Below are 144,179 nucleotides of genomic sequence, written 5' to 3'. Positions count from 1 at the left end.
ATCAATGCACAAACTGGACTGGTTAAACAAGACCATCTGACAGAGATTGATCAGAAGTCACAAGTGTGCGACCCTGAACCATTGGAATCCATTTTCAATGAATTGGACCCCTTACCTGAAGTCAAGAAGGGAGGGTTTAGCCCTAACAGGGGAATGAATGGGCTTTTGAATTATGTGAAAATAGTCCGATCATATTCTCTGATAAAGATCTACCAACTGGAGGTGCATCGCACAATGACGCCTTGCACATAGTGATAGAGACAAGGGCACCAGAGTCTCCCACGTTTTAATTGATGGTGGAGCAAGCCTGAACATCTGTCCACAACAAACAGCTCGTGAGTTGGGTATAAGACAGGCTGACTATACTCCATCCAAAATTTTCATCCATGGATATGACGGGACAGGACAACCATGCCTAGGATGCATATGTCTGGATTTGAATATTTCTGAGACGTATCATCGGGTTTTATTTCATGTGGTGGATATAGAACCCCTCCTTCAACTTGTTGCTTGGCAGGCCATGGATCCATGCTACCAATGCAGTTCCCTCCACTCTACATCAGTGTGTCAAATGGACTTACAACGGGAATTCTATAACCATCTATGCAGAGGATAGGGAAAGTCGGCTTGTACACCCAATGATTCCGGTACCAACATATACAATTGAGGTACCCAGTATTCGAGTCTGCAAAGAAGAAGAAATATCTCAAAGTCTTAGCAGGTTGGTCATTCAGAAACCAAAGAAACAGGTATGGGTGAAAAGGGGTACCAAACTTGAAACAAGTTACAAAAGTCATCCGTTGTTCAAGAAATTCTGCCAGAATGAGAAAAGATTGGATTTACTCATACGCCATGGCTACCAGCCATTTACTGGCCTTGGCAAACATGAAAATAGAATCTTGGAACCAGTTACCTTGACAGGACAACGAGGCACTCAAGCCTTGGGGTGCCAAAGCTATGAAAAGTGGATGTTGAGGAAGAATTCAAGCCAGTACCTTTCGTCAAGAGCAATACCATAGGCGGATGTTCACCATCAATTTGAATCAACAAATCCGCCATCATTTTGTCATTTTGTCGTCATTGTACTCAAATAGACCAAGTGTCTTCATTTTGTAATACCTTCAAAAATACAATGACAAATGCAAATTACTTCCATATACAATGTCTCAAATTTCATCTAACTTCTTTACAATCTTTAGGATGGCATTTGAGGATCAACATCAAAAGCTTTTAAGGAGATAAATCCAGAACTCACAGAGGCCGAATGTCCAGAGTTCATCCAAATGAGAAAGCAAGATCAACCGTCACCTCTGATTAATGATCCGATTGAGGAAATTAACATTGGCACGGAAGAGAGTCCAAAGATTTTGCAAATTGGAACAAGTCTCTCAGCAGAAGAAAGAAAAGAGTTGATAGATTTCCTCAAAAAGCATCAAGAAGCCTTTGCGTGGACTTATGAGGACATGCCAGGACTTGATACAAAATTAGTCGAGCATCGACTACCATTGAAATCAGAATGCAAGCCAATCAAACAAAAGTTGAGGAAACTAGACCCTCGTCTTGAGGGGCAAGTTAAGGAAGGCCTGGAAGACCTACTAAAGGCAGGGTTCATCCGAACAATCGACTATCCTGAATGGTTAGCAAACATTGTGGTAGTCCAAAGAAAAATGGCAAAATTCGGCTCTGCATCGATTTCAGAGATTTGAATAAGGCTACACCAAAGGATGACTACCCACTTCCAAACATTGACTTGTTGGTAGACAGTACCGCAGGTCACGCTATGTTCTCCTTTATGGATGGATATTCTGGTTATAACCAAATTAAGTTGGCAGCTCAAGATCAAGCCAAACATCATTTACAACCCCATGGGTACCTTCTGCTATACAGTAATGCCATTTGGTTTGAAGAACGCTGGGGCAACATATCAAAGGGCTATGGCAGCTATTTTTCATGACCAAATGCATCAAATCATGGATGCATATGTAGATGATCTACTAATTAAGTCAAAACAAGGGAGAATCACATCAACATTCTCTCTCAAGTTTTTGATAGACTCTTACAATACAAACTTAGATTGAATCCACAAAAATGTGTATTTGGTGTGGAATCCGGTAAGCTTTTGGGATTTATGGTCAGCCAAAAGGGAATCGAGATGGATCCTTCCAAAGCAAAGGCGATCATCGAAATGTCACCCCCAACAAATCTTAAGGAGCTACGCAGCTTGCAAGGCAGAATTCAATCAATCAGAAGGTTTATATCTAATCTCGCCATGAGATGCGAACCCTTCAACCATTTACTGCGGAAAGGAGTCAAATTTGAATGGGGGCATGAATGTCAAGCCTCATTCGAAAAGATCAAGAAGTATCTTCTTTGCCCACCAATTTTAAAACCTCCAATTTTAGGGGAACCTCTACTCCTTTACATCACAGTTAACGATTCAGCCTGTGGTGGATTTCTGGCTCAATATGAAGAAGGATGCCGAATAGAACATGCCATTTATTACATCAGTAAGACATTTGTGCAGTATGAAAGAACTACTCGCACATGGAAAAAACTTGCTTAGCCTTGGTGTGGATGTGTCAAAATTAAGGCATTATCTATTGGCTTGTGAAGTTAAAATTTTATCCAAACTTAATCCACTCAAATATATCCTCGAACAGCCATTTCTGAATGGAAGGATAGCAAAGTGGCAGGTTTTGCTGATGCAATATGATTTGGAATATGTGTCACAAAAATCAATCAAGGGGCAAGCCATTGCAGACCAATTGGCAGATTTTCCTCTATATGAAGAAATTAGAACAAATGATGATTTTCCAGATGAGCAAATCCTGACAACTGAACCAGAGCCGATTTGGGAGATGTACTTTGATGGATCTAAGAGCACAACTTGGGCAGGCATTGGGATACTTTTCATTACACCAGAAAGGGAAATGATTCCTTACTCTCTCAAATTGAATTTTTCCTGCACGCATAATATGGCAGAGTACGAGGCCCTAATCCAAGGACTCAAAATGTTGCTCAAATTTAAAGTGCAGAGAGTTCGCATTTTTGGAGATTCTCTCTTGGCTGTCAGTCAGGTCAATGGAGATTGGCAAGTCAAAGATCAAAATTGATCCCATATCAAGAGTTAGCAGCTTCCCTCTTAAGACAGTTCGAGGAATGTCAACTCTTACATGTCAAAAGAGAATTTAACCCAATAGCAGACGGTTTAGCCAGTTTAGGCTCTACCATTGCCTTCAAACCTGGAGAATCTATCAGATCTTTTGAAGTTGGAAGACTCGAACAACCATCTTTTGTCATACCAGAACAGGTGTTGCAAGCAGAAAGTAGAGAAACACCATGGTATCAGAACATCAAGGATTTTCTCCAAACTGGAACACTTCCACCAGAAATGTCTCGAAAAGAGCAAAGAGTTTGAGACACATGTCTTCAAGATATTTCATTCTAGCCGACATCCTATACAGAAGAGGATTCAACACAGAATATGCTAGATGTCTCGATGCAAATGAGGCACTAGAAGTCATTCAAGAAGCCCATGAAGGAATTTGTGGGGACATGTAGGGTATCAGACCCTCGTCAAGCAGATAGTCAGAGCAGGGTACTATTGGCCACAATGCAAAGAGACTGTCACCAATTTGTCAAGAAATGCATCAAATGTTAGTTGCATGCACCATCAATTCATGCTCCAGCAGCGTACCTTCATTCGGTCAGCTCACCATGGCCATTCTCCATGTGGGCCTTCGACGTAGTCGGTCCAATCAATCCACCTGCCTCAAATGGACACAGGTATTTTCTTGCAGCTACAGATTACTTCACCAAATGGGTGGAAGCGATCACTTTAAAAACAGTCGAAGGACAACACGTAGTGTCCTTCATTCATAAAAATCTTTTGTGTAGATTTGGCATCCCGCATGATATCGTTTCTGATAACGGTACTCATTTCAAAATGAGAAAATGCGCAATCTTTGTCATAAACACAAAATACAACATCACTTTTCTGCCCCATATTACCCTCAAGGTAATGGTCAGGCAGAAGCAACCAACAAGATTTTGATTCGTGTCTTAGAAAGGACAGTTGAAACAGGCCGAGATTGGCACGAGAAAATGCACAATGCACTTTGGGCGTATCGAACCACAATTCGGACACCCACCAATGCTACACCAGCAGAATTAATATATGGAACGGAAATTGTCCTTCCATTACATGTCCAAAAACCAGCAATGAAATTTGCTGCTCTCATTGAACTCCCAATTAACAAATACCAAAAAAAGAGACTTACTCAATTAGACCTCTTAGACGAGAAAAGACTACAAGCGGCAGAGCATGCCGAAGTCTATCGTAAGAGAGTCGCCCGACATTATGCCAAATCAGTCATTGAAAGAAAATTTCAGGTAAATGATCTTGTTTTAAGATCCATAGTTCCACTCAGGAGTAGACCCAAAGGAAAATGGGCGCCGAACTGGGAAGGACCATATGTTGTCAAAGAGGTTCTACCTCACAATTCTTATCGACTGATTGATGCCGATGGGGTTGAAATCCCCGATCCAATTAATGCTTTGCATCTCAAAAAATTCTATACTTGAATTTGCAATTCAAAAAAAAAAAAATTCAAAATAGTTATGCTTTGATAAGCACGTTTGTAACAATTTTCAAACCAACTAAGGGGCATGGTATCCCTTAGGGAAAAGTTTCAAAAATGCATCAAAATTTTCAAACTCAACCCATGTCTTGAAGACAATTGCAAGGGCATCGTCTTGAAATAGGCAAGAAATTTCACAGACATTGAGGGACTTATGTATAGTAATTAATGTTGGTCCCGACAATCGGCATTTGTAAAGGTCTAGCATGAGATGCCATAAGAAAAAGTCTTGTCACCTAAAAGACCTTGGCAAGATGCTAGAAAAAGCTATCAAGCGAAATGAGTTGAGCAATGAGCTCGGGGTGAGTGTAGTTGTTCCTCTGGTTCAAAGCTCAGCAGGCGCGGGTGGGCATATGACCTATGCTTACGCCGTGAAGCTAAAAAGCAATCCATGAACATTTTGCTTATATTAAGTCTCCTAAAGCCTTCTGAATTCGAGCAAGTAAGCCCGGGGAGTGTTTTACATTTGGTACCCTGAGGCCAACTGGTCTAGGAGTTACCGGCCCAAAGCTTGTTACAAGGGTTCAGAAGAAAGCCCGATAGACTTGATATTACACAAAGCAAACTACACAAAACCGCCAAAGCGGTGGAACTCCGTAGTAGCTTTTGGGGTGGTGAGGAATTTCTCCCAAGAGTGAAGGGTGGCTCAAAAAGAAAATCAAAATTCAAAAGCAAAAGAGAGTATGTGAAAAATTAAGTAAAAGAAGAGAAAAGCACTTGCCAATGGTTTAGAAGGCATCGAAGGCAAATTTCTCAAAGCATCAAATGCAAAAACTTTCACAATTACAAAATTTTTCAACCAACATTAATTCCTCTACAAAGTCTCCAATGAGATGGAGAAAGATCTTCTTATTTCAGGTCTATGCTTAGCATTTCCCCTCGAGCGAGGATGGTTCAACATCATTTGAAAAATGGATTTTCCAAACGATTTGCAAAAATTTGGTGCGTGAATCTTTGCTATTAAGCAAATTATTCAATTTGCTTAACAACAAAGAGGGGCATCTGTTAACACCCCAAATTTTTCCACATCAAACTTGAAGCAATGTGAAAATTTCACAAAAGAATTGTGAAAATTTGCAATTTCAAAGCCAATTTCGAATCTAAAGAACAATTAGATTCAAATCGTGAATTTAACCCGATACACGAATCCCAATGCAGGATTACGAGTCCAAATTCAATTGCAAATGTCATTTGAAATCCAAATCCAATTACAAAATGCAAATTTTGACTTAGATCCAAGAATTGGATCTAATTCAGTCTAAAATGCTACGTGGGACCCACGTGTGGGCCCCACCTAGCCCGTGTGGTCAAGAGCCCTCCCCAGGGGCCATGCCCCCTCCATGTCAAAAAAAAATAATAAATAAATATTTTCTCTCAAATTAATTGAAGAAAAGTCATTTTCAAGAAGAAATAAAGGAGAAACCTAGGAAAAGAGAGACATTTATGTCTCTCTCTCTTCTTTAACCAGATCCTCCTTAAAGAAAAAAATCATTTCCAAGGAAGCAATTACTAGACTGGTCAAACTCACCTAACCTACTTAATCCAAGTAGGTTTGACCCGGGTGCACTCAAATGTGGTGCCAATTCCAGCTAGGTTCGGTCACAATGGGCTCAACATAGTCAAAACGTAAGTCTGTCTCATGATCCAATTAATGGACGAAAATAGACTTTGACCGAACCAAACCCACTTTGACTAAACTCAGTCAAAGTACAATTTAGCTCAATTAAGAGCTTTCTTGACCCAAATTTATCAAATTACCTCAAATAAAGTCAAACTACTTGCAAATGAGCTTTGACTTTGGTCAATTGGTAGAAATTGATCAATTTGGACAATTTTGCCCTTCTGCGGTCAACTTAAGATTAAAAAGCCTAAAATGGTTTATGAAAGGCAAATAAACATTTGAATTTGTCAAATGCTTGAATCAAATACCAAATTTAAATTGAATTTCTCAAGTGAAAGTTTGATTCAGTTGAAATCCATTTTCAATCAAGTTTTGGACGAAAATACCCTTTTCGAACCAAATTTGATAAAATTTTTAAATTTATTAAAATTTAAATTTAATTATCATAATTCAATGGCATTTGGAGCTTAGTAACTAGGTTTTAACCTTATAAGCTCGATTTCAAACAAAAAAAAAATAAATAGTATAAAATAAGGGCAAAACCCTGTGTAAGGGCATTTTCGTCCAAAAGTTTGGTCAAAATGGTCACCTAGGTCTGAACCCAAGTTGACCAAACCTAGCCCAGCCCACCTAGCTCGTGGAAATGGGCTGAGAAATGGTCAATTAGAGCCTTTAAAGTCTATTTAACTCATTTTACAAGTCCCCAAGGTCTTAAGTAAGTTCCCAAGGTGAGTTAAGAAGGTGGTTGAACCCACCTCCTCCTCTATATAAACCTCCCCTTGGCCACTAAGGGGGAGGACGAAATTTTGGAGCATTCTATCAAATTGCTGCAGCCAAGGAGCTAGGAGGGAGAAGCCAAGGAAGAGAGAAGAGGTTCGTCCAAGCCCCCTTCCCCTTTTTCTCCCATTCTCTTCTTCACTTTCTTCTATTCTCCCCATTGATTTTGCTAAGTTAGGGTGCTTAAGTGAACCCTTACTTAGGATTTTCGTGGTGAGAAGCCCTCTTTACCACTCCAAATTCCAGCAAGCAAGCTATTTCTTATTCTAGCTTTGCTAAGCTTGAATCCACGGTTGGATTCTTGCTTAGGATTGCTTGGGTTAGAAAACAAGTGAAGACGAAAGACAAACATCAAGACCGACCGCAAGGTAGGTGATCTTAACTCACTTCTCTTCTACTTTAGCTTATTGTTGATTTATTTTAATTCCAACAATTCGTGGGAGGGTTTATTTTCATTTGCTTACGGCTGGGAATGATGTCCAGCTAAGGGAAACCTACGCTTCAATGTACATGTTAATGCATAATGCATGCATATGTCGGTTTTTCTTAAATATGAACCCAAGTATCAAATTTCGAAATGGGCCCCAAGGCCACGTCCCTTTCAAAGGAACCAACTTAATACCATTTTGAACTCCCTACCATGAGAGAATCCCACGGTGAGAAAGTGATTTTGCTACATCACGTATGATGAAAATGCCTATAAGGGATGGATACGTTTTTTATGAATGTGATCCACCCTTGCGTGGCGAAATGATGGACGAATAAGCTTGAGTATTGTTTTATTTTCTTTCTTATTCACAGTCATTTTGATTCATGTCTTTCAATTTAATTAATCAAGGGTAGTAGGGAAGATTTGAAACAAGTTCTCAATCTTCCTACATAAAAGAACCCAGCCATGAATCATCATGATTCATGAGTCATGCGGTCCCTTGATAAAATTTCATTTTGAAAAGTAAGGTACGTATATGTATACATTGTTATATATGTACATATATATATGCATCTGATTTCTTGTCAAAAATTACATTCCTCCCTTAAAATCAGGTTGGAACATGTTTCCAAACCGGTCTTTAAGGAAATTGGCCATTTTTATTGATTTTTCTAGTGCAAGATTATAAATTACTTTCATTTCATTTTTACTTAATTTCAGCAAACCCATACGTAAGATGTATGTATGTTGTTGAAATCAGACCATGTTTTATAGGAATTGGTTTAAGAATATCAAAATTTACGTATTTGAAATACCAACCATCCTAGAATCATCCAAAGGAGTTGATGATTTCATTACTACGAAATCTGGAATTTGAATAGATTTGAAAAACTCATTGTTTCTATCTAAGAAACAAGTCCTTATTGGAATCAATGTCCACAATTTTCAGCTATTTAAATCAACACAAGGTCTGATTTTTAGCTATTTTGAGACAAAAGTGGACGTCATCCATGTCTCCCATCCGTTTCAAAGATTGAACTTGACATCATTTATATATTTTCATCATTTTGATAATTTTATGTCAAGCCTCAAGCTTATGGACTACATCTCTAATTCATGTGCTTAATCATATAATGAGCACATATAGAGAAAGTCCTACATTTTAATCAATCTTCATGTATAGATTGTATGACGTGCAATACGGACTTTGAGAGATTATGAGGGAGTGAAGAATGTATGTTTCATATGAATGAATCTTGATGGATTATGAGAGAGAGAAGAATGAATGTTCCATATAGTTTCCATTCTCGTTTCATGCATTCACTTTCACTCAAAATCAATGGCACCACATGCACATTCTCAAGAAATTAAGTGATTCAAATTTAAGTTGCAAAAAGTGACCAAGTCATATTGCAATGAGAATTTGTAAACTTCACTTAACTTCAAAAGAAAACACAAGCAATGCATTCATAATCTTTTGGCCAAAGTGCATTTGAAAAACAACATGTTTTCTAACAATTTGGAACCTATGTTCTTTCAAAAGAATGAATTCTACAAATCACATGATTTGACAAAAGAAGAGTTCAAAATCAATTTTTATCATAAGATGATCATCATCATCTAGAGTTCACAACAAAGAACTCAATTCCAAATCTTCAAAAATCCTCAAGAATTATGTGTTTCAAATAACACCAAAACAAAGGATTTTAAACCAACTTGAAAACCCCCAATATTCAAATTCATTTATTCAAAAAAATGAATTTCGGTTCTTGAATCCAAAACCTCAATGCATAAGCATATAGGACTTACATCAATAACTCGTATATGATCCAAATGATCTTTAGTCCTTGGTCTAATTACCCCTGTTAAAGGCGGCAGGAACGGTTGGACCTCGTACCGACGAGCGGATCCCTTTCTCTTGAAAATTTTCTCAAAACCCCAATTTTAAAAGAATTTTGCTGACTCGCATTTCGACCTTCTTGAAAAGGGAGTGGGGTGCGAACAGTCAGTCTGCCAGAAAAGAAAAAAAAAATAGCGGTAGGTTCTTCGGCTGCAGCAGAAGAGGAAGACGGCGAACGTTTCTCGTGCTGCACATGCAGCAGCAGACCCTGAAGTCTGCGCTTTCGCGCGTGTGCCGGAACAAGAGCATCAGAGGCTCTTCGACAGCAGTCAAACTACAGGGGTATTAACCTTTCTCTCAGATATATTGAGCTTGTGCGCTCTTTGGTCAGATCCTTGATGAGGGTTTACGTCGTCTTTATTTTCTTTTAGGAATCTTCTTCCAAAAAACTTAACATTTGTGCATGCTTAGGTCAGAGTTCGACTCTGTCCTCTGTCTCCTTGCGTCTCCTTGGGGCGGCTCAGGGGTACAAAGATTCAACCATAGAACTAAGTGGAACCTAAAAAAAAATTTGGAACTAGCATGCTTCATGCATTAGATTGCTAGAGTCTAGCATGCTTTCACATCAAGAGTTACAATCTAAAATAGCATGTTAACATAACTGTGTGGGTAGACAGTGTAGGCATCACAGACATTACAGGGAAAGATTTCACTTACTCGAATTCGACAAACAAAGCTCGATACCAATGGTGGAATTGAAGCAAGGGACGGCGTCTAAGATCGGCTCTAAGTCTGCGTCTGAGTCTGCGCAGCACGTCCGCGAGCGACTCCAACGTGCAGCAGCAACACGAACTGTAACAGATGGAGAAGAAGAGAAGAAGAAAACCAGAAGCAAAGGTGTTATCGTTCCGTTGGAGGCGCCGACTTGGAAGTAAAACAACCATTTCAATGAGCCAATGGTCACTTGCTTGGAAGATAACTACTGATAAGTGATAACTAACTGATAAAGCATTAGAACCGAAAGGTCTATTTATTAAATAATGAAATATTAGTATTAGTTTTGTGTAGGGGCGGAGACAGATTTTACAAAATTTTAATAAGGGTTGAAATAGGAATTTTAAAATTTTTTATATACATTAAACTAAAATTTTGTATATTTATATATAAATTTACAAAGATTTTAAATTTTAAGGGGCCTCAAAGAATCAAAGCCCCCTCCACCCCTGATTCTAAGCCATCTCCTCCCCTTTAACTCATCTCTGGCACAATCATCAATACTGATATTATCACGATCGTCAATATCAAGGGACCTCCCATAAATCAAACATAGAGAAAAATAAATCTCCAGTAAATCAAACATAAAGAAAAATCAATATCGATATTATCACGATCATCAATATTAACGGCCTCCCATAAATCAAACATAGAGAAAGATAAACCTCCCGTAAATCAAATATAAAGAAAAATAAAGTGTCTAGAGACTATTCTTGAAGTAGAGTGGAAACAGCAGGGTTATATTTTATGAGAACATTATTTTTCATCTTTTGAGAGAACAGCTTAGTGGCGGATTCGAGACTACCTCGTTTCAGCTTTTAAATGTTTAATAATTTTGCATAGTTTTCATTTTTCTTGCATTTGTATTCAGTATATTAGAAACGGGCGGGGTCGGGCCCATGCAATATCGGGCCTCGGGCATAAATCAAAGCCCGAGGCCCAGCCCAGCCCAGCCCGGCCCGATTATTAACGGGCCGGGTAGGTTGGACCGGGCTTTTGGGCGGGTTGGGCCGAGCTTTCATTTTCTTCATTTTTTTCCTCTTTTTAAGTTTCTGAAAACCCTAACCCTTCTCAACCCTAACCCCAATATCGAAAAGAGTCAATATGAAACTGGGCAATGGAAGCCAGCCGCCGTCATCCACTTCCCACCACCAACCTCTGCCGGCTACAACGGACTTTCCATGGCCTTCTTTCTCTGTCGCCTTTGCCCAACACTTCCTCCTCCGCCTTCGCCCCATGTCTGCTCCTCCTCCGCCTTCGCCTAACGCCTCCTCCTCCAGCAAGCCCCTTCCTCGCTGCCGCTCTTCGCCCGCCCTCCTTGAGTCTATGAAAGTTTGTAACCTCAAACACCTATTTTGGTCCTCATCAAAACAAAGAAAAGAAGAGGAAGAAAACCATAACCCCCTAACTCCATTTATTTTTGAAAAAAATAAATAAATTTGTTGTCGGGCCCCCGATAATCACAGTCGAAGGCCCGAGCCCGACCCGTTAATTACCGGGCCGGGCTGGGCCCGAAAAAAAAAGCCCGAAACTCAAAATTTCAAGGCCCAGGCCCGAGCCCAAGTCGGGCCGGGTACCCGGTGGTGGCCCGGCCCGGTGCCCAGGCTTAATCCTGACCATCGCTTTCAATGAATGACTTAGCATTGGTGAGGAGTTTATCCCAATATTGTATTGGAATTAGTGCTGAGCCCATGTTTGTAGAGGTGGAAATTTTTTTTAAAAAAAATTGAACATGTAAATTTAAAAAAAATATTCATCTTATATAAAAAATTAATTTTCAGTCTTACCAATTAATTACCTACTAGATGGTCTTCATAGGAAAACTCTTTGGCATTGTTTAATTTTCTTTTCTCTTTTCGTTTGATAGATGTCTGAAAATATGCCACTATTTGGAAGAGCCATCTTGTAGGGCTCATAAGAAACTGAATAATAATATAAATTATAGGGCTCCTTTTCTTTAATATAAGATAAATAGTTTTTAGTACCAAATTGAATTGGACTTAGTTTTGATGGCCAGATGGTCTTCATAGACCAACTCTTTGGCATTGTTTCTTTTTGTGAAAAGTTCATAATATTTGTTTGGCCTTAGCCCATGTGGCACATAAATAAATAAATATAGAGAATCATATGCCGGACAATATATATATATATATATATATCTATATATATATATAGCATGCTTCATGTTGTGATAAAAATATTATAAATTATTAATTTTTTTAATAATTCAACAGCATGTGGCATCCAGCATTATATCCACGTGTTGTTGGATGACTATGAAATTAATAATATGCCACTAAAATACAGCAATAATTTATATTATTTCTAGCACATGACCGGCATATGATTCTTTATATTTATTTATTTATTGTGCCACATGTTGTTGGATGGGTACAAAGTTAATCATATGTCAATAAAATACAAAAATACTTTGTAGTAATAATTTTTAGCACAAACGTGACATCATATGCTTCTCCACATTTATATAATACCAACGGGCGAAAACTAGTAGGATGATAATACATTGCTTACCTTGGGCACTGGACAAAGACTCCGTGAAAATGAGGGACAATCCAATGGCGTAGCCACACACTGATTGGTCCACGCCAGTTTGTTAAAAGTTTTTTATTTTTAAATGTAAATATTAAATATTTATCCTCTACCATATTTAAGTATTTTGAAACAAGTGCCCTTCTAGCCAATTTTTTTTGCACCCCGTTGATCTAACCCCCGCCCTCCTTTTTTTTTTCTCCTCATCCCTCTATGGTGTAGGGACGCTTTGGGGTCTAGAGGAAGCGACCCACAGTGCTTATCCATTTGCAGTACAAATAGGGATGTCAACGGATCAGATATATTTTTAATTATATCAGCTTTTTTGGATAATCACGTATTCGGATTCGAATTCGGACTCAAATAAGGAAAAGTCATATCCAAATCCAAATCCAAAATCCACTTTTATAATCCAAATCTGATTTTTAAATTTATATTTGAATCCGAATCTGAATTTTGAACCAGATTTTGCCAATTTTCAAAATTTAATAGCATTAGATACGTGACATTTGTTTAAAATTAAATCCGATCCGAATACGTATCTGAATCCGATCGGATATTTATGTATATTTGAATCTGAATCCAATCGAATGTCATTTATTAAATCTGAATCCGATCCGATCTCATAATCAGATATTAATTTTTTTTTCATATCCAATTTTTTCAGATTGGTTCGATCTAATGTCTGATTCAGAGCGGATATATTAACATTTCTAAGTACAAAAGTTTGATGTCAGGAGAGATGGAAACGAAAACTGACCATCAAGGAGGCCCCACCTTAACCGTCATATACTAAGCAGCCTCTAGTCTCCCTGCTGGTTTATTATAAGGCCTGCTACCTCCATCTTTCTCCCTTTTTTCCATGAAATAATATAAGGTAATCTCTAGGCTCCAGGAACCTGTCTTCCCACATAATGTTCTTGTAATAAAATACTCGTTTCTCTCACACATTGTAGGCAGCATTCAGGTCGAAGTCGAACCACTACAACATACTTTTCATTAATCTGGTCGTGTTTGCGGGCAGGCCCATTAAATCGCTTTCTTCTGGAACGGTTCTAAAAATGATAAGGAAAAACTGCACAAGTTCTTATTATCGAGGACAAGATTAAGGCTATTTTTTGTTAAATATATACCAGTGGACAAGTGGAAGAAAACACGACCAAACTCCTGTCCACAAAAATCTTAATATATATATATATATATATATATATATATATATATATATATATATATTATTTATATGTCGATTGGCTGATGGTTATATTTTTATTTTGTGTTATTAAAGACTGTAAAAACAATATATTTCGTCACTTAAAACTGTGACCAAGCAATTAACTGTTGTAAATACATATTTTACACCTGTTTTTAGCGATACAAAATAAAAACATACCTATCCAACCACAGAAGCAGCCAGCTCATATATATATATATATATATATATATATATATATATATATATATAAAAAGTCACCATAAATACTAAGTTGCATGTAACAAAAAAATAATAAGAAGCGTCAGATCCAGAACCAGAGCCTAGTTCCTGCTCTTTACAGTTTTGGATCCAGATTCGAATTATAAAGTCTGATCCGGTCCACAGTTCGAGGAGGTAACAACTTTGTGGGCCAGGGCTCAGGTAGCCGCCTGCCGGCGTCTTCACGCGCTCACTTGTCTTGTTTTTGTTGTTTTGGCGGCATCTCTTACTCTTCCATGAGCGGGACCGATTTTGACATCTTTTACATGTACGACCTTAGATTACCATGTATGTATTTTATTATAAATAGCTCTGGCTTCTGAGGTTCTCCACCAATTTCACAACCACCACCACCATCAACATCATCATCATCTTCTTCTTCTTCTTCTTCTTCTTCTTCTATAGTCTGAGTACCTATTAGGAATCAGCTATGGAGCACGTCCTGGGGCTGATGAAGGTTCATGTTATCAGAGGCACCAACCTCGCGGTTAGGGACACCAGGAGCAGCGACCCTTACGTTGTTGTCAAGATGGGCGATCAGGTTCTTCTTCCTTCTGCAACTTCTCCTCTCTGTTGTCCCTTATTGCTACGTTCCGCATATTCGGATGATATGGGGTTAGTCTGTACCTTGGATAACATCGTAACTTGTCCTGCTTATACCGGGGATAAGTTGGTGTCATCTTTTCGTCATTCCTTTGCCTTGCTGCTGTCAGGTATCCATGTTCAGTGGCTGATTTAGACACGTCTGCCTGTATTTTTTTATTTCCCCTTTTGTTAACTGTCTCTTGCTGAAATCTTACATGTTCTGTTCACAAACTCGCAGTCTTTTAAATTTCTTTTTTTCATTTTTCGTTTTTGAAATTTAAATGTTTGGGCGTGTTCTGCAAGCTTGATGAACTTGTTTCTTCAGTTATTCAGTTTTGAGAGAATTGGTTTTGGAACGTCCAGTTCTAAGACGTGCAATAGATTTTGTAGAAGATTCGATCCTGTTGGTGCAAAGTTTATATACTTAAGCGTCAAATGGTTAATCATCTTTATATTGAAAAACCAAAATCCAAGTGCAGTTTTCTTCTACACTAAACAGACCATGCTGAACACGGTTGTAGGATATTCTTCTTATTTGTACGTAAGATTTTGAACAACAGAACCTCAAATGTGTAGATAGAATCTTGTCCTACATATTAGTATGGAAGATGTGATGTCTCAACACTTTTGTCTGAGAGAAGGTTTTTTGATGTTAGCATAGTTAACGAATTGTTCTTCTGCAAAAACATGGAAAAAACATACTTCCCTCTGTTCATTTGAAGAAATTGAGTTATTCTTAGCTATTGTGCCTTGTAAGTCCCGAAGTACAGTCGTGAAAGTTTGAATATAGTTTGGTGTTGAAAATTCTCTGTTTTGACAGAGCATTTATGTTCCTTTCCCGGATGAGGCTCTTGGTCGTGTATGATCCTTCACTTAACATTTTGCTGGAACAGATTTATTTTCCCATAATAGTGTTAGAAGTAAGAACTGATGGCTACTCAAATTGCATGTAGAGATTTTCTGCCTTTCCTTGTTCCTTGCTATGCGTGTGCATTAGTATGGTCAGAGTTTTTGTAAAAGGTTGTCGAATTTGGCTTGCCTTATGGTCTCCTCTTTCATAATTTTCCCCAATCTATCTTTCTCTTATCCATGTTACTGTATTTTTCATCCAGAGGTTGAAGACTCATGTGAAGCAGAACGATCTCAATCCTGAATGGGATGAAAAATTGACCCTTTCTGTTTCAGAACCCATTCTGCCAGTTATCATTGTGAGTTGCTTTTTCTCCAGCAGTTGCTCCAAGATATTTTACATGTTTTCTCCTCATGAGTTGGTTAGTATGATTAACGTATTTTCATGTTATAGTCTTGTTCTCTGCAAGCCAGTTCAGTAGGTGATTTTTCTTTGGCCAGATAAACATCGAAGAAGGATGGTACATGGTATTTGCTCATATGTGCTATTTCATAAAACCTGGTTTCATGGTTTACTTTTCTGGATGGGAATGAAACTTGTCCAGTAATTGATTGTGCTGTTTAGTTAACAAAAGAGTCACCTGCGTTAAGTGAAACTTGGCCAGTAATTGATTGTGCAGTTCAGTCAATAAAAGAGGTAAATACGTTGTTTCTACTGTCTTAATTTCTGCCATCTTTATGTTTTTTATTTTGGTTGTCACTACAAGATGCTACTGTCAATGATGCCTTTTATGAATGTTGACAACCTCAGTAGTTGAGAACCCATTGAATTATAAAAACATCTAAAGCAAATTACGAGATATGCTTTTCTTTGATGTTTGTGAATCACTTTTGGCATCAAAGATTTGTATAGTGCAATTTTCTAGTCTGCCATGGCCACGTTTAGATATATTTTATCCAATCTCAAGTTGGAATGACTGAGACCTGGTTGGCTTGCTGGGAATTCAAACAGTTTTGAGTTTCACTTGCTAATGGAAAAGTTTTTAGATGTGTTTGATTTCATGTTTGTGTTTGATACTCTGATATCACCATCTCTCTTCCTCATTGTCAGTGTTTCGATATTTCAATCTCAATGGCAGGAAGTTTTTGACAAGGACACATTTACCAAAGATGACAAAATGGGTGATGCCGAAGTTGATCTTAGCCCCTTCATGGAGGCTGTTGAAATGCATACCAGTGGCACCTTAGATGATACTGTATACAAGTTTGTCCTGCCAACTCCAGAGAACTGCTTGGCCAAAGAAAGCTGCATTAAATGTGTGCAGGGGAAGGTTGTACAGTACTTGATTCTCAGGCTAAGAAATGTTGAATGCGGCGAAATAGAGATGCAATTGTCATGGGTTCCTCTCGGTTGCTCAAAGTAATGTTTCAACTACCTGTTATTTCCGAACAAGCATTGGAGGCATTGTTGGAGAACTGGTGCTTAATCATTCTCGGAGATGTAGGTGTAATATACCACCTTTGTGTATGTTACCCTCTTTGTGATATTCCCATTTACGAGTACCGAATGGACTACAGTTAGGTTTCAAATGAAAGTGTGACTTGGTTTATGCTTATATATATGAACAAAGTCGCTAAAAATGCTTAAGTAGAGGTCACTTTTATTTGTTGTTACGATTAAAGCTTTTTAAGCAGCAAACAAGAAACAAAGATCGTCACGTGAACTCTTGTAATCAAAATCTTTTCAACTACGAAGTTATGGACTTAGTTTCTCAGTTAAGCAAGTCATATGCAATTGAGAGATTTTCTGGTGAATCTTTCCTCTCAATAACAAAAACCAACCAAGGCCCCAACCTTTTGTTCTCTCGATGAGGCAGAAGCCATCAGAATCAATCTTTAGTTGCTTTTTTACGATTATGTGAAAACCATCAGGATGAAGATGTATTACCCTTAATGTTGCTTTATAGCTGTCTAAAGTTTGACACCAACTGTATCAGACTTGAAACGTCGAGTATTATGGATATTTCAGCCCCCTGTTTTTTATTGATTTCGCCTGTTTCATATATCTGTGCCCTTTGGACTAGAGGATTACTTTCCCGTGAACTGCACAGCTATGCAGTTATTTTCAGCATTGTCAAATCAATGACTGCTAAACTTTTCATGGTCCAATCCTTAAAAGCCTGCCTTCCTTTCCTAAAATTCAATTTCCAAGTTCTCAGTCTTGCTTTCTGAACATTCATTGCCCAAGTTAAGTTAATATTCTTCACAATTGCTTCTCTACTTCTGCAACCATGTTGCTCCCTGTACTCTTTTCATTTGTTGGTAGGTTTGAATGTATCCATGTGTTAAGGTCCTTTACATGTCTGTACCCAGAATGCACAAAAGTGACGTTGGATTCTAAATTATGGTTCGGATGAGCAAGGTTTTCCACTGCCCAGTAGAAGGGTAAAGCCATTATGATTCGGATGAGCAAGGTTTTCCACTGTAGAAGGCTAAAGCCACCACCCAACTCATCATCCGCTTAGGATACAGTGTCTCTTCTTGATGCCTCAAGGTGAATTTTAAATTATGATTAAAAGGCCGACATTTAAATGAGAGTTTTCTTTTTAAATTATGATTAAAAGGCCGACATTTAAATAAGAGTTTTCTTTTTTTTTTTAGTACAAGGAGAACTCCATATCATCAACTACTCTCCAACAATAACCAATAACAGTAGAGTAATGTGCAAGTAGGTCCCATCGAGCCAACCTCTGGTTACAACTCAATGGGTTGCTTTCACTGTGGCTTTCATCCCTTTGTCATCTTCCACAAAGATTCTCCCAGTGTTTTCGAAGTATTAATTTCTTTTATTTTACCACATTTTTTTGAATGGAGTGCGAGGAAAACATGTGAAAATGATTATATTAATGATCATAAAGTGACATTTGTGGAGAAAGATCTATTTTGAAATTTCTCTTGTTGTGACAAGACAATTTTGATGGAGATTTTTCATGTAAGGAAAGCAGTAAGCGATAGGTACTGGGAACTTTGATTCCGTAGGGCTTCTAAGGGAAGATTGCTTTTGTTAATAAGATATGGGAGAAACCTGTTTCCAGATTTGTTTGAATCTCCATTGCCTCAAAAATTAAAGTTGATAATCACTTTCATAGTCGACTCTCTCAAGTTTCCTAAACGTATTTTGTGTTTTCTAAAAGAATATATATGATATTGTATTATTATAAGCATGCACTTAATTATTCATTGGCCGCTGCTTTACTTTTTATTAATTTTCGGGGTTTTTTATGGATTTAAAATTTTGTGGCATTATATTCGATTGTATATTTTTACAAACATATTTACTCCCTACTTCCTAATAACGTTTAGGCACACTGAGTAACATCCAGCAAATCTAATCACATAAGACTTATAAAGTGGGGTTAGAACTGTTAAAGAGACAGGTTGAGATCCATGAACCAACCAAAAACCTGAATTTAATGTCACACCCAAGCCCTGATGATAAGGAGAGGAAGAGATAGAAAATTGGAAATAAATTAACAAAAAGATGATGACTAGTTTTTGGGGGAGAGAGATCTAGAAGGCCGCGTTTAAGATCTGCAAATAAATTTCGGGATCCAAAGCAACAAGCAATTCGCGTTTAAGAGTCAATAAAAAAAGGTTTGGGGTTGAAGAACAGCAAGCAAGTTGAGGGAAAATGGGACTTATGGGGCCTACTGGTTGAGAAAAAGGAAGCCTAATCGGAGACCGGACAATAATCCGGCCGAGTTGAGGAAAAATGGGACTTATGGGGCCTACCGTTTGAGAAAAAGGAAGCCTAATCGGAGACCTGACAATAATCCGGCCGAGTTAGTGCGCGTAGCTTGGACTTTCGTACCTGTCAGATCCCATTTTGGTTTAAAAAATTGACAAGTTTGTGTTAGTCCTTTAGGGGAATTTCGTGGGAAATCAAGACGACAACCTGTCCCTAAGAAGTCTCGGTCTGACTGATGAGGCTCAATGGCGGTTTCGGTTGAACTGTGAGCAAGACGCGAAGTATCTGCTATGCAGCGCCCATCCTGGCCGCTCATCCCAGCGAACTATGAGATGGGAGGCCAGGAAGGGCGTTGTCTATGCGGCGCCGAATGAGATACGTTGAGATGGTCTCTTCGGAGACATCCGATAAAATTGGAACGATCGAGATGAAAAATGGTCAACTATGAGCCTTCAAATAAGATTGCTCCTTCCCCGCATCTTCTCGGTGTTTCTTCGGTGGGGTCATCTTTCCCGCGGGCTGGTGTCGACCATTTGATTTATTTTGATTGTGTTGCTCATATGGCCATCAATTGGTGCAAGCTTGAGATCTTCTTCGCCATCCGTCACCACCATCGTCTACCATGGACGACATTTTGGGGTTTCTTAGGGTCCATGTGATCCGAGGGGTCAACTTGGCGGTCAGGGACATCAGAACCAGCGATCCGTATGTTGTTGTCAGGATGGGTGACCAGGTTTTTCTTCTGCACTTTGCTTATGCTGTAATTTTTGTGTGCCAACTTTATTTTTTCAGATAATATGGGATAATCCTGGATGCCGTCCTTTAATGTTACGTCGATGGGAGGATCCCTACTTCTCGACTTATTCACAGGGCAAATTGATGAATCTTCCTTCCCCACGCTTCTTTGGATTTTTCCTTTTTGTTTCCTTTAGGATCTGAGATTTAATATATTGAGGATTCCTGCTGCTGTTTCTCTTAGCGATTCTCCCCTGTATGCTTGATTTTTGAGGTGATATTGGTCCATAAAAGAACAATTGATGGGGGTTACATCATTTATCCTGTAAAATTTGTTCAACTCTTGTCATCTAATCTAGTTCTTTGTGTTCTTCACATTTTGCTTCAAGAGCGCGTCTCCTTCCTTTGGTTGTTGTTGTTCTTATTGTTTCACGTTGACATTCTGTCATGGCGTGGTTGCACCATTCTTCGCGGACAAGTTAAATAAGTTGAAAACATTTTGTTGGTCTTCAGTTAAAAATTTGCATGTTGACCCAATTTTATCGATAAAGTGGGCGGTCGGTTTTCCGTCAAGTGTTCTCTTCTTACCTTTGATTACCCCTGTTTTGAACTTTTAAATTCTACCTCTTGACAAAAACTTCTCATTTCTTTCATCTTGGTTTTCACTCTTTTCAATTAAAGCCTGTTAATCTCTAGCTGATAGTTCATCGAGTTTCAAGCTTCAAATAGATTTCCCTTTTTGTGTTTCTTGTTATACCTGAATGCGCATTCTGCTGCTAAAAAAACTATTTCTTACTTGATAACCTGTGTCCTCAATCTGAACGTTTAAGATGTTCGTGAAGCAAAAACATTATTTTTGAAGTTCCAAGTTCAATTTCTAGGCTTGGTAGATGCCTGAAACCGATACCTGTCCGGTGCGTAATGAGCAGAATCGTGATCCGAAAGCCAATTTAGAGCACAGTCCAATCATTGTGCGTCCTGGACAGAGAACGCAATACAATATTAAAGTAAAGATGCAATACAAACTGATGATTGATGAACAATGTTTTGTAACTTTCTTTGAGACTTTCTTGCTTATGTCTTAGCAGTTATCACTTTTGAGATTGGTGATGAACAATGTTTTGTTTGAGACTTTCTTTATTATCATTTTTAATTTTTTTGAATATAATATTCGCCGTATCCGCGTATCCTAAAATTTTGAAAATGCCGTGTCCCCGTACCCGTACCCGTATCCGTGTGACATAGAATACAATCAAACCTGGATGTTTGGATACTACAAACGAAAAGGTATTATAGACATGCTTGACATAACTGTTAACATGTTTAACTAACAACAAATAATTTGAAGTAGAAATCTTTCAGTTAACAACTTTTTACCTATGTCACATGAGTGCAGGGTGCGGGTGCCGGTGCGACGTATCCCAAAAAATTTGGGTGCAAGGGTGCGGGTGCCGGTGCGACGTATCCCAAAAAATTTGGGTGCAAGGGTGCGGCGTATATATATAATATATTTATTATATACATATAAATGTATGTATTCATAATATATATAATTTTAGCTTGTTTCTTATCTTAATCTGTCCTTTCTTTTTACTTTTAGTACTATACATAAAGAAAGAAAGGGACAGGGAGAAGAAAAAAAATAGAAAATACTTTTAACTTGCATAAGAAAGGACGTGGTTCGGGTGCGTGTTGGAGCAGCACCAGCACTAGCACCAGCGTCGTATCGACATGGGTGCGGCCTCATTTTGAAGAGTCCGTGTGACATAGCTTTTTACTTAGCAATGTCATCAAGCAAGAAGATTTGCAGATTAATTTCTTTTCTCCATTCTGGTTCCCATGTCAAGCCAACCGGATGCTCATTTATTGGTTTTAGGGTTGCAGGTTAGGGTGCAGATATTATTGAATGACGTCCTAAAATAAGAGGTAACTGACAAGTTTGAAAAAGAAGGAACCTCAGCATCCTAACAACACATTTGTGCAGTTTCCAGATTAGAGAACCTGAAAAGCTTGGTCTAAGTGGTCGGCATTGACACATGATAGGTGATCTGTCATGTACTCTCTGAGAGAGTTAATCTCCAAGATTATGGTTTGGGCTTATGTGCCACAGAGAATCTGATACTTCGGCAAGAAACTTGAGGGAGATCAGAAACTTGTGTCCCGAAATACCAGTTAACAATGATTAATGATTGCTAGCCTGGTGAAAATTGTCAAGATCAAGGTCATGTACATGCGGGTTAATATGAGATGGAACTTAGATGACTTTTTATTTCATTGATGGTGTTCTGACCAACATCTTGATGATAGTGTATTTATTCTAAGTAGACCGTTCAGGTCGTTAGTTCTCATAGAATGTTGCAGGACAGATAAGGAACCCATACGTTGGGCATCAGAAGATATGATAGTTTGTGGTGGTCAAAAGTTTTCTTGTTTCCTTTGTGGTCAAACTGTATTGCATGCACTAATTGAAGTTTGTCCTATGTATTTGTTGGAACATGTAGCATTTCTATGATAAAATTGCTTGCACAGAAGGTTGCTATTTTGAAGTTTAGCATTGTAAAGAGTTCGTTCTTCTGCAGAACATGGATCAAGTGGATATATGTGCGCTGTATGTTTGCTGTGATCTATTTTTCCTCTCGAATGACATACCTCAAGTCTTAAATTACAGTAGAAAGTCCTAGGGTTCCTTCTTCAGGGCTCTTCTGTTTTGCAAGAGGCTTCATGCCATCTGGAGATGGCACAGTATGATGTATCTTCAAACAAGCATGTGGGCTATCTGTCAGTATCCTTAGATGCTTTCTCGTACCTTGTTGATCTGTTCCAAACCAGTACAGATATTCCTTTTTCTCTGTTCTATGCTTTGTAGTTGTTTTCACTTTTTCAGCAAATTATATGCTTGGTTGGGTTTCACTTTGTGCATGTAAGCAATTTTATGCTTTAGAATTTGGGCAGCTTTTTTTTCTCCCAATTTCAAAGATGGTTCTTTAATTAAACTTGCACTTTGTCTTGTTTCAGAAATTGAAGACAAAAGTGATGAAGAAAAATGTCAATCCTGAATGGAACGAAAAATTGACCCTTACCATTTCAGAATCCATCAGGCCAATTAGAATTGTAAGTTTCGTTCATTTTCTAATGCCTACTTCTGGATACATTGTAATTTATTTCTTCTCCAGTGTCTATTGTACTTTCTAAAAATTATATGAATTCACTCTGTTTGCCAGGGTCGATATTCAATAGATGAACTCTTTTGCCTTTGATACTTCAACTGGAACATTGGGAACTGATTCTGTACCCTCTAGTATAACACATATTTCACTTTCTTAAGGGTTGTTTGATGCCTGCAGAAGTTGGCCAAGATATCTCTTACGCTTGGCAACTTTATGCTGACTCAATTTTCTTCAGACCGAACAGGAATCATGGATAAATTATCACCTGTTTTTTATTGTATGATGTATGTTGTGGACATTCTTCTCCAAAATTGAAGAATGTTCGCTTATCAAATGCATCCTAGGCGTGTCATGGATGTTACCTTCAACATTGAACCCTTGAGTATTAACTCAAGGATCATTTCTTCTCAATGATGGATCTAACTTACATGCAGAAAAAGCTAGAGTACGGGTCCTCGAAAAAAAAAGATTAGTACATAGAGACACCACCAAATTTATGAAATGTTCTCATTTGTCTACGAACTACATTAGTTGTCTGCTTCAGAAGGTCAAAACGAGCCTCACGTGTCAAACCCCACAAACTTTTCAAAAAAGCTATGTCGCTGCAAGGGGTTACCTGCTCGTTTCATGTGAGGCAATTGATGTGATTCCTCCCTTGTAATAGAGTTTCAGTCACTGACGAGCAGCAGTAACTGATGCAGCTACACATAAATACATTCATATTCAAGTGCACGATTATTAAAGCTCCAGTGGCTACTTTATTGGCTCCAAGTTGAAAAAGAGTTCTTCTGTACTTTGCAAATTTCAGCTATAGTAATGTCCGACCTGAAACTGAAATTTTGAAAGGCTTGGATAGTTTTCTGGAAGCCTGGAATTCAACTCGCCATCTTTTGGCCTTCTTTACTGTCACCATTTTCACGTTTAACATGCTCATCATTCTTGATGGCAGGAAGTTTATGACAAAGATAGGTTCAGCCACGATGATGGAATGGGTGATGCTGAAATTGATATAAACCCTTTCATGGAAGCGGTGAAAATGCGTATAGCTGGTTCTGAAGATAATGTCGTATACAGGACAATTCTGCCAGCTCCAAATAACTGCTTGGCTACTGAAAGCTGCATCAGGTGTGTCGATGGGAAGATTGTGCAGGACATCATTCTCAGGCTAAGAAATGTCGAGTGCGGCGAACTGGAATTGCAATTGGTTTGGCAACCTCTACAGCGGGCAAGGCGGCGGTAGGTTATTGACACCATCTGAACAATCACCTACAAAAAGTTTCAGTCAGGCATCTGAATTCATGTTTAGTCAACTGTAAAAGATACAATGTTGTATCCAACACCAGGAAATATCAGTCTTAGCGCACCAGTCACCTTAGCGTCTCGAGAAATACATGAGAAAGGAAAAGCAAAGTGCCTTTTCATGGCCTCGTTCTTAAAATGCTCAACAAATCTCGTGCACCAGAGGGTTAGGAAGATGGCGCATGACTTCACTCTTGCTACCACAATCTATGCATTATTTTCTTGTCACCAATACCTGTGAGGTTTCTGACGATGGCTGACATTCTATTTTGATATTCTCAAATGCCAATTTAAAACGGAAAGGAAAAATGAATATTTTCAAAATATACCTACCTCAAAATCTTCTGTTATATCATTGCTTCAGTGTCATAAAACAATATCTTTGGCCTACTCTCTCTTATTTACTTTTTGGTATGTTTTTTTATATATTGAGGTTTTAGTATATCTTCCCTCGAACAATTAAAGATTCCGAAGTCTCACAGACGTTTACTTTCCCTGATTTTTCCTTGAATATTTTCTGTTTTGTTGTTGATCCAGTTTTCACCTTTGCAAAGGATCTTCTCCTTGATGGATGATCTGATAGGTGTCTTGTAATCGCTACTAATCCAACCATCGAACTGGTATAAGAGAATAGATTGCAAAATAGCGGAGTTAAGATCCATTAAATACAAAGAGGCTTGGGTCCAAGGTAAATCTTAACTGCCAAACAAGGCAAATTGATTTCCCATACTGGAATGGATCCTTTACCAGCTCCTGCTAGAGATAGAAAAGGAACTTCCTTCCGTGACTGCAGAATCGGCTGCGTAAAGGGTCTGCAGATGCCGCCATTATGGATTTCAACAGGGATGATCTTAGATCTTCCGTTTGAAAGATGCATGGTTACAACAGGAATCTGTAATCAATGAATCTTTACTCCATAGATATGAAATCAAACCATTCCCATCACAGCCAAAGATGCGTGGATGATAAACAGGAGGGATCTTAATTCCACAGTTCCAAAACTTTCATGTTGATAAATAAGAGCCGCAGTTTTGTGGTAATCAAATGCTCCGTAAGGCCTGCTTGAGTGCCTGATATAGGGTGTCAGGAGACACCCTATCTCAGACATGTAGTCTGAGATGGGGTGCCATGACACACCCTCCTCTCGCACCTTCTTGGTTGCAGGAAATTGTAGTTCGTCTTTGGGAGAATGAGATTGATTGTCTCAAGAAGCTCAGTTTCCTGTTTGAAACATTCCTTGCAGCTTTTGAGACACTCTCTACTTCTTAGAAATATCTGTCTATATGCATGTGATCTACGATAACAAAAACCTACGGGAGTGTGGGCGCTCACTTCCCAATCAATCAATGGAATTAGCTTCTTGCTCACCTGAAAAATGAAAACTATTAGATAGTAACAATTGGGTTCAAAAGTTTAAGCTATAGTTTTGAAATTTTTTTCAGTTGTTGATTTCCTTTCTGCAAGTCTGGACAAGTCTGGACAGGAAAGTATACAACAAATTCGCTGAAGGCAGCAAAATTATTACAGATGATAAAATATAAAAACAAGCTATAGGTTTCGGATTGGAAAATTTTTCAAACTAAAATTAGTGGTTCTTCTCACCTTATCACAAACTTGGTCGCAATCATCATATCTTCTTGGCCTCTTCATTCACACTGCTGTGATCATTTATCTTCTCGATCTCTCTCATCTTCTTCTTATTCATGATCTTCTTCTTCTTCTCCATACAGTATTTCCTCTCATGCACGTCAGGATAATCCAAATTTTGATTGGTTCAAATTCGTCCTCTATGTCTGCTTTCCTCCCGTTACTTTCATCGCCTCTTCCCTCAACCCAAAGAAATACATAATCTTAACTGGCATGTGGAAACCAGAAAGCTTCAATTTCTCAAGGAACTTGTGGAAATTTTGCTTATTTTTTGTCAATGTAAGTGTCGGCCACAGGAAAGGTTTCTCGATGAGAAAACATAATATTTCTTTTTCAGCTCCTGCAAGCTAACACCTCATAATCCAGAGCATGTTCTCATACTCTGGTTTTTGGGTTGTCACATAATTGGATTCTCCACGCCATTCACCTGGCAACTGCAATTTTCTTCTTTTCTAATGTTGATGAGAAAATTTTTGATGTTTTTCAATTGTAAAAACTCGGGCTTTCGGCAATACCAGCAGCATTCTTGCACTACACAAGAACACTAAAACAGTATTCCATTAATCCATCCCAAAGATTGGGATAGACTAATATTCTAAATTTTCGAACAAATTCATAAAATAACCTGGTGTTTTAAACCTTCTGTTATCAAATGTGGATCAGTTACTCTGCATTCCAGTGTTTCTTCATCTCTCACGATGGAATGCATGGAACAGAAGAATGAAAAAAAAAAACGCTTCCTTCTTTAAACAGGGACACAGGTCCCAAGAAACTGCTTATTTATCAATCACATGCAAACTGAAGCACCGTGGAGGCACAATCTAAACAAGAAAGCAGGCTTTATACTTTAAGTAGATAAGAAATTGAGTGAAAGCTTCGGCCTTCTGCCAGGCTGCGGAAGCTCCACACGTTCGAACCTCTTGACAGGGTCAATAATAATAATAATAATAATAATAATAATAATAATAATAAAAGCAAGAACAAAAGGCTGCAAGTTGCAGCTCTTATGTAGAGCTACAGCTGGGTGCAACGACCAATTCCACCAGAATCAATTGAAAAGCTAGGCGGAGGAAGACCATTTATTTCTGAATAATTTTTTTGAGGCCTACACTAAAGACTGATCAAATTTATTGTTAAATTGCCAAAAGTATTGACAGTTAGAAAAAGTTAAGCATTTATCAGGTTCCAAATACAAATCCCCATTTGTTGACTTGGCCAAAACTCCTGGCGCTAGTCAGAATCAGGCCTTATGCCTTTCACCTTGAAGGTCTTCCTGTTTATGAAAACTATTTGTCTGTGTATCTTTATTAGTTTCATTGATGACTCTGACAAAGAAGATGAGTGGTCCATGTTATTAAAGACTCCAAGAAAATGCAGGAAAACTAGGTCGTAGGAAACAATGACACAAAGATTTACGTGATTCAAACAGACAAAGTCAGGTCGTAGGAGACAATAATACAAACATTTACTTGGTTTGGACGGACAAAGCCAGGTCGTACGAGACAATAATACAAGCATTTACTACTTGGTTCGGACAATTGTTATATATATATATATATATGAGAGAGAGAGCCGATAAAATAAAAATGTATATCAAAATTAAAGAGAGAGAGAGAGCCGATAAAATAAGGATGTATACCAAAATTAAAGAAAGAGAAAAAGAAGACAAAGCTGGATTTTCTGGGCAGATTTAAGCAAAGGAACCCTCCATTTCTTGGAGCACAAGTCCCAATACATTAATAGGACACACATGTGATTAAAGGCTGCCCAATGAAATGCATCAGGCTGCCTTCATAAAAAGGGAACAAAGAAAAAAATGTGATTAGGTATTGTTATCATCTAGTATTAGTTCATCACATTTTTTTTCTCTTTATTTTCTCTAAAAAAGATCAAAGGCAGATATTGTTCCATATTCATATAACATTTAAGTATATATATATATATATATATATATAAGTTTCTGAATAATGAGAAGTTAGGATCCAATTGGATTCTTGGACTACCATAATTTTTTTTAAACAGACGCAAATTAAGTCAAAGAACAACATAAAGTGATGCAGTGATAGTTAGGCAGATTCATGGTCTTCCACCAATCAAGCCTTGCATTACCTGCCTGACCTCCCCTGGTCAATTCAACATATTAGAAGAAAAAATGCCGAATATCCCCAAATTCGCTGCCAACCCAAAGTCAGATCTGATTCATCAGATTTAATAAGTGAACGGAATTACATTGCATATTGAATCTGAAATTCGATCTAAAAGTGACACTACAAGCTACTTCAGGTTCGGGCCACACATGTTCTTGGTCGGCTGGTCGGCCCAATTTTATGGAGTCCTCTTCGAGCCAAGACTGAGTCTAAACCCGATCAAATTTAGCTTGAAAAACCCTAGATTTGAACCGAGTATGACCCCTTTTTGGGTCAACAAAGGGAAAAAGGATTGTTGGTAAGGCAACACGTGTTCTTGGCCGGTTGGTCGGACCAATTTTAATGAGTCCTTTTCCGTCAACGTCCTGATCGGTCTAAGTCTGGTTCAGCTTACTGGGCTCGACTGGTCCATCGTAAACCTAGCTGAGAAAAATTTTATTTAAAAGAAAATTCTAGCTTCACCCTTGGGTAAGTTGGATTGTGGCATTTCGGGGCCAAGTGTAAGAGGCAGTAGCTGGGGCAGAACTGGAATTTGATCTTCAAGGAGGCTCAATTCTACAATTTTAACTATCAAACACAACATTTTCAATTCGAAAATCAAAATTTTAAACTATCAAATACAAATGAAAACCGGAAATCGAATTTCCATCTCAATTTTAATTGGAGGTGAAATTTTGTTTCCAATATTTTAATTCTAAAATCAAAATTCATGGCCACCAAACGTTGAAAAAACTCCGGAATAGAAGCTAGAAATGAAATTTCCATTTCAATTTAAATTTGAGGTGGAATTTTCTTTCCATTTTTTTTTAAATTCTGATATCAAAATTCAAAAAAAAAAAAAAACTCTGGACATGTAAACAGTAAAAAGTAATTGCTCTCGTTGGTAGACCATAGGTCAAGTCACGCCGTCTCCCACGGCACAACTGGGCTGACCCATTGCAGACGACGAGTCCTTTCAAAGTCAACTCCGGCAGCCCAGCCACACCTCCACTGCCCGTGCCTTCCCAGTATATCAACAAAACTATCACCATCAGCTGTAACTTTATTACTAGCGGCCAAGCTAGAAATTTTTTAACCAAAGCCAAAATCTTGGTCCATTTGGATATATAAAAATAGTTAAAGAGTACCAATGTGTAAATTATTAAATAATTGATGTGCATTCATATGTAAATAAGCAAACTTTTAGGTTTTATGTGGACGTTCCGATAGGCTTTAGGAAGTGCCAATGGCCCGTGAAGTATGGGCGGAACGCCAATCAGATTCGAACTGGTGATGAGGCTCTCACCTTCCTACCTAACCAGCTATGATATGCCACTTGAGGCTGGCATTGTAGAAAGCAAGGGACTCAAATTCAGCCATAGGCGAGATGAATGGCATCAATGGGTGTAATTGGACAGGTTGAAGCAGAGTACTTGCGGTAGCATATGAACTTAAACGACTCGACTCACTTCTACATCAGGCTCAAGCCCTTGGTTCAACAGATCCCAACCCACCTCCTAGCAGTTTCGGTTCTATTCTTTGAAAATCTCTTACAATCTTCAATATTACACCAAACTTTTCAAAATGGGTTGTTACGTTACAAAACTGAAAAGGATGACTTGTATATTTTGTAGGCAAATTAAGTCAGCAAAAAAATAATTACCCATCAAAACGCTTTATCACGTATTAGTTTCATGGCTCTATTTGTTTATTTACATATTGGTGCCCCTTCAGCAATTGACTGCCATATTATATGCTAATAAATTCCTAATTGTACATCATTATAAGTTCAGGCTAATTAAGATTAAATGTTATATGAGATTGAACAAGTAGTTGCATACATGTCAAGAACATGCGGGTCCCCAACCTGCATCAGCTAATTCGTTTACAAGTTGGACCGGGTCCACAATTCTGATGTTCTTATCTGAATTCTGAGACATGGTTTTCAAGAATCCAATGACCTAGATTATGGATACATACCCAAAAGAAATGATTATACACAAAATGAGTTGCATAAAGAGTAAAGACTATACATTCATTGGATAAGAGCTGAGTTAGAAAATTTTGGTTTAGAAGCACTAGTTATATAATTTTAAATTTTTAATAGTTCATACTCAACTTGTAACAAGATCTATGCCGGTTTCTCTCTTTCTATCTCTACCAAGTAATGAATAGAGAGCATGGTGGTCTGTGTTAACTTTTCTTGGTTTGAACTTTGAATTACAGTCACAAATAACGTCTCAAACTTTTAAACAGTGAGGTTTTTCTCAAGTATAATACGGAGGACTTGAAAAACAAGAGAAAAATGAAAAAAAAACAGTTTTTTTAATTAAAAAACTAAAAATGAAGAAAAAATAGAATAAGTGAAAAAATAATAATACAAACATACAAATAAGAAACGAAAAACGAATAAAAAACTGCTTGGCATTAAAAAAATGAAAAAACACGTTAAAAATTGTGTTTTGTTCGTTTTTAATGTTTTTTTCAAAAAGACACGTTTTTTTTAAGTTTTAAACGGCATTTCATTTTCTCACGTTTTTTCATGTTTAAAATGAAAAGGATTCTTTATCAAAACAGAAAAACATGCACTCTTTTCAAGAAATATTGACAAAAAACTGGGTTATTAATGAAATTTGAGAAAAATAATCACATAAATCTGCTCCTTCTGTGAATTGTCCCATTAAATTTCGTCAACTAAATTCCATAGAAAATGGAAGCATTGGTCCCCGGAAGTCAAATATATAAAGGAAAAAGATAAGAAAGACAAAGCAAGTGGCTTCTACTTTTTTTTTTAATCACATGGGAACCGATATGCCCACAAACTAGCTTACATGGTCCCAGGTCCAATTAGGTGGCTCGGATAGTCATTGATCCAGATTTGAATCCAAATTTACTAGATCCACTAAGACTTTTTTTTTTTGGTACCAAATGACGGGGCATGCTCCTTGGACAAGGCTCTGTTTCCACTCAGACCACTGACTTTTTGTCCCTCAAACACGCCTGGATAAAAAAGATCAAGACTTAAATCCATGGGGCCCAACACTTTGGGTCTGTTTGTTTGCCTTGGATTTTAAAATCGGTGTATTGTGAGTAGGGGTAAACCCTAGCCGAGTCAAGCCTGAGTTCAGTCAGCTCGAGCTCGGCTCGATTATTGAAACATCGAGCTCGACTCGATTAATTAAACCTCGAGCTCGACTTGGTTTGAGCTCGACTTGGTTTGAGCTCGAGAATAGCTCGACGGAAGCAGCTCGAGCTCGCCTCGATTAAGGCTCAATAAACTTGTTTGAATATAATTGATATTTATCGTTACTTGTTGAGCTCGAACTCAACTCGATTATTGGAACGAGTTGACTCATGAATTTGAGCTTGACTCCTTAAGCAAACGACTCTGCTCAAACTTGTTCACGAGTTGAGCTTTAATGAGTCGAGTTCGAGTAGCTTGAGTTGTTGTTGACACCTAATTGTTAGAACTATTATTTAGCTAACCCTAACATTGGGTAGAAAAAAAAAAAAGAACCCTTCTTTTACTCTCTCTCTCTTTTTTTTTTTAAGATCCAGGAGTCCTTCGGCACAAAAAAAGAAAAAAAAGAAAGTTACAGTGGGTAGAAAAAAAAATCCCTTGATTTCTAATCCATCTCAAGTCACCCGAAGGAAGGCGGTAGAATAAACCACTCAGAAAAAAATAATAACCTTTAAAAATTAATTTATTTATTTCTAAATATTTATATAAAAAGAGCCAATTTTGAAGATTTCCCTCGAGGGTAAAACTGGGACTTAAAAAAAATATCCTACAAAATTACGAAAATATCTCATGTGGCTACACCTGCAGGTCATCCCATATTGATGGCACAACATGGAAGTCGCTTTCCACTGAATTAGCCACTTCAAACAAAAAAATAAATAAAATAATTATTTTTTTATTCCGGAACTTTCACCGGGGAACCTCCTTTTTTTGGACAATATTCAATATGCACTTTATACTTTTGATTTTTTCCTACACACGTTACTTTTTTGCTAACTGTAAAATAATGACCCCATGATTTATCTCTCAGCTCCGGCTAAAATATTAGTGAAGTAAAAGAAAGCAACAATTGCACCTTTTTTTAGACAAAGTAAAGAAATAGACATAAAAACAGTTTGCAACTTAAAAGAGCAACCATGGATTTTTAACATTTTTCATAGAGCATGATTTAAACCAAAGTCTAAGTAGTCGTTTAAAACTTAAAAAAAAAAATGTGTTTTTTTGAAAAAAAACGTTTCACATTTTTAAGGCATTTTTTTCAGTTTTTTCATTTTTTTAGCTTTTTAATGTCAAACAGTTTTTTTTATTTGTTACAAATCTACATATCTTTTAATGTTTGTGTTATTAGTTTTTCACTTATTTTACTTTTTTTTATTTTTTTAAAATTTTTAAAAATTTACCATATTTTTTTTTTTGTTTTGGTTTTTTAAAACACTCTGTATTACATCCAAGAAAAACTTAACCGTTAAAAATTTCAAAATGCTATTTATAACTATGATTTAAACTAAGTATCTTACTTTTTAGTAGTTACAAGGACCATAATTGTCCAAAAAAAAGAATCATAAATTTCTTAATAAAATTTGTATTTTTTGGCAAAATTTACCAATGAAGAACTTAAAGTGAAATTTTACTAATATGAAAAATTAAAAATGTTAGCTGATTTTCTTTTCAACATTATCCTTCTACGGCGAAATTACATTCTATTCATTTTTAGTTAGTAAAAGTTTATTTCAAGCCCTTGGTTAATAATTTTTATAAAAAAATAAAATCTTTGTTAATAAAAAAAAGGTAGCTTCTTTTAGAAATTATAATCAAATGATAAGACCAAAAGAAAAAGCAATTTTTCAAAAATTATAGCTTATTAACAAGAAAAAAAACTCTAAAAACTTCCTTTGGAAACCCACAAAAAACTTCATCGTGTCTTAATTTTCACCTCCAAGGCGGGTCCGGACAAGATGGATCGGATATGAGAATCTTTTTGACCGGGTAATGGAGTTCGGATCCTATGGAGCGAGGTGAATGGTTTCACCGCGGGAAGCGGGGACCGAGCTCCCTCTTCCTACAGCTGACCGTTTAATTTTCTTCGTCCTCTTCCAGAAGAAGGGAAGTCGTGGGGGGAGAGAGAAGGAGAAGCAGAAGAGAGATAAACTGTAAAAGGGACGACGAGGAGGAGGAAGAAAAGGACTGCTAGGTGAATTGTGATTGGTACAGGTACGTGCGGTGCATGTACGTGAATATATATAAAGGAGGAGGCGACCATGGATTCAGCGTCTTCGTCATTGTCACCACCATCCTCGCCACATTCAAAGAAACAGATGGATCACGTTCACGGTCTGCTCAGGATCAGGGTGATCAGAGGCGTGGATTTGGCCGTCAGGGACGTCAAATCTAGTGATCCTTATGTTGTTGTCCGGATGGGCAAGCAGGTTTCCTCCCCCTCCTCCTCCTTCTTCTTTGTCTTGGTGATGGAGGTGTTCACTGGTTTTATTTGAGTCTGAATTTTTTTGGTTTTGTGATTCTTGTTGTGTTTCCTGGAGGTTGTCGTTTGGTTTGTGTGAATGTGATCCGCTTTTTCGGTTGTTGGTTTTTTGAACTTTTTTTATGAGGAATGCAGCTTTTCTTGTATGTTAGTGGCTCGCGTTTTTTTTTCCTCGGCGTTTTCAGCCTCTCTCTCTCTCTCTCTCTCTCTCTCTGATGGTGCTTTGCTTCCTATTTGGCTTCGTTTTGGTTCTTTTGGATTTCAATAGTTACAGATGATCCGCCTCTCTCTCTCTCTCTCTGTGTGTGTGTGTGTGTGTGTGTGCGCGTCTGTGATGGTGGTTTGTTTCTTGTTTGGCCTCGTTTTGTTTCTTTTGGATTTCAATTATTGCATATGATCCGCCACTCTCTCTCTCTCTCTCATACACACCCACTCTCTCTCTCCCCTCTCAAGTACCCTGAACAGATATGCTCTAACAATACGAGGGCGTAATTGATGTTCATAATTGGTCACGGCTAATGTTGATCCTCTAGATAATTGACAATAAATTTGACTTCTTGCTCAGGGGTTTCTCTCTTGCTCAATCTGCTCTCTTTTTAATTTTCTTTGTCTAAAACAGAAAATATGTTGCCAATATGTTTGCTCTTCTGAAAGCTGAACAGATTTTCTCATAAAAAAACTGAAGGCGCAACTGTTGTTCATAATTGAAAATGGGTAACCTTCATCCCCAAGATAATGGCCAGTAAATTTGTCTGTTTCTTTCTATGAGCACATGCTCAGGGCTTCTCCCTCGCTCAGCCTTCTCTGTTTTTCAGTTTGTTTGTCTAAAATAGGAAATAGACGAAAGGTTTTCCCTGCCGAGAGGAATTTGCAACAGATTCACCGTGGCCTCTGCAAATTGTGCGCAGCAGGGTATATCATGGAGAGAACTGTTTCCAGCAGTAGAACAAATAGATGAGTACACGGAAAACGGTGGATGGTAGCTATATTATCTTGACGAGATAACTGCTATGGGATTATCTTTTAAAAACCAGAAACGCACCATACTTCTCTGGAAAAGGGTGAACCTGTGTTCTGCTTTTGGTAGACTTCTGCAACCTGTTTATATAGGATGCTTTGGTAACCTTGTATCAAGTTGAACTGCATAAATAAAGCATCCAAAAGCTACTGCAATTTAAAATGTTGGAGTTATCGGATGTTCATGTGAATGGAGATTTGCACGTATGAAATTGTTTATGTCGTTTCGTTGCATACGAACTTAGCTTACTATTGTTAATTGTGACCTTTGTGCATAGCATGAAATTACATTTTTCAATTCCTACAATCCTCCTTTATACTAATTTGAATATTTGTTATGCAGAAACTGAAGACTCGTGTCATAAAGCAGAATGTCAATCCAGAATGGAATGAAAATTTGACGCTTTCAATTTCTGATCCCATTTTGCCGGTCAAGATTGTATGCTCTCTTCTTTCCCAGCTACTTATTTCTTGTCTTGCACGGAAATATGCTCGTTAATTGCCTGATAATTTTTCATCCGTAGATGTCTCGCATTAGTCACAACATGTCGCAGATAGGATATTTAACTGAACATTGAACAGGTAGGATATTTGACTGAACTTAAGTACAGAAGCCAAACTTCCAACTCCAGCAGATAGATTATGGCCTACATTTTCTCTAAGTGGAGTTAAAGGGGCGACCTGTATGTTGAAAAATTGTTGTACTTTAATCTTGTCATGTCTTTTCCTTTTTCTTTTCTTCTGAAGCACCACAAAATAATTGGATATATGACCAAATCTAGAGGATGTTACTATGAAATTACAAGTATGGGCATCCACTTACCGGTACAAGATCTATCTCTCCATTCTTGTAACTTTGTTAGGTATGCAGTTATCAGTTCATACTGATACATTTCAAACTGCAATTTTACTTATATCAGTATCTGCAGTGGTGAGTGCATTTGTTGTAAGAAGCAGGATTCCTTGGTTTGGAAATTATATATTTTCTAGTGGCTGAAACTTGTGGGTTCATGATGCCTTCTGGTACAGCAATTTGCTTCCTCTAACTGCATGGTGGGTAATATATTTGTGACTTCTTCACTATACTGCCAAGCTTTTCAAGTTACAACTATTTAGAAATCTGAGATTTCTGTGAAGTGTATAAACGACAGTTCTAGATGCTCTCCTTGCACCTGTAACCATCTATATTGAAAATTATCTTTTGTCATAGACGATGCTCTAAGAATTTCTTTTATATTCTGTTAAACCGTTATTGTATTTGGGGAGAGTTTGTTCCTCTCCCTCATGATATTTGCATCCCCATCTCATAGATTGTCTAGTCTTTTGAACCAGGCCATAGGGTTCATCAAATATCTGAGGGATTACGAACTAAAGTGTAACTACCTTTTTTCATCTATCATGACATAGTTTTAACAGTTTCTGACCTTTCTTATCAAGTCACAATTTACATTTAAAGTGATGCAGTTGGTCCATCATAAAACTTAAGCTGCAGAAGTTGTTTATGACATTCTGATAAAGTGATACTAGCTGTTTGGCTGTGATACAATTCTTTTACATGTACTCTTGTGCTCATGTTTCTTCTAGCCATGGTTCACAGGCTTCTGTTTTTCTTAAGATCTATTAATTTTAGTTGGGATAATCTGTGTTTCCTTTTTCATGTAAATGTTGGAATCAACGTCCAGATTCTCTCTTACACCACCCTATAAACAGCAATGCTTGCTATTAGAACTTCCCCAGTATTATATTCCATGAATTTAAATATCAAATATTTTATTAACTTGGTCCTATCCCTTTTTTTTGTGGTGCTCTGTGTATCACTATTAAAATATATTGCATGGTTTTACTACACTGAAGGCACAGATCAAATTGACAGAAAGTATCACGCTCAATTTCGCTTGAGTGCAAACTAGATATTGTAGTTTGTCAACTGTCAGTTTGGTATTATGTATGTGCTTCACGATCTGCTTTCTGTGAATTCTGAAGAAAGTTCGACAGTTTCATAAAGTGTTAAATGCCACCCATATTTTTATCTCCACCTATCAGGAATGTTTGCCCTAAGGAACTTTTGGTAGAAAAGCTGTTGTGCAGCTGGTAGGCCTATTAGAAACATGTTATGGAGTTTCTGCTTCCTAAAAGTCATTCAATTTTACATCAGCAAATTTCTGCAGAGATATGTGACAGTCTTGAAATTGCAATTGTTGTATGGTCCTTATTGCCAGGTCTATTGACTGCATGCATGAAATTGCTGGTGTGCGCACTTGTATGCACATGCACATACACATACACATGTGGAAGTTGTTCTACATGAAAAAGTGAACGCACTCAAAGAAATGCAGTCATTTATTTTTAAGTTGATGGAAAGCTTGCCACTCTATATAGGGGCAGCTTATCTGTTTCCCAACAACTCATAATTATGCATTCTTTTATTTTCCTGTAAGTCCATTTTTCCTTTTGTATCAACAGTTGTTCCACTGTTTCTAGTACCATAATCATGACATTTTGTTGCAGGAAGTATTTGACAAGGATACATTCACTCCAGACGATTCTATGGGATTTGCTGAATTTGACATCCACCCTTTTATGGACGCAGTAAAAATGCATGACAATGGTGTTCCAAGCAAACAAATCTATAATATAGTGACACCAAATAGGCAAAATTCATTGGCTGAGGAAAGCTGCATAAAATGTGTAGAAGGGAAGATTGTCCAAGATCTGTGCCTCAGGCTGAAAAATGTCGAGTGCGGAGAAGTTGAGTTGCAATTAGAGTGGATCCCAATCAAGAAGTCCAAGCAATAAGAGATGCTATTGTGTTGTTACTAGATGTTTTTGATTCCTGAGCATAAACTTTCATCATATGAAAGGAACTGCTTGTGAACCTGTTATGCCCCAAATACTCCACATGTTTTTGGAGACTATGATTGTAAATTGATGCAACATCTGCTTAGAGTTATAGAATACTTATAACTGTTGTATGGAATAAAGGAATGTGTTTATGCCAACAGGAGCTCTGTCCACCTGAATAGGACAGCTCAAAACTTCAAGTTGAAGGAAAACCAACAATGTGCTAAGAAACTCCACGTCTTCATGGCTTTCTAACACTGCCACATTATGGAATCTTTCTCCCCAAAAACGTTTGCTGTAAAGTTAATGGCTTTCCATTCAAAAGTTGTCTTTTGCTGTCAACTTATAGTTGCTGTCAACTTATAGAGTTAGTTCCCGGTATGTGTATCTTTTGCTGTAAAAAATGGAGTTTACTCTTGATTTTGTACCACCGGCTGCATGTACCGTATAATTTAATTTGGAAAAACTGAAAGGCTTACTTGTCCTACTGAAAATTTTTCTTCCAGCCATTATCCGAAACTATTTTGTGTCGAATACACTGTTCATTTTGCTGTTTGGTTGTGCACAAGACGTCTAAGGAAACAAGTTTGAATCGAGAAGCTTATTGTTCCCACCGTGTTTCTCTGTTTAGCTTTCAAAACGAAAAAGGCAGACAAAAAATTAAGAATATGCTGTACCAAGTATTGCAATCATGAGGGTGTTTGATCTGAGCTGATGTATCACTTTATCAGAATATGTTGTATAATCTGCCATGGGCATCTGCAGGGATATATGTTTGCAAATCAAGATTGAGCACGGGCGTGATAGCGATTGAGAAGCATTGTTCTGAATCATGGCTGCATACTGTAACCATTATCAGGTAAGGGTTTTCTATGGTTAGCTTTCAAAACTGAAAAGGGAGATAAAAATGAAGAGCATGCTGTATCAACTATTGCAAACATGAGGGTATCTGATTTGAGCTGATGTATCAGTTATCAAATATGCTGTATAATCTGCGATGGGCATCCACATGGATGTATGTTTCCATTTTCACTTGCAAATCAAGACTGAGCATAAGAGTGACAGTGACTGAGAATCATTTGTTCTGAAACATGGCAGTATATTGAGCTCAGTATCAGGTAGCAGTTTTTCTGCTACTTTGTACCCCTTGGTTAAGAGAGTCACGCTCCGGCTATGTCAATTAGCACGTAATTCTTTCAGTCTTCTTGCATTTGTCCAATCACTTTTTAACCAATATCGAGCTGCTCTCTTCGTTTATATAGGCTGTTAACATGGCTGAATCAGATTTAATCATTCTACGAAGGTGGTCAACAATCAAGATCCTTTTCAGATATGCTACTTCATAAACAAGCCCTAAAAAATATTAGATATATTCCAAAATGCAATAGGGAAGTATGTGCATATTTTCCTACAGAACATATGAAGCATAAAAAAAAAAATCCCTCGCTGCTGCAGATATCACAAATTTGATATCAAATTTCAATTTCCAAAAGTTACACATGCAGAGTTTATACAATCATTTGATATATTCACCTTAGAAATTTGTGACCACCTGTACAGATGAGACTTGCCTATGCTCGTCATGTCATCATAAATGATCAAGCTGGCTCAGACTTACGCATTACGGAAGCAAATTTAATTTAATTGGCCCCCAAAAGTAACTTATAGCAGCAAGTTTGACATAATCAATTGCTATTCAGATACATAATAGAACAGAACTCTATCCAGGCTAGAGAGCTTATCAAAAGTGCTGACCAGAGTCAACAAGCCGACTGAATAGTCAAATCAGCCAGTCAAAGGACCAGAGTGTGCTGACGTTCAAACCCCCGACTCAGGCTTCAACCAGAAAGGCCAGAAACTGACTACAAGCTGCCATGCTTTGAAAGCCAAAAGCATGGAACTAGCCTGGCCAGACGGAACCAGCTGCAAAGTTGATTGCACAACCAACGAGCCATAGGCTCATCCTCTGGCTGAGACTTGAAATCATAGTCTAAGCTTGAAATAGCAGGCCGAGGTTCATTGGCATAGGAGGAGATCTGGACAATACCATGGGCATCAATGCCAACGCATAAGCCAACCTGAGCCTTGCCCTCGCTCAAAAAGGCCAATCCAAATATATGCACAAACATAGTAGGTCTCCAAGTAATTAGGCCGAATCTAAACTAGGAAAATAATCTTTGTCAAACTTGGTTTTGAACCTACCTGATAAAATCAATTCATGCTCATCTAAACTACAGATCAGATTGACACCAACTGCTATAAACAAAATTTCTATTTTACCAAGGACATAGCTTGAGTTTCAATAGGTTTATCTTGAAGAATGATGACTGGCATAGGAAAGCTTCACAAACAGTTCAGGTCAAGAAACATGGTAATATGGGCACCTGACCACAGAGGGTAGGTAAACTATGCAAATTCCATTAGAATGACCATTTAATCACAGATATATACAAACACACACATAAGAATCAGGAATTCCTAATACAAATAAGATCTTTTTGGTATTGGTTAAGGATTAGGTTGAAATTTATGAGCAGGCGCCTAACAGAAGTGAACTTTCATTCAGTTCAGGAGCAGGTCCCAGAAAGCCCTCCCTAATACTTTCATCTTAAGTAGTTTGAGCTCACAAGTTTGCCCTGCAGAACTGGTTTTTCCCTTGAGATTATGGTGAACACCATCATAATAACACAAGAAGCAAATGACCCATCTAGGTCAGGGACATTCACTGATAAACTATGGCACATGGCCCTAAAAAAACACTGCCTTTGAATTGAACTTGGGTGCAGGTATGGTTGTTCATATATCATGTTATGTATATTTTATAGTTCAGTCATTTTCCATGTATTTCTTAAATTTCCTCGGAACATAAGCTTATTTTACCTGCAAGAGCACCCACAGATACACTTATCAAATATGGTCTCATGCAACGTTTCCCATCAATATACACAAATAGTCTGGTCAATGTTTACTTTTAGGAACAAGAATTAAGGTTCTTGAGTTTTTTTTAGAAGAATGGCCAGCCAGATTGTAAAAACAAAAGAAAAGGACATGATCGTCTTAATCTGCTTCCAACTGAGCCCCTAACAAAGACAGGATTAGGCATGATTTAATGTCCTTATACTATGCCAGTGACTGATCAACCCAATAAAGAGATTATGAATCAAGAATCAAAATTACTCTTATGTTTCGCAAACCTCTATGGTACTCACCTTGTTTCCCTCCATAACTTTGCTGAGAAAGCGTGTAGCAAGCATCAGAAACCCAAAGAAGCCAACCTGATCCTTTAGTAAAGAAACAAACAATTGTAAAAAGAAAGGACCATAATAAGTGCAGATGCATAGTCTAGGGTGCTGAGAGACATAATCTTCCATCCCGATATCCCACTTCAAAGTTAGAGGTGGCTGCCCTTAGGGACTTCAAAGCAGGGAGTCAAGAGAGACATTATAGCCATCCTAACTTTCTATCAAGAAGCTAGGATTGGGTTGCCTTTGGTTACTGGGACCATGGTTCTGAAACAGCATACTTGAGCTAGCTAATCCTTTTACTGTTGAGAATAGAAGTCGCGCCCTGGGGAACCGGGCATGACATGCTTGAAGATACAAAAGGTTTAAGCAGTAACTCTCATTCTGGACAAATCACTCTGCACTTATATTTTCAAAAAGACAGAAGCATATGAGGCATCCTTCTATCCATTAGCACCACCTACTGTAAAGAACTGCCATTATCTGTTGAATGATGCTCAGTTGGATCATCTTCCTTGCAACGAGGCTCATTCCCTTTAGTGGAGAATAGAGATTACATTGGAAATGCCTAATGTAGATCTCCTTGCAAATATGGTCCACTGAAAGTCCCCACAAATACATAATACACAGATAAGATCATGATATCAAGCTAAACCCATACTCCCAATTCACATATCAAATGCGAGCTAGGTGCTAGAAGATGTCTGTTATAGGAACACAGACTATTCATGCACATCCTGCAATTTCTAAAATTAAGAACCCACAGTACCGCAAAAGGGTTAATCTATTCCCTTCCATAACAATATCTATTTTTTCCCTTATGTGGCAGATACCCAACATAAAAAAATGTATCTATAATACAGTCTCACATATGTGTTCAGTCTTTCACAGACCACGGATTCAGCTGCTCAGATTGCATGTCCCAAAATGGAATTTGTCATTGCCATTATAAAAACGTTGCACTAACAACTTACAAACTACGAAGCCATGAAAGGCATCCTTGCAATAAATGCTTTCATATAGTTATAAAAAGTATTACTACAGCATGCATCTGTACCAGCAACAGACAAAAACTGGACAATATACAGATGCAACCATTGACATGAAATTTCAATCATTTTTGTCTTTTTTTTTCCCTTCTTTACATCAATAACAATGTGACGTTGTATACTAACCAGGCAAACTGACAAGGACAGGTATTCCATATTTCACATGTTCAGATTTAGCTACAAAATTTATCAGAATGACTACATCATATTTCACAAATCAAATTTAGGTTTAACCGTTCAGAACTGACTGTTTGGATTCCTTGCCTTTCCAGCCAATCGACTTTTTAACTGCAGAAAGATAAGGAACATAAACAGTATAAGTAGGAGATCAAACTGAAAAACTTGACAACTGGAAGCAGTAGCACAGCATCTATTACAACATACAGTACACAACCTAATATTAGTGGAGATATATATATATATATACACACACACACACACACAGAGAAAGAGAGAGAGAGAGAGAGACAGAGAGAGAGAGAGAGAGAGAGAGAGAGAGATACTCCATAGATTCCAAAGCAGATGTACATTTAGAAAAATGATTGAAATAGGCCTCCAATAGTCACAGTAAAAAGAATGCATTTAAGAAATGCAATCATGAAGTTGAGAAAAAACACTTAAGAAGCATGAACAAAAGCCTAAGAGGTGTGGAAACAAGAAAAAGGGAAAAGAATGCATAAAAAGAAACAAGCAGAAATGTGAAGAAATAGTAAGGAAGTGAAAAAGAACTCTCTCCCATTGCAATTCAAAAGTGAGAACCATTTCCCTACAAACAGTAAGCTTCAGAGAAAATTGTCCAAAATTTCCAGTAACCCTAGGTTGGACTCCACATGGAACTCTTACCCTTCAATACACATTTCAACAAAAACATCATGAATGGGAGTCAAGGAAGAGCAAGTATCAAATAAAATTGAATAAGAGGGTTGCATGGTAACATCAGACCCGTGTCAGAACGAAGTGTATCTCCCACCGAAATTCAAAACTGAGAACTATTATCCCAGTGGACTTCTAGGAAAACTGTCCTATGTTTAGACTTTACAGTTTACAGTAACCTTAGTTTGGACTAGAAATGGAGTTCCTGCCATTCAAAAAGATCTTTCAACAGAACATGAAATCGAGAACAAGATCTAAGGGACAGCTAATATCAAACCAACATTGAATAAGATAGTATCATGGTAACATCACACCCATGTCAGACGGATGTAGGTTTGGGTGCAAGTACCAATAGTATTGCACAGAAATAACAAAAAGTGTGGTACAGGGATACAAGTAGGTTGGTATAAAAGTGATCATATATTATATCAAAATTGAAATAATAACTAACACAAATCTTAAGCCCCCCCCAAAAAAAAAAAATCAAGAGTTTATACCTACGGTCGTATCACTGCAACAAAAGCAACACTACATGGCTAGGGTTAAAACTTAAAAGTCCTCTCTTCAATCTAATGAGAGAATTAAAAAAAAAGTTCCAATGAACAGTGTCCAAGATGTCAGCTGTAAACCCATACTCTTACCCATCTCCAGCCATGTTAAGATGAGTACTTCATGCAAATGTGTGTACTTTATGTTTCGTAGGTCAACTTCAGCATAATGGAGGTATCTGCGTCTATAAATCTGGTGGTTGCAATGTGAAGCTTATGTATCCAAAGAAGTAAAGAACAGATATCCAACTGGACAAAATAAAAAATTATGTATGAACTGCCCCAAAATTAGCAGTATGTTATTCTGCAACTGAAAATACATTTAATGCTAAAATGCATTTAATGCTGAAAATTTGAAAAAACAAAGTTGTCAAGATTTTCTTCAAAAGTTTAATAATACCAAAAATCTCAGTATATAAAAAAGGCGAAGACTTCCCATATATGCATAAAACTTATGTTACAATGACAATTCTTATAAACATATTTAACAACCATAAATGATTCTTTTGATATGGGCTAGCAGGCCAAAAACAGTAAATGGAAGCAAGAACGAGGAGAAGATGAAGAAAAAAGGAAAGAACATGATTAAAAGATGAAAAAAAAAAAATCTTTCTTAGGGCCTTTCAAATTGGGGGTGTAGGCACTACGCCCTAGCTGAAAAGGTGGCCATCCAGGACTTAGGCAGCCATATCTTTCTTTGTTAGGTGTAAAATAAAAGCAGAAAACAGGTTTTTAAGGATCTATTGACTTTCCAAGGATCAAACTGTATCCCACCTCCTATCATAGAAACAACAAAGTGATTCCAACCTCATTACAAGTATACATATTGCCAAATTACTGAAAACTATTGATTCAGACACAGGACACAAATGAATGCCCCTAACACATGTTTTCCTTAAAATCCCTACATAATATTGAACAGAAGGTCTAGATGAGTAATTTACCAATATATTACACCCTCTCAGTTTTATTCTTAATCGGATGAAATTTGCATGTAAAAATGGTTGTCCATGTCTTCACAATTCCCATATGATTCTAAACACAAATGAATCCTCCACATGCCTCACAAAATAATGACCAAAAGAAATGTGGTGGCCCATGGACAAGGTCTGTAAACCCTGAAATGGTGCATGACAGTGCAACATTGATACTTCAGGATACCAGATACACCTGAATGAAGTCATGGCTGCAGCAACAATTGACCTCAAGCCACCAAAAAGTAAATTGCTTTTGAATCTCTTTAAAAGCAAAGAGTGTTCATTTTTCGTAAATCATGCCTAAACTTGTGCTACCATGTTTTCCCAATCTGGATCATGTAAGCAATTCTTAAATTATCACCAACGTAGCTTCCAGAAGGTACATAGGTGGCTTAAGGAACCCAAGTTTAAAAAGCTTAATAAGCAATATATGAATTCTTGATATGTTTTCTCAATGAAATTGCAGGACAGGAGCAATTCATACTATGAAAGATTAAAATTTACAAGCTCCAAAACGGACGTGGGACATGTAAAAGATGGTTGGGTTTAATCAAACATTGCCAAAATAGATATCATATGATACAAAGCCACTGGATTTCAGCTCCTCTAATATGACAATTAGTGTATTTCAGACCATTTAGGTCAGGGATTAAAACCAGACCTCTTAAATTCTTGTTAAAATATATATTTTAAACAAAATATCAACATTTAGATTGTTTATAAACACTACTTTAACAAAAAATAAGTTTTATTTTTTTATTTTTCTACTAGTGAAATTTTGATGTTCTAAGAGTCATTCATTTTTCTATTTTTATATTCTTGTAATAATATTCTTAAAATCATATTTGTACAGCTGAATTTTTAACAATCAATCTTAAAGGGTCTGGTTTCTATCCCTGACCTAGTGGTCCGGGATCTACCAATTACTTCTCTCTCTCTCTCTCTCTCTCTCTCTCTATATATATATATATATATATATATATATATATATATATATATATATATATGAATGGTGACTCCACCCCCTCCATCTCTCTCAACCTCTCCCCCGCCCACCCCCTGCTTCCTTCTTCTCCCCCCTCCGGCAGCCAACAGGCCTACCGGCGATGGCAGGAGAGAGCCATTGACCCTCCCCTTCCTTCCACCCACGATCGTGGCTCTCCAGCATAGCTCTAGTGAGCTGACGGTGGCAGTAAAGGAGGTAAAGGTGGTGTTAATGAAAATAAATAAATAAATAAATAACTAGGCAGTCCATCTCTCTAGAATCACCATTCAGCTCTCTCTCTCTCTCTCTCTCTCTCTCTCTCTCTCTATATATATATATATATATATATATCTGTTGGATTTATTCATCTGACAGAATTGATTGAGTGGTTCTTCTTGCGCTCTCTCTCACTTCCCTCCCTTTCTTCCTCACTCTCCCACTTTTCTCCCCCTCCTCTTCTCTCCCCCACTCTTAGATTCCTCTCCCTTCCCCCACTCTCTCTCACACCTCTCCATCTCTCTCCCTCACTCTCCCACTTAGCTCCTTCTTTCCATCTCCCTTTCCACTCCCCTCATTCCTCTCCCTTTCTCCTGATTTCTACCTGTCGACCCCTTTCGCCAACCCCATTCTCCCCTCCCAATTTCTCCCCCCATTACTTATCTTCCCCCATCCCCATTGTCCAATGCTCCTGTTCCCCGTCTGCTTGGTGCACATGTATGCCCATGGCTGTCTTCTCTCTCTCTCTCTCTCTCTCTATGCAACAGAGAGCGGCTGTAGGAGCAGCCCCTTTTTTCTGAGGGCAGCTGCATCGATCAGCCAACGCACGTACAAAGGAGCTGAGCAGCACCTCGTGTTCTTTTTTTAACATCTGTCAATTCCATCAGCTGAAGTCATCGGAAAAATCAAGCTTCTTTCTCTCTATAAATATGTGTCTATGACATGTGTGTGTGTGTGCGTGTGCAAACAAACAGATATATTTAAAATTATATTCACAAAATGTAAATTAATAAATAATAAATCAAGATAGACCAAAAAAGACCAAATAAATATTTTTTTTCCATATCCAAGCTGTGTCCCTCACCCGTGTGCAGCCGAGTTGACACGAGTGTGGCACTCTTACAGGCAAGTCCATATAACGTAGTAGTAGAAGTACAGTCAATTTGATGATTGCAAGAGGACCAACAAATCCACAATAGTCTAATGTCATACCATGACGGTTATTGTCTTGTCTCAAAGAGTCAAGATCGTGTTACTTATCTTTTGGGACTGACCATGCAGAAAGCAAGAGCCGATTTTAGTTCATAGATGCCACCACCTTTAAGCCTGCATGTGTGTCTGTTGGAGGTGGAAATCTATCTCAGATAAAAGTTCTCATTTTTGGGTAAAAGTAACTATAGCCCCTACAGACTGTAAATTTTTACCTCAAAAAGGAAATAATTTGTACCTGAAATTGGGCATGCCCTATGTACTCCTTTTTGACCAACTGACAGATATTATAAGAAACAGATGAAAGAACATAATGGTTGACCAATGGCAAGTAGCTTGTTAGCCCTCCTCGACTAACGATCTGGACGGCAACGACTGCCGCAGCCACTCACGCACACAGTCCACACGAAGCCCAGCTTCTCTCACGTCAAAATAATCTTCATTGGGGTTTGATTACCCTTAAGCGAGTTTAAGTACATGACGTGCTGGGTTGGGTTACACAAGCTAACTAGACCCGACCCATTACAAAAGAAATTACCAACTTAAAAGCACCCAGAAATGACAACGACAGAAATTAAAGAGTTGCAGAAATTAAAAGATTGCTGAAATAAGTTGCGCCTAACGTAGCTCATCAACATTAGCTTAGCACCACTGGGAACACTAATTGCTGATCATTCTACTTGGCTCTTCAGTTCTTGCTTCTTGGAACAAGCAACATGGCCTTGAAAGCTATTGATTGCTTGTACAATTGATGTCTTCAAGGCACCGAACATTTCTTTTCCTTATAATAGCAGATAAAAGTCAGCCATGCACCTACTACTAAGTCATGAATCTAACACAACATTTTTCTTGTTCAGAATAACTCTTCCTTTCTATGCAAATGTATCCATCCTCTAAGACTATGGAGGACTACCAGGTTTAACATCAATAAATAGTCTGCCTATCTTTCCACATAGAATTCATCCATCCCTCTGTAACACCCGTCCGGTACTGGTACGACACTGGTACCGGTATGGGTACATGCTTCGGTACGCCATTGGTGTGGCGTTGACCGTACCCGATGCACCGGAGGCCGTGTCCGTCCTTTTTTGGACACGGTCAAAGTTGACCGAGTCCAAATATGTCCATTTTTTTATTTTAACTATTATTTGATTTTATCTTTTAAAACTATTTTAACATTAAAGAAAACGTAAGTTCGAAACCCATAAAACTTAAAACATGTTTTCGTTTTAAGTTTTAAGGGTTTTCTCACCTCTTACCGAGCGACGTCCGGCGACGGCAGCGGCAGCGAAGGTAGGGGTGGCGAACGCAGGGGCGGAACGGCAACAGCGAAACGATAATAGCAGCGACGACTGTCACGGTATTTTTCATTTTTCTTTTCATTTTCATCGGCTCCACCCCTGACTTCGCCACCGGCGATGACAGTCGGCAATCTTGAGTCTGTTTTTTGTGTTCCATTTGTTTGTGTTTGTGTTCCCTTTGTTTGTGTCTGTTTTTTGTGTTCTATTTTTTATTTTTTTGTGTTCTATTTTATATTTTCGGTTCCAATGTTTGTGTTTGTGTCTATTATCCATTTTCGGTTCTAGCTTTGGAATTATTCAATGTGTTGATAATTTGTTAAATGTGTTCGGCAACTATTTGGCTAATTGATGGTCGTTTTCTGATTAAGAGGTCAAATAACTTAACTATGAGACATGTTTGAGTCTCCTCTTGAAGGAGAACATGATTTGCATGCTCTTAATATGGATCTTACAGAACCTGTTGTTCCTTCTAATCTTGATGATGCAACTGAGGAGTGAGGAGAATGAAAATCAACAAAGTTGATGTATTTTGAATGTTAATTATGAGCCTGAGGAGAATGAGAATCAAGACTGATAAATTTTGGATTATGATTTATGAATATGTTATTCTGTTTGTAATTTTTGATATATATATGTGCAAATATGTTATTTTGTTTGAAATTTTTTGACATATATATGTATATGTGCATGTGTGTGTACGGCCGTCCATCCATTAATGAATCACTAATATGCTTTAATGATTTTGTTATCACAACTTGTACCTGCCAGGAGAATGATTTAGTCATAAATGTAGGAGGAAATATATGTTTCTATTTATCTAATTAATCTTAAGTAAGCCAGAGAAACAAAATCAGAAACTGGAAAAACAGGTTAAATACCTATAACCAGACAAACCCATAGATAATTGGTCAACACAAAATATGTGACCTTAATTACCTGTCTACCATCATAAGATCAACTATTAAAAAGTAATAGATTAAAAACAGCAGCATGCAGAAGTCATTCACCACTATTAACATAAAGATAGAAGGCTCACCAATTCAATAAATTTTAGATGCTTCATGATCTCCTCAGTACTAATCTCCTAGAGCAAAAAAAAAAAATGTATTAAGAAAATTTCTGAAAGTGAATGTTCCTCAAATTAGGCCTCCACAAAGAAAAACCGATCAACAATCAACAAAAAAAATTCTCCTAAGTTGAGAGAAATGGAAAATTAGTAAAATTTTCTAAGCATATTCTGAATTGAAACGACATGTTGAATTTTGAACATGATAAATATATGCTGTGTAAATGAATTTGTAGTGAGGATCAAGGTCACATATTTTGTGTTGCAATCTAACCATGGATGTGTATTTGTATGTGTGTGCCTTTGCATGTGGTTGCCCATTCATATGGAATGACAGTTGTGATTTTTCATTTCATAAAGCAAGTCAGCCAATCAAACCACATGCATTAATTCAGAGTGGTTGTAGAACAGTATTTCTGCGACAAAAAACTGTGATTGTTAGTATACTAAAGTATAGATATTCTCATGCAGGCAGATGGCTTCATAGATGATGCTATATGAAAATGAACGTCGATAGTGAATGACTGGTGTTACATGGAGACTGTTATAAGCATGAACTGCTTGCGGCTGACACTTGTTCAACACTGTTTAATGGTTGTGCCTCTTTTCTTTCCTTATTTGACACAAAAATCAGAAAGAAGAGGAGGCAGGGGTTGAGATAATAAATGGAAGAGCATATTTAGATATAGGGGTGGTCCTTTTCAGTTAGATAACAAGTGGAAGGAGTAGACACACCATTTCTTTTCTAGTAACCTTGCCTTGTATCTAAATATATGCATACATTTATTTATTTATGTCTAGATCACATGGATGTGGGAACGGGATCAGGTACAGGTATAGAGATGCGGGTACGGACATGGAAACTTTTGACAACATGGTTATGGGGATACAACAGGGTATATATATGTATGCAAAATGCCACAAAAAAAGTTCAAAATAAAAGCAACACTTAAATAATCAAGTAATAGTACATCTTAGTGACTAAAACTCGCAAAATCAGTGAAAACTGCTTTAAAAGCAAGCTAAATCACGTAAAATTAAGTACTATGGATCAGCTTCGATCCAAAAAAAATACCCAGGTGTGTCTGAGTATCCATTTTACCATGTCGGTACGATGAAAGTACCCATGTTACTTAGATCTTATTTATTTGTTTATATTTAATGGCTTCAACAAGAAGAAATTAAAAAGCATATATATATATGTATATAGGAAAATTGAAATCAGCAGGCTGCCGGATGTTGATGGATGGTTAAATATTTAAATCCACCACCAAAAACCACCATAACCCATTGCTAAAAACACCATTAACTGTGGTTATACCAATAACTGTTGTCAATTCTTTCGTTGCAAGGTGTTTTTATTGATGGTTTCAAAAAATTTGTCATCCGGCAACATTTGACAACCGAATGATTTCGATTCCTCTATAAAGACATACATGATGCATTGAACTAGTCTCATTTTGAGACCAGCTTGTCCAGACCCTACATTTTGAAAGATTTCGTTGAGAAAACATTAAACAGGTTTGATCTAAATGTTTGAAGACATACAAATCAACTAAAAAAACATATTTTGTGGATATGTAAGACGAATTTTTAAAAGCCAAAAAATTCAGACAGATGGTCTTGAAATCTTGTCTACACATTTAGAAAAACATCATTCTCCAGAGATTCACATAATGTTTTGGATGTAACAATCACATACATAAATTAGAGTGTAGAAAAAAGGAGTGAAAAGTGTCAAAAACTTAAAACAAAAGAACCTATGATACCAGTCCCATAATAGGAATAATGATAGCATCACTTCCTCTCACAGACATACACAGAAAACAGAAGTTCAACTTCCTTTGTTCGAAGACTTCTTTCTCCTTTTCATCCTTTACAAACGTGTGGGATTGCAGGGTGTGTGTTGTGCACGTGCAAGTGCACTTGTGTGATCATCAATGTCGACCATGAATAATAAGAAACACAAAGCCAAATGCAAAATGTCATCATATTCAACACATGCTAAGTACCTGAGGCACTGCACAGTCAGCATGGCTTGGATCCCAAAGAACGGTACAAAAGCATTCCCAGTCACTTGTTTGTACTTCAAAAAGTGGAGCCCTTTCATTGAATGAAACAACGTCAGACAAGCTAGCTTTCCCAAGTCAAAGAAGCACACTCTCCAGGTTTCTATTGATAATTCTAAACATTCAAAGTGTGACAATGAACTGGTGCCACAAATCACTAATTCAAGAGGAGATGTTCTAACTGCTAAGAAACAAGGATAACAAACTTCTTGAGACTTAAAAGATTCAAGTCCTTCCACTGCCATAGTGAAAAGATAAACACAAATTGCGAAATATTTGTTAGATCATATTTATCAAAACCACAAAACCTGGACACAAAAATCCTGAGTTCCAAAAGTAATGAGAAAAAGCTGCCCAAGTTGCAGGGGAAAACTGATGATGCATACTGACAGGAAATACCAGTAGGTCAGCCACCATTTTATAATATATAGAAATTATAGTCACTAATATCTACATAATGTTGAAAATATCCCAAAATATCATCAGTTTGACGTCAGCCAGTAATACTAGCAATAATTTCTTAAAATACTGAAATAATACATGTCCTAATAATGCTACAATATCATCACGATGATGTCATGAAATATCATGCAGCTTTTATGAAAAATATTCCTTTTGTTATCTCTTTTCTATCTTAAAACACTATGTTCTATCATATTTTTTCTCTTTGAAAGAACGTTTATTTTGTGGATTTTCTTATGATTTATTTTTTCATTTTTGAGAACTTCAAGATTCTCCAAGAAGATGTGTTCCAGGAAAAGCTCCAAATCCCCCAAGGAAACATTGCTGTGGATTTGGTGACCATGTCAGAAAGTGCGAACGTGAGAAAACAAAGCAATGTGATTTATGTTTCACATGAGAATGTGTTAGTTGTTACCGGTTCCCGCGATAGAAATCGGATAGCACACGATAAAACACACGCACCTCCTAACCCCTGTTAGGCCAATAAGCCTCTCAATGAGATGTTAATCTCATAAAACTTTTCGTAACCCTAATCTTAGGGTAACAGTGTATATATAAGTAACACATATGGATCCATAGGGGATCCGACCCATTATTACAGAACCTATTCTAAGGACTCCCCTGTATAACAGAAAGTTTGTCTGCCTACGACTAACAATGGCCCCTCCTTGAAGCACACCTTGTCCTCAAGGTGTGAACTAGAAAACGTTGCAGCAGATGGGAAGAATCCTCCCAAATTGGAGTGGGGGCATTCTCGCCTTGCCACTCAGTGAGCCAGTGCACTCTTGGTTGTCCTTTGATCCTTCTGGTATACTTGTGCAGTACTCGGAATGGCTGCAATTGTTGTGGTGTTTCTCTAGGCAATGAAACAGGTCGTTAGATTCTGCTGGAGGTGGCTGACCAGGTTTTAGGCAAGAAACATGAAACACTGGGTGGATACCAAACCGTTCAGGCAGAGCTAGTTTATACGCAAGCCTTCCTATTCTTTACAGCACCTTGAATGGGCCATCATACTTGGCTGAGAGTTTATGTCTTTATGAACTCCTGCTGACTTGCATGTCACTTTACCCGCTTGAAACTTCTTTAGGTAGACCCAATCTCCCACCTTGTATTCTATGTCCCTGCGACTGCAGCCAAGCGGCCCTTGATGACTTCTAAAACCTTATGTCTGCTGATTAGTTGAATGTCAACTTCACTTACATGCTCTCCTCTAGGATCGAATCGTTTTAAATTTGGCAGAGGTCTGCCATAGACAAACTCAAAAGGAGATATGCCCAAGGACGAGGGGGTGGCAGTGTTATATGCAAATTCGGCCTGTAGAAACACGAAATATAGGGAAAAAAGAATACGATGAACACGATGTAACGTGGAAAAACCCTCAACACGAGGGAAAAAACCACGGATGAGGAGGAACTGGTGCCCACTAGCAGCCAGACTCTCTCTCTCTTAAGATTTCATTAACTCTCACAAAATTAGGGTTACAATCTTTAAATAAGGCCCAACAAGGGCTACACGATGGATCGGGTATGGATCCAGACCCGGTCCCGAGACCCATCTAATATGTTCAACACTCCCCCTCAAGTTGGGCATACATATCACATGCCCAACTTGGATACATTTCTCTCGAACGAAGTCAAAGATAGAGCTTTCGTCAGAACATCAGATGTTTGGTCTTCAGATCTCAGGTAAGGAAGTCCAAGTTCTTTAGCATCAATTCTCTCTCGAATGAAATGCCGGTCAATCTCAACATGCTTTGTTCTGTCATGAAGCACAGAGTTGTTGGCCAAGTTGATTGCAGACTTGTTATCGCAATACATCTTCATTGGTTCTTCAACCTTTATACCAATAACAGTCAACAATACTTTTAGCAACAAAAGCTCTAAAACTCCCATAGCCACTGCTCTGTATTCAGCTTCAACACTGGAACGAGAACAAACATCTTGCCTTTTACTTCTCCACACTATGAGATTCCCTCCCAAATAAATACAATAGCCAGAGGTGGACCTCCTAGTGTCAATACAGCCTGCCCAGTCTGCATCTAAATAACCTTCAATTCCAAGAGTGTCTTGCTTGACATACAAAAGACCTTTGTCAGGATTTCTCTTCAAGTAGCACAAGATCCTGTCAACAGCCTTCAAGTGGGCATTCGTGGGAGCATGCATGAACTGACTCATCACATTCACAGCAAAGGTAATATCAGGTCTAGTGAGAGTAAGATAAATCAACTTCCCTACAAGACATTGATATCTTCTTTTGGCCTCTTCATAGAGAGGCTCCCCGTCTCTAAGACTTAGCTTATGGCCAGCATCTAGAGGAGTAGAAGCTGGTCTACACCCCAGTTTCCCGGTCTCCTTTAACAAATCTAAAGTATACTTCCGTTGATTTAGCACAAGGCTAGTCTCAGACCTAGCAATTTCAATGCCAAGGAAATATTTCAACTTACCAAGGTCCTTGAGATCAAACTTGATCGCCAACAGTTTCTTTAACTTAATTATTTCATCTTCATCATCACCTGTGAGAATCATATCATCAACATATACCAACAAAATAGTAACATTTTGCTCATTTCTCTTCACAAAGAGTGTATGATCTCCATTCCCTTGATGGTATCCACATTGTCTCATGACAAGTCTAAGTCGTTCAAACCATGCTCGAGGGGACTGCTTGAGCCCATATAAAGCTTTCCTTAGCTTGCAACATTTTCCAGGTTCCTCATATCCTGGAGGCATACTCATATATACTTCCTCTTCAAGGTCTCCATTGAGAAATGCGTTCTTGACATCAAGTTGGAACATCTTCCACTCTTTCATGACAGCTAAGGAGATAATGACTCTGACAGTCTTCATCTTCGCAACAGGAGCAAAGGTCTCCAAATAACCAATCCCATATTTCTGACTAAACCCCTTGGCCACAAGACGAGCTTTGTATCTTTCAACACTTCCATCTGGTTTGTACTTGATGGTGTAGACCCATTTAGATCCAACCAAGTGAACCGCCTCAGGAATCTTTATAACTTCCCATGTCATGTTTCTTCTCAGGGCTTCCATCTCTTCTTGCATTGCATAAGTCCACTTGGGATCACTTTGAGCCTCAGCGACATTCCTGGGAATCATAGCCAAAGAAAGAGAAGATACAAAACATTTGTAGTCCTTGCTCAGTCTAGAATATGAAACAAAGTTACCAATAGGATGTTGAGTACATGACCTGACACCCTTTCGCAGGGCGATGGGAAGCTCTTCACTTGCAATAACAGTCTGAATCTCTTCTTCAACAGGTTGCTTCTGAGCACAACTTGGGTCATCCAGGGAAGGACTAACTGGATTGGGAGTAGAATTCTTACCACCTGTCATCTCATCAGTACATACTCTTCGCCTAGAGTAAACTTGCCCAAACAGACGATTGCATTCCTCTCCTGCCCCAGTAGAACACTCTCCATTTTTCTCCTGTTCAAACACCTCAATAGAAGGACCAACGGATTCACCAACGGATTCACGCCTGTAGTCCAAAAAAGTTGTAAACAGAATTTCCTGACTCGAAGAATACTCTTCCTTTGACATAGAATTCTCCCCCTGAAGAGGATTCTCACCAAAATAGGAAGCATGTTCAAGGAATGTGACATCTTTGGTAACATAGGCACGACCAGTGGAAGGGTCCAGACACTTATACCCTTTTTGAGTGGGAGAATAACCTAGAAATATGCCCTTAATAGACCTTGGATCAAGTTTTTTAATGTGAGGACTATGATTGTGAATAAAGCAAACACAACCAAAAACTCTTGGTGGAAGAGAGAAAGGTTCACGACTCCCCGGTAACATAGAGTGAGGCGTCTGCCCATTCAACACACGACTAGGCAAACGGTTTATAAGATACGCACTGGTCAACACAGCATCCCCCCATTACCTTTTTGGAACATGACGTTGAAAAGAAGAGCCCGAGTCATATTCATTATCTGACGATTCTTTCGTTCAGCAACTCCATTTTGAGGAGGAGTATAACTACAGGAAGTCTCATGAACAATTCCCTTTTTTCGAAAGAAGCTATCAACAGACTGACACATATACTCACGAGCATTGTCAGATCGAAAGGTCTTAACAGATGCTGCATATTAAGTTTCCACATAAGCGATGAAAGTCTCGATGAAAGTCTCGATGACAGTAGGAACTTCACTACGGTCTTTCAACAAGTAGACAATAGTGTTACGAGAACAATCATCTATAAAGGTGATAAAATACTGAAAACCATGATAAGAAGGAATTCCTGCAGGCCACCACGCATCAGAATGAATCATGGAAAATACCTCATTAGACCGATGGCTAGACAAAGGGTATGAAGCCCTAACATGTTTGGCCAGGTGACAGACATCACAGGACACCATAGTCATATTTAACCTGGAACATAAATCAGGAAATAGCTGTCTAAGAAGACCAAAAGGTAGGTGTCCAAGTCGCTCATGCCAACGTAGAATCAACTGCAGGGAGTCCTCTCTGTTCTTCGTTGCTTGACTGACTGCCGTCATGAGAGCCTGAGCAGTACGCATAGGTAAACGATATAGCCCGTCAGAAGTCAGACCAATCCCAATCCTCTTCCATGTCACCAAGTCCTGCATAACACAGCGATCAGCAGAAAAGATAAGTTCGTAATTCAACTCTTTCGTGATTTGGCTAACCGACAAGAGGTTCAAGGGAAGATGGGGAACATGTAGAGCATTGTGGACTAAGAACTTGTTCAAAAGTGGGAGACTCTCTTTCCCAGCCACAAAGATAGATGAACCATCAGCAAGAAAAACACGTTCCTTTCCTGACGAAAGTTTATACCCATGAAAGACCTTAGGATCGTCGGTCATGTGGTGAGTAGCGCCACTGCCGATGATCCACTCTCCCATACGAGAATCTGCCATCACTTCGATAGAACAATGAAATTTCTTCTGGAACGAAGAAAAAAAAAATGCACCGACGCCCAAATCAAAGCTAATAAAAGAGAGGGCCGACGCTAGGGTTCCATGGCGGCAAAGGGACGACGGCGGCAGATAGGGACGCTAGGGTTTCACGTCGAAGGCAAAACCAACAACAAAGAGAGGGGCGACGCTAGGATTTCACTGCGAAGGCGTCGGTGGCGGCAGAAGCAGCGGCGATGGCGGTGACGGCAGCATCAGCAGCAGCAGTGAGTGATAGAGAAATTAGGGTTGGAACTTCACAACCCCAAAAAATTTCCCAAACTCGTCGGCTCTGATACCATGTAGAAACACGAAATATAGGGAAAAAAGAATACGATGAACACGATGTAACGTGTAAAAACCCTCAACACGAGGGAAAAAACCACGGATGAGGAGGAACTGGTGCCCACTAGCAGCCACTCTCTCTCTTAAGATTTCATTAACTCTCGAAAAATTAGGGTTACAATCTTTAAATAAGGCCCAACAAGGGCTACACGATGGATCGGGTATGGATCCAGACCCGGTCCCGAGACCCATCTAATATGTTTCAACACGGCCCATGACAAAAACTCTGTCTAGTTATGGGGTTGTCGTTTTGCAGAACATCTCAAGTAAGTCTCCAATATTCTGTTAATCACCTCTGTTTGCCCATCCGTCTATGGGTGATAGGCAGTGCTCATGCATAACTGGGTGCCCTGCAATGAGAAGTAAAAAATGGCTTAAAAACAATAGATCACGATCACTGGTAATGGTTCTTGGCATGCCGTGTAGTTTTCCCACATTCTCTTGAAAAGCTTTTGCCACATCCCTCGCATTGTAAGGGTGAGATAAGGGAATGAAGTGCCCGTATTTGGAAAGTCTGTCCACTAGTACAAGTATGACAGATTTCCCTCTTGACTTGGGGAAGGCCTCTATGAAGATTAGAGAGATGTCGTCAAAGATTTGTACTGGAATTGGTAAGTGCTGCAACAGTCCAGCTGATCGAAGTGTTTCATACTTCTGCCACTGACAAATGTCACATGCTTGGACATAGTCGCGAGTTTGTTCTTTCATCTCTGACCATATGAATAGACGTTTAAGTCGTAGGTAAGTCCCTTCTACCCCTGGGAGGCCTGCATCTAAGGCATCATGATGGAGTTGCAGCAGCTCCTTGATCACGCTGGAATCTGCCGGAACAAATATTCGCCCGTGGAGGTACAGGAAGGGGTCACGCCAGCTGTATTGTTTGGCCTTAGGGGAGCCCTGCAATATATGTTGTTTCAGTTGTTGAATGACAACTGAGTCCATGTGTATTGCTTCTAGTCGAGCCCATAAATCAGCCACTGGTTGGGTTAACATGTGGAATTGAGCAGCTGGGGCGTCTTCCACGTTTCCAAATTTGCGAGATAGACCATCAGCCACTAGATTTTGGGTCCCTTATAATGTATGTCAAAGTCATACCCGACTAGTTTCATTATCCATTTCTGTTGTACTTCAGTATGAATCTTCTGCTGCATACAAAAGCTTGAGGCTATGATGGTCAGTGAACACGTGAAACTTCTTTCCAATCAAATAATAGTGTGATTTTTGGATTGCCAAGACTACAGCGATTAGTTCCCTTTCGTATGCAGATTTGCCCTTAAAGTTTTTGCCCATAGCCTTGCTGAAGTAGGCAAGGGGGTGATGTTTTTGGCTGAGGACTGCGCCTATTCCCACCTCTGACGCATCAGTTTCTACTGAAAATGTGTGGGAGAAATCTGGCAGGGGCAATGTGGGGGCTGTGGTCACTACTTCTTTTAGACAACAAAAGGTTGTACTTCCTTCTTCTTCCCACTAGAAGCATCCCTTCTTGAGTATGGCTGTTAAGGGGGCTGAAATGGTCCCAAAACCCCTTACAAAGCGGCGGTAATACCCCAAGAATCCTCGTAGCTCTCTTTCAGTTTTTTGGTTGCTCTCATTCTTCTATGGCTGACACCTTGTCCTTCTCCATTTGCACCCCTTGCTCAGAAATCGTGTGGCCTAAATAGGTCACTTGAGTATCAAACAAACATTTTGAAGCCTTGGCGTATAGCTAATGTGCTGCTAGCATTTTGAGTATCATCGTTAGATGTTCCACATGTTGCTTTTGATCAGAGCTGTATACTAATATGTCGTCAACAAAAAAAAAAAAAACAAGAACAAACCTTCTGAGATAAGGCTTGAAAATCTCGTTCATAGTGGCTGGCGCATTGGTTAAGCCGAAGGGCATAACCATAAATTCATAGTGGCCCTCATGAGTTTGAAAACCTGTTTTATGGATGTCATGTGCCATCTTGATTTGCTGATATCCTGCTTGTAAATCCAACTTCGAAAATACTCTAGTGCCATAGAGTTCAACCAGCAACTCCTCAATCATGGGAATGGGATAGCGGTTCTTCACTGTACGAGCATTTAGGGCCTTATAATCCACACAAAATCTCCATGAGCCATCCTTTTTTCAACTAAGAGTGCTGGGGACGAGTAGGGATTGCGACTAGGCTGTATGGTTCCCTCCCTTAGCATCTCCTAAACAAGCTTTCCAATCTCGTTTTTTTTTTTTTGTTGTGGCGATATCGATAAGGTCGCAGATTGACTGGTCGGACGTTGGGCTCTAACTCATTCTGATGGTCGAAGTTTCAGGCAGGAGGTAGACCAGCTGGTTTGTTGAAGACCTGCCTGTTTTCTCTAAGGACTGCTTGTAGAGATATTCAGGCTGTTGCACGAAATTTGCTTTTGGATTTGATTTCAGAACATGAGATAGAAACAGAAAGTGCAAGGTGCCCTGTTTCTCCCTTGGCTTTCCATCCTCCTTGATTTCAGCTCTGTGCTCACTGTCACTTAGGCCTGTTAGAATATTACGTTCCCCTTCTTTCCCTTAGAACGTCATCTTCATCTCTTCAAAATCCCATTCAACCTTCCCCAACTGTCTCAGCCATTGGATACCTAATACAAGATCAGCACCTCCCATAGCTAAAGGGTACAATTCCAGCTCAAACTTCTGCACCTGTAAATCATTCGTTTCTTTGGGACAGCGTCCTCTACATAGTAAGAAATTTCTGTCTCCGACTACAACCTTGAATTCAGGTTGTTTTTCAATGTGACAGCCACATGATTGGGCAGTTTTCTCACAAATGAAAGTGTGTCCCGTGTCCACTAAGATATTAACTCTTAGTTCCTTCAGTCGTCCCTGCACTCTCATCACCTGTGGTACATTGTGCCCCACCAACGCGTGGAGCGATATTTTAGGAGCAGGGTCCTCCTCTCCTTGTTCTATATTTTCTTCTTCTTCCTGCAACACCGCCTTCCCTTATGCATCTGTTTCATCTACCAGATACATGTGCAGCTTTTTGCCTAAGTCACATGGGTACTTCAGTAAGGTCCACGTACCCGTATCGCTGTACCCGTACCTAAAATGAGTACTTTGACACTTGGGTACCTATAGATCCAAACTACTTAATTTTACTTTGATTTAATTTTTTTCACCTTATTTTTTATTCTATTCTTTGGATGTGAAAATTCGATTGATGTTCATATTTGACTAGAGGGCTGTTTGGTTGTCTATATGTTTAAAGTTTTTCATAGGTTTCTTAAACACACTACTGCAAGAGCCATTGATATATATTTTCTATGTTATTTATTTGTTTATGTTGACGTACATTCTTTATTTTGATACATATTTTCTAAGTATTTGTTATTGTTTATATATATACGGCCGTACCCCCGCACCCAAGTTTTTTGAAAATGGTCAATACCCGCACCGGCACCCGTACCCGTACCTATGTGACATAGCTTTTTGCACACATGCTCGGGTGACCACCTCTCCTCACACTGAAAACACAGCCCTCTTTGACGTCTTTTCTTGATCTGGTCTGGGCTTAGCCTCTTCACCAGAACGGATTTGCCTTCATCCTTTTTGGGGAGGGAGATGAGTGTGTCCCACCCTCAGATGGTGCCGAACCCATCTTCCATGGTGCCTGCTTGGGTCCTTTCGATTCTCTTATTGAGATGCTTATCCTGCGACATTTCTCTTCTGCGGTTCTAGCCATTTCCAACGCATCCAGTAACATCTGAGGACGTGCTGCTTGGACTTTTATTTTGATATCATCTTTCAGACCGCCTATGAATGTGCTGACCATCGCCTCCACTAGCCATCCCCTAACCATGTTACTTAGCTCCTCAAATTCTGTTTGATATTCCACCACAGTACCTCGTTGTCTAATTTTTGAGAGTTCCACATTAAAATCAAGATACGCAGAAGGCCCAAATCTGATGGTAATGGCTTCCACGAATTGGTTCAAGTTGGTTTTTCCTTGCTGAGTGATGATGCAATGGTACCAGCGTATGGCTGGGCCTTCAAGATGGACTGTGGCATGCCCAACACGCTGCTCCATGGTTCCTTGACAATCAAAGTATTGTTCTACCCTAAAAATCCAGCCGAGGGGATCCTTGCCTGAAAATTTAGGGAAGTCCATTTTCGGTGGTCGGGGTAGACCTCCGTTCTCCCCACTACATCAAAAGGATTCACACGAAGGTTGGGCGTGTGGGTTCATGCCTGGTTCGTGGGGAGGAGCAGGAATGTTTTGATGCGAGCTACTGGCATAAAACTTGTGAAGAACCTCACGCAACATCCCAGACATCTCCGCCATCCTCATCTGCATCCTCTCATCCACGTCTATCAGTCTCTGCCCTAGGTTGCTGTAATTTTTCTCAACCCCATCCAGACGTCCCACCAACATTTGTCGATCGACGTCCACCTGTTTCTCATGTTCTCCAGTGCAGCGAGAGCTTCCTTGCTCGCCATGGTGGCTCTAATACCAGATATTAGTTGTTATTGGTTCCTGCGATAGAAATCAAATAGCACACGATAAAACACACGCACCCTCCTAACCCCTGTTAGGCCAATAAGCCTCTCAACGAGAAGTTAATCTCATAAAACTTTTCATAACCCTAATCTTAGGGTAACAGTGTATATATAAATAACGGATATGGGTCCATAGGGTATCTGACCCATTATTACAGAACCTATTCTAAGGACTCCCCTGTATAACAGAAAGTCTGCTCTCCCTACGACTAATAGAATTTTTCCTCCGCGAAAGAGTACATCTGCACTCTGAAGGGCAATCAGAAAGTTGCCACATAACCGGTATGCTTTCACTGGTGAACATTTTCACCTAAAGTGTTAAGTGACTAGTTATAAACTTAGAAAAAAAAAAGAAAAAATAATGGGAATATCATTTTTTTGGTGTTTTTTCTGTTTTTTTTAGAAAAAATCTTTTAACAAATAACTATTTTGGATTTTGAACTATGCTTTTGCAAGAAAATTAATAAAGAACTCAAATTTTCATGATTTTTTCTATTACTTTCATTATATTATTATGTTTTGAGTTCCCAAGATTTTTCCAATAAAAACAAACTTCCTGTTTAGCACTTGAGAAAAATCTTGCCAAAAAGCCCTAGAGGCTAGAACGAGATTTGTAATAATGGTCTTGCTCTCCTCTTCATATGCTTGAAGGCCTTCTAAACATGATAAGATCATGCTGTTTTCTGGTAACGTTATCATACGATTTTTCTATTATTTCTTAATTTTGAAATCTTCACTAAGTTATTACATCTTCTTTCATCATGGTCACTAACATCTGCAAAAACACCATAATATTGCCAATTCTGAAGCTCGCCAATGATAATTCGAAATTCTTACAATAATATATATATATATAGACCGTTTGCCAGATGGTTAAAATTTTAAAAAAAATGACATGTCCATGCCACAAAAAACTACAACGTCATTTACACATTTGTTTATTAAAATTTAAAATTTCCTTACAATTTACATTTACTTATATGAATAACTTGTAACTACATTTTCAAATTGTATTCCCATTCACTACATGTATTTCAGATTTACCTAACGATGGTAAAATTCAATGATTATTCCTCCCCTACAGTAAATAGAGTATCTTAAAGATGGTAAAAGTTCAAGGATTATCGCCCTCCACACCCACCCCCCACCCCCCAAATAAAGAAAAAAAAAAGAGCGATAGGCCAAAAGATTAATCTAATAAGATATTAATTAATAAATAGATCTTATTTTGCATAGCTACCCAAAAACTTTAAGCAACTTTAATTAATTAATGATCATCCTTTTTTTCTGTTTTCAATTGTGAATATTTTTCATTGTAGCTTGAGTGAATCAGCCTTCATTTCTCTCAATCATCTGTAATTTTATCTCAAAGCTGGGCCGTTGGACCTAACGCCTAAAAGATTGCTGAACCAAGAGATTCACACCCTAGGCTATGTCACATAGTCACTTGCAAAGAGTGTCCAATGGTGGCATGCCTAGAGATAGTAAGGTCACATGATTTTTCAAAATATATTGTCACATAGACACGTGTTTTTGGCATGCATAAAGCAAAACTGCATATTTTAAAACTGTGTCTCTCTTTTTCACTAAATATAAATTAAGATCTCTCTCTCTCTCTCTCTCTCTCGCTACAAATGGAGCAAAGAAGAGGGAGGTTTATCCCACCATTGGTTTTACATGTTGCCGTGCCTGGTACTTCGTACCTATGTCCAACACCAGCATCCATGCATTGTCCATGCAACATAGACCTGGACTATTAAACTCTTGAACTTTTAAAGATTGAAGAACTTAAGTCCAACATGCTATCCAAGCGAACAGAGCTAATGTGGGCAATCATACAGCACTAATGCACTAGACCCCATTGTCTCTTTTTCCATAAGCTAGAAAAGAGCGAACACAACTATTTCCGAAATGCACAATAACTTTACCCAAGGTTTGGAGAACTAAAGAGTCACATACTGATTTCGACTTCACAGGTGACCTAAAAAAAAGAAAGGAAGGTACCAAGCTTCCAGATTTATCTGAAATATCTACAAGGTCAAAGAAGATGCACACACATCAGAGACAATAACCACTAAAAGCACACACATACATAATAAACTCTAAAAGCAAATTGCAAGGGGGTTATGCACACATCAATACAGTGAATGCTTAATTTTATCCAGTTTGCAGGCCATCCAAATGTAAACTTAAATTTGAAAGACTAGAAGCATGAGACATTTGAAAGTTCTTGCTTGGACCCACTTCATAGGTAATAAAAACAATATTTCGAATATGATCTATGATTGCCCATAAAAAGATCTAATCATCAGATACATGTAAATATGTTCATCTTCCAGCTAGAATGGCTTTCAGCTCAATTGAAATCAAAATTATGCATAAGTCTAACTATACACACCTACGCCACTTTCCACATATAACACCACGCTTTCCTTGACCAGACTCATCAGAGATCACATGTTGACACTGAAGCCAATTCCCTATTGATGTATCGCTATTGCACTTTTTCTACAACACAAAGCCCCAAAAACCATCAGTTGCTATAAAAGCTAATAATACAGCAAGGTCCAGAAAGAAACATCCTGGCAACCCAGAGAACAAATGGGCGAAGGTCACAACTTACAATTTTATGCTCTTCATGCAGTGCTTCTAAAGGTGTTCCATGGAATGGATTATCAGTACCACTGGAAGTATTGCTAAAGAGTAGCAAAATTAGTTACTTCAAAAAAATTATTATACATAGCCAGTAGCATGCTGAGTTTCAAACATTAAGTGAAAGTTGAGCATCAAAAATACAGAAAGGCAGTAAAATAACCAAAACTCCAGTAGCAGAATAGAAGGATTCACAGCAAATATTTACATGGCAAGTGCAGAAAGCCAGAAACCGTAAGGGACTTGAAACTGTGCAATACAGCGAACACCAACAGTGACAAGCTGATTTAAGCATCTCCAAAATAAGAGGCAGCATGACATAAAAAATGCCAAAAGTTGATCAGCCACAACAAGTACCGATCTTAAGAAAATCAAAATTCAACATGGAGAAGCTAATACTTGATATACCACTAAGGACTTATTTGGAGGAAAGAAATTAACAGGTTAAGAAAGAACAGTTAACTAGCACCATGACTGTACAGCATAATACATGGAAATGATGCAACCAACTGCATCAACTGGAAGTGTAAATTACAACAAATATGTCCTTTATCATATAAGGTTTATATAAAATATAATTTAGTAGAAACAAAAACCTGAGATATCCCTGTGGTATGCAGTAATTCAACTGCCATTACATTTGGATAAAGGGCCCATGTAATATTCTCAAACAAAGAATTTGAAAGATCCAATGACGACAAGTAGCAAGATCAAGTTACAAACTTCCCAATTTTTTAGCGTCTCCAAAAGAAAAGGTCTACCTATATTGCAGTAGCTTCAATTAGAAAGTAATCCGTATTATGGATAACCCTTGTTGAAAGTAGAATTTGAAGCTCTAGGTAGGCTTGCATATGGGATATTCGAACTTTATATAATCCAACGAAGCCCATAGGTTGTAGATGGGTTACAAAAAGCCATGTTAAAAAGGTGGTTACTTTAAAAAGGTACAAAGTGAGACTACTACCAAAGGATATTCACACGACCATAAAATAGATTGCAAACTGTTGTTCCCATTGCTACAATGACCATGGTGACAACCCTGATTGCAATAGCTTCAATTAGAAAGTAGACATTTAACCAAATAGGTATTACATATATCTTTCTAAATGGTAATTTAAATGAATATATAAAGGTTTCTCTTGGCATGAAGGTTCAACAAGGTAAGGTAATCCTTTGAAAAAAGGCTCTATGGGGGGTTCGATGGTTTGATTGGTTTGATTGGTTGAAAAGTGTCATTGCAAATTGTGGTTTATTTATGTTATATTTACACTGCTCTTTCGTGAAAAATTCAAGTACAGGTATTGTTATCTTATTATTCTGTGTTGATGATACAATAATCAATGAAGATAAGGTAGGAGTTAACAAATGCCTTTTAAAAAAAAGACAAATGGAAATCTCATAGCATTGGAATTGTATATTTTGATAAGGGTTATTTTTAATCTCAAAATAAATTTGTCTCAAATATCATTGCTAGATCTGGTTTTATGAATGAAAAAGAAGCTAAACCCCAGAAATTGTAGGTTCAAATGAAGATTGATGATGAAATAACTTTGAAAAATCTAACACAGACGATTGATTGAAGCACTCATGTACTTAAGCACATTCTCACAAATATCACTCTTGTTAAAATATTGACGAAGTTTTCTCGGGTATTTTTCAGCAAAGTTGTTCTTCTCAGGAAAATCTTGACAATTTCTGAAAGATTAAAAAAATCATAAAAAACCTTTAAAATTTTTAAAAAATAAAAAATATTAAAATCTCACGAAAATATCGCGGTAATATCTCACGATTTTAGTTTTGGCAAGATTCCTTTTGCAACTTTTTCTCATTTTTTTGTTTTATTTGATTTTCTCGTAAATATCACAAGATTTTCGAAATATCACAATATCTGTGACATGACTTAAGCATAACATAACTAGATATTGTCAGGCAGTACATGTGGCAGATCAATTTCAACATATCCTGCATTTATATGAAGCAGTACAGCTATGCAGATAATTAGATATATTAAAGGAACATGGTCAAGAGGATTAATTTTATCATTATCTTCTTTAAATATGATTGCATATACTAACTCTGGGATCAGATCAAAATAATCATCATTCCACCATCAGTTTCATATTTTCACAAGTAACCTTTTATATCATGAAGATGCAAAAAGCAACAGAAAGTTTCCCTTTCCTCCACTTAAGCAGATGTAGACAAAGGTTATAGCTGCAGTGAAGATTGTCTAGCTGAAACAATCAACTCAGGATATGAGGACTTCTACAAGAACCAACAAATCTATGTCATGACTTGTCAAAACATGAGTGGGATAAATGTTTCCAACAATCATACTTTTTACAAAAGGGCCACACATATCGAGATGAATTGTCATTATTTTAGAAAAGAATATTTGAAAAAGCATATTGATCTAGCTGACAATAACTTCAAAATTCTAGCTGGCCAACTTTTTTAAAAAAGCCTTGACCTCCTCAATGTTTCATTTTCTTATTGGCAAATTTCCAGTTGTAACACCATAAGTTTGAGGGAGAGCACTAAAAACTTTATAAGTCTCCATCAATATATGTATATAGGAAAACATGTTTTTTTGTAAAAAAAAAAATTCCCATTTTTTGTTTTCTTTTGTTTTTTTATTTTCTGCTTAGTTTCCTGTCAACGAACAGGTAGTTCCAATGGCATGAAATCCAGCATTGTTGGCCCTTGGTGGCATGTATATAAAGGGCCTTCCCCTATTGTGTGCTTTTCTAAGCATTGACTACTAATAAAGATTCAACTTTTATGATTGTGCAGCTGCACTTAGTGTGTCTCCTTGAGTGAGATTGTGCCATAGTGAACTTGTGAGTTATTTTGTTCTTTTAGTATTGTCTACGTCCAAGAGGTATGTTGTGTAGGTATTTTATAGACTTCCCCTTTTTTCTTTGACTTTCTACTCATCACCATTGTTGTAAATATGCTTTTGTGTTAAAGCAAAATTTTAACAAATGAAATAAGGGATTCTTTTCAAAGAGCACATATTTTTCACCTTCTCAAAGAGAGGACACCATATTGTCATCCTTTTAAAGCAATGGTTTAAAACCCGGTGACTTGAGACTCCAACTCGTCCATTCATGACTCGTGATCCAGTGGTCAACTCAGTGACTCAGCGGAATTTTGTCAACTTTATATTTTTCTTAAGAAAACCCACATATAACTAATTACCTAAACAGTATTCCAGTTTTTGTTACTTTATAAACTCACATAAAAGTGAAAGGGAGGGAGGGATGACAAAAATTAAAAAGAGAGAGAGAAGCCTCATAAGTATGAACAGCAGAGAGCTACATACATTAATAAGAAGAAGAGCAAAAGAGACAACTGAAATAAGCCATAATTATGAGAGAGAGAAGCTCAAAGAAAGAGAGAGAGGGAGAGGAATGGCTGAAATATGAGAGAGAGAGAAAGAGAAAGAGAGAAGCTGTAATCATGAGAAAGAGAAGCCTAAAAAAGAGAGAAAGGAACATTAAAGAGAAAGAGAGAAAGACAAAGAGAAACATTGGAAATTGCTAGAGAAATTGCTGGAAATTTCATGTTTTTAATGTTTTTTAAAATTTTACAATTGTGTTACTTAGCTTTTACAACGATGTAAATAAACCCACCAAACTTATAAAATGGAAGGCGGGATGTGCTTGCTTGACTCGTGACTCAACCAAGTCAAATGAGTCTGTGCGAAGTCGCACCGAGTTTTATGCACAAACGAGTCACTCTACTGAGTTGACCTAGTAGGGGACCAAGCCGAGCGGAGTCAATGAGCTACTCTGCAAGTTTTAAAACACTGGTTTAAAGATGTCCTGGATTGAATTTTGTTGGCATTCCATACCTGATGTGAAAGCATCATCTACTTCTTGCTTAGATCAGCTAAAAGAACGCTAGAGATTGAGAGGTGAAGCAACCTATAAAGAAAGAAGCCTTTTTGAGATAGGGGAAGGCACTTGTGACAAGAAAATTGCTTCCTCAATGCATGGAATGAAGATCGAGCCATCAACCTATAGGGTGTGTGTGTGTGAGAGAGAGAGAGAGAGAGAGAGGGAGAGAGGAAAACATGAAAAAGAGAGAGGCTGCCTTCATGTTGCAGGTTTGCTAATCACTGAAGAGAGCTTGTCCTTGCCATCATCAATCACTGGCTGCCAAAAGCATAAAGAGATGAAAAGGATGTTGTTGTGTGATGATCATGTGAGGATTGTGATGTAATTTTGTTCTTTTATGAAGCTACAAAGAAGCAGCACCTGGCTAAACCCTGCACCTCCATCACGTAAATGTGGGTGTTGGCCTGTTGGGTGCTTGTTTTGGCATGTTTTTGTTATACACAATGTTGCTTATCAAGTTGTTACACGCTTGATTTTGTGTTTCCAAGAGCTATTTTCACACAAAGGTCTCCCCATAATCCTAATGGTAACTATGCACCAAACTGATAAAATAAAGGCGTTAGATGAAACAGCCAAAGATCACAATGGAAGATCTCTTCCTAAAATCAAGCAATCTGTTGGAAGATAAAGAGAAAAAATTCAAAATTCAAGAGTTGCCTTGTTTATCTAAATCAAGATCCATGATTATTAGATCTCTGCTGTAACTCCAACTATATATGTCAATAAAGAACTCTCTCCTTGCTGTAGTGAGAAGAGAGAGAGAGTTTTCTCCTTGTTGTGAATGTAGGCTGAGTTTAGCCGAACCATGTTAACAGTCTGTGAATTCTTTTGCCTTTTACATTTGTTCCCGTATTATTTCACAAACAACAATTGAGAAAAGAAAAAACCACTAAGAATAGTCTAAGATTTCATGACTTCCCTATAGGTGGTTTGAGGCTTTGAGCAACATAGAAAAATGAGGATATTAGAGCAACTTTGTGTTGCATCTGGTAGTAGTAAACAAAATAGTTAATTGGAAACTTGCACTTAATCCAAACTCAGCATTATCAAAATATCTCATGCTAACTGACAACAGATTTTGACAGATATCGTTTCGTTACAATGATTAAGATGTTTTGCTAGAATTTATATTAATGTGAGATATCATAGACTCATCAGTCTCATCCAAATGTAAGAACCTCACCAAAAGAACAACTGAATTAACTCTTAGATTAAATGGCATTCTTCAAAAGATTTGTAATGTTGATGTTTGGAAAAAAAAAAAGAATAACATCTTTGCATATCCACCAAATAGTCCATAAACATAAGAAACACAAGTGCTACACTTCTGATGAAATAAATCAAGCCTCAATAAGGATGATGAAGGTGATGATGCTGATGGCCATAAACTATGTTAATAAGCTCATGTCACTCCTGTAAAAATCCACGTAGGTGTAATACAAACCACACAAGCATTCCCACTTTAAGTTTTGAACTAGCTACTCATAAAGATGTAATATTGCATTTCTTAGAGAATGGAGATTATGCCCTAAAAAAATTTCATATTACCAAAAGTAGCCTAATGATAGAGTTACCCAAATATGATTGAACCAAATAAAATTGGGAAGAAAGAAAAAAGCAATGAAAAAATGCACAGATGATCTTACACACTCATACAAGTAAAATGGAAAGCCACTCAAAGATAATGTATATAATTAAGACAACCAACTTACACCATAACAGGGCCACCCCATTCCAGCACTTCAGCTTGAAAAGCTTTTCCAATTCGTACTTGCGTGGTATAAGGTTCTGTGTCTCGAAGCATAAATGATATAAGGTCACTGCCCAATTTTTCTGATTCAGCTGATGCCTCAGAATCTCCAACAATAAGCTTGGAAAAAGCTTTCCTATTCTTAGATTTGCACTGACGGCAATGCCACCACTCAATTGGTATCCTTTTCATCTTAGGGTAGCAGCATGCCAAATGAAACGCTTCATCACATGAATCACAAATCAACATCTTGTCTAAACTATCTGATACCCCACAAACCTTGCATGGCTCAACATTACTTGCCTCCTCAACTACCACTTGCGCACATATCGAATGCACCTTAGAAGTCTTCGATGTTGCAGTTATCAACCCATGCTTCATTAGTGTCAAGGCGCACCAATTTTTAACACTCTTATTATCATCCATCAAGTCAATAAACTCCACTGAAGACGCACAAGCACGCTTTCCTAAAGCCAATGAGCCAAGATTCAAGTTACAATCCTCTTCATTATCTGTTTCTTGACTTCCCAAACAATCATCATCCTGAGTTGGCCCACAAACCTCCACAATTTCACCAGCTTGAGCAATGGGGTCATCCTTCACCTTGACAACTTCATTCAATGATGAAGAACTGCAATTTTCGGCCCCTAATGGGCCAATGTTCATATTATTACCATCTTCGTCATCATCCACTTCTTGCATTCCTAAACAAATGTCCTCCAAGGCAGGTCTACAGACCTCTAGTCTCGAATCGGTTTGAGCCGGAAGATCATCGTTCACCTCGACAATCTGTACTGAAGATGATGGCACATGCTTCAAGTTTGTCATCGACCCAGGACTCAGGTTGCCATCCTTTTCATTGAGAACTTCTTGCTTTCCCATGCAACCACTGTCCAGGACTGGCCTGCAAATCGCTACGGTCTCACTAGTTTGTGCACTGGTGAACGCCACAGAATTCCCAGTCGTTCTTCGCCTCTTGTAAACAAAACCAGTCATTTTCCCTGGCGATGGAACCAAAGCATTTTCCAAAGGCCTGACACTCTCCTGGACATCGACCAGGACTGTCTTATCTTTACAACCTAAACCACGCTCTAGATTTTCCATGATAAGATGATGAAGCTCACCCTCTCTTGGCCAACTACTACACAAAATTACATGGTCTGGTACATACGATGGAGGTTTTTCGGAGGACAATGCAACCATAATTAATTCGAGTTGATTCTATCGTAATGAGCCAATGGTCATAACACGGAAACCAGGAAAGTCGTTAGCCCGATTTCCAAGTGCCCACAAAAGCAGAAACAAGGTAAACCCAATATCTCTCAAGATATCCACAATTGAATCCAGAAAGTACAGCAATGATTTCTATATGCAAAGACTCTTCAAATTGATTGTTTGAAACAAAGAGAAATAGATAGATGAACTTCACAATCTGCGATACCTGAACTTTCCTGTTGCAGAACCGCACATGGTGATTCGGCGTACCTCCAAGTACAAAAAAGGATCCGGAGAAAGAATCTCACCGACTTCTCCAAGGAAAACCAAAACTGCAAACTGTTATTAATGAAGGATCTTGTTCTCCCTCTTTTCCCCTATTTTTCCTCTTCACGAACAACGCAGTGTTTGAGTCGGAGTTGTCCTCCCTTCTCCCCCTGTTTGTTTGGTTGGGCGTTTTAAAAGTGCGCGTGAGTGTACGGTGAATTTGTCTTACAATGGCTCCGGTTAACAAATTCTGTCAATTAATCTGGGAAAAAATCATGAAAAAGACATTTACTGTTCTTTTCAATCTATAGCGCAATTATTCAAAAGAACAATAATATCACGTTGGTCAACAAATTGACGACATTTTTTAGTTACATGATTGCCTCTGTCAAAGATATAATATCACGTACCGGTTTCTTATATTATTTATATGTGTGCCATAAGTGGGAACGTTTTTGAATTTTTGAATTTTTGATCAGCAAGACTGAGCAGTCCATTTTCATTTAGCAACTGGTCCATGTCCATGTCAGGTAAACCTAAAATGAGAATAAAAATTGCAATTTAACATCCAAATGAATTTGTTCTCTTCAATAAAAACATTGATTATGCATATTTTTAGGCAACAACTCAACTAGCCAAGAAATTTTTTCTCATCGACTAAGAACCTTGATGTGGAGTATAATTGCAAGTGCTCGATTACGTGTGACTTACTCTCATCTTAGATCCTCATGGCCTATGTTCCATGAATTTAAGACCAAAGTTTTACCTCTCTGATCTTAGATTGAACAAAGATTAAAATGAAGATCTAAGTGTGAAAGATTCTCCAGATGTCAAAGAGCGATTGCCAGGTGGTTGAATCAGCTTAACATGTCAAGAAGAGATCGTCGGGTGGAGGATCAGCACAACTAAGGAAAGAAATTTTAAATTTTAAAATTTTGTCATAATCCCTCGAATATTGCCTTCATTATGTTGTTACCATATTTTGTAATTGTCTCCAGTAGTTGTAACGTCATGTAAACCATATTATATAAGTTAAGGATTACTCTTGCTCATTATCACGCAAGAGGTTCTCTCATTTTCTTGAGTTATTATTTTCTTTGGCAATCTTCATTATTTCATGGTATCAAAGCATTTGGCTATTAATCATATGGCGTCATCATCGTCATCATCATCAACGCAGTGGAACGCAATTGCAACTCTCGTCTCTGTGAAGTTAAAAAAGAGATAATTGTTTGTTGTGGAAGAGTCAACTTGAATCCATTACGATATCTCAAAACCTGCTGAAGTTTGTAGAGTTGAAGCTCTGACAGAATCCATTCTAAGAGATGGCAAAGATGAACCCAACCCTGAGTTCACTATATGGAGAAAATCAGATCAATTTGTTTTAAGTTGGATTAAAGCCACAGTTTCTAAAGTTGTTCTCGGTCAAATAATTAGGACTCACTCAGTGCAAGAAGCCTAGTTTGCGTTGGAAAAATCCTATGAATCTCAGTCTCCACTGCAATCATGTTATTAAAAAAAGATCTGATGTTCATTGAGAAAAGTAACTCAGATATGGTTTCTTACTTGCAGAAAATTGATCTTTTAGCTGAGTCTCTTGATGCTATTGGCTGTCATACACCAAATAAAATTTAGTTCAAATTGTGCTCAATGGACTTCCATCGAATTATGAGAGTCTAGTCACATCCGCAGCAAAGATGCCCAGTTTTGTTGAGCTTTACGATCTTCTATTAAACCAAGAAACGTGTCTTCAACTTATGAAACATGATGTTACTGAATCGCCTATGAAGAAACAAGTCACTATAACAACCTTCAATACCATCCGAAGTCACGGACGTGGACGCAGTCGATGATTTGATCAAGGAAGAGGTGGTCATGATAGAAATCAGCATCAATCCAATAACCATCAACAAACATCTGAAAATCAGTCATCTATGAAATCCATAGAGTGTCAATATTGTGGGAGTAAGTGCCACACAGCCAAGACATGTTGGGATATTAATCCCCGTGCTTTTTCAGCCATGACATTGCAAGAATTTAGTGAGGAATATTGGTATCCAGATACAGGAGCAACAAATAATATTGTTGCTAGTGATGAACATTTGGAAAATAAGCAAACTTACTCAGGTTTGGAATCCGTAATGGTTGGAAATGGTACTTCCTACCTATTTCTCACGAAGGGGGCTGACTGGTTAATATTCAATGGACTTTTTTTATTTTGAAAAATAGTTTACATGTCCCTAAGATTGCACATAATTGATTTATGTGGGTGGGTTTACATCTGACAATAATTGCATTTTTGAATTTACTCCATCTGAATTTGTGATCAATGACCACAAGATAGGCTCAGTGCTTCTTCGAGGACTGAAAACTAGTGATGGCCTTTACCCAGTTCAAGTGCATACTAGAATTGATTTTGACATCAAGAAGGTGTGTGTGGCTTGACAAATAAAGAAAGTTCAAGGGTCATATGAAGAATGGCAACAGCGACTTGGGCATGCTAATAGGAACATAGTGTCTTTGCTTAATTCTCTCAATCATATTTCAATAAATAGCCCTATTCCAAAAAAGGTATGTGAACACTGTCTAATCGAAAAGCACATAAATTGCCTTTTCCTTTGTCTTCTTTTCATGCTGCTATAACTCTAGATCTCCTTCATGAATGTTTGGGGACCAGCCCTTGTGGAGTCTAAAGATGGTTTTAAATATTCTTTTATTGATTATTGATAGTTATTCTCGCTTTGCTTGGCTATTTCCATTGAAAAGTAAAGGAGAAGTATATCAATGTTTTGTCAATTTCAAACTTATTGTGAAAACACAATTGGGAACCACCATCAACTCTGTTCAATTGTCAAAGAGAATTTTGCAATAAAAATTCTAAGAATGAATTGGAAAATCAAGGAATTATGCACCATTTTTCATGCGCATATACAACCAAACAAAACGGGATTGTAGAAAGAAAGAATTGGCATGTTGCCGAAACTAGGTTAAGTATGCTTCATGATGCTCAACTTCACCATCGATATTGGGTTGAGGTTTTTCGAACAGCTATTTATATAATTAATCGACTGCCCACTCTCAAACTAGACAGAAGTCACTTTTCAAATGATGTTCAAGTTCCCGACTATGGATTTCTTTTGGCTTTTGGATCCAAGGGCTATCCATTATTGACGTTGAGCAATGATACCAAGTTTCAACCAAAGACCACTCCATGTATTTCTATTGGATATGGGAGTCGACACAAGGGATACATGTGTCTAAATCTCAAATCGAGTTAATTTCTTGTCATGTCATTTTTTATGAGCATTCTAGAGGCTCCAACAACACTCATGATGTCTCCTTGCAAGAGGCTGACCTACAACAATGGGTACATCAATTTCATTTTCCTACTATTAATGCAAATAATACAACAGATCCAACTCCAGGACTAGATGCAATGAAAGACTCAAATCCAGGGACCATCATTATTCCACCACTCAATAATATAGAGTGACAAACTTCTTTGAGTGTTGTTCATCCTATGGCCATCTAAACTCAGTCAAAAAATGATCCAGTGTCACAACTTCCTCCATTCGAGCCTCATAATATTGTGGATCCAGATCTTCAAGTGCCAACCACAAGTGAACAACAAAGTCAAGACACTACCACAGCTACTAGTCGGTCATCAATTCACTCGCATCAAAGGATCACCCGCTCTATGATAGGGTCTCTCAAACCCAAGACGTTTTCTGCTCAAATAAAGATAGATTCAAAACATGAACCAGTCACATTCAAGGAGGGCAGCACCACCACTCACTCGATTAAAGCTATGCAACAAGAAATACATGCGCTGCATAAGAATCAAACTTGGATTCTAGTGCCACGACAGCCAGAAAATAATATCATTGATACTAAATGGATATACAAAATTAAACGAAATGCTAATGGTTCCATTTCTAGGTACAAGGCACGGCTGGTTGCTCGAGGATTTTACAAAAAGTCGGGGTGGATGATTTGGAGACTTTCAGTCCCACTATTAAGCCCACTACCATCGAAATCATTCTCACCATTGTTATGCAACAGACACGGCCTCTTTACCAGCTCGATTTTGATCATCCATTTCTAAATGACTTTCTCAATGAAGATGTTTATATAGCTCAACCAAAAGGGTTTGAGGATCCAAAGTTTCCATCTCATGTATACAAACTAAATAAGGCACTTTATGGGCTAAAGCAAGCCCCTCGCGCATGGTATCACCATCTTAGCACCTTTCCCAACGCCATTGGATTTCAGGAATCTCAATCTCAATCAGATGCATCTCTTTTTATTTTCAACAAAGGATGTGGAAAGATATACTCTTAGTTTATGTTGATGATGTTATTGTCAACGGATCATCCATTGAGCTCATAAGTCATATCTGAATTTGATATCCGAGTTTACAATCTGAATTTGATGTTAAAAATCATATCTGAATACAAATTGAAATTTTGAACTAAATCTCGCCAATTTTCAAAATGTTAGAGCATTGGGTAGGATGTTTATTTAAAACCAAATACAATCGGAATCTAAATCCGATTGGATATCTAGATATATATTCAAATCTAAAATCCGATCGAATGTCATTTAATAAATACAAATCTGATCTGATTTCTTAATTGGATAGTAAACTTTTTTTCCACATCTGATTTTTTCGAAACGGTTCGGTCACACATGTGATCCAAATTGGATATATTGACATCCCTACCATTATATGCATCAATCCTTGATTTTTGGCCTCATTATCTGCTTGGAGCACCATTATTGGTGAGGACAGACAAAGTTACAACTGACCACTTTCAAACCCAAAAAAAAGAAACACCTATCGCTGAATAATTATGTCGGCAACATCTTTTGGTAGAGTTCATCTTATAACACAAACCAGGCTGGGCCAATTAAAGATGTAAGGTTACTTAACAATTATTGAATTATGTAGTTAAAGATATAAGGTTACTTAACAATTATTGAAAGCCTATTCTTATGATAACAATGAATATGTCCTTTATGGGTAAATTATTGTTCATAATCAGAGTTCTTAATACAAAAACATAACCATGGCAATCTGAATGCTTGCAGAATTATGCGACTTTTCAGTTACGGACAAGTAATGAGCGTATAGATGGCTCGCTAACCGTTACAATGAAAGCACGAATTGTGCTAACTGCTAAACCCATTCCTAGACGAACTTAAGATCAGCCTTTAATCATTTCCGGGAAAAAATGTGCACTATGCAATTGCATTTCAGCCAAAGAAATTACCAGATAAGTATTTCCACCAGCGAAATGAGAACAGAAATTATGAATTGCCAGAAATTTTTCTTCATTCTCTCACAAGAATGTGGCTTAAGTGTTGAAGTAGATCATTCTTCAGCCTTTTCTTCACCAACCGCCATGAGATCAACGACGAATTCTGCAAGCGCCGCTCCTATTTGCTATCAATCAAGTCAAAGAGTTCATCTCCTATTCCAAAACCAAGCATCCTTGCCATGTCGCTGGTCTTCAATCTGGGCTTGGGCACATTGTTGTGCTTCAACCAGTTGTAGACTGTGAAGACTTTCTTCATCACAAACAACTCCAAGGCCTCTGGATTGAACACAATACCCAATCTCATACTCATCTGCCAAAATTGTTTTAGTGAAAATTTTAGACTTTTGCTGCAGCCAGATCAGATCTCCGCAACAAAAAAGAATACCCATAATCAAATCAGATTTGCCATAGACAACTTTGCCCACATCAAGGCGCAAATATGGCTGTTACCTGATGAGGAACAAGCATAGCTGCATAACGAGCAAGTTCCCCTGCTCTCCAGTCCAATGCAACAGGCAACCATGGATATGCCGAATCAAGTCGAACAAACCATAATCGAATATCACCGAATTCCGAAAGTTCACGAGGATCCAGTGGATCCTCTCTCTCATAGTTTATGGTGAATCCCACTGTTCTTTCTAAAAGGTCTTTAGGTTCAGTTCCTATGCTGCTGTTCTCTGTGATGGCCGCCAATTCCGCAAAGCAGAAGGAAGAATCAGCAACTCAACCCGTTTTTAGTAGTTAAAAACAAAGGGAATTACGCTGACGGCAGAAGAATTACGCTGATGCAGAAGATATACCTGTTGCATCTTCGACTCCCATCAATTCATTGACTGGTGAGATATCAAGCCGCTTGATAATGTCATTGTCAATTACTATTTCAAACCTGCTCTCTGTTGGTGGTAATGGTGGTGGAGCCTTACTGGTGTCTTCAAATCCGATCACATGAAAGCACCACAGAGTCATAACTCAGTCAATATGTCCAATCAAGATGGAAACCAACAGGAAAAGAATTTTGTGAAGGCAATATTGTGATAATAAATTCATGAGACAGAAAAGAAAACCAAGAAAAGCCTTTCCTCGACAAGAATTTGTGAATTGGATACACAACAAAAGTAAGAAGAAAGCGGAGAAACATAAATTGGGCATGCTGGTGGGTTTTCGTAATTTACCTTGGTCATCATCAATTGAGAACTCGAAGTTTCCGGTGGGATTGAAAGAGACGCTGGTGGCCACGCCCTGCCTTAAACCTCCACTTAGTGAAGTGGGCGATGATGAGTGAGCAGAGGAGAAGCTCAAGGAAGAAGAAGCAGCAGTGAAGAGGCCAAGCTTTGGTGGTGAGAGGTGACGGAGAGAAGGAAATCCTTGTTGAGCAAGTGTCGCAGCATTGGCTGCCATGGCGAGTTGGAAGAGGCTATGAGATAAAACCCATTTTTGAATTCTTCGCTGAACCTTAAAACCGGTGGCCTGCCCCTCGCTGCTCCTCTCAGCGTGTGGCGTTCTTTCCTTTATCTCAACTCCCATGTTGTTCTTATACATTTACAGAATTATCCATAGTTATTGAATCTTTTGATCCTTTTTGTCCTTCCAGAGAAAAGGTAGGCAGTTTTCTTGAAATTTCAATCAGCATCCACTCTTTTATCATAATCTTAAATATCGACTCTATCTTCCTAATTTTCTGATGCAACGCCCCATTTCTGTTGACGAATGTCAAACAACAGTCTACCTTCTTGTGTAGTTTCTCCTTAGTGCTACTTAAAATTATTTGGAAATAAAAGAAAGGGTTCCAATAATAAAAGCGAAAAATTGTTTTACTTAAAAAGGTAATAAGGGCAATTCGTATGTTATGTCATGAGCTAAACCTTGGTCAAGGGCAGAGTAAAAAATTTTTCATGAGGAGGCTCAAATTACAGTTTTAAAATTCGACACTGGCCTAAATATAATTTTTCAAAATTTTATATATGACAAGTAAAATTTCCTAAAATTTACAAATAAATTTTTTAAAACAAAAAGTGACATGGGGTCAGGCCCCCCTTGGCTCCACCACTAATCTTATCTCGCTCCCTTTTCTAGGTCCCGAAATAACTTTAAACCTTTCAAGCAGAAAAAAAAAAGGAAAACGGCCTTTAGTATCTTTGAGGTATCTCCACCTACCAATGTAATAAACAACGGTTTGAATCAGATCATTCATTAGATAGCTGATAAGGCGTACACATCCTTTTTAAATTTTTTAATATTTTATTAAAAAAATCATTTACTTTTTACAAAAATAAATACAACGGCATTTTTCTTGGTTCACTCACTCAGCTGAATCGTCGAAGTTTGCCAATTCAATTAAGATTCCAATTTTCTTAACACTAGAGTACATAATGAATACTTCACTGGCACAGGCCATCGCTAACAACAGAGGGTGAAGATTGTAGTACCGCCGTTTAATAAGTCCATGTTAAGTAACAAAACCTCATACTGGTGGTGGGGAAGGGTAAGATGTACCTCAGATTCAAATCTTCTTGGATCTGAGGTCTGACTCACGTGGATCTGAAATCCATAGAGCCAAAATTTGCTGTTTGTTTAATTAGTGAGTCCCATAAAATTTAGATTTAAATCCACGACCTAGTTGGATACAATTCGAAACTGTTTAAAGTTAAAGGAAGTCAAGAACTCAATAGCTAATCGTGCTACACCTGATGGAACTGATGCCTAATCTTCCGTCATTTCAGCATCGACATACCTGGACCCGATTTCTGACCTTGGATGAATTTGAGCAGATCTAAATCTGATCCTACGGATCCCTACATATAGGACTGCAATATGAGCCGAGCCAACTCGTACTCGTTTTGTTAAGCTCGACTCAAGTTCAACTCCTTTGTTAAACGAGTCGAGTTCGATCTTGACAGAAAACTTGAGCTTATAAATGAGGCGAGTTCTAGTTACATGAACTCAACTTGATTAAATTCAAGTAAGCTCGTTTAATCTAGGTTATCATTCTTTTTTTCTTTTAACAATTTTTGAACTTAACATGAAGGAAAGAGATTAGGTCAAATGGGGAGTTGATAAACGAGCTTAAGCAAGTTGAGCTTCAGCTGTGATCGGCTTATCAAGTCAAGCTCGAGCTGCCGTTGTACAGCTCTACCTTTTGTGTACATCACATTCTGGGACAGTTAGCCGCAGAGTTACTGGGAGTCTGGGAGGCAACACCTGTTGCCCACAACCACTGAGTTTTTTCTCACTTCAGACTGCCTCCTTAATCCCATTGGTTGTCCCAATGTAATATTTTTTAGAATATCTGCTTCCTGCTTCTGCCTCATATATCACTGCTCCTGTCCTTTATTCTACGCTATGGTTTTGCTGGAACTCTGGAAGCTAAACACTTTTGATTTCTTCGGCCAATAAAGGATTTGCATATTCACGAAATCGTTTTATTTTAACAAAGAATGGCATCTTATAGCCAAAGTGGATAGTCTGGGGAAAGAAGACAAAATACATTTTATTGGTTGTCAAGCAAGCTGTTCTCGCAGTATCTTTACAAAAATTGGCTGCATGAAGTTCCTCAAAACATGACTCATCTAGTACATACAGCGAGAAAATATCGCCCCCGAAAAAAAATGGGGAAAAAAAGAAAAAGAAAAACGGTATCTAGTATAGCATTTCTACTTAGGTTGCTGAACAATGATATTTAAAATTCTGCCAGGAACGTACACTTTCTTTTTTATCAGAACGCCACCATTTAAATATCTAGAAAGTTTACCATCTTGGGCAGCGAGCATAAAAGCTTCATCCTCGGTAATTTCTGGTTCAACTTGCAGTGTACCCCTTGTTTTCCCATTGATTTGAACTGGAAGAACAATCTTTTCATTGACCAAGTACTCGGACATTGCCTGTCATTCAACACCAAGATCATGAAATACAGGCAGATCAAGACACTCGGTTTCAAGCACATGAAAATGTACATCTAAAAATAATCGTCATCACCATCATGATTCAATATTGAATAACAGAATTGGACTAGACAAGTTTCAGGTCACAGATGTATAGAAAAACATCCTCAGATGTTGGGGTTCATTTACCATCTTTACCGTTTATACATAGTAAACAGCAGTCTTCGTTCAGACGAAGGCTGCTGTTCTTTGTTGAGTTCCCTGTGCGGCACTGGACCTCTCCGCTGCCTGGCAAGTCAATGACTTTCTCGGCGAGCTGCTCAATTTCCAGCAGTGGTGATGTCCATATTTTCCGCAACAGGTAGGTTGACTACAATGGTGAATGGTGCATTTTTGGTTTGTTTAGAACCTTATGAATGTAATTTTCTTTCTTATTTTATATTGTGTATGTATGTGTATGGCCATATCCATACCCGTGATTATTGAACTTGGTTTAAACCCGCACCCATACCCATGTGACATAGAGTAAAACATACTTCAATGTTGATAAAAGTAGGTAAGTGTGAAAAACAGTAAATTAGAACCTAATGAGCCAATAGTTACCTTAGGCCAAGACTCATATGCCAGTGTATTGCAGTTGCCCAGACGATTCCAGAGTTCCTCCCCCATATGAGGTGCAAAAGGTGAAAGCAACAAAACAAATGCTTCCATAACTGATCTTGGGTGTTTATCCCACTGCCAGAGATACAAATAAATATGTCAATAATGGCAAATAAATTTTCATACATCCCAGTTGGCACAACAAGCAAGTATATATAGTTAAAGCATTCATAGAAAATGAAAGATGTTGTGTGTAATAGTCCTGTATGATATGATATGTTATTTTAGGAAACAACTATTTTGAAAACCAAGACAATACAATTACTGGGGTGTGACGTAGGCATACTGACCATATTATACGACATGGTACTGTATCATGCAATAAAGACCTGGCAGAAGAAAGAGTTCAAAAGCCCCTCCCCCTTTTCTTTATCATAGACTTTAATAGCCCCTCATATCTGACACTGGTAGACTCTTAGTTGTCCTGTGTCAGGATGCTTTGGTATATTTGATGAGAACAACAGTGGTTGGGGGCCAACTTCGTGTTAGGAGATTGTTTTTGTTTGAAGGTTTTTCACATTTTGCTGTCATAAGTATAAAATTTAAACTCTAGAGTACTTTTTTCTTTTGAGAAAATAATGACTAGACCGTCCAGACATTTTTTTCCTTCTGTCAATCAGCGACTTAAAATTGATAATTGATGGATTTACTAGAAGATTTGATAATCTTGTGCATCAGGACTGTCGGACATGTTTAAAAGAATCAACATGGTTTTTTCTTGTACTACAGTATCTCCAGGTGGACTCCATACATTTAAGTTGCATCTGATTGGCCAACAAAATAGCGATCTATGTTCATATCACCATGCATTGCATGAAAAAGAAATCTGATCTAGACGACAATTTACAAAGGGTTGACCCAGAGAAGAACAAAAGGTTGTAGTTGACAACTCAAATTCACCTTTTGCCAAATATTGCTCTTGCTAAAGATCAAGATAATACACTAGAAAATTAATCATTCATAACTCTAAAGATGAGGAAGTTGCACCAAGATCAACAGCAGCATCGGTTGTAAACCACCATACAAGAACTTAGTGGAGAAAGAGAACCTAGTACCAAACATTAAAAAAACTTAGTGAAGCGCTCAAGTCTTTATTTGAGGATATACATTACCACTTACTTTGATTAGTATAGAGGCTTTGCTATTCAAGGACTTGAATTTTAGAATCATGTACTTGAAGTTTTACTTAGACTTATTACTAAGGACTTCTAAGTTGACTTAGTAAATACACTTTGATTATTATACAAGGTCTGTAAAATTGGCATTTCATGTTTGTCACCTGTGACCGATGTCACATGGGTACAGATAGGGTTTGGAGCAATTTCAAGAAATAATGGGTGAAGGGACATGGGCAAACCTATCTTTTACATATATAAAACAAAAAGAATACATATATAATAGAAAATAACAAAAAAAATTATCAATATACGACAATACAAAATGCAGATAAGCATGGAAGGGTCCCTTTCTTGCCCGCATACGTATACACACCTAAGTCACATGGAGTGCGCCAATTATGGTGGCGCACCCGCACCGATGCGGGTGCGGCTCTGCATGGTACCCGACTCGGTCAAACCAAATTGGGTGCTGCTGACCACATCCATTCTTCTTTTCTTTTGTTTTTTTTTTTAATTTTTTTCCTTCTCCTATCTTTCCCTCTTCTTTTTTCCATCTTCTCTCTCTCCCCCTTATTTTATTTAATAAAACATTGAATTTTGTATGAAATTAAGGTAACCTTGATAAAAAAAACAGTTTAAAAATAAAGACAAATAAAATTACTTATATAACAAATGACATATATATGTGTGTGTGTGTGTGTGTGTGTGTGTGTGTGTGTGTGTGCTCTCGCCACACCGGCAAATTACTTATATAACAAAAAACAGTTTAAAAATAAAATGCTAAAAATGTAAAAATAAAAATCTGATAATTAAAAACTATATAACATGAAAAAAATGAGGGGAAAGCACTTTTTCACCTTTTTTTTCATTTTGGCTTTTTTTAAAACATGTTTTTTCCGCTTTTTGGCAGACCTGTTTTTCACATTTTTAATGTGTTTTTTTTTTTAGGTTTTAATGTGTTTTCTGTGGCGATGCTAAAACTATACAGTTTTGAACATGCTCAAAGTTGACCAAGTCCAAAAAATTATGCACTCAACCTCGAGTGTATTGACTGCACCAAACAAGGTCCACAACGTGTCCAAGTGATGCAGACCCAACATGAGGATCTAAAGGATGATTTCTGCAGTGAGAAACTAGCATGCTTGTGGCAGAAGGATGATATTTGCTGCGGTGTGTCACAACTAGAAAGATCGGGACAAAAATTGATATCACAAAAAGAAGCTTCTGGGGCACCTGTAGGAAAGCTTGCACAAAAAATTCATTGCTAAGATGCCATAAGGCATAAGATACTACCATCGCTCTTACCATGGAGGAGAGCTCCAATGAATGTCAGAGTTGCCGGAAGGCAACCGAAAGGTCGGGGCGGAACTGGCTATGGTGATTGACCAGAATTTGCAGAATAAAAGGAATAGAACTTAGTGACGAAGACTCAAATCAATTTCATTCATTATCCAAGCATATCTCAAATGGCGGAGCACAATTCCTTTTATAGGAAAACCTAAACAATTTAAAATTCTAATTGGGTGGGAAATACCAAATGGCAAACCCAAACTGAAATTATTGAATTTATAAAATCATGCACCCAGTCATACACTGACTTGAAGCAAGGAAAAAGGATATACAACAGAAGACAAGAAAATCATTACGATTCAAAATGTACACAGCCAATGATAAATAATGACAGAATAGCTACTTGAAAAAAAACAGGCATATAGTCTTTATGAGGACAACAGAAAAAACCTTATAAGCTGCATTAACGAACTCCATCAGTGCAGAAATTGCTGTATTGAAGCGTGTTTCTTGTATTTCCTCAGTTACCTACACATGAAACCAATTCACTTTCTTAGGTCTGGAAATATGTAAATAGTGCATATTATATAGCATTTATGAGACAGTCCAAAAAAGACAATTGAAACACACTATCTCAGTTGTCTCCTTCAGAATGTATTATTGCTTGATAAAGGTATAGAACGTTTCCACACTGCATAAGATGCATTTTACTTGCATGGTTATTCTCTCTATTTTCTTTTCTATTCAAGAAAGTTCCAAACTATCTGTTTGACTGTACTTTACGTTGGTCATATATATATATATATATATATATATATGTGTGTGTGTGTGTGTGTGTGTGTATAACATACACGTGAACACTATCAGCAGTGGTTTCTGAGCTTAGGTGATCAGGTGTTAGCATGACATTATTTTGTGTTCGCAATAAAGTGCATTGTACAAATATTCTACTTTTCATGAAGTAATTTTAACAAAATGAATTATTCATATTTCATAGTTTTGCTCACTAGTTCTTGTTTCCATTGGGCATGCAGACAAATCAATATTTCACGAAGTGTGTTGGCTTCAAAATTGGCCTTTCGGCCCTAAAGACCTATATTGGAAATTTGGGATTTTTGTATTGGAAACACAGGCTAACATAGTGGAGCCATCATTTGGTGCTCAAAATTGTACTGATCACATCAATTTTAAGCATGTGATATGATTCTTAAGCAACTAAATCACCCAATTTAATTTGAAAAAGAAATAGAACAAACAATTCACAAGAAACGGGAAGTGGTGGAGGTAAGAGATATACATGTCCATGTTTAGTGTCAGAAGCTTTTTCCTTTAAGCTAGGAATATGAATTTATCCCTAAGAAACTTGCTAAGATAAGGATAGTTGATCATAGAATCTAACGTTTGAGAAGCATTTGTTCTGCGGTGAAAAGTGTTGCAACCTATACGCTGCAGACAATCACTTGAATTTCGTCCACAAGACCAAATTAACCTTGTTTAGAATTAGATGTGTTCAAAAAACAGATAAGTTACTGAAAATGCAGTGTGCGTTTTCACTAACACAAATCCCCCCATCAAGCAGTAAGGCCAGCAATGAGAACCAAAAGAAGAGCTCAGTCAGGAAGCACCTCTTGGCCTGAAAATGGAAAGCTTGACTGAAGTAACAGCGATTACAAACCAGAGAGACAGAATTATGAAAATTACAAGTTCAGTATGACCTAAAACTGCATACTACAATTTTGGCATTCTAGAATCTAGAGTACTTTCTGTTGCTGAACAAAGTACAGACCATCAAGAGTATAACCTTATCAATGCATTTATGAAGAGCGCGGAGCTGATCTTGTGTTGGTTCATCCTCTGTTACGGTGGTTCCACTATTATAAGAACCGCCAGGTGACGGAGGTCCGACAATCAACCTCCAAGTCCTTGCTAAGAACCTATGGACACCTTCAATACCAGTAGTACTCCATGTTTTGGAGTCCCTGTCGCACGAAAATATCAAGTATGATGCATTAGAAACAGTAAAATGGACATACCAGGAGAATATGCAGTCTAACACTTCGATGCAAGAGTAATTTTACCTTAAAGGACCCAGGAACATTTCATACAGGCGTAAAGAGTCTGCTCCATATTCATCAATAACATCATCAGGATTAATGACATTGCCCCTACTTTTACTCATTTTGTGAGCCTTTGCTGTCAATCGTATGTCTGGATCACCTTTCAGTACATAAAAATCACCAGATTTTGTAACCTACAAGTTCACTGAATATCAGCTATAGATATGATAAAAACAAGCTATAGAGGTATCCCCTGAAATCTGGTAAGTGGAGTCAATTGAAACAACTAAAATCATATTCAGCAATAAGCCACCTTTTCAATTGGAACCCTTTCTTGTTTATATTGAGAAGCATCCTCAACACTGTCAGCAGATACAAGCTTTCCTTCCAGGTCTCTCAGGGCGGTGTATTCTACCTAAATAGTTTAGCTGTTAGAAACACATCACATGTTAATCAGCGCCCGGTAGAATCCAGGTAGAAGACTTACTTCTCCAAGTATCAAACCCTGGTTTATAAGGCACTGGAAAGGCTCCTTTGTGGAAACAACACCAATGTCATAGAGGACCTGAAAATATTAGAGAGTGCAACAAAGCAAAATAAAATAAGAAAATGAAAGACATAAGTGTTTTCACGTAAAGTAGCTTATAAGCACAGCCATAAATCTTGTCCTAAGCAAAATTTGGACTAGAATTTGTTTATATATATATATATATATATATATATATATAAACAAAAAAGAAAGAAATTTGACAAAGCAAGTTTTTAACATTTTTCTAGGAAAGAACCCAAAAATTTCGAAATTAAACAAAAAGATACAGACTGCAATACTCCCAAAGCATATTGAGAATATCAAAATAGAAAAAATTTCAAGAACATTATCAAAATAACATAATATTTTTATGATTAAAACAATCTACAATGCGATCAAATAAACAGAAAACATAAACTCAAAATATATTTAAAAAGGATTTTCTTTTCAAGAAGCTGAAGAGAACATCAAGATGCTTTTGTGATAAATTGATAATCATAAACACATGATATGAAAGTGCATGTAGAGCCTATATGCATTTACAAATGCAAGCAGGTACTTGTGTATGCACATACAAATATATACCAATCTCATCCTTGACAAAACTTTCCAGGAAAAAAATTTTCTTTAAATGGATTTCTCACGAAAACCTCAGAAACTTTAATGATTGAAAAACACAATAACAACAAGAATCCCACACATGAAAAAAAAAACATATTTTTTTTGCTTTTCTCATAGAAAATCCAAAGGGAAAAGTGAAGGCAACCAAATGTCTCAGGTTTGCGTTCAAAACCAGCATGAGGCCAAAGACTTTTGCATCCCTTAAACCCTCATTTGATGATATTGTATAAGAGAATGAAAAGTCCCTCATCACCTCTCAGGAATCATGTACAATTGCACAAGTACTTCGCACTCAAATCTCTGGCACCCCACCCCTTTTGTGGTGTGAAATGCCCGATACTGAGACTATGAAGATAGAAAAAGGAAAGAAGAGATCAACTGTTTATGAGACAAGAAAGAAATGTCTAACATCAGGAAATTTTGTAAGATATGGCATACTAGCTGCCAACAAGAAAACAGTAGAAAGAATGAACAGATTTTGAAGGTCATTGAAAAGAATTTGAGAAGTCAATATTCATGTACTGGTTATAACTTATAACAGTTACAGAAATAGCATCAATATGTGCCCCCCCCCCCCCCCCAACTCCCCCCAACCAAAAAAAAAAGTACTTCACATGAAAAGTATAAAACAGACCTCCAACACGAAAGGAAATACATTTCTACAGTGAGCAGAGCAATGGACATCGTTTTCTATAGAAAAATATTCTTATTCAACAAACATCATAAATTTCTCAAACTACATGGATAAGCTCCCTTACAAACTTAAGGAAAACATCAGTTTTCAGCAATAGATACATAACTGCATCCAGAGATAAAAACAGGAAACACTGTAAAGAATACCAGTAGAAAGCACAAACCTTATGCCAAAACCTAGCATAAAGTAAATGAAGAACAGAATGTTCGGCACCGCCAACATAAACATCAACTGGGCTCCAGTACCTAAACATAACTTCCAATTGTAAATTTTGCAAAAATATAGACATTTCCCTACGAATGGGAAATTCTTGTCGCCAGTAAGAAACTGAAGTATGAGGGGAACAAATAATTGCAAGTTGCAAATCAGAAAAATCACCTCTCTTTTGACTTATCAACCAATTCATTTGCATTTTTTGGATCCATAAATCTCAGATAGTACCTGCATGAAAATCTGAGTCATAAAAAAGGTAGAATAATCTCCATTAAGTTCAATGATTAACCAAGGGCATAGTTGGGTTCATTTTAAATGCATCCATGAATTACTGAAAGGTATGTGAAAACAAAAAGAGTCACTAAAGGACTACTTCTTTAAGCCAAAAAAGAAAAAAAAATAAATCACCCAAAATTTTCCAATTTGTACCAGCAAGAACCAGCCCACTGGGGCATTGTGCTTGTTTCTCGTGTTGCAGGATTTCCAGTCACAGGGTCAACAGTTTGGACCTAGGAAAAACAAACAACTGAGTTCAAACTACATAGTGTAACCACAATAAGGCCTAAAAGATGAAATCCACTATCAACGACAGATCGCTCCTAAATGATCACATCAATTAGAAAATGCATTTATGATGTAAACTACCAAAAAAATCAATTTTTAGATATCATAATCATACATCAAGCAAATAATCTTAATTTTTAACTAAATAAAGTATTAAACAGTTAAAAATGATTCTATGCACAGAACAAGTTTGAACGAGTACCGTGAACCCAATGGGGTTCATTAACTCTACCCAGACAAACAGGTGGAACTGGACTATAGGGAACCCTATGGACGTGCCTAATCGCTTTGATGATCTCAATCCCCAGTTTGAGATTTAAAAGTAGACACTAGATGCATTCCTGACACTATCAGGGAATCCTCCAACTTCCTGGTACATAGATCTCAGATGAGAACTCATCCTAAAACTTAACCACATTTATACATGAAAGAGAGGCAAGAAAAAGTGTGTATATAGCCATCTGATTAAAGAGGAAGGAGGGTGGGGACTGGGGAGGGATGGGGATGAACTCATTTACCTAAAAGAAAGCAGAGCGTAGAGGAATGATGCTCAGTATCTCATACAAACATGGAAAAGCCTTATACAATAATATATTACGCATTAATACAGGTAAAACTAATATGTATTGCAGTCTCGCTTCTCAAAAAATGAGTAGTCACAACTCACAAGCTCTAGTGAGAAAGGAAGGTGCTCGTATAGAAAATATATTCAGGGAAGTTTGTTCCTTCTAAACAAGAACTTAAATCTCAAATCATGAATCTAAAAAGAACAGAATAACATAACATTCACACTTGCAAGCTTCTTGGAAATAAATAAAAACAGGAAGATTACCAAGACATCCTACCCAAGAAATTGCCTTTGCTAGTGGTGGTTCTCCTGTTCCCGTCGGGTTGAAATCATCCAATTCAGGCAATGTAACTGGCAGCTCACTTTCTGGAACTGGAACTATTTCATCAGAATCATCCAAAAACATGACAGGGAAGGGTTCGCCCCAGTAGCGCTGCCGTGCAAATAACCAATCGCGTAATTTGTAGTTTACCTACTCCAAAACACATATCCAACTAACCATTCAACTTATGCCTATATGTAAAATTTGAAACAATCTAAGTACAATTTCTGCCGAAAAAGTAGCAATTAACCCAGAAAGCAGTACCTTTCTTTTGCCATTCCCAGTACTCTCTGCCCAGCTGATGACTTTTTCAGCAGCTTCTTCACTGGCCAGACCATTGATGTCAAGTCCAGATCTTGCACTTGATGAGTTCACTACAGTTCCATCACCAGAATAAGGTTCTCCAGGACTACTAATTTTGTCTGATGATATAACCCAATGTATTGGAATTTCATACTTGACAGCAAAGGCATGATCTCGAGAATCATGTGCAGGTACAGCCATTATTGCTCCAGTACCATAACTGCCAAAGGCCCAAAATTGCATGAAGTAAACAACAAAGAGAAAGGTTCTTAAACACAAATTTAAATTAATTAAAACAAAGGGAATCTTCAGAAGCCTACCTAACCATTTGGCGATAATAAAAAACACATAAAGTTTGCATTATTTCTTAAAACCACATAATATGCACAACATATATCAGAAACCACAGAGTTTCAGTAAGAATTTATGAACACTTATACACACCTCCCCAGGACATAGTCTGCAACCCATATAGGAATTGCTTCATGTGTAGCTGGGTTTCTTGCATAAGAACCACTAAAAACACCAGTTTTATCCTTCTGAAGCTCTGTCCTCTCAAGGTCACTTTTACTACAGGCTAGATTTTTGTACTCCTCTACCTGCAACAGTGAAATGTTTGTAGTAGCAAAATATCAGGAAGTATGAATGAACATTAACCATGTAGACAAGATTCCAAAATTTATAGGGCTAAAAGGCAATTCACATACTTTTTTTATTTCAGTATCAGAAACAATTGATGACAACAAAGGGTGCTCAGGAGCTACAACCAGGTACCTGGACAATGGAGAAAAGAGATTTCTTTTCAAATTATAAGATGGCTAGCCAGAAGTGCTTTAAACAGAAAAGTCAATGTGAAAATATCACACAAAGTTTGAGTGGAAACTGTAATTTACGTTGCCCCAAAGATAGTGTCCGGCCGGGTTGTATAGACAGTTAACTTTTGATCACTTTTCTTTCCATCAGAGTTAAGCACATAGAAGTCCATTTCAGCTCCCTCTGATCGACCAATCCAATTCCGTTGCATTTCTTTAATGCTTTCAGGCCAATCCAGACTATCCAGGTCCTCAAGAAGGCGATCAGCATATGCAGTTATCTTCAGCATCCATTGTCTCATTGGCTGATTTAAGAATAAATCAAGAATATTTTATAATATTAGTAACACAAAAATCCGAGACATCTTGGAACAAAACAACTTATAACATTACAATGAGATTACTTACACACAATATAACAATATACCCACCTTCCTGATCACAGAATGACCTCCACGCTCACTCACCCCATTCACCACCTCCTCATTTGCCAACACTGTGCCAAGTGCGGGGCACCAATTTACCGGCACTTCTGCCTAGCAAAAAAGTAGCAAGTTATTAGAACAAATACAAATATAATATCACAACCAGCTGCGGAAGAAAACTAAGCAAGCTAGGGCTCATAAATTAGCAACCAGTACCGACATTGAACAAACTAAAAAGGAAAGAAAAAAAAAGAAGAGGAAAATCTGCTAACCTGATATGCAAGTCCCCTTTTCAACAGTTGAAGAAAAATCCACTGTGTCCATTTATAGTACTCTGGGTCTGTCGTGGATATCTCACGGTCCCAATCATAAGAGAAACCTAAAGACTTCAGCTGCATGGCAATGTATAGTATCAAAAAACCGCAGGCAGCACATATGTGAACATACTTTTGAGGTACGGGACATACACACACAAGCACTACATAAAGAACGGCAGAGAAGACAAATAGGGAGATGTATCAAAGAAGTGGATAATTACACCAGAAGTCAACAGATACATGAGTGCTAGTTCCAAAATCAAGGTTATGGTTTACGAAAACACTACTGGCATCCCAAAGTGAAGTAACTAATCCATGAAAAGTTATTTTTTCTAATGGTGACCAAACTCTTTCTCTTATCTAGCTATTTAAAGCTTTTACGATGTTTTACCACCATATTCTACTTCTACGCAGTTTTCTGAATCAATTAGCAGTTGCATGTGCCTGTGCTCATTGTAGCGAGAAATTTCAATAATCATTTTATAAAATGTCATTATAAAACGTTGAAAAACCATTGAATTTAGTAAAGGAAAAAAATGCCTCTCATAAGATCTTTTTTCCTATAAATGCCATCAAGAATTATCTTTTTCACCATCCAGTGGATTATAATTGCCTTGTCAGCATAGGCATTATTAGAGAACCAAAACAGTACCTTCAATTGAACTTTGTAGTTGATGAAATCAAGAGTGAGAAATGAAGTCATGATGCATCTCAGATTATGATAGAACCTCATAAAAAATATCTCTAGTGCTTGAAAATATTGTAATATTTTTCGTAAAGATTTTCTAAAACAAAGAAAAAAATGCCTTCCTGTATTCCAGAGATAGGAAAGTATCAAAATGTTTAACTATAATATTGTAGTATTACAAGAGACCCCAAAAAAAGCTCCAGATTTTATCTTCATTTTTTGCAACTTTCTAAAATTTTTATGGTACATCCTATCTAAAACAAAAGAATGTACTTTCCATAATAAACTACATATTTGAGGTTTCAATGGACTGCAAAAAAGAGGAAAGGACTGTCTCCAATAAGATAACCCACTTTCCACTTCATTTCAACATATTGCCTACTTTTCCACCTCGTTTCAGCATATCTCTCTGCATACTTTTTCCATAAGTAACCTGCCTTGACAGATGACAATTAAGTTGAAGAAATATAGTAATTCAATCACAAACAGATCAAAACTTCTGTATGTACAAGTCAGTGTTGAATTCATAACCTAGGGTGAATATTAGACCAGATCAGCAGCTCAGTCTTGAATAAGTCAGAACATGACAGGCCCAACTTAGACCAAACCCATTACAACTGCAGCCTGGCTCTTGTCACAAACCAAGTTCTATCAAGTAGAGGAGGTTGCGTATTATAAGGTCTTGACCCCCTTCCTCATGATTCCCATACATGGATCAGAGCTCCATTCTGCATTCTGACAGGTGGTTCTTATCCAGGATAGTGACTGTCTTGCTGATCACCAGAAAGGCAAGATGTTGTGTATGTCCCAGTGCGGTGCTTCTAGTAGGGCACTGTTCATCAACTTGTAAGTTGAATACCTTAAGAATCAAGAGGCGAAATGATCAGACCCTCTCTCACTCATCCCTCCAAGGTTGGACATCGACGCCCCAACTAGAACAAGAACTTCTAATATGAAAAAAATGATGAGTACAAACTTCCAATCAGACAAGGATAGGAACCATTCTTCAAATTTACTACTTGGGAAACTTTTGCCCTTCCCATCTGAAGTGCAGCAGATATTTGGATCATCAAAGCAGGTAATTCTTCCAGGTTTTCTACGTCCATGTGGCATTAGCATGATGATCCAACAAGCTTCAGCCCATTGCCAGAAATTCGCCATTGCTACCTCTTTTTGGGAGTCACAAGGTCAGGGCAGGCCCCTTACAGTTTAAATCAAATGCACAAATGAACAAGGCCAGGTTCCATTGGATGTCATTTTTATTCCTAGATCCAGCTTGTTTACAGTTTGGCCTAAAACTTCTCCTAATTCATGCTGATCACAACATACAAAACTAATCAATCCCTATTTGTCCATTCAAGTCCCCTAGACCATATCATGCATCTGACCTCTCAAGCCAAGGGGGTGGATAAACGCACAAAAGTGGATTTTTCTAGTATGCAGTAAGGAGGAAAATTATTGATCCTTACTTACGCATGCATGTGCTACTTACGAAAGAAGATCACGAAAAATAATTCATTTATTTCTTATTCGCCTAAATAGAAGATATTAAATTGGATTTGGTATATCCTTTATGTGGAATCCTCTCAACAGTTGCACTGGAGTGCATAATGATTGTCTGATATAATTAAATATAAGAGTATGATAGCAGATCTGCCTCCAGAAGCAACTATTAACTTTCCCGAAACAGCTTTCCAACAACCAACAGAGAGAGAGAAAAAAAAAACAACATACACTTGCAAATGTGTCAAAGCAAGACTTTTTTCATACAAGATTTTATATCTTGTTGGACCTGAGAACGAAATCGTCTAATATTTCTGGAGGTCGTCACTTTCGGATGAGTACCTGTCTGGAATAGATGAAAGGGGTCAGTACAGAAACGCCACCTATTTGTAAATGAAAGACCCGAAAACGAGGGAAAAGAAAAGTCATCACAGTTACCTCAATTGCATATTGTTCTGCAGGTAACCCAAATGCATCCCATCCCATCGGATGGAGGACATTGAAGCCTTGCATACGCTTGTATCGGGAAAGTATGTCAGTGGCGGTATATCCAAGGGGGTGTCCAACATGCAATCCAGCTCCACTGCACAATTTTCCAGAAATGTTGACTAGAGCAGGAATGGTTGACATGACTACATTAAACTCAATCCACACAAAAAATCAAAACCCAACTATATAAGCGCAAGTTTCTCCAGAATGAAAGACTTAAAGCCTCTTTCATGTCATGGAAGGTTGAAAAGATTTTATACAACTCCAGATTTTAGTTGTAGAATCAACATCTCTTTTAAGCAACATTGAACGTACATGCACGATCACCAACAGTTGTGGACTACAACAAAGGCCAATTTAAGTCAAAATTCAACTCCTCGCAAGAAACCAACGAGAGAATTTGGAAAACAAGTAATCAGCAGCTAAGCATTAAAATTCTGGAAATTCACATTGGACCTCGAAGACCCGTCACGTAATACATGAATAGCCCTGAAACGAGTCTAGTCATTCACCGTACGCCCTTAGAAACATTTTAATAAATAATTACCCTTTGTTCGCATTTCTTTGAGAAAGCATTCCAGAAAATGAAGCTATCCTGACCGCGTACACTACAAAAAGATCAAACGAGAAGATTAAAAAAAGCGGCATACCTCGGATAAGGGAACATATCGAGCACATAATACTTCGGTTTCGACATGTCGACTTCATCTGGTGTGCGAAACGTCTTATTCTCCTCCCAGAACGTCTGCCACCGGGGTTCGATATCGTGGAAGGGATAAGCCCGCTGCCTCACCGCCATCTTCCCGGCCCCTTCCCCATCCGTCGAAAATTCCTGCTTGCAACAAGCAACCGAAAGGCGAAGATTGCCAACCGGAAGAAAGACGCCTAGCCGATTCCGTCGGCTCCGGCGAAGGCGGGCGAATCTTGCAGGGTACCGACAATTCGCGAGGGCTCGCGGGGGGTCGCGGTGGACCGAGACGCAATGGGGGAGAATTTGCGAAAACAAACACTGCATCTCTTCTTCGCCTCGTCGTCTACTTCTCAGCTTTTGGGATTTTGGAAGGCAAATGGACACACAGCAGAGAGCAGATTTTGCTTGCGCGCTGAAGGAGAGAGACGCGAGCGAACCACAAATTGGGAGATAACGCAGCATTCGTGAGGGACTGGGGAGTGATAATTCCCTTGGCACTTTTGACGTTTTTACCCTTTAAAATTTCAAAACTTCACATGACCGCCCTTCCCGCGCTTCCTTAGCAGGTTACATGGCCATGAAGGCTTCATGACTTCGGGTTGAAAAGCAAAATTTCATTATGAGGCATATTTTTTTCTCATAATTACAGAAAGCGGAACAACATTTTTTTAAATTTAAAAAAAACGTTTCAAATATCTAAAACGATGTCTTTGGAGAGCATATGTGGCAGGTTTCGCATGGGTCTTTGCTTCTCTTTATTTAAAAAAAAAAGAAAAATTACTTGTAAATTTTAAAAAATTTTACTTATTCCATATATAAATTTTAAAAAATAATATTTTGGCCCGTATCCAAGAAATTTTTTTTTGACTCTATCGCTGTATCAGTCTTACATTAGATCTTAATCCTAAGGGTGAGGAGTAGCGAGAAAGCTTTAGCTCTCACTCCAACAGTACTCCAACAGTAAGATTAATCCTCGGCTCCCACTTGAATAGTGAGATTAATCATCTGATCATTTTTCATCCAAAAGGCTTAAAGTAAGCTTCATTTAACTTGATAAACAAATAGTTTAGCTGCAATTATTTATTAATATTCTTTACTAAATTACAATTTATCTTATTAATGTCTAATGAGCCACTTAAAAAGTAAAAATATTAAGGGTGCCCTTGGACACACCTTCAAATCAACATTTGAGAAGAAAAACAGAGTATTGCTTTCCAAACTTCACTTTTTAGGGTGTTTGGATCACCTTCAAACAAGGTATCTAAAAAAATCAGCTTTTTGAAAACCACTTTGGCTCATTCTTTTAAATAACCTAATGGAAGGGTTTTTTTTTTCACCCAACGACGAATTTTTTGGGCAGATAACTGTTCATCTCATTTTCATTGTTATTATTAAAATGAAAAAGCCTTTTGTAAATATTGTTAGGGTGATGTTTTTTCATTAACGTAACATGGTTGTCTATGCCATAAAGTTTAATGGTTGCCCAAGTCATAAAAGTTTTATGCAGTTTTTTAATTCCTTACTAAATTAATTCACATACTTGTTTGTTTATCATTTGAATCTTTGAGATGGTTTATATATATATATATATATATATATATATATATATATATATATATATATATATATATATATATATATAAACCATCTCAAAGGTTCAAGCCTCATAGCTTTAACTTAAGCGTATTGAGTGGTAAAGTGGTCCATCCACCCCTGTATCTAACCATGGTCATTATCCAGCCATGTTTTGATCATTATCCAGCCATGTTTTGAGATGAGCAGGAATGTTATCCCACCACTCAAACGAGAGCTGAGAGTGAGATTTCTCCCTTTGCCCCCAAAATGCAAAGATGTATACCAAGCGATGTGATTTCATGTGGGTCAACTTGACCCACATAGGTTGAGCTGGAAAGACACTAGGTAATGCGTCCAAGGCCACCCATTTGAGCTATGCCCCTCGGGTCATCCAACCACGTTTTCAAAACATAAATCTTAAAAAGAAAGGACCAGATTGGAGTGCATTGCAAAATATGAGACAACTTTTTTGAAAATTGATGCAAGTCTGCAAAGTTCTTGTGATATGATACATGGGCAGGGACTCTTTAAGAATCTATAAGTTCAAAACTATCTATGTCTTTGCTTTTAACATGAAAAACAGTTGAAAAAGGTTCACAAACTTGAGATGAGATCGGAACCTTTAAGATTTTAAAAATCAACAGTCTCACCTTTGGTGGATCATAAAAGACTGATCAAGACTTTGAACTTTTTCATTTTTAAATTTCTAAATAGTTTATGCTTATCCATGAATTGTTGCTGTTGTGAGCTTCAAAGACTCGTACCTTTTTAACTATGAAAATAATTGGATTAAACAAGTTTTTGAGAATCTGACCTAGAAAAAGACGAGCTCCCTTCTTCTTTAGGCCATCACTGGTTCATGCTTGACATCCTTCAATTTTTCCTTCAGCAATCCATGTAGCCAATAGTGCTTTAAATTAGATATTTCCCACAACTAAGATCACTTTCGAAAAATAGTACCCACAAAAGAAACCCGCTATTTATGTGCCTCATGTTCGACCAGTAAAACTAATGCCCTTTGGGGGGAGGGGGGAGAGAGAGAGAGAGAGATTTGCCCCATATTTTGGGGATGGATTCATGGGACGGTAGCATGTAAACTGACCCTCCTCAGATGAGGTCATAAAAACCACAGTGAATCTAAGATTTGACGGCCTGAAATTACATTCGATCTAAGATTTGAGGCAACCAAAAGTAGCCCAACTGAATGCCATGCATGATTCAACTTGTACTTCCCACAGTGACATCCTTAAAACTTAAAAGTGTGGCTCAAAGCATAATACCTTAGTAAATAAGACTGTTTTATCACAGCTAGATCAAGTGCCAACGATCTGTATGGCATTAAAATTGACATGCAAGACGCAAACCTGCATGTAAGCATTTAATAGTTTGGTTCCTTGTGTCTAAGGCTCTAAATTACCTTAACAAGGGGTAGAGTAAGATACTTGAGTAAGTGCACTCATCATCACGTGAAAGTAGTAAACAATTTCGGACATGCTCAAATTTTAGCCTTTTAAAAAAATTAATGGTACATACAGACAGAATAATGTTTTTGAAATACAAGGCAAATTATGTCTACCAAATAAACCGATGTAACAAAAAATAACTACTTCGTCGTCAAGCAGATACATAAACAATACATTTTCAGCAATTTGTGTTGGTTGACTGGTCATGCGAATTTGCAATGTACATTCTTACAGTTGAATCAATCAAGTGAGGTTCAGCCATCGCACCATTGCCATAGTCTCCACAAGCCAGCTTCTTTGTGATAGGAGGAATGACGGAAACACCTAATTCACCTACCAAATCTAGATGCTTCTGAGTGAAAGGGCTATTCCACATGAAGGTGTTCATAGCAGGAGCAACAAAGAGTGGCTTGCTAAAGTCCCAGGCTCGGATAATGCATGTCAACAAGTTGTCACACAAACCTCCTGCCATCTAAAGGTGAAAATAAGAGAAATTAAACCCATTCTACAAAAAAAGACGTACATAAAGGGAAAACATATTAGAAAAATAAACAAAATTAAGAAAAAATGACCAAATTACTTGAGCAGCTTACCTTTGCAAGACTATTTGCTGATAATGGAGCAACAACCATAGCATCGGCCCACTTGCGGAGTTCAATATGAAGTACATTATCTCCAATTTTCTTCCAACTAGTCCATTCATCTTCATCCGTGTAAAGACTTATACCACTTGGAACCGATGCTTTATCAATGAAGTGCAAGGAAGACTTGGTCACTACTGCTTTGACTTCTGCCCATTCAGAAAAACTGTGACACAAAGCTCCAAACTTTATTGCAGCGACACTTCCACTTGCGGCCAAGAGAATACGAGGTCTTTCTGAGCCCATGTCAACTTGCATTCAAGGATGATACTTGTTGCAGCTACACTTCCACTAGCTTCACATAATTATATTCTGCACTCAAAAAGGACAAGCCATATTAATATTTTTATAGAGGAAAACCAAGAACCAGAAAAGGTAAACTTTGTAGACCTCACATACTTAATGACAAATAGAAAGACATTGATCAAATTTTCATGTAAACTGAGATATAAACTGCAGAGAAGATGTAACATACTATAATGCCAACAAAGCTTCTAAAACAAAGGGTTCTGCAAGCCATAAGTAGCCTTTTTTATTAGAAGCTTGTGTATGATAACATTTGGGATACATGTACACACACACACACAGAGATAGGAATCATATGAGCTGTTGATTTTAAGGAGATCGGATGATGAACATTAAGTTGAAAAAAAATACAACACACGTGTATTTTCAAGAGACAGAAATACCTCTCATAGGAGGAAAGAAATCGGCTTCCTTAATCGAGATCCCTTGCCATCTTTTCAAGGGTAGTTCTGTCTTTTGAAAATACAGTTCTGTAACTATTTCTTTTTTCAACTTAATCTCCACAATCCAATCTCCTTAAAATCAATGACTCATACAATTTCCATCCAATATGGTATATAAGGGTCTGGTAGCTACCTGTTTTCTTCATATATATATATATATATATATATATATATATATATATATATATATATATATATATGATGCATTTGAGAAGAACAATGCTTGAGCATTAACAATATCAAACACCAATTCAATTCAGGTTAGTTTAGTAGTTCTGTTCTGTTAACATCTATACTCCAAAGGTCTCAAAACCACGCCCTCAATTCAACAAGAACCAAAATTAAGACTGAAGTGAATAATGTTTCCAGGAACATTATCCCAGTTGAAGTTGGAAAAGGGTAATGTTTCCCAGGTTCCATTTTTGGATAGTCTTTGATGGCCTGGAATCATTTTTTCCAGAAACCATCTCCTTCTGTTTGATGGAACAGCACAAAAATTCCAGGAACTCAGGAATGAATTACACAGACAATTGTGGTCGTGTTTGGCATATAAGCAGGCCAAACAGTCCTGGACAGCAAAACTGTGAATATGAGCCTGGACTATAATACTGAATACTAAAATATTCTATACTAAAATGAAGACCCTCAGGCCTCAGCAGATGGGATTGTATAATTTTAGCGTCAAAATATAAACGAAATGATTTTAAAAACGTAGTAGGTGAAAAGGAACAAAACGACTGGTAAAATTAAGAAAACTAACTGCAAGGAGTATGAATCGAATTACATCGATCATATACATGACAAACCAGACCTGTGGACATTGCAATACCGATTATAGCTACTGTCCTAAACGTCAGTCTTGCAAGCCCAAGTTAGCAAACATGTCCCAATAACATGCTGAAATCAAGCAAGACAGCATAATGTATATCAACCAAGTTTGAAGATAAATCAAAGGGCATCATGAGTGTATAGTGTGCCCAACAGCGGACTGCAATGCTCAGATAGGATATTCTCGCAGTTTTATCCAATTACATGGTGGTGTCGGTCGAATAACATGAGAACCTAATTTCTCTAGGCTCTGTGACTTCAAAAATTTTCCTTTCTTTCCAGGGGACTGTGCAAACTACAAACCTCAATAAGGAAATTCCTGTGCAAAAATCCCTAGAACAAAATAGAGCACACAACGAACTGATGCAAAGGACCACGAAATGAACCCCGTCGGTAGGAAAAACAGAAAGGAACATTCCCATTTCCCTCAGAAGCAAAAAAAGAAACAAATCATTAACACGAATACGAGAGTAAATGTTGATTTCAACTGACTTTATCGACTGTCTGACCAGAAAGCATGGATTTCAGACTTCCCAGAAAAGAAAAATGAGGAAAACGAATCATCAATGGGAATATAAAACTAAAAATTTGGCTGCTCAGCCCAAGACAGAGATTCCAGCCTCCCACCAGAAGAAAAATGAGAAAAACAATCCTCAAGGCGTAATATGAGACCAAAAATCCAGTTGGTCAACTCAATTTGTCGACTACCCACCAGAAAAAGCAGAAAGAAGATACATAATCTGCTTGTGCTTCTAGCTTACCAGATCGAAGGTGGAACAGTAAGAACACAGGTAAGTCGGTTGAGGACGCCAACCATGAGGTAGGTCTCTGCGCATGCCAACAGAGAGTGGGTTGCGGTGGTTGGATTTCAAGAGGGATAAGCAATAGAGAGCAAAGATTTTCCCTTGTTTTTACCATTATCAGCAGTAGGGCTGTGAGCCTCTCTCTGAATTCCTCTTCTTTCCCGATTGACACCCCACTAATACCCAACAACTCCCGCGCCACCAAATTCTAGTCAGGGAAAGTGTCCACCAAATTCCAAGAGACGGAGAGCGAACTCTCCGTGCCTCAGTGTCTGTCCCCATCTCTCTCCCTTGCTGGGTCGCGTGGAAGTGGTGAAATTTGTCAAATGAACGTGGAGCAAAGAAGGTAGAACCAATACCATTCCACTTAAATGACGTTGAGATGAAGAAGAAAACAGGTCGGAGGAGTCGATTCACTAATAAGAGATTGGGGAACAATACCTGAACAGCGGGCGAGGATCGGGGAAGAAGGCCGGAGGACTCGCCGGAGCGAAGGACTCGACGGAGGAGTTTGACGCAACCGCACTCCGCGGCAGAGGGCTCCGGGAAGCGGAATTTAAGTCGAACTTGGGGAAGACGCTTCCGTGTTTGACGTTCCACGGGATTGCGAAACCCGAGTCATCATTTGCTTCCGGTTTGACAAGGACACCGGAACCGGTTCGTACGTTCATACAATTATAAGAAAATTGAGGGACCACTTCCGTAATTATCGCCATCCCCATTCAAAAGTGGGGAAAAGGGGGGAAACGGGAAACACAGTAGCGAACAGAAAAACGCCTTCGTCTTCTCCTTCTTCCCTCCTTCTTGCGTCTTGTGGAGATGGCATCGGCGGTCGTGACGCCGGAAAAGCCGGCGGCGAGGCAGAGGACTCCGGTGGCGGCAAGGTTCCTGCAGTCCCCACCGGCGGCCGGTCTCACCCTCGGCTCGAACGACGACCAGCTCGAGCGCGCCCAGGCCCGTGCCGCTAGGTTTGCCGCGTCGCGGAGGAAATCTTTCGTCGGACGCGCCGATCGAGAAGCGCTCCCTGCGGGAGAGGACCTGCTCTGCAAGGCCCAGATTGTCGAGCTCTTCCAGAACTGCATCAAGCTCGCCAGTGAAAATGTACGCCCATATTTTGCCCTTACATAATTTTCCTTTCTTTCGTGGCTACTGCACCAACTTCTACTCAATATTTAAAATTTTCATAAGTTTCCTGCTGTTTGTGAAAGTAATCTATTTGCATCTGAGCTTTAAAAACAACTCAATATGTTTCTGATGCCATTTTACTTTGTTTTCTCATTTCCTTCAAAGAATTCCGCGGTTCCTCCTGTTATTATGCAAATATTTTGTTATAATCTTTTAATATGGATTTTCTGCTTAACACTTTCTTTCAGTTCTCAAAGGCTGCTCTTTTGTTAATTTTCCTTTTTAGAAAATAAACCAAAAGAATACGTGGGAGCTGAGTCTTATAGATCACTTGAGTGTCATTATCAAAGTGGAAGATGACGACACTGAGACCAATTTCCAGAAGGTAAGCGACCGTGACCCCTTCCCCTTCCCCTCCTCCTCCCCATCCCCCAACCTCTCTCTCTCTCTTTCTCTCTCTTTATACTCTACTCTATTCTACTCCAATTGACAAGACGTAGCCTTTTCTAGGCTAGCTGTACATTGGAAGCTGGGGTGAAGATTTACTCGTTGAGAGTTGATTCAGCACATTCGGAAGCATACAAAGTTCTTGGGGGAATTAACCGTGCAGGGCGTGAGGACGGAGGTTTGGTATTTTGGAAATTTTGTTTATTGCATATTTGGTCTGACAATTTAGTGTAGCTATTCATATATAACGAATTTATGCTAATGGGTCCGTATAATGAAGCTAGGCATATGAGGGCCATGTCAACCTACTAGTTGACCTAGTAAGGCACCTTGAACGAGTCACTGGGTTTCGAAGTTATGGGATCTATGAAAAGGAATTTCCACGAACGAGTATCCAACAGACTTTCTAAAACTGGATCTGCTGGTTTGGTTGTGTTTTATTAAAACATTTATTATTTCAAGGAACTTCCCACCTAAATTCAGGTACTGTAGGCAGTACAATAGTGGACTAGCGGAAATGAGAACCGATTGAATCAGAATTTTTGATTCAAAGATCACGATTTGCTCGTCCTATGGCATTTACTTTTTACCAAAAACAGTGAATCTGTTTCTCCCAGATGAATTTTTAACCTTCTATTAATGTAACAGGGATATGGTGTTTGACATGCTATGGATATGCATTTATCTCATGCCACACAGCACCACAGTATCCATTTTTTTAAAGATTTACAGCAACTAAATGGATGCTTGAAGTGTTGAAGCGTTGAAGCTTGATCTTTCACAAAGCAAGCACAAGATATTCTGTTTCTTATTTTCTTTTTGCATGTTTTCATTTGCAAGCAATCATCATATGCAATTTTTTTTCCTCCCTTCAATAGTTAAATCTTCTATTACTAAATTTTGAGCCTATCCATAAAACTTGAGTCTTGTCGTCTGATTGAATTTTCATAGTTGTGGTATGGGTCCTTTAATTATTGACTATTATGCGTGACTCATCATTGCAGAAGAAGCAGCTGCTGAAGGTGATTGCACCAACACAGGACAGGAGGAGAATGTGGTTAAGAAAGAAATGGAGAAGAAGGTGCAAAATATTATCTAATTTGTCATAATTATGTACATATAGAATCATCATATTATCTGTTTTATGCAGGCATTTCCACTATCAACACTAGAATCATCTTTTGAGGCTCTCAATTTGAAGAAATTTGATGGTGCGATATTTTTTCCTCCTTTGAAGCCAAATAGGTTGCTTCTGTATCCTGTTCTGCATAAAACCTGATCAATCATCCACCAACTCTTTGTCTAATTGGCTTGTAGTGGCATTCACTGTGGATCCTTTATATCATCAAACATCTGCACAGTTTGATGAAGGAGGTGCCAGAGGACTACTTTTGAACAATTTAGGTGTTTATGGTGGTTGTCGGGTACTTTTTGATTCTATGGAAGTTCCTGGAAAGAGCACTTCAGAAAAAACAAGCACAAGTTTAGAAACAATTGACATCTCTTTTGCAAGTGGTAAAGTGCCGATTAATGAGAAAAAAATTATGCCCTTTTGCCTAGGCTAAATATGTGATAACACAATAAATGACACTTTTTTGTAGATTGCATTGAGAAGATGATGTCTGGAATGTCCATAAAAAATGAAATTTCTCCAACGCTTCAAGATATTGTTGCACTGTTCGATGAAGAAAATCAGAGACAATTTGCAGCTTTTACAAGCCAAAAAGCAACGAGATATGATATGGATGAAACTTGTGACAGCATGATGGAGCCAGAAGTGGAGATAGAAGCAAACCAGTTTGATGGTTATGAACCATGTGATTTTGAACATGAGGACCAGTTGAGCACCGCAGATGAGCATTCCACTACTATATTTCCGAATTTGGTGTCTAATGAAGAGGTATCGTCCATAGTATTTTTCTAAAGCATCTTCACATTTGTCGCTTGGATGGTTAATTAAAGTCATTGACAGGATGCCCTAGGTGATAACTATGCACCTCATGAAGATGAAAGAGGTGACAACTATGAGGAAATGGACTATTTAATTTTAGGGTTAGCCTTCTCCTCAAAGACTAATGCTTGGGCTGGTCCTGACCATTGGAAGTATAGGAAGGCAAAAGGTATATAAGTTACAATTGCTGCTATCGATCAGATGCTCCATTTTTTCGATATGCTTTATTGTGGTTGGTTTATTTATGCTTCTTTAGATTAATTGAAGGCCTCACGTTTGTTCATTCTAGGTTCAGATTCAATTCTAGATTCTTCAACTGAATCACAACCAATTGCCAAGAAACCAAATAACAGAAAACGAGAAGCCTTTTCTATTGATTTCACAAGCATATCAGCACTGGAAAGTCTTGATTTATTTGCACCTCCTAAAAGCCAGAAATCAATACTTTTACCTGCAAATCGTGTTCGTAGTAGCACTCTTCTTCCAGAAGACTGTCATTACCAGCCTGAAGATCTTGTCAAATTGTTCCTTCTTCCCAGTGTTATGGTGAGGTTTGGTTTCATATGGCATATTTGGCTAGTGCCTTGTATTGGTTTCAGGTTTCCTTTTCTGGTATTTAAATTTTACTTGGTTCAGTCTAATGTGTAATTCATTTTGCAGTGCATAGGCGGAAAAAGGAAGCACTGTTACGGTATGTTTCTGTCAAGCATTTTTTTCCATGATTTATTAGCCTAATCTGGTAGCTCCAGCAAATTGATGTGCATTTCCTGCTTCAGTTTCTCAGACGTGTCCATGCACTTCCCATTTAAGCTATTCATACTTTCTTGTTAGTGCCTGACTGCTGCTGATGGAAAAGGAACATTAGAAAACTCCAACTAGGGTGGGCAGTTTTGTGATAGAGTTGGAAAGTACCCGGCTTGAGTCACCACAATGATATTACTTGAAAGCATGTGCATTTTCTTGTCAATGTCTGATTGTTGATAGAAAAGGGACGTTACCAAAATCCTACTAGGGTGACTTCTTTGTGGTTGAGCTTGGAAGTGCTCTGCCTTTGGTTTCCACAATGATATTTTTTGAATCTGATTGCTTTGAAAAGTTCACGATAAATCAAATAGTAGTCCATTTTTATCAGTTTCTTCTTAGTAGAACACTTTCCCTTCCCTCTTAAGATTAACATGGATTTTGTTGATAACTTGTTTTGTTCACTGCTTCCATGTATTATAGGTTTAGATGGCTGTTCTAACAAGTTCTTTTTTCCATTGCTTGTTGCTTTCCTTCACCTTCTGTTAGAGGATTCAAGAAATCGAAGTGACAGCTGTGAACAGCCAGAATCATGCCTTGATGAAAACGAGAGCTCCTACCCTTTTGATTTTGGAGATGCTCATAGTGACGTCGATGATTCAGATGGCTTGGTTTCACGTCCCCGTCAGGTATTACATTGTTTTTCCATTTGACATAGCATTCTTTTCTGTTGGTGCCGTTTGTTTTCATTTGCACAAAATGGATCTTTTCGATTAGAAAAAACTCAAAATTTGTGTATTGTCTATATGAATTCCATCTTGGTACTCATGTTGTAGTGTAACCTTCTTACAAGCAACTATTCAGATGGCAATATAAGTGGATGGAAATATCTATAATTTTCTGTTAAATTGACCAGGATGGAGAGATTAGGAGGGTCCCTCCTAAAATCTCATGGTCAAAGGTTCAAAGTAGCATGAACACCTATTGTAGGAAAAATAGGGAAATGGAAATCACAGGGAAGCAAACGGAATTGAAGTGAAGAAATAAATTATATTCCCAAACAATTAATCTCAAGTCAAACGATAATTTACGTTGAAAGCTGATTATTATAGATGAGGGAAACAAGTGGATCTAAACTCCAGACAAATAACTTCTATCAGAAAGAGAGTCTGCCTGTTCTCCTTCTTCAGCCAAACTGCACAAGGGACTGCAGCCCCTTAAGTGAGAGAGAGAGTAAGGGAGGGAGAGATTCCGTTCCTTATCATTCCATGGTGAGAGGTTGAGTAGTGAGAAATGCTTCAAACATGTTTGACAGGAATGCACAGACAAGTGTTCCATGTGTTCTTGTGTAATGGGTTTGGTCAATTAAATCCCTCTTAGGCTACTCTCATGTTTCTTTAACACCTAGTTTAGTTATTTGCTTCCTTTTTCCTCTCCTTGTTGGTTGCTCTTAATTAAATTACTTCACCCTTTGACTGCAGAATAGATTTGTCATTTATGTTCTATTGTTGCTTCCTCTTTATTCCTTGGGTACCATGTTGCAGGTTTTTTTTGTTTTTTTTTTTTAAAATTTAATCTAATTGTGTTTTTTTTGAAATATATAGGTCAACAAAATTGAAGTTCAGTATGACAAGTCATCAAAGCAAGTCGATGTCCATGCTTTGAAGGGGACATTGTGGGTCTGCATGCAAGAACTCCTTGCAACTTCTAATCTGGTATCCCTTCAGATCCTTTTCAAACTTTTAGTTAGCGTCCAAAGTGGAAGGAAACAAGTCAATGCGTCCTTCAATTCAGGATGCGCATGAATTGAGCAAAGTTCTGCTAATCCATCGAAGTTGGGCCTGAACTGGCTGATTTGATGTTATTAATTGAATCTGTTTTTCTGCTTTTTTCTCTTTTTCAGAATTTTTAATTCTTCAACTAAAAATTTAAATATTATCTAGTCTGATTGAGAACAGTTATTTTTTTTTGGTTTGGCCATTTTTCTATTTTTACAAGAATGCTGTAATTTAAAAATCAATTTAATTAACAGATTTTTTTAATGTGTATTTTCTAGGGTTCAGTTTAATTAGGGCCTCAAAAAAAACTTAAATATGCGTGCGTAGAACATTACAAATTAATTATTTTTTTAATATTTGGTTATAAACTTGTAATTAATAACAATTTGAAGCACTAGGCTTGGAACTTGGAAGCGTCAAATATTACATTTTATATTATTTAGACTTTAAACCTTTAGTTGCTGCTGTGCTGTAGTTGGACGTTCACTGCAAACTTCATTTTGTAGCCTGTAGTCATCGGAGGGGTAGTAGGACCATGAGAAATAAAAAACAACCTATATGTGTTAAATTTGGTGATCATAATTTTTTAATGAAAATTTGTATTCTTTTTTATTTCCGGCGATTTTCTCCTTATAGAGTAAATTTTAGCGAAGTCCACATTACGGAAAGTGTCGTGTGGGTATTCAAAGGATTTCATAACCTGTTCGGGTGTGCTTTCCTGCACAGGAAAATGACGAGGCCTTATCATTCAGGCACGTCTTACGCCGCTTGCCAGAAAACTGTCCTGCAGCTGCAGCAAAGGATATCTCTCCACACTTGTGTTTCATTTGCTTACTTCATTTGGCAAACGAGCACTGCTTAAGCATTCAACACTCAGCCAGCTTTGATGAGCTCTTCATTAGAATGCCTGCTGGATCCCTCAATGCTGCAAAAATAGCCATTTGAGGATGCACCAACTTTGGTCATCTAATAAAGTTACCTGAGCTCTGCCGATCTGAACGTGCTGACCGGGTGCTGCATCTTGGTACTGCCTGATCCGACTAATTCTCGCTCCTCATTGTAAGATAATGGTTCGCTCAAGTTCTGTTTCTGGTTTGCTTGAGTATTTTGCTTCATTTCATGAGGTTGTAAGCACTGGTTTAATCTTCTGTTCATGTAAAATCAATTGTTAATTACGAAGGCTTCAACACGTTGGCTGTGCAACTATTAAAGGTATGCATTGGCTACAAATGGTGAGCCACAGGATCAAAGACTCAAAGTTGATAACCTCATGCTCATGGCGTTACAGTGTCTAGCTGAAATGCTACCAGATCACGGTTTTGGACCATCAGTTTACACCTAATATTAACACAAACGTATTTAATTCTGTCGCGCATTTGAAAAATGTAGAACTGAACTGAAATTGTTCGAAGCTCTTGCATGCTTATGGGATTCATTTTATGCCATGTCAAAACTATACTCTTCTGATAGTTCAAGCCACTTTTACCATGTGGGAGATTCTTTTTCCACAAAACCCTTGATGTCGGCAGGTGCGGGCACCATGTGAGCAATTGCCCACACGGTGCCCAAAAAAAAAAAGCATTTATCAACAATTCACAGCAGTTCTCTACATGTTTAGCACTCCTTCATATCCCTCATCCACCACTGACTACAACGGAGTTTTTTTTTAATCACAATGAACTGCCTAGATAAAAAAAGGACAGGAATCAAAATGGGTCTAAATCATAAAACTGAACAAAAACAAATTTTCTTAGGGTGAACTCTAATGGCATTCAAAAGAAGTTTGAATCTGTCAAATATATAGAAAAAGTGGAAGTCCGTATGGAGGACAGGGTCAGCAATCGAGGTCCGTTGTTCCAATGACAAGAGCGGCCTCAGCCCACCCCAGCCCGGCTGGGCATGCTGAGTCAACTGACGGCTTGAAACAACAACAGACTCAGCCAACCCCAGCCCGTCGGCCGGGCATGCAGGGCCAACTCTTGGCTTGGAACAACGCAGCCCCCAATGGAACTTCAAGCTATCCCCCGCCAAACCTGTCCCCCCTTTGTGGCGTCCCTTCACTTTATGCGCCCCTTATAATTAGGTTACAAGCCCGCATCACCGAGCTCAGCGCGCCCCCACTTGAGCTACAACCCCGCGTTACCGAGCTTTGGGGGAGATCTCTTCTCCTTCCTTTATTTTGTGTCCCTCTGTTTCTTTGAAAACCTTCGATACAGGACTTATTTTCTAAAACACACCCTACGGTTTTGACTATAATAAAAGACACACCTACATTTTTAGTATCGTTAGAAGCACATCTATCTTTTCCGTGTTTTGATAAAAAAAATTATAAATCCGTGTCCGTCAGATTAATTGTTAAATCAATAAGTAAAATTACGATACCACCTTCTAAAAGAAGAGAAGTACTACCATACTACCTCCATACCATATAGTTAATCATGTCCTAATGTAATTGAATATAGTTAAAGATGCTAATGCAACCCCTACTAAACTTGAAATTTGTCTTCATTTAGAAGTACTTTCTTAGGTGCCAAGCTTAGGTTTTGTGTTTCCTGCTTTTTTTTTTGGGTAATTGTAATGGAGAATATTTGATTAATGTGCTCATCTTTTGCACTATTATCCATAGATGGACTCTTACATTTAAATTTTATTAGTTCATCCTTCTTGTTTCCTACACTTGCCAACGTGAAGGCATTAAGTTAAACTATCATGCATATAGAAAACCTTGAAATTTCAAGTGAACATGTTCAAAATTTGTATTGGGTATTTAGAACATTTGTGATATTAAGACTCAAGAAAGCTCTACAAGGAGACTCTTCTCTAATAAAAGCTATGAGACCCTGCCGCAAAGCCCTCCGTGCATTCCCGTGCTTTTGTTAATTCGTATATAATCGATTTAGCATAGACGCCATTGATCCAGTACTGCATCAGAAGTCTGGTTGATTCAATTTATTTCTTTGTTATCACCACTGATTTCTGATGCCAACTGTTTGGATCATGATGCCTGCCAAAAAAAATCCACTTTTTTCCAGAAATTTGTCCTCATTTAAAAGTATTTTCTTAGGTGCCAAGCTTAGGTCTTGTGTATTTTCTGATTTTTTTTTTCCGGTATGCAAATTTATGAAAAAGTGATGAGGTTCATGTTGAAAAAACCATAAACCCCAACCTTGTTTATGATATCGAGTTGTATGCACAAGCATATGTACACAACAAATATACACTCCTTATAAAAAAAAAGACAGGGCTGGGTCTTTTTAAGAATTTTTTATCATGTGGTATACTTTTTGATCTTTTCATTTTGGGGGAGTTTGCCCACACCAGACCATCAAAAGTTTTTATTGAAAAAAATGAAAAATGACATAGTGATGACTTAAATATTAAGTAGAGAAACTCACATCAAACCTGTGTTGGTGACTCACCAAAAATATTTTGGCTTCGCCACTAGCGGCAACAGAGTTTCGATCACGCACCACGCAACATCTGCAAAACATATTCTCTGTCACCACCAATCATGATCTCACGTTCAACTGAGCTTATTCTACTGTGTTTGGTAAGCTTTATATCTACAAGCAATGGGAAGAAGATGAACTTCGAGATTTGATAGATCAGTGGAGCTATGCAATTATAGAAAATTTTATTAAGGGGAATTGAGTAAGAAACATCTCATCTTAATAGAAAAAAGAAGAGGTTTGAATCCGTAAATTAAAGATATTAAAGTTAATTGTTTAAATGTAATCGGGCCGGACTGGGCCACGTCGGGCCGATCTGAGCCTGCCCATTGGGCCCGAGCCCTGGCCCGTACCAGGCCCCTGCTGGTGGCCCAGCCCGGCACCCACCCCGAGTGTTCCTCAACAAAAATATCCTGGTTTCGCCACTAGCTGTATAAGAGTTTCAATCGCGCACCATGCATCATCTGCAAAACATATTGTCTGTGCGACTGTGTCACCATCAATCATGGTCCCGTGTTCAACTGAACTTAAATCTATTGTTTTGTAAGCTTTATATCTACAAGCAATTGGAAGATGATCAACTTCGACATTTGATAGATCAGTGGAGCTATGCAAATTTATTGAGAGGAATTGAGTAAAAAAACATCTCATCTTAATAGAAAAAAATGAACGGTGGAACCAGTGGATCAAAAGGACAAAAAAAGAAATTAAAACGGATCAAAATCATAAAACAGAATAAAAAACATGGCAGAACAAATGAGAGTTCGCGTTTATTAGGATGGACTCTAACAATGATACTCAAACGAAGTTTGAATCTGTAAATCAAATGCAAATTTAAATACAAAAAAAAAATGGAGGTTGATATAACAAGCTGGGGTATAGCTAATCATGTACTAATATAACATAATATAGTTAAACATGCTAAGGCATATTAATAAACTTGAAATTTGCCTCATTTTACGAGTATTTATCCCTTTAATCAAATTCATTACCCTACTTAGTTTATTAATAAGATCAGGGTCAAATGACAGAAGGTTACTTGTTATATTTGCAAACATAATTTTTTCTTTAATTTTAATCTATCAATATTATATATTTTCATCTCGTTTCTCTTTAACTTTGAAAATTTTGATTGATTATTATATATGTAATGTATGGATTTAGATATAAACCCTAGCTAGCAGCATTATGAATATACCTACCATCAATTCTTTAGACTAACATTCACATTCAGGAACCCTTTTCGTTTTCACATTCATCAATTCTTTATACTCACATTCTATAAACAAAATTCCACGTCAAACTAGAGTTAGAATGAATATTCCAGTTCTACTTTCCCTTGATAGTTTATAATTTTATTTTCCAAAATGAAAAAACGTGATTGATAAAACCAGGAATTAAAAATGTGAAATTGATGAATAGAAAACCTTGGAAAAATTCTAAAATTCTAGAATCATAATTCTACCTCTTAGGGTAGAATCGTTAATTCCAAAGTTGTGATTTAAGAATGGGCCTACAATTCCAGATCATTTTTTTTTTGTTTGATAACATAATTCCCATTTCATCAAAATGATAATTTTAATTTTAAAATTTCATAATTCTGGCTTCATCAAACAACCCCAAAGTGTCAGACAATGTTGTTGATATTAGTATCGGTGTCGCTTTGGTACTTACATTTCAGGGCATTGGTACTTATATTTCAGGGCATTCATTTCAAAAAGGTGTAGGTGAAGTCGATGTGAAAAAATATATAAATGACCATAAATTTCAAGAATATATTATGCCCATAGGAAAGGAAGTGATAAAGGAAGGATATTTTGGTAATTTGTTAAAAAGAAATGTTTTCCATAGTCTTTTTATTTTTTAACTTTAATTTTTGTTTTTACAAAAAGTTTTTTTCAACGTAAAATAAGGATATTTTAAACATTAACCAGAGCACAAAAATTTGTGCACCAGTATAACACACATAACGAGGTTGGTAGACATGGATGCTTAGATCTCACTGGGCAGTGGGATTTCCTTGGCTTACCCTAAGTGAGCAGCAAGCAAACACCAACTTCGTGAGAAAAAATAATTTCTTTAATTTTAAAACACATCTATTTATTTTTTTACTTAAACAATGATTTTTTTTTTTTTCAAATAATTGCCAATTCAGTTCACTAAAATTTTGTTCTCCATCCGCCATAATTTCACATTGGCTTATCAATAAATTTATTTTTTATTTTTGTTTGTATCTTTGATTATTTTAATTTTCTTATCGTTTCTAAATAGTTTTTATATTTTAGCAGCAGATTGCTACTTGAATCAGTTCCGAATAGCATGGAGGACATCTTCCTCACCATTTCTGTCATGAAAGGGTGCCTTCACAAGTCCTCCATGCCAGCATATATTTGCAACTTTCCTGCTTGATCTTACTATGACTATGTTGATAAATCAATTTACTTTTTAACACTAAGAGGGCATTTGATGGGCATATGACACGCGAAATAGAACAAGTGTGTCATGTTTAGTCAATTTTTTTATCAAACACTGTCCACATTATAGGATGGACACGACAGTGATTGGACAGAGAGTATAAATTATCCTCTCTTCCATACTGTTCCGACCTAACCCTCGGAACATCGTGGAACAAAACGGCCCTCCCCCTGAGCTGCACTCGCCACCGCCCCCCGAGCTGCCCTTACCCTTTCTCTTTCTCTCATTCTCCTCCGTTTCCACTCCGAGCTGCTGTTGCCCTTTTTCTCTCTCTCATTCTCCTCTCTTTCTCTCCTTCTTTGCCCCCGAGCTGCCGTCACCCTTTCTCTTTCTCTCCTTCTCCGTCTCCACCCCTGAGCTGCCCTCACCCTTTCTCTTTCTCTCCTTCTCCTCCATCTCCACCCCCTGAAATGCGGTCGCCCTTTCTTTTTCTCTCCTGCACCTTCGTCTCAGCCCCCGACCTGCCCTCGCCCTTTCTCTTTCGTGATTGATCTTACTATAAATATGTTGGTCAATCAATTTACTTTCTAACACTAAGGTGTCTGCAAATTTGGTCCCACGACCGTATATGTAAATTTGGACATCTACTGATTGATTAAGAGTTATATGAATATGTCCCAATTTTGAAGTAGATTCATGGGATGGTAACAAAGTGTTATGGGGCCCCCTCGCACCATAAACCCTCATGCAGTAATTGTTTATAACCTGGAGTATGTACATGGAGAGTTAGGATAAACCCTCATGCAGTAAATGTTTATAACTTGGTATTTGTATTTTAGAAGGAGTGTTAAAATTGTTGCATAGGTAGTACAAATTACAATTTATTGCCAATTTGCTCAGCTCTAACTATCATGCAAGAAATGTTTATAACCTAGTATTTTGACTTTCCGTCAAGTCCAATCACTAGATCGGAGGTAACTTAAGGTGTATTTTTTCTTAGTATAATGTAAGACTGTATAGTGAAAGTTTCTCAAATCATGAAGCCTTGCATGGTGAGACTCCCGGTACAAAACACACAAGCTTTTCTGCATCAGTAAAAAGAAGATTTTACCTACGATTAACACGGATGGTGGGCAAGGGGTTGGAACTCATGGTCCTCTCCCCACCAGTTCACGCCTTCATTACTTTTAAGATCTTCATAAATCCTTTGGTTGTAATCTTAAATCTTCTTTAAAAGTAAAATGCCATGAGAATCAATATATAAATGGAACCAAACACTACTAGTATCTATTTGTTTCCACTATGGATGTTGAAATTCAACTAATATAGAAGGATTTTTTGTTATCCTAACTACCAGTCCTAATCCAATATATAGCAAATTAATGTGTAAAAGGCAATGAACTTACAAAAAATTGACTATTGATAATTTTGCATTTATATCTATAATTTCTTTATTGGGCTAATTTCTCTACTATAAATTGGATTGTCAACCATCTCTACACAACAATGTCTCCTCCTCTCGCTTTTGCGATATGAAGCAGTTTTTATCAGCATGTGAAAGCAAAAGCTTAGTGAGATGCTCTCTTTGTTCCACTTTTTCCTTTTCTTCTTTCGTATTAGTTGAAATGATTACTTGATAAATGATTCTTTATTACTTTTTCTCACAATGAAATGTTCAACCCTAAAAGCTCTTGGATATGTGGTTTTAATATAATGGATTCAGATTATATAATATTTGCAAACTAAAAAATTATATGACAAGAATATTTTAATCATTCAAGGCCCGTTATGTTAATATAGAAGTTTTGGGACATTGTCATTTTTTAGTTGAACATTATTGCCATTTATTCATTAAAAAGGTAGGTTTTTTAATTTCATATTATTGCTTTTTATTGATTTTTTCTACTATTCAAATATATAAAATTGAAGATTAAAATATATAAAATCATGGTTATAGACATTTCATCTATAGTGGATAGAGAAGACACCAACCGCTCAATAATTCTACCTATACCAGTCCATCCTATTCATTTTTTCTGCCTTCTTCTTCCCCACCTCCTCTGACGACACAAAATGGGAAGTGCAGAGCCATGGCAGAAGCACCACACCTCAACCACGTCCTTGTCATGGCTTTGCCCCCTCCTTCTCCAATCCTTCCTCCTGTATTGCAGGCCGACTTCCATTCATCATAGCCCAACTTCCATTCATCATCGTCCATAAGAGGTTGCAAGACGTCATAGACGATGTTCCTTGGAATGGCGAACCGGTTGAGTCAACTTCTTGGCACACAGTAACGCCGGTGGGCCATGCCTCCATGCTCAGCCAGCAGCTCTAGCAGCCATCCTGCAGGAGCCCTTTGCTGCAGCTGCACCCTACGAGGTGCAAGTGGAGTTGGCCGTTTCTGCTTCCTCTTGCTAGTCTTCTTCACCTTCTTCTTCTGCTTGCCCTGATTCACGTTCTTCTTCTGCTGCCGCTGGTTGAGCAAGGTGACAGAAGCGGCAGCAAGGACGTAGAGGTTGTGAAGATCAGATGGAAAAGGAGGTAGGATGGCCATCTGCGCCAGGAACGTTAATGGCTTCTGCGCAAAGCTTGTGGAGAGGACGGGTGTGATTCACGTAAAGGCAATCGTATTAATTTATAGGCAAGTTATTCCTCAAAATAATAATGAACTTGTTCACTTGGAAAATGGGAAAAGCACTAGATAAATGAACAAATTATGACCATAAATATCTTAACATTTTTTTTAAAATTTTTAATTATGATATAGATTATGCAGGGGCGACCACAAGAGAGCTGGTAGAGGCCATGGAGATTTGTAAAAAAAAATAAAAATTTTATTTGTAAATGAAAAAAAGTATTTAATTTATATATTTCACCTTATGAGCAGATCGAAATAAGAAACTCTGCTGCCTTAGCGAATGATAACTACCTCTCTCTGAACAAGCTAGAAATGTTCAGATAGAGAGATAAATTTCAGTATTACTTGGATTCCTTCCCAGTTTTTTTTTTTATGACCTCATGGACGTACATGATTCCCTTGCCTTTGTATACTTCAGGGGCTTACAACTGCAAACAGAAGCAGCAAACTGAGATACCCTCTGCTTATGAATCCCGGTACAGTAGATTACGTTGCCGGTGGCACCGTCAATTCCAGACACGTACAGATCTTCTGCCACCGGTTGGGTGCCACCGGCAATGTAATCTGCTGTACCGGGATTCATAAGCAGAGGGTATTTCAGTTTGCTGCTTCTGTTCGCAGTTGTAAGCCCCACAAGTATACAAAGGCATGGGAATCATGTACGTCGATGAGGTCATAAAGAAAAAGCCTGGGAAGAAATCCAAGTAGGAAATCTATCTCTCTATCTGAACATTTTTAGTTTGTCCTGGCTTGACTTGGGAAAGAATGTTAAGTTTATATAGTCATCATACATAGAAGATAATGAAGGAGATATAGGTTGATAAAATCTTGTCACAACAAATAAAGAAATATCATATCCTTCAAATGAGCTTAAATAGATCTTCAAATATGGCTTTTGTAATATGAAAATGAACGCAAAGGTCTTCCTAGGAAATGAAAGGTGTAAACTTGAAGATGAGACAATAAAGCAAGCTTCTTCAAAATTCCTTAACCTAACCTCAACAGGTTGCAAAATGAAAAAAAAGGTAGGAAAATACCATTACTTGGGTCATTCATGTTTTCAATTTTTTATTTTCTTATTTACCTCTTCATGATTTTATATTATTTTTTCAATTTTTCCTTTTTAATATTATAACATTTAATTCTTCTAATCACAAGCGATTCCAATTCTGACTCAATTCACTGAATCATTTTCAAGTGAGGTACCAAATGTTAACAACATTGGCCAATAGGGACAGTGAAATTTGCAAGTGAGGTACCAAATTTACAGATATAGTAGTGAGAATAGCATGTACATAAGCAGTTCTCCATGAAAAAGGAAAAAGCAATTGATTGATCAACAAAGTTGATCAAGCACAAAAGCACACATATATTTCCAACTTTTTTACTTCATCTTCCTGCAACTATGTTGATCAATCAATTGTCTTTTTCTTTTCCATAGAGAATCCTTATGTACATTCTATTCTCACTATGGTATCTATAAATTTGGTTCCACTTGCAAATGTTGCCTTTGAGTCATAAAGGGCTTTCAGTCTGTGCAGTTATTAGTAACATCATAAAGGGCTCCAATGTTGCCTTTGACATCTGACGCTTTTGAAGATGAGAGTTTGATGATGTGCGGATTTGAAGAAAGTTACGTGTACAGTAGAGGAGAGAATGATATTTTGGTAATTTATTAAAAAGAAATGTCCCTTCATAGTTCTCTTTTACTTTTTTACATTTTCAATTTTGTCTTTACAAAATTTTTTTCTTTTCAATGTGAACTAAGGGTATTTTAGTCATTAACTATATTGATGCGCAAAAAATAGTGCATATTATAGTGCATATAACCTGCGCCAGCCCTTTCTGAGGGTGATTAGAGTACCATTTGAGTATTGAACAAGATCGAGTAGCATCTAAGAGGTGGTGCAAGCAACAAATATGCTTTGAAAGAAAAAAGAGGGGTTGTTTGAGACATTTATTTTTTTAATAAAGAAATGTACTTTTTGGACTTTTAACTTGTTCATTAAGGTTTAATATTCTTGTGAAAGAGCTCCCCTTTTTACTTAATAAGGGCATTGGGCGGAGTCAAGGTAGGGACCGTATGGGCCTGGCCCCACCTCATTTTTTTTTAAAATTATATGTAATTTTTAAAACATTTCATTTGTTTTATATAAATTTTTTGAAAAATGATACTTCGGTCCTAATCAAAATTTAGATACTTTAATTTGAGCCGCTTCATGAAAAATTTCTGGCCCCGCCCCTGAGCATTCTGATCATCATACAACCCTCTGCAGTTGTGCGCATAACCAGTCTTCCTTCAACTCAAAACTTGCTCGACAGGTTGATTAGCAAAAGGTTGTCAATTTTCATGCACTAATTGTTATGGAAGAAGATCATTGCAGATGTTGATGAACAATGCAAAGACTTGTACGCCTTCAGTTTAACTTAGCCCAACCTCAACATGTTGCGAATGACAAAAAGGGTAGGAATACCCCATCATCCTTTGGGTATATTTACATGTTCTTGATTTTATATTATTTTTTCAACTTTCTTTTCAATCATATAATATTTTCATTTTTATTTAATTTTTAATTAATTAGCTCGATTCACTGAATCATTTGGCTTTCTCATTCAATTGGAAAACCAAGTTTAGCAACTTTGGCCAATAGGGATAGTCAAATTTACAAGTGGGAGACCAAATTTATAGATATAGTAATGGGAATAGAATGTACATAAGCGTTCTCCATGGAAAAGAAAAAGGCGATTGACTGTTTAACATGGTTGGTCAAGCAAAAAAGTATATATATATATATATATATATATATATATATATATATATATATATATATATATATATATTTCCAACTTTTGTGCTTGATCTTATTGAAACTTTATTGATCAATCAATTGTCTTTTCCTTTTCCTTGAAGAATCCTTGTGTACATTCCATTCTCATTGCGGTATCCATGAATTTGGTCACACTTGCAAACTTGTTGGATAAGTTGATTAGCAAAAGATTTTCAATTGTAATTTCGTGCAGTAATTTTATTGAAGAAATAATCACAGATCTTAATCTACTGTTCAAACTTATACTTGGCACCTTCTTCAAAGGCTTTTATCTTTGGTTCAACTGCACTCGTATGACCATGTATTCTGCTCAATTCATTATGAATAAAGGGATTATGTCGCTTGCCTTTCAACTAAAGAACCTACAAGGTGGATGAAGACACAAGTATAATTCCATATTTTGAAGCAAAGGTGCATTAAAAGTGAGGAACAAAATTTTTACACATAAATTTAAAAATCTTTTAACTGTCCTATATAAAATTTTTGAAAAATGATATTTTGGCTCATGTCAAAATTTAGAAACTTTAATTCAGACCCTCTCTTGAAAAATTTCTGGTTCCACCGTTGCAGGTGTGAGCATCATGTGAAAAATTGCAAACTCGGTGCCACAAAAAACACTTATCTTTTCAATAACAATACAGAGCAAATTTTCTTTTTACATGTTGATTCCCCTTGAAAATTTAGAATTTATTAGTAGTAGTAATGCTTAATGAGAAATTTCTGGCTTTGCGGCTAGTCGTGGGTGGACATGCTTTTGTTAATTCATGTATAATCCATATAGCATAGACGCCATCCATCCAGTGCTGAATCAAAAGTATGGCAGATTCAATTCTATGATTTCTGATGTCAACTGCTTGTATTATGAACAAAAGATGCAAACCTAAAATATCCACTTTGAAATGTCTTCTGTTTGAGTGAATTTTATTAATAAGATGGTGGGTCTTGCTTGCTTTGATAGAAGTAAAGAATGGGGAGTTTATGACAATATACACCTCATCTTAAGACTCCTTGAAGGATCCCAAAGAAGGGCTGGAGTGATTCTTGGTCCAATAAACTGGAGAAAATCTGCTATTAAAATGTTTAAAAAGCTGAATGCAGGTGATTATCAATATCTAGGATCCTCATTTTCTTTAAAGGAGGTCATTGGCCTTCTTCTTAGACCCATCCCACTCAACCCTTTTGATAACTGTTGATATAGCTATTACTCCATCTCTCTACAATATGGCGTTGATTGTGTAGGAAAAATGATATTTCGGCCCTTACCTCAAAATATATTTTTTTAAAATTTACATGTAAATTTTAGAAAATTTCAGTTGTTTTATATAAAAATTTTGAAAAATGATATTTTGGCCCTATTCAAAATTTAGAAACTTTATTCGGCCCCTCTCATGAAAAATTTCTGGCGCCGCCCATGCAACAACGAGTGTTTCAGAAATGTCTTCTATTTTCTTTTCATACATGCGTGAGTGGACCATTAGGGTAATGTGTACAATTTGGTATACTGAATATTGCCTCTACATCCAACATGCATTTAAGATGCTAGACAGGATTATACCATGAACATGGAGTTCTTATTTCATTTGGAATGTAATCTAAATCCTAGAGTTAACCTGGGCACTGGGCCGGGCCACCGGCAATTACCCGACCCGACTCGGCCCGAAAAAGGGCATCCGAGCCCGGGTGGGCCTGATAAATTTTTAATATATTTTTTATTAATATATATAATTTTATAACATTTTATTAAGATTAATTACATTTATAGATTATTTTATACTAAAAATATAATATTTTTTAACTTAATCAAGCCGGGCCTAGGTTTTGGGCCGGCCTGAGCCCGACTCCTTATTGGGCCGGGCTGGCTCAATGCCCATGCTTCCCCAACATGTTGTTGTATGCAAATTTAGTAAAAAAGATGAAGTTCTTATTGAGAAAACTATATACACCAACACTGTTTACGATATTATGAGAAAAAATGTGAACTTCAAATGAAAATGTTCCATTTTACAATTAGTCTTATTCAAACATTTCAGCCATTTACCCGAATCATGGAACCATAATTCTAACTTGTTCATTAATGAACATTGGAGGTTCATGACTGTAACTTGTTAATTAAATATTCATCCAGTCTTTCATTATAATATTCCTTTCATCATTTTTGTGCTTCAACATTGGCACAAAAATTACCAAATTTTTCTACAGCTAGTTTTCCCCTTGTAATGACCCCAATTTTTTTTAAAAGACTGTTATTTTACCCAAACACAAGCACAAAACCCAAATTTAGACGCAAAAATTTAAATCTAAAATCCAACTCTCAGATCCAAAACCAAGTTTAGGTCAGAATTGAGCTTTTGAAACTCAAAATCCAAAATCGAGTTCAAAACAACAAAGTCTGATGTTATAAGCATCGAACACACATGCACAGACCTCTCCCTTGTTTTACGCTTCGTCCTTGCACCAAAATAAGTTTTTGAGGCTTAAAACGAAGCTGACCACCCTTTTGATAAAAAAAAAAACAGTTTTATCTATTTTTAAATAAATTGAACAGAAAAATGAATCTTTATGCTTTTATACGAAAAACCCTTATTAAAAAAAAAAATACATCGCACGACACACAGTCACATGACGCGAGAGCTCGCGTCGCGCACACGTGCGTGTGCGCGAACACAAAACAGTGCCCGGGCAGGGGCCTGCAACAATGCAGGCCCCCTCCCCACCCTTTTATCTTGCAAAACCGGCCCTTGGGGGTTGGTTTTTGATTTTTTTAGGTGGGTATTAACCCTACCCACACCCCAAGGGGGTATTTGCAGGGTTAAGGGCCAATTCCACTTAGTCAAAACCAATTTTTTTATAAAAAAATTAAAAATAATTCAAAATTATGTGAAATTCGCATGAAAATATTGTAAAATTAAAAAAAGTTCAAATTCTGAGTTTTGGCTACAAAACTCTCTATAAGTACCCTCCATAATCTTCACTCTTGGGCATGAAATAGCCCTTCGTAAAACTTTAGTAAATTCTCATTTGGGGACTTAGAGTTTTTAGCTCTCTTCCTCCATTTCCCTCTTCTTCTTTCTTTCTCACTTCTTCTCCTTCTTCAACCTTGTTGCAAACTTCATCAAGCTACAACTCTATTGAATACATACTCTTCATCATCTTGGAGCTTCACTCAAGGAGATCTAGGATCATCCAAGTAAGGTTGTTCATTTCATCATCTTAGAGTTTTACTCATTAGAGGTATATAATCATCATCCAATTCCTTTCTTTCCTTTGTTTTCTTGCTTTCTTTATCTCCCCATGACCATATAAGATTGCTTTATATATTTTAGAGTTAAGAAGGTTAGCTTCTTGAGTGCACAGGGAGTATGAGAATGTGAAGTAATATTTTATTTTATGATTGAATCATTCTTTATTTTATTGAATGCAGCTTTGTTTTGGTTTCCTTTTTTCTCTCTTCTTTATCTCTCCATGACCATATGAGATAACTTTCAAATCCCTACTTTAGAGTCAAAAAGTTATGCTAGCTATAAAACAAAAATATTAGATGTATGAATGATGTGGTAGGAATGTTTTGCTCTCTTCTAATCATATAAATTCAATATATCAATGCATTCACCCTCTCTTAATATCATTTGTAATCATAAGCACTGCTCCAAAAACCTTAACCAAGAGGAGATGAAGCTTTAACTAGGTGGAAACCGAATTAGAGCAACATCTCAAGCCTACTTAAAGCTTAAGAGAACAGTAAAGTGACTACAAAAAGAGATCTCCAAAGTTTTTCAAATATTTATAAGAATTTCTCAAAATCAAAATATTTTACACTCTCAAAAGATTCCTCAAAACTCTCTAAAAATGTTGAAACATGAAATCTTCAACATTTTCTCAAACACTATAGAGTGAAAAGACGTTTAAGATAAAAAGAAATGCATCAATAATAAAGATAGCCCATGGATTTATTACCCCCAGTAAAGGTGCCGAGAATGATTAATCTTCATATCGACGGGTGACTCCCTTTCTCTTCTTTTTTTAAAAACAAAACCTCATTTTTTTGGAGTACTCCAAAAACCAAAAATTTTGAGGATGAAAACACCCCTATTGACTTCATTATAATTTAAAGGAAAACAAAATAATGGAGGAACCACATGGATCAAAAGTGCAAAAATATCAAGATGGACCTAACTAATAAAACAGAATAAATGCGTTGGAGAAAAATGGGAGTTCACATTTAAGAAAAGAAACTAAAGAGCAGACGAAATCTATGGATTACCAAGCACCATGTTAACCAAAAGGGAAAAAATATTGAAAACAAATAAAAATCCGTAAATTAGATGCAAATTAATTGTTAAATCAATAATTGAAAATTATGATTGCACCTTCTATAAGCATCCACGAAAAATACATGTACACCTAACTTTTAGTACATCCAAATTTCCCTTGAATAACTTTTCATAGCATATAGTTCATCATTCACTAAGGTAATCGAATATGGTTAAAGATGCTAATGCAACCTAATAGACTTGAAAATTTGTCTTCATTTAACAGTATTTTCTTATGTGCCAAGCTTAGGCTTGCTAGGAAGCTAGTCCATTCCCAGGCTAGCACATTGAGCTGGGAGCCAACAACAAAGCATGGCTTAGATGGCTAAACTTTGAGAACGTATCTTCCGGGGAGGCAGTGTGCCCACACCAGCCCATCAAAAGTTTCATTGAAAAAATGACATAGTGATGGCCCGCTTCCCCCAATGAAATTAATTTCAAAACTCCGTTGTCAAATAAGCATAACTTTATAATTACAACAGAGTTTTGTTTTCAAAAAGACACCTCATAGATTTGACAACAATAAAAAAAAGCATAACTTTATAATATTGATAGAAACACATCCATTTTAACATGGTTAATCAAAATTCATAAATCCATAATGTGAAATTAATTTTTACATCAATAAAGTTGTGCTTATTTTTTATTGTTGTCAAATCTATGAGGTGTCTTTTTGAAAACAAAACTCTGCTGTAATCATAACTTTATTGATGTAACTTTATAATTACAACTAAATTGATGTAACTCAATAAATTTACGATTTACCTTCTAAAAAATAACTTTGACAAGACAACTAATTTTTAGTACATTTAAAATTTCCTTGAATAATTTTGCAGCCATAATAAAGAAAAGAAGCGCCCCCATACTAACAATCTAGGGTATACCTAATCATGTACTAATATAATTGAATATAGTTAAAAATGCTAAGGCAGATTAAAAAACATGAAATTTGCCTTCATTTTAAGAGTATTTTAGTCCTTTAGTCAAATTAATTCCCCAACATAGGTTTTTAACAACAACAGGGTCAAGTGACAAACAATTACTTGTTATACTTTCAAACTAAATTTTTTGTTTATTTTTTTTTCCTTTTTTTTATTTATGTTCCATAAATATTCTATATTTTCCTCTCATGTTTCTTTAATTTTGAAAATCTTGATTGATTATCATATATGTAATATATACATTTAGATATACACCCTATCTAGCTTTATTACAAATGTACCTACCATCAATTCCTCACTTTCAAATTCAGAAGCCCTTTTCTTTTTCCCATTCATCAATTCTTTATACTCACATTCTAGAAACAAAATTCCACCTCAAACAATGAATATTCCAGTTATACTTTTCCTTGATAGTTTATCATTTTATTTTTACAAATGAAAAAAGGTCATTGATAAAGTAAGAATTAAAAATGTGAAATTGAAGAATAAAAAACCTTCATGACTTGTGCCTTAAAGAGAGATGTAAAAATTCAGAAGTTCTGGAATCATAATTCCACCCTCAAAGGTATAGTCATTAATTCTAGAATTGTAATTTAAGAATGTGCCCATAATTCTGGAATGAAAAATTTTTGTTTGATAACCCAATTCCTCATGTCATCAAAATAAGAATTTTTATTTTAAAATTCCATAATTCTGGCCTCATCAAACACCTCCTAAGTGTCGGCAATGTTGTTGATACTAATGTCATGGTGGCACCATAAATTTGAGGGCGTTGGTACTTAAATTTCAAGAAGGTCTCAGCAACGTAGCTACGAAAAAATATACCAATGACCATAAAATTTCAAGAATATTAAATGCCCATAGGAAGGAAGCGATGCACTAGTTGACACGTAGAAAGGTGCGTGTATGCAGTAAAGGAGGGAAGGACATTTTGATAATTTGTTAAAAAGAAATGTCTTCCGTAGTCTTTACTTTTTTCATTTTCTTTTTTGTTTTTACAAAAGTTTTTTTTTTTTCAGTGTGAAGTAAAGGTATTTTACTTATTAACTATATTGGTGCACAAAAATTTGTGCACCAGTACAAACACACATAACTTCTTGAGCAGTAGGATTTCCTCCGGCTTACCCTAATGAGCAGCAAGCAAACACCAACTTCATGCTAAAAGTTAATTTCTTTAATTTTAAAACACATCTGTTTATTTTTTTTTAAAATGATTTTTTTAAATAATTGGCCAATTCATCATCAATTCATCCAACTCGACCACGAGTTGGCAGCTAGCCTTGCCAATTCAGTTCACTAAAAGTTTATTATCCATCTGCTATAATTTCATATTAGTTTATCAATAAATTTATTTTTTATTTTTGTTTGTATCTCGGATTATTTTAATTTTTTATCATTTGTAAATGGTTTTTATATTTCAGCAGTGCTACTTGAATCAGTTACAAATAGCATGGAGGACATCTTCTTCATCATTTCTGCCATGAAAGGGTGGCCTTCACAAGTCCTCCATGCCGAAAGCATATATTTGCAACTTTAGTGCTTGATCTTACTATGACTATGTTGATCAATCAATTTAATTTCTAACACTACGATGGTGTTTGATGGTCACATGATATGCAGAATGGAACACATGTGTCCTGTTTAATCGATTTTTTTATCAAACACCGTCCACAGTATAGTATGGACACGATGGACGATTGGACATAGAGTATAAAATATCCTCTGTTCCATATTTTTCCGAGCTAATCTTCAGAGAAAAGCATGGGACAGAACAGCCTCCTGCCCCCGACCTGCCCTTGCCCTTTCCCTATCTCTCCTTCTCCTCTATTTCTGCCCCCGAGCTGCCATCGCCCAATGTCTTTCTCTCTTTCTCCTCTGTTTCTGCCCCCGAGCTGCAATCGCCCAATGTCTTTCTCTCTTTCTCCTCCATCTCTGCCCCTGAGCTGCCCTCACCCTTTCTCTTTCTCTCCATCTCCTCCGCCTCCGCCCCCAAGCTGCGGTTACCTTTTCTCTGTTTCTCCTTCTTCGCCCCCGAGCTGCCCTCACCCTTTCTCTTTCATGCTTGATCTTACTATGTTGGTTTTGATCAATCAATTTACTTTCTAATACAAAGGTATCCGTAAATTTGGTCCCACGAGAGTACATGTAAATTTGAACATCTACTGATTGATTAACAGTTTTATAAACATGCCTTAATTTTGAGGTAGATTCATACGACAATAATAGAGTGTTATGGTCATCAAATGGAGCCCCTTATAGTCAATTCTCTTTTTATAATGCAAAACTCTATAGCAAAAATTTCTCGAGTCATGAAGCCTTGCAAGGTGAGACTCTCAATACAAAAAATGCAAGCTTTACTGATGGGCTGAAAACTGACTGTCAGTAAAAAGAAGATTTTACCGACGATTATCACGACGGTGGGCAACGAGAGGATTTGAACACATGGTTCTCTCCCCACCAATTCACACCTTCATTACTTTGCTGATCTTCATAAATACTTTGGTTGTAATCTTAAATATTCTCTAAAAGGAGGATGCCATGGGAATCGACACATAAATGGAACCAAATACTACTAGTATCTATTTGTTTCCACTATGGATGTTGAAATTGAATTAATATAGAAGGTCTTTTTTTTTTTAAATCCTAATTACCAGTCCTAATCCAATATATAGTCAAAGAACCAAACTAATGTGTTAAAGGCAATGAACTTACATAAAAATTGATGATTAATAATTTTGCATCTATAATTGCTTTATTTTGTATGATTTTCTTACAATATTGTATCCATAATTTCTTTAGTGGGCCAATTTCTCTACTATAAGTTGGATTGTCAACCTTCTCTACACAACAATGTCTCCTCTTTTAGCTTTTATGATATGAAGCTGCTTTTGATCAGCATATGAAAGCCAAAGCTTAGTGAGGTGCTTCACTTTGTTCCACTTTTTCTTTTTCTTCTTCTGTATTTGATTACTTGATAAATGACTCTTTATTATTTTTTCTCACGATGAAAAGTTCAAGCCTGAAAGCTCTTGGTGGTTTTAATATAATGGATTGAGATTATACAATATTTGCAAGCTAAAAAATGGTATGACATGAATATTTTCATCATTCGAAGCCCGTTATCTTAATATAGAAGGTTTGGCACATTGTCATGTTTTAGTAGAACACTATTGTCATTTATTCATAAAAATGGTAGTTTTTCTTCAATATTATTGCTGTTTTATTGAACTTTTCTACTATTCATATATATAAAAATTGAAGATTAAAATAGATAAAATCAGGGTTGTAGACATCCCATCTATAGTGGATAGAGAAGTCTTTTACTAGTTTGTCAATTTGACTCCTATGTGCACTACTCTTTTGGGCTGCAAAAGGTTTCATACGACATTTAAGTTGAAGAATGTACCATAAGACCAGCAATATCCTGAAGCAACATTGGACCCAAAAGGTAGAAAAAGAGGGGAGGCTGTTGCCTCTCTTTTACCAAAATATCATAATTTCAATTCCCTTTTATCAGTTTGGATCCTTGAGTGAATTAAAATGGTATAATTGGTTATAATTACTTGTTACAAAGTCTTGGCATAATCTGAATTAAATACCTTGTTAATTCGTTCAAGGTTCCAAACTGATAAAAGGGAATTGGAATTATGATATTCTGGTAAAAGAGAGGCAACAGCCACCCTGCTTTTTCTACCTTTTGGGACCAATGTTGCTTCAGGATATCGGTAGTCCTATGGTACACTCTTCAACTTAAGTGTCGTATATGAAACCTTTTTGCAGCTCAAAAGAGTAGCACACATAGGAATCAAATTGACAAACTAGTAAAAGAGAAATTGGTAAACTAATTAATCAAGTCTTAACCCCGCTAGTTTATTGCTTTTGTTGATGTTGTTTGCATAAAGTTCAGTAGTTGGACTCCGGCTTAAACGAAAAGAAAAAGTGTCATGCATGTAATGGAGACATAAGGAGTGTTTAATGTCGCTGGAAGGAATTCCTATGTCCATGGACTGCATTTATAGTCCACATGGATAAAATTAACCCATGGGCATCCTTTTTCTTATACATGGGTGTTTGCGTGTATCTGTGCATAACAAATGTTGTACGTATGTTTCAGAATAATATTCCTTTGATTGTAATAAAGGCTTAATCCTTTTTACATGTACAACTAACTTTCACCGCATCATCTGAATTTCCCTTGAATAACTTTCAGCGTTAAAAAGAAGAAAAGTATTACCATACTACCTCCATGGAAATATACATGTAATTGAATATAGTTGAAGATGCTAAATTCAACCTAAGAGACTTGAAACTTGTCCTCATTTAAAAGTATTTTCTTAGGTGTCAAGCTTAGTTCTTGTGTATTCTGTTTTGTTTTTTTTTTTGTTTTTTTATTTTCCTGGCATGCAAATTTAGAAAAGCGTGACCTTCATATTGAGAAAACCTAAAGTAGAATCATAATTCTGGGATTTTGAATCAGGAATGAATCTATAATTCCAGATTCAAAATTCTTTGTTTGATCATAACACAGTTCCTTTACATCAAAACAATAATTTTAATTCCAAAATTCCACAATTCTGGCCTCATCAAACACCCCCATTGTTGTTGATATATTAATATCTGTGTTGCAACAGCAGCACCAGAAATTCCAGGGCATTGGTACTTAAATTTCAAGAAGGTCATGGAGAAGTTGATGTGAAACAACGTATAAAATCAACTAGGGAAAATACATAGTTGCTAAAAAAATTCATAAATCCGTGTCCGTCAAATTAATTGTTAAACCAATAATTAAAATTACTATTTCACCTTCTAAAATCAATTCAGAGCAAATTTTCTTTTCTACATGTTGATTCTCCTTGAAAATTTAGAACTTATTAGTAGTAGTACTGCTTAATGAGAAATTTCTGGCTTTGCTGCTAGTCTTGGGTGGACATGCTTTTGTTAATTCATGTATAATCCATATAGCATAGACACCATCCATCCAGTTCTGAATCAAAAGTATGGCAGATTCAATTCTATGATTCCTAATCTCAACTGCTTGTATTATGAACAAAAGATGCAAACCTAAAATAAATTTCTGGCTCTGCCGCTAGTCTTGGGTGGACGTGCTTTTGTTAATTCATGTATAATCCATACAGCATAGATGCCATCCATCCAGTACTGAGTCAAAAGTATGGCAGATTCAATTCTATGATTCCTAATGTCAACTGTTTGTATTATGAACAAAAGATGCAAACCTAAAATGTCCACTTTGAAATGTCTTCTATTTGAGTGAATTCTATTCATAAGACGGTGGGCTTTCCTTACTTTCATAGAAGTAAAGAATGGGGAAATGATGGCATTATACTCCTCGTCTTAAGACTCCTTGCAGGATCCCACAGAGGGGCTGGAGTGATTCTTGGTCCAATAAACTGGAGAAAATCTGCTATTAAAATGTTTAAAAAGCTGAATGGAGGTGATTATCAATATCTAGGATCCTCATTTTCTTTAAAGGAGGTCATTGGCCTTCTTCTTAGAGCCATCCCACTCAACTCTTTTGATGACTGTTAATATAGCTATTACTCCATCTCTCTACAATATGGCATTGATTGTGTAGGAAAAATGATATTTTGGCCCTTACCTCAAAATATATTTTTTTTTAAAATTTACATGTAAATTTTAGAAAATTTCACTTGTTTTATATAAAAATTTTGAAAAATGATATTTTGGCCCTATTCAAAATTTAGAAACTTTATTCGGCCCCTCTCATGAAAAATTTCTGGCGCCGCCCCTGCAACAACGAGTGTTTCAGAAATGTCTTCTATTTTCTTTTCATACATGCGTGCGTGGACCATTAGGGTAATGTGTACAATTTGGTATACTGAATATTGCCTCTACATCCAACATGCATTTAAGATGCTAGACAGAATTATACCATGAACATGGAGTTCTTATTTCATTTGGAATGTAATCTAATTCCTAGAGTTAACCTGGGCACTGGGCCGGGCCACCGGCAGTTACCCGACCCGACTCGGCCCGAAAAAGGGCATCCGAGCCCGGGTGGGCCTGATAAATTTTTAATATATTTTTTATTAATATATATAATTTTATAACATTTTATGAAGATTAATTACATTTATAGTTTATTTTATACTAAAAATATAATATTTTTTAATTTAATCAAGCCGGGCCTAGGTTTTTGGCCGGCCTGAGCCCGACTCCTTATTGGGCCGGGCTGGCTCAATGCCCATGCTTCCCCAACATGTTGTTGTATGCAAATTTAGTAAAAAAGATGAAGTTCTTATTGAGAAAACTATATACACCAACACTGTTTACGATATTATGAGAAAAAATGTGAACTTCAAGTGAAAATGTTCCATTTTACAATCAGTCTTATTCCGACATTTCATCCATTTACCCGAATCATGGAACCATAATTCTAACTTGTTCATTAATGAACATTGGAGGTTCATGACTGTAACTTGTTAATTAAATATTCATCCAGTCTTTCATTATAATATTCCTTTCATCATTTTTGTGCTTCAACATTGGCACAAAAATTACCAAATTTTTCTAAAGCTAGTTTTCCCCTTGTAATGACCCCAATTTTTTTTAAAAGACTGTCATTTTACCAAAACACAAACACAAAACCCAAATTTAGACGCAAAGATTTAAATCTAAAATCCAACTCTCAGATCAAAATTAGATCCAAAACCAAGTTTTGGTCAGAATCGAGCATTTGAAACTTAAAATCCAAAATCGAGTTCAAAACAACAAAGTCTGATGTTATAAGCATCGAACACACATGCACAGACCTCTCCCTTGTTTTACGCTTCGTCCTTGCACCAAAATAAGTTTTTGAGGCTTAAAACGAAGCTGACCACCCTTTTGATAAAAAAAAAACAGTTTTATATATTTTTAAATAAATTGAACAGAAAAATGAATCTTTATGCTTTTATACAAAAAACCCTTATTTAAAAAAAAAAATCCATCGCGCGACACACAGTCACGTGACGCGAGAGCTCGCGTCGCGCACACATGCATGTGCGCGAACACAAAACAGTGCTCGGGCAGGGGCCTGCAACAATGCAGGCCCCCTCCCCACCCTTTTATCTTGCAAAACCGACCCTTGGGGGTTGGTTTTTGATTTTTTTAGGTGGGTATTAACCCTACCCACACCCCAAGGGGGTATTTGCAGGGTTAAGGGCCAATTCCACTTTGTCAAAACCAATTTTTTTATAAAAAAATTAAAAATAATTCAAAATTATGTGAAATTCGCATGAAAATATTGTAAAATTAAAAAAAGTTCAAATTCTGAGTTTTGGCTACAAAACTCTCTATAAGTACCCTCCATAATCTTCACTCTTGGGCATGAAATAGCCCTTCGTAAAACTTTAGTAAATTCTTATTTGGGGACTTAGAGTTTTTAGCTCTCTTCCTCCATTTCCCTCTTCTTCTTTCTTTCTCACTTCTTCTCCTTCTTCAACCTTGTTGCAAACTTCATCAAGCTACAACTCTATTGAATACATACTCTTCATCATCTTGGAGCTTCACTCAAGGAGATCTAGGATCATCCAAGTAAGGTTGTTCATTTCATCATCTTGGAGTTTCACTCATTAGAGGTATATAATCATCATCCAATTCCTTTCTTTCCTTTGTTTTCTTGCTTTCTTTATCTCCCCATGACCATATAAGATTGCTTTAAAATATATATTTTAGAGTTAAGAAGCTTAGCTTCTTGAGTGCATCGGGAGTATGAGAATGTGAAGTAATATTTCATTTTATGATTGAATCATTCTTTATTTTATTGAATGCAGCCTTGTTTTGGTTTCCTTTTTTCTCTCTTCTTTATCTCTCCATCACCATATGAGATAACTTTCAAATCCATACTTTAGTGTAAAAAAGTTATGCTAGCTATAAAACAAAAATATTAGATGTACGAATGATGTGGTAGGAATGTTTTGCTCTCTTCTAATCATATAATATCAATATATCAATGCATTCACCCTTTCTTAATATCATTTGTAATCATAAGCACTGCTCCAAAAAACTTAAGCAAGAGGAGATGAAGCTCTAACTAGGTGGTAACCGAATTAGAGCAACATCTCAAGCCTACTTAAAGCTTAAGAGAACAGTAAAGTGACTACAAAAAGAGATCTCCAAAGTTTTTCAAATATTTATAAGAATTTCTCAAAATCAAAATGTTTTACACTTTCAAAAAATTCCTTAAAACTCTCTCAAAATGTTGAAACATGAAATCTTCAACATTTTCTCAAACACTATAGAGTGAAAAGACGTTTAAGATAAAATGAAATGCATCAATAATAAACATAGCCCATGAATTATTACCCCCAGTAAAGGTGCCGAGAATGATTAATCTTCATACCGATGGGCGACTCCCTTTCTCTTCTTTTTTTAAAAACAAAACCTCATTTTTTTGGAGAAATCCAAAAACCAAAAATTTTGAGGATGAAAACACCCCTATTGACTTCATTATAATTTAAAGGAAAACAAAATAATAGAGGAACCACATGGATCAAAAGTGCAAAAATATCAAGATGGACCTAACTAATAAAACAGAATAAATGCGTTGGAGAAAAATGGGAGTTCACATTTAAGAAAAGAAACTAAAGAGCAGACGAAATCTATGGATTACCAAGCACCATGTTAACCAAAAGGGAAAAAATATTGAAAACAAATATAAATCCATAAATTAGATGCAAATTAATTGTTAAATCAATAATTGAAAATTATGATTGCACCTTCTATATGCATCTACGAAAAATACATGTACACCTAACTTTTAGTACATCCAAATTTCCCTTGAATAACTTTTCATAGCATATAGTTCATCATTCACTAAGGTAATCGAATATGGTTAAAGATGCTAATGCAACCTAATAGACTTGAAAATTTGTCTTCATTTAACAGTATTTTCTTATGTGCCAAGCTTAGGCTTGCTAGGAAGCTAGTCCATTCCCAGGCTAGCACATTGAGCTGGGAGCCAACAACAAAGCATGGCTTAGATGGCTAAACTTTGAGAACGTATCTTCCGGGGAGGCAGTGTGCCCACACCAGCCCATCAAAAATTTCATTGAAAAAATGACATAGTGATGGTGTAAAAATTACATGGACAGCCGAAATATCCCGCTTCCCCCAATGAAATTAATTTCAAAACTCCGTTGTCAAATAAGCATAACTTTATAATTACAACAGAGTTTTGTTTTCAAAAAGACACCTCATAGATTTGACAACAATAAAAAAAAAAAGCATAACTTTATAATATTGATAGAAACACATCCATTTTAACATGGTTAATCAAAATTCATAAATCCATAATGTGAAATTAATTTTTACATCAATAAAGTTATGCTTATTTTTTATTGTTGTCAAATCTATGAGGTGTCTTTTTGAAAACAAAACTCTGCTGTAGTCATAGCTTTATTGATGTAACTTTATAATTACAAATTAATGGATGTAACTCAATAAATTTACGATTTACCTTCTAAAAAATAACTTTGACAAGACAACTAATTTTTAGTACATTTAAAATTTCCTTGAATAATTTTGCAGCCATAATAAAGAAAAGAAGCGCCCCCATACTAACAATCTAGGGTATACCTAATCATGTACTAATATAATTGAATATAGTAAAAAATGCTAAGGCAGATTAAAAAACATGAAATTTGCCTTCATTTTAAGAGTATTTTAGTCCTTTAATCAAATTAATTCCCCAACATAGGTTTTTAACAACAACTGGGTCAAGTTACAGACAATTACTTGTTATATTTTCAAACTAAATTTTTTCTTTAATTTTTTTTTTCCTTTTTTTTTATTTATGTTCCATAAATATTCTATATTTTCCTCTCATGTTTCTTTAATTTTGAAAATCTTGATTGATTATCATATATGTAATATATACATTTAGATATACACCCTATCTAGCTTTATTACAAATGTACCTACCATCAATTCCTCACTTTCAAATTCAGAAGCCCTTTTCTTTTTCCCATTCATCAATTCTTTATACTCACATTCTAGAAACAAAATGGAAGACATGTGTCCTGTTTAATCGATTTTTTTATCAAACACCGTCCACAGTATAGTATGGACACGATGGACGATTGGACATAGAGTATAAAATATCCTCTGTTCCATATTTTTCCGAGCTAATCTTCAGAGAAAAGCATGGGACAGAACAGCCTCCTGCCCCCGACCTGCCCTTGCCCTTTCCCCATCTCTCCTTCTCCTCTGTTTCTGCCCCCGAGCTGCCATCGCCCAATGTCTTTCTCTCTTTCTCCTTTGTTTCTGCCCCCGAGCTGTAATCGCCCAATGTCTTTCTCTCTTTCTCCTCCATCTCTGCCCCTGAGCTGCCCTCACCCTTTCTCTTTCTCTCCATCTCCTCCGCCTCCACCCCCAAGCTGCGGTCACCTTTTCTCTGTTTCTCCTTCTTCGCCCCCGAGCTGCCCTCACCCTTTCTCTTTAATGCTTGATCTTACTACGTTGGTTTTGATCAATCAATTTACTTTCTAATACAAAGGTATCCGTAAATTTGGTCCCACGACAGTACATGTAAATTTGAACATCTACTTATTGATTAACAGTTTTATAAACATGTCTTAATTTTGAGGTAGATTCATACGACAATAATAGAGTGTTATGGTCATCAAATGGAGCCCCTTATAGTCAATTCTCTTTTTATAATGCAAAACTCTATAGCGAAAATTTCTCGAGTCATGAAGCCTTGCAAGGTGAGACTCTCAATACAAAACATGCAAGCTTTACTGATGGGCTGAAAACAGACTGTCAGTAAAAAGAAGATTTTACCGACGATTATCACGACGGTGGGCAACGAGAGGATTTGAACACATGGTTCTCTCCCCGCCAATTCACGCCTTCATTACTTTGCTGATCTTCATAAATACTTTGGTTGTAATCTTAAATATTCTCTAAAAGGAGGATGCCATGGGAATCAACACATAAATGGAACCAAATACTACTAGTATCTATTTGTTTCCACTATGGATGTTGAAATTGAATTAATATAGAAGGTTTTTTTTTTTTAAATCCTAATTACCAGTCCTAATCCAATATATAGTCAAAGAACCAAACTAGTGTGTTAAAGGCAATGAACTTACATAAAAATTGATGATTAATAATTTTGCATCTATAATTGCTTTATTTTGTATGATTTTCTTACAATAATATTGTATCCATAATTTCTTTAGTGGGCCAATTTCTCTACTATAAGTTGGATTGTCAACCTTCTCTACACAACAATGTCTCCTCTTTTAGCTTTTATGATATGAAGCTGCTTTTGATCAGCATATGAAAGCCAAAGCTTAGTGAGGTGCTTCACTTTGTTCCACTTTTTTTTTTTCTTCTTCTGTATTTGATTACTTGATAAATGACTCTTTATTATTTTTTCTCACGATGAAAAGTTCAAGCCTGAAAGCTCTTGGTGGTTTTAATATAATGGATTGAGATTATACAATATTTGCAAGCTAAAAAATGGTATGACATGAATATTTTCATCATTCGAAGCCCGTTGTCTTAATATAGAAGGTTTGGCACATTGTCATGTTTTAGTAGAACACTATTGTCATTTATTCATAAAAAAGGTAGTTTTTCTTCAATATTATTGCTGTTTTATTGAACTTTTCTACTATTCATATATATAAAAATTGAAGATTAAAATAGATAAAATCAGGGTTGTAGACATTCCATCTATAGTGGATAGAGAAGTCTTTAACTAGTTTGTCAATTTGACTCCTATGTGCACTACTCTTTTGGGCTGCAAAAGGTTTCATACGACATTTAAGTTGAAGAATGTACCATAAGACTACCAATATCCTGAAGCAACATTGGACCCAAAAGGTAGAAAAAGAGGGGAGGCTGTTGCCTCTCTTTTACCAACATATCATAATTTCAATTCCCTTTTATCAGTTTGGATCCTTGAGTGAATTAACATGGTATAATTGGTTATAATTACTTGTTACAAAGTCTTGGCATAATCTGAATTAAATACCTTGTTAATTCGTTCAAGGTTCCAAACTGATAAAAGGGAATTGGAATTATGATATTCTGGTAAAAGAGAGGCAACAGCCACCCTGATTTTTCTACCTTTTGGGACCAATGTTGCTTCAGGATATCGGTAGTCCTATGGTACACTCTTCAACTTAAGTGTCGTATATGAAACCTTTTTGCAGCTCAAAAGAGTAGCACACATAGGAATCAAATTGACAAACTAGTAAAAGAGAAATTGGTAAACTAATTAATCAAGTCTTAACCCCGCTAGTTTATTGCTTTTGTTGATGTTGTTTGCATAAAGTTCAGTAGTTGGACTCCTGCTTAAACGAAAAGAAAAAGTGTCATGCATGTAATGGAGACATAAGGAGTGTTTAATGTGGGTGGAAGGAATTCCTACGTCCATGGACTGCATTTATAGTCCACATGGATAAAATTAACCCATGGGCATCCTTTTTCTTATACATGGGTGTTTGCGTGTATCTGTGCATAACAAATGTTGTACGTATGTTTCAGAATAATATTCCTTTGATTGTAATAAAGGCTTAATCCTTTTTTCATGTACAACTAACTTTCACCGCATCATCTGAATTTCCCTTGAATAACTTTCAGCGTTAAAAAGAAGAAAAGTATTACCACACTACCTCCATGGAAATATACATGTAATTGAATATAGTTGAAGATGCTAAATTCAACCTAAGAGACTTGAAACTTGTCCTCATTTAAAAGTATTTTTTTAGGTGTCAAGCTTAGTTATTGTGTATTCTGTTTTGTTTTTTTTTTGTTTTTTTATTTTCCTGGCATGCAAATTTAGAAAAGCGTGACCTTCATATTGAGAAAACCTAAAGTAGAATCATAATTCTGGGATTTTGAATCAGGAATGAATCTATAATTCCAGATTCAAAATTCTTTGTTTGATCATAACACAGTTCCTTTACATCAAAACAATAATTTTAATTCCAAAATACCACAATTCCGGCCTCATCAAACACCCCCATTGTTGTTGATATATTAATATCTGTGTTGCAACGGCAGCACCAGAAATTCCAGGGCATTGGTACTTAAATTTCAAGAAGGTCATGGAGAAGTTGATGTGAAACAACGTATAAAATCAACTAGGGAAAATACATAGTTGATAAAAAAATTCATAAATCCGTGTCCGTCAAATTAATTGTTAAACCAATAATTAAAATTACTATTTCACCTTCTAAAATCAATTCAGAGCAAATTTTCTTTTCTACATGTTGATTCTCCTTGAAAATTTAGAACTTATTAGTAGTAGTACTGCTTAATGAGAAATTTCTGGCTCTGCCGCTAGTCTCGGGTGGACATGCTTTTGTTAATTCATGTATAATCCATATAGCATAGACGCCATCCATCCAGTACTGAGTCAAAAGTATGGCAGATTCAATTCTATGATTCCTAATGTCAACTGTTTGTTTTATGAACAAAAGATGCAAACCTAAAATGTCCACTTTGAAATGTCTTCTATTTGAGTGAATTCTATTCATAAGATGGTGGGCTTTCCTTACTTTCATAGAAGTAAAGAATGGGGAAATAATGGCATTATACTCCTCAACTTAAGACTCCTTGCAGGATCCCACAGAGGGGCTGGAGTGATTCTTGGTCCAATAAACTGGAGAAAATCTGCTATTAAAATGTTTAAAAAGCTGAATGGAGGTGATTATCAATATCTAGGATCCTCATTTTCTTTAAAGGAGGTCATTGGCCTTCTTCTTAGACCCATCCCACTCAACTCTTTTGATGACTGTTGATATAGCTATTACTCCATCTCTCTACATTATGGCGTTGATTGTGTATGAAAAATGATATTTCGGCCCTTACCTCAAAATATATTTTTTTAAAATTTACATGTAAATTTTAGAAAATTTCACTTGTTTTATATAAAAATTTTGAAAAATGATATTTTGGCCTTATTCAAAATTTAGAAACTTTATTCGGCCCCTCTCATGAAAAATTTCTGGAGCCGCCCCTGCAACAACGAGTGTTTCAGAAATGTCTTCTATTTTCTTTTCATACATGCGTGTGTGGACCATTAGGGTAATGTGTACAATTTGGTATACTGAATATTGCCTCTACATCCAACATGCATTTAAGATGCTAGACAGAATTATACCATGAACATGGAGTTCTTATTTCATTTGGAATGTAATCTAAATTCTAGAGTTGACCTGGGCACTGGGCCGGGCCACCGGTAGTTACCCGACCCGACTCGGCCCGAAAAAGGGCATCCGAGCCAGGGTGGGCCTGATAAATTTTTAATATATTTTTTATTAATATATATAATTTTATAACATTTTATTAAGATTAATTACATTTATAGATTATTTTATGCTAAAAATATAATATTTTTTAATTTAATCAAGCCGGGCCTAGGTTTTGGGCCGGCCTGAGCCCGACTCCTTATTGGGCCGGGCTGGCTCAATGCCCATGCTTCCCCAACATGTTGTTGTATGCAAATTTAGTAAAAAAGATGAAGTTCTTATTGAGAAAACTATATACACCAACACTGTTTACGATATTATGAGAAAAAATGTGAACTTCAAGTGAAAATGTTCCATTTTACAATCAGTCTTATTCCGACATTTCATCCATTTACCCGAATCATGGAACCATAATTCTAACTTGTTCATTAATGAACATTGGAGGTTCATGACTGTAACTTGTTAATTAAATATTCATCCAGTCTTTCATTATAATATTCCTTTCATCATTTTTGTGCTTCAACATTGGCACAAAAATTACCAAATTTTTCTAAAGCTAGTTTTCCCCTTGTAATGACCCCAATTTTTTTTAAAAGATTGTTATTTTACCCAAACACAAACACAAAACCCAAATTTAGACGCAAAGATTTAAATCTAAAATCCAACTCTCAGATCCAAATTAGATCCAAAACCAAGTTTAGGTCAGAATCGAGCATTTGAAACTTAAAATCCAAAATCGAGTTCAAAACAACAAAGTCTGATGTTATAAGCATCGAACACACATGCACAGACCTCTCCCTTGTTTTACGCTTCGTCCTTGCACCAAAATAAGTTTTTCAGGCTTAAAACGAAGCTGACAACCCTTTTGATAAAAAAAAAAAACAGTTTTATATATTTTTAAATAAATTGAACAGAAAAATGAATCTTTATGCTTTTATACGAAAAACCCTTATTTAAAAAAAAAAATCCATCGCGCGACAAAACAGTGCCCGAGCAGGGGCCTGCAACAATGCAGGCCCCCTCCCCACCCTTTTATCTTGCAAAACCGACCCTTGGGGGTTGGTTTTTGATTTTTTTAGGTGGGTATTAACCCTATCCACACCCCAAGGAGGTATTTGCAGTGTTAAGGGCCAATTCCACTTATTCAAAACCTATTTTTTTATAAAAAAATTAAAAATAATTCAAAATTATGTGAAATTCGCATGAAAATATTGTAAAATTAAAAAAAGTTCAAATTCTGAGTTTTGGCTACAAAACTCTCTATAAGTACCCTCCATAATCTTCCCTCTTGGGCATGAAATAGCCCTTCGTGAAACTCTCTTCCTCCATTTGGGGACTTAGAGTTTTTAGCTCTCTTCCTCCATTTCCCTCTTCTTCTTTCTTTCTCACTTCTTCTCCTTCTTCATCCTTGGAGCAAACTTCATCAAGCTACAACTCTATTGAATACATACTCTTCATCATCTTGGAGCTTCACTCAAGGAGATCTAGGATCATCCAAGTAAGGTTGTTCATTTCATCATCTTGGAGTTTCACTCATTAGAGGTATATAATCATCATCCAATTCCTTTCTTTCATTTGTTTTCTTGCTTTCTTTATCTCCCCATGACCATATAAGATTGCTTTAAAATATATATTTTAGAGTTAAGAAGCTTAGCTTCTTGAGTGCACCGGGAGTATGAGAATGTGAAGTAATATTTCATTTTATGATTGAATCATTCTTTATTTTATTGAATGCAGCCTTGTATTGGTTTCCTTTTTTCTTTGTTCTTTATCTCTCCATGACCATATGAGATAACTTTCAAATCCCTACTTTATAGTCAAAAAGTTATGCTAGCTATAAAACAAAAATATTATGCTAGCTATAAAACAAAAATATTAGATGTACGAATGATGTGGTAGGAATGTTTTGCTCTCTTCTAATCATATAATATCAATATATCAATGCATTCACCCTCTCTTAATATCATTTGTAATCATAAGCACTGCTCCAAAAAACTTAAGCAAGAGCAGGTGAAGCTCTAACTAGGTGGTAACCGAATTAGAGCAACATCTCAAGCCTACTTAAAGCTTAAGAGAACAGTAAAGTGACTACAAAAATATTATGCTAGCTATAAAACAAAAATATTAGATGTACGAATGATGTGGTAGGAATGTTTTGCTCTCTTCTAATCATATAATATCAATATATCAATGCATTCACCCTCTCTTAATATCATTTGTAATCATAAGCACTGCTCCAAAAAACTTAAGCAAGAGGAGATGAAGCTCTAACTTATTTAAAAAAAAAATCCATCGCGCGACACACAGTCACGTGACGCAAGTTGGCAGCTAGCGTTGCCAATTCAGTTCACTAAAAGTTTATTATCCATCCGCTATAATTTCATATTAGTTTATCAATAAATTTATTTTTTATTTTTGTTTGTATCTCTGATTATTTTAATTTTTTATCATTTGTAAATGGTTTTTATATTTCAGCAGTGCTACTTGAATCAGTTACGAATAGCATGGAGGACACCTTCTTCATCATTTCTGCCATGAAAGGGTGGCCTTCACAAGTCCTCCATGCCCAAAGCATATATTTGCAACTTTAGTGCTTGATCTTACTATGACTATGTTGATCAATCAATTTAATTTCTAACACTACGATGGTGTTTGATGGTCACATGATATGCAGAATGGAACACATGTGTCCTGTTTAATCGATTTTTTTATCAAACACCGTCCACAGTATAGTATGAACACGATGGATGATTGGACATAGAGTATAAAATATCCTCTGTTCCATATTTTTCCAAGCTAATCTTCAGAGAAAAGCATGGGACAGAACAGCCTCCTGCCCCCGACCTGCCCTTGCCCTTTCCCTATCTCTCCTTCTCCTCTATTTCTGCCCCCGAGCTGCCATCGCCCAATGTCTTTCTCTCTTTCTCCTCTGTTTCTGCCCCCGAGCTGCAATCGCCCAATGTCTTTCTCTCTTTCTCCTCCATCTCTGCCCCTGAGCTGCGCTCACCCTTTCTCTTTCTCTCCATCTTCTCCGCCTCCGCCCCCAAGCTGCGGTCACCTTTTCTCTGTTTCTCCTTCTCCGCCCCCGAGCTGCCCTCACCCTTTCTCTTTCATGCTTGATCTTACTATGTTGGTTTTGATCAATCAATTTACTTTTTAATACAAAGGTATCCGTAAATTTGGTCCCACGACAGTACATGTAAATTTGAACATCTACTGATTGATTAACAGTTTTATAAATATGCCTTAATTTTGAGGTAGATTCATAAGACAATAATGGAGTGTTATGGTCATCAAATGGAGCCCCTTATAGTCAATTCTCTTTTTATAATGAAAAACTCTATAGCGAAAATTTCTCGAGTCATGAAGCCTTGCAAGGTGAGACTCTCAATACAAAACATGCAAGCCTTACTGATGGGCTGAAAACAGACTGTCAGTAAAAAGAAGATTTTACCGACGATTATCACGACGGTGGGCAACGAGAGGATTTGAACACATGGTCCTCTCCCCACCAATTCATGCCTTCATTACTTTGCTGATCTTCATAAATACTTTGGTTGTAATCTTAAATATTCTCTAAAAGGAGGATGCCATGAGAATCAACACATAAATGGAACCAAATACTACTAGCATCCATTTGTTTCCACTATGGATGTTGAAATTGAATTAATATAGAAGGTTTTTTTTTTTTTTAAATCCTAATTACCTGTCCTAATCCAATATATAGTCAAAGAACCAAACTAATGTGTTAAAGGCAATGAACTTACATAAAAATTGATGATTAATAATTTTGCATCTATAATTGCTTTATTTTGTATGATTTTCTTACAATAATATTGTATCCATAATTTCTTTAGTGGGCCGATTTCTCTACTATAAGTTGGATTGTCAACCTTCTCTACACAACAATGTCTCCTCTTTTAGCTTTTATGATATGAAGCTCCTTTTGATCAGCATATGAAAGCCAAAGCTTAGTGACGTTCTCTTTGTTCCACTTTTTCTTTTTCTTCTTCTGTATTTGATTACTTGATAAATGACTCTTTATTATTTTTTCTCACGATGAAAAGTTCAAGCCTGAAAGCTCTTGGTGGTTTTAATATAATGGATTGAGATTATACAATATTTGCAAGCTAAAAAATGGTATGACATGAATATTTTCATCATTCGAAGCCCGTTATCTTAATATAGAAGGTTTGGCACATTGTCATGTTTTAGTAAAACACTATTGTCATTTATCCATTAAAAAGGTAGTTTTTTTTTTTTCAATATTATTGCTGTTTTATTGAACTTTTCTACTATTCATATATATAAAAATTGAAGATTAAAATGGCTAAAATCAGGGTTGTAGACATTCCATCTATAGTGGATAGGAAGTCTTTTCCTAGTTTGTCAATTTGACTCCTATGTGCACTACTCTTTTGGGCTGCAAAAGGTTTCATACGACATTTAAGTTGAAGAATGTACCATAAGACTACCAATATCCTGAAGCAACATTGGACCCAAAAGGTAGAAAAAGGGGGGTGGCTATTGCCTCTCTTTTACCAAAATATCATAATTTCAATTCCCTTTTATCAGTTTGGATCCTTGAGTGAATTAACATGGTATAATTGGTTATAATTACTTGTTACAAAGTCTTGGCATAATCTGAATTAAATACCTTGTTAATTCGTTCAAGGTTCCAAACTGATAAAAGGGAATTGGAATTATGATATTCTGGTAAAAGAGAGGCAACAGCCACCCTGCTTTTTCTACCTTTTGGGACCAATGTTGCTTCAGGATATCGGTAGTCCTATGGTATACTCTTCAACTTAAGTGTCGTATATGAAACCTTTTGCAGCTCAAAAGAGTAGCACACATAGGAATCAAATTGACAAACTAGTAAAAGAGAAATTGGTAAACTAATTAATCAAGTCTTAACCCCACTAGTTTATTGCTTTTGTTGATGTTGTTTGCATAAAGTTCAGTAGTTGGACTCCGGCTTAAACGAAAAGAAAAAGTGTCATGCATGTAATAGAGACATAAGGAGTGTTTAATGTGGCTGGAAGGAATTCCTATGTCCATGGACTGCATTTATAGTCCACATGGATAAAATTAACCCATGGGCATCCTTTTTCTTATACATGGGTGTTTGCGTGTATCTGTGCATAACAAATGTTGTACGTATGTTTCAGAATAATATTCCTTTGATTGTAATAAAGGCTTAATCCTTTTTACATGTACAACTAACTTTCACCGCATCATCTGAATTTCCCTTGAATAACTTTCAGCGTTAAAAAGAAGAAAAGTATTACCATACTACGTCCATGGAAATATACATGTAATTGAATATAGTTGAAGATGCTAAATTCAACCTAAGAGACTTGAAACTTGTCCTCATTTAAAAGTATTTTCTTAGGTGTCAAGCTTAGTTCTTGTGTATTCTGTTTTGTTTTTTTATTTTCCTGGCATGCAAATTTAGAAAAGCGTGACCTTCATATTGAGAAAACCTAAAGTAGAATCATAATTCTGGGATTTTGAATCAGGAATCAATCTATAATTCCAGATTCAAAATTCTTTGTTTGATCGTAACACAGTTCCTTTACATCAAAACAATAATTTTAATTCCAAAATTCCACAATTCTGGCCTCATCAAACACCCCCATTGTTGTTGATATATTAATATCTGTGTTGCAACGGCAGCACCAGAAATTCCAGGGCATTGGTACTTAAATTTCAAGAAGGTCATGGAGAAGTTGATATGAAACAACGTATAAAATCAACTAGGGAAAATACATAGTTGATAAAAAAATTCATAAATCCGCGTCCGTCAAATTAATTGTTAAACCAATAATTAAAATTACTATTTCACCTTCTAAAATCAATTCAGAGCAAATTTTCTTTTCTACATGTTGATTCTCCTTGAAAATTTAGAACTCATTAGTAGTAGTACTGCTTAATGAGAAATTTCTGGCTTTGCCGCTAGTCTTGGGTGGACATGCTTTTGTTAATTCATGTATTATCCATATAGCATAGACACCATCCATCCAGTTCTGAATCAAAAGTATGGCAGATTCAATTCTATGATTCCTAATCTCAACTGCTTGTATTATGAACAAAAGATGCAAACCTAAAATAAATTTCTGGCTCTGCCGCTAGTCTTGGGTGGACGTGCTTTTGTTAATTCATGTATAATCCATACAGCATAGATGCCATCCATCCAGTACTGAGTCAAAAGTATGGCAGATTCAATTCTATGATTCCTAATGTCAACTGTTTGTATTATGAACAAAAGATGCAAACCTAAAATGTCCACTTTGAAATGTCTTCTATTTGAGTGAATTCTATTCATAAGATGGTGGGCTTTCCTTACTTTCATAGAAGTAAAGAATGGGGAAATGATGGCATTATACTCCTCAACTTAAGACTCCTTGCAGGATCCCACAGAGGGGCTGGAGTGATTCTTGGTCGAATAAACTGGAGAAAATCTGCTATTAAAATGTTTAAAAAGCTGAATGGAGGTGATTATCAATATCTAGGATCCTCATTTTCTTTAAAGGAGGTCATTGGCCTTCTTCTTAGACCCATCCCACTCAACTCTTTTGATGACTGTTGATATAGCTATTACTCCATCTCTCTACAATATGGCGTTGATTGTGTAGGAAAAATGATATTTCGGCCCTTACCTCAAAATATATTTTTTTAAAATTTACATGTAAATTTTAGAAAATTTCACTTATTTTATATAAACATTTTGAAAAATGATATTTTGGCCCTATTCAAAATTTAGAAACTTTATTCGGCCCCTCTCATGAAAAATTTCTGGCGTCGCCCCTTCCACAACGAGTGTTTCAGAAATGTCTTCTATTTTCTTTTCAAACATGCGTGCGTGGACCATTAGGGTAATGTGTACAATTTGGTATACTGAATATTGCCTCTACATTCAACATGCATTTAAGATGCTAGACAGAATTATACCATGAACATGGAGTTCTTATTTCATTTGGAATGTAATCTAATTCCTAGAGTTAACCTAGGCACTGGGCCGGGCCACCGGTAGTTACCCGACCCGACTCGGCCCGAAAAAGGGCATCCGAGCCCGGGTGGCCCTGATAAATTTTTAATATATTTTTTATTAATATATATAATTTTATAACATTTTATTAAGATTAATTACATTTATAGATTATTTTATACTAAAAATATAATATTTTTTAATTTAATCAAGCCGGGCCTAGGTTTTGGGCCGGCCTGAGC

The 144,179-nt window shown here is 37.1% G+C and overlaps 8 protein-coding genes across 10 annotated transcripts; 4 read left to right on the top strand and 4 right to left on the bottom strand.

Annotated features, from left to right (window-relative positions):
* The first annotated feature begins 14,420 nt into the window (after nt 1–14,420).
* On the top strand, nt 14,421–17,153 carry LOC116257045 (GTPase activating protein 1-like). The gene is made up of 3 exons (XM_031633649.2): nt 14,421–14,644; nt 15,801–15,896; nt 16,677–17,153. The coding sequence occupies exons 1-3, from the start codon at nt 14,534–14,536 to the stop codon at nt 16,959–16,961; spliced, it is 492 nt and encodes a 163-aa protein (XP_031489509.1). The 5' UTR covers nt 14,421–14,533; the 3' UTR covers nt 16,962–17,153.
* A 2,335-nt stretch (nt 17,154–19,488) lies between these two features.
* LOC116258077 (GTPase activating protein 1-like) lies at nt 19,489–24,836 on the top strand. Its single transcript, XM_031635179.2, has 3 exons — nt 19,489–20,018; nt 23,036–23,131; nt 24,137–24,836. The coding sequence occupies exons 1-3, from the start codon at nt 19,908–19,910 to the stop codon at nt 24,425–24,427; spliced, it is 498 nt and encodes a 165-aa protein (XP_031491039.1). The 5' UTR covers nt 19,489–19,907; the 3' UTR covers nt 24,428–24,836.
* Nucleotides 24,837–33,388: 8,552 nt separating this feature from the next.
* Nucleotides 33,389–37,776, top strand: LOC116258182 (GTPase activating protein 1-like). The gene is made up of 3 exons (XM_031635330.2): nt 33,389–33,707; nt 35,121–35,216; nt 37,286–37,776. Exons 1-3 carry the CDS (start codon nt 33,540–33,542, stop codon nt 37,571–37,573), a joined length of 552 nt encoding a protein of 183 aa, XP_031491190.1. The 5' UTR covers nt 33,389–33,539; the 3' UTR covers nt 37,574–37,776.
* Nucleotides 37,777–38,515: 739 nt separating this feature from the next.
* On the bottom strand, nt 38,516–71,135 carry LOC116257380 (uncharacterized). Of its 3 annotated transcripts, XM_050078700.1 has the most exons (8): nt 70,933–71,135; nt 69,454–70,712; nt 64,048–64,134; nt 63,811–63,883; nt 63,586–63,695; nt 50,878–50,968; nt 48,836–48,883; nt 38,516–42,197 (listed from the first exon to the last, which is right to left on the bottom strand). In XM_050078700.1, exons 2-8 carry the CDS (start codon nt 70,692–70,694, stop codon nt 42,147–42,149), a joined length of 1,701 nt encoding a protein of 566 aa, XP_049934657.1. In that variant the 5' UTR covers nt 70,695–70,712; nt 70,933–71,135; the 3' UTR covers nt 38,516–42,146. The 3 variants fall into 3 exon arrangements, with proteins under 3 accessions (XP_049934657.1, XP_049934658.1, XP_031489929.1); XM_050078701.1 differs by lacking the exon at nt 64,048–64,134 and having other exon boundaries at nt 69,454–71,135; XM_031634069.2 differs by lacking the exon at nt 64,048–64,134 and having other exon boundaries at nt 63,811–63,871; nt 69,454–71,135.
* A 4,892-nt stretch (nt 71,136–76,027) lies between these two features.
* LOC116257588 (protein CHLORORESPIRATORY REDUCTION 6, chloroplastic) lies at nt 76,028–77,794 on the bottom strand. The gene is made up of 4 exons (XM_031634491.2): nt 77,467–77,794; nt 77,095–77,223; nt 76,745–76,971; nt 76,028–76,604 (listed from the first exon to the last, which is right to left on the bottom strand). The coding sequence occupies exons 1-4, from the start codon at nt 77,690–77,692 to the stop codon at nt 76,413–76,415; spliced, it is 774 nt and encodes a 257-aa protein (XP_031490351.1). The 5' UTR covers nt 77,693–77,794; the 3' UTR covers nt 76,028–76,412.
* Nucleotides 77,795–79,757: 1,963 nt separating this feature from the next.
* On the bottom strand, nt 79,758–94,478 carry LOC116257587 (leucine--tRNA ligase, chloroplastic/mitochondrial). The gene is made up of 20 exons (XM_031634489.1): nt 93,996–94,478; nt 93,295–93,439; nt 93,146–93,202; nt 90,621–90,740; nt 90,355–90,459; nt 90,005–90,228; nt 89,819–89,885; nt 89,556–89,710; nt 89,073–89,331; nt 88,764–88,958; nt 87,784–87,863; nt 87,520–87,582; nt 87,305–87,386; nt 85,785–85,862; nt 85,611–85,712; nt 85,319–85,491; nt 85,042–85,219; nt 83,691–83,768; nt 80,776–80,907; nt 79,758–80,172 (listed from the first exon to the last, which is right to left on the bottom strand). The coding sequence occupies exons 1-20, from the start codon at nt 94,358–94,360 to the stop codon at nt 79,945–79,947; spliced, it is 2,886 nt and encodes a 961-aa protein (XP_031490349.1). The 5' UTR covers nt 94,361–94,478; the 3' UTR covers nt 79,758–79,944.
* Nucleotides 94,479–97,103: 2,625 nt separating this feature from the next.
* Nucleotides 97,104–100,685, bottom strand: LOC116257007 (phosphopantothenoylcysteine decarboxylase-like). The gene is made up of 3 exons (XM_031633588.2): nt 100,537–100,685; nt 97,668–98,027; nt 97,104–97,546 (listed from the first exon to the last, which is right to left on the bottom strand). Exons 2-3 carry the CDS (start codon nt 97,971–97,973, stop codon nt 97,253–97,255), a joined length of 600 nt encoding a protein of 199 aa, XP_031489448.1. The 5' UTR covers nt 97,974–98,027; nt 100,537–100,685; the 3' UTR covers nt 97,104–97,252.
* Nucleotides 100,686–100,835: 150 nt separating this feature from the next.
* LOC116257006 (condensin complex subunit 2) lies at nt 100,836–107,312 on the top strand. Its single transcript, XM_031633586.2, has 13 exons — nt 100,836–101,196; nt 101,507–101,605; nt 101,731–101,845; nt 102,672–102,748; nt 102,818–102,878; nt 102,985–103,182; nt 103,269–103,567; nt 103,640–103,787; nt 103,908–104,164; nt 104,279–104,309; nt 104,909–105,048; nt 105,964–106,074; nt 106,864–107,312. The coding sequence occupies exons 1-13, from the start codon at nt 100,915–100,917 to the stop codon at nt 107,080–107,082; spliced, it is 2,037 nt and encodes a 678-aa protein (XP_031489446.1). The 5' UTR covers nt 100,836–100,914; the 3' UTR covers nt 107,083–107,312.
* The last annotated feature ends 36,867 nt before the right edge of the window (nt 107,313–144,179 follow it).

This window comes from Nymphaea colorata, chromosome 7 (genome assembly GCF_008831285.2).
Source record: "Nymphaea colorata isolate Beijing-Zhang1983 chromosome 7, ASM883128v2, whole genome shotgun sequence".
Classification (NCBI taxonomy): Eukaryota; Viridiplantae; Streptophyta; class Magnoliopsida; order Nymphaeales; family Nymphaeaceae; genus Nymphaea; species Nymphaea colorata.
The sequence above is the reverse complement of the archived record's forward strand: the minus strand, read 5'-3'. Positions and strand labels throughout refer to the sequence as shown.

What these genes read in the sequence shown, in the direction of transcription:
- LOC116258182 (XM_031635330.2), top strand. Translation starts at nt 33,540, where the DNA reads ATGGATTCAGCGTCTTCGTCATTGTCACCACCATCCTCGCCACATTCA. An exon ending in TTGTCCGGATGGGCAAGCAG is followed by an intron (nt 33,708 to 35,120) that starts GTTTCCTCCCCC and finishes TTTGTTATGCAG; the next exon opens with AAACTGAAGACTCGTGTCAT. An exon ending in CCATTTTGCCGGTCAAGATT is followed by an intron (nt 35,217 to 37,285) that starts GTATGCTCTCTT and finishes ATTTTGTTGCAG; the next exon opens with GAAGTATTTGACAAGGATAC.
- LOC116257587 (XM_031634489.1), bottom strand. Translation starts at nt 94,360, where the DNA reads ATGCAGTGTTTGTTTTCGCAAATTCTCCCCCATTGCGTCTCGGTCCAC. An exon ending in GTCATTCTGTGATCAGGAAG is followed by an intron (nt 90,229 to 90,354) that starts GTGGGTATATTG and finishes TTCTTAAATCAG; the next exon opens with CCAATGAGACAATGGATGCT. An exon ending in ATGCTAGGTTTTGGCATAAG is followed by an intron (nt 85,863 to 87,304) that starts GTTTGTGCTTTC and finishes TAATATTTTCAG; the next exon opens with GTCCTCTATGACATTGGTGT.
- LOC116257588 (XM_031634491.2), bottom strand. Translation starts at nt 77,692, where the DNA reads ATGGCAGCCAATGCTGCGACACTTGCTCAACAAGGATTTCCTTCTCTC. An exon ending in CTCAATTGATGATGACCAAG is followed by an intron (nt 77,224 to 77,466) that starts GTAAATTACGAA and finishes TCGGATTTGAAG; the next exon opens with ACACCAGTAAGGCTCCACCA. An exon ending in GGGAGTCGAAGATGCAACAG is followed by an intron (nt 76,972 to 77,094) that starts GTATATCTTCTG and finishes CGGCCATCACAG; the next exon opens with AGAACAGCAGCATAGGAACT.
- LOC116257006 (XM_031633586.2), top strand. Translation starts at nt 100,915, where the DNA reads ATGGCATCGGCGGTCGTGACGCCGGAAAAGCCGGCGGCGAGGCAGAGG. An exon ending in CTGAGACCAATTTCCAGAAG is followed by an intron (nt 101,606 to 101,730) that starts GTAAGCGACCGT and finishes AGCCTTTTCTAG; the next exon opens with GCTAGCTGTACATTGGAAGC. An exon ending in CAATTTGAAGAAATTTGATG is followed by an intron (nt 102,879 to 102,984) that starts GTGCGATATTTT and finishes ATTGGCTTGTAG; the next exon opens with TGGCATTCACTGTGGATCCT.
- LOC116257380 (XM_050078700.1), bottom strand. Translation starts at nt 70,694, where the DNA reads ATGGTTGCATTGTCCTCCGAAAAACCTCCATCGTATGTACCAGACCAT. An exon ending in TGGGGTGGCCCTGTTATGGT is followed by an intron (nt 64,135 to 69,453) that starts GTAAGTTGGTTG and finishes CTTATTTTGGAG; the next exon opens with ATGCTTAAATCAGCTTGTCA. An exon ending in ATCTAAAATTTATTGAATTG is followed by an intron (nt 42,198 to 48,835) that starts GTGAGCCTTCTA and finishes ATCTTTCTGCAG; the next exon opens with TTAAAAAGTCGATTGGCTGG.
- LOC116257007 (XM_031633588.2), bottom strand. Translation starts at nt 97,973, where the DNA reads ATGCAAGTTGACATGGGCTCAGAAAGACCTCGTATTCTCTTGGCCGCA. An exon ending in CAGCAAATAGTCTTGCAAAG is followed by an intron (nt 97,547 to 97,667) that starts GTAAGCTGCTCA and finishes TTTCACCTTTAG; the next exon opens with ATGGCAGGAGGTTTGTGTGA.
- LOC116258077 (XM_031635179.2), top strand. Translation starts at nt 19,908, where the DNA reads ATGGACGACATTTTGGGGTTTCTTAGGGTCCATGTGATCCGAGGGGTC. An exon ending in TTGTCAGGATGGGTGACCAG is followed by an intron (nt 20,019 to 23,035) that starts GTTTTTCTTCTG and finishes GTCTTGTTTCAG; the next exon opens with AAATTGAAGACAAAAGTGAT. An exon ending in CCATCAGGCCAATTAGAATT is followed by an intron (nt 23,132 to 24,136) that starts GTAAGTTTCGTT and finishes TCTTGATGGCAG; the next exon opens with GAAGTTTATGACAAAGATAG.
- LOC116257045 (XM_031633649.2), top strand. Translation starts at nt 14,534, where the DNA reads ATGGAGCACGTCCTGGGGCTGATGAAGGTTCATGTTATCAGAGGCACC. An exon ending in TTGTCAAGATGGGCGATCAG is followed by an intron (nt 14,645 to 15,800) that starts GTTCTTCTTCCT and finishes TTTTTCATCCAG; the next exon opens with AGGTTGAAGACTCATGTGAA. An exon ending in CCATTCTGCCAGTTATCATT is followed by an intron (nt 15,897 to 16,676) that starts GTGAGTTGCTTT and finishes TCTCAATGGCAG; the next exon opens with GAAGTTTTTGACAAGGACAC.